Source organism: Vigna unguiculata, chromosome 10 (assembly GCF_004118075.2).
Source record: "Vigna unguiculata cultivar IT97K-499-35 chromosome 10, ASM411807v1, whole genome shotgun sequence".
In the NCBI taxonomy this organism is placed as follows: Eukaryota; Viridiplantae; Streptophyta; class Magnoliopsida; order Fabales; family Fabaceae; genus Vigna; species Vigna unguiculata.
In genome coordinates this window covers 26278690-26422868 of record NC_040288.1, presented here as the reverse complement: position 1 = coordinate 26422868, position 144179 = coordinate 26278690, and the positions used below count along the sequence as shown (strand labels likewise).

Below are 144179 nucleotides of genomic sequence, written 5' to 3'. Positions count from 1 at the left end.
CAAGTGTGGGAAAAATTTAAACCTTATATCGCTAAAGTTCAAATACACAAAATCATTCTTATTATAAGTCCATAATAGAGAAAAACATCATAAATAATTATTACAAAATGTTTGTAAATAAAACTTAAAGTAAATTCCCCATAATTTGCCCTACTCTATGTCTACGCATCAACGTCTTCACCTTTATTCACATCTACTCCTGCGTGACAAGTCACACGATCATCGCCAATCACAAATAGAAAGGGTGAGCTAAGAAAGAAAATAACATAATTATTAAATAATGAAAGTTATTCCCCACCAAATCTATCTTATGCAATTCTTAGTTCATCAACTCCTTTTTAACATTCCACCCCAATCTCATAACCGATATGAGAAAGATTCATTCATAAATTTGGTCCTTAGGGATTATCATGTTTCCACGAACATACCCGCTCATGGTCCAACTCTACAGACCCCCACGCCCGTAGTCCAACTCTACGAACATGCTTGCTCATAGTCCAACATGCGTGAATACCTACTATGAACCTCCCCTCTCATAGCAGCCTTAAGTGTGAGCACAAAACGTACGAACCTCCCCACTCGTATCCCCACACAAGAGTACAACCAATACAGACCTCCTCGCCCGCATCAATCACGCATTTCCAATATCCATTACGAACCTCCCCGCTCGTAACTAATCAAGCATATCCCTAACCAACACATCAAGCCCATCCATCCAAAGCTATCTACAACGGACCCCTACCCCTGCATTATCGCCTGACGCTTCCAGGCAAAATTGTGCTCTAGACCGCCTGGCGGTGTTCCCCTGCCGTCAGGCGCCACGCTCCCAGGGACCCCTCTGTTTGTGGCTTATCACCTGGCGAAAACATACTCGTCGCCAGGCGCCACACCAGTAAAGCGTATTTTTTACTGGCATAGGCACTGTATAAGAGATTCTAACACAACAAGCATCATATCTACACATCCAGAATGCCCCTTATACTTTATTACATCAATACATACCATAATATACATCATCATAGTTTCTAAACATCAATCAAAGTAAGCATTTGTGCATTTATACTTGGAGAATTTGGCATCACTTGAAAGTAGTCAAGCATACATATAAAGCATGTGATCTTGGGTCCAGTATACAATCAAGCATACAATCTCACCAACATCACAACACCAATACTACTTTTGCATCCAAATACACCACACCTTATTTCAAGATTCATATAGCTCCATGACAATAAACACCTACCTAGATGCCTTAACAATTAATTGATTCATTTAGTAGATCATATATATAAGTGGAATGCTCCCAAACAACCTGCTCCTAACATTTTAAACATGCAATTAGTCTATTATCACCAACAGTACTCATCTCTTCCTTCATTTCCACAACTTAAGCCATTACAATTTCATGTAAATTCAAGACTTTAACTCATGCATCAACTCACACCAATTGAACCCTTAATCATCATACAAACATACTAAGGAATCCACTGTCAATTTCTCCATTTAGAAAGCCAAACCAGTCGTTGGCCACCATTCATTGCCTAACGGCACGCTGATACCACTAGGCATTGCATCAGGATTATGAAATTTCCAAATTTCCTTGCACTTGCAAAAAACCCTAAATCCCCCAAAAATTATGATTCGGCCTCCTAATGCCAATGGATTGCATCCAATCACATATTCACCAGAAACTTATATTTAGTTAATGCAGATAATCCATATTACCATCTCATATCCATTTCACATACCCTTAATAACCCTGATGTTTATCAAACTCCTAAATCATAAAATTAGAGAAAAAGACAATTATTATCAATCGATTATGACAAGAAACATATTAGCAAAGTCCCCTAAACTGCAAAACACTCATCCCGAAAACACCAAAAACTTATGATAAACACGTGATTCTAGCTCGTGTCGTCTGGCCGTTCTTCATTGTCGCCAAGCGGTTCATCACTGAACCCAGAAAAATCATGAACAATGGTTGCGTCGCCTGGCAGGCCTTCATAGCCACTAGGTAGTTTCTGGGCAGAAACCCATAATTTACGAAAATTAGCACAAATTGAAAGAGGATTTAAACATTTAGACCAATTATCATCCAGTACAGATTTAAACGAAGATAAAACACGTAAGGACAACTCCCCTTATCTGGTTTCCTTGCTCTGAGTGCAATCCTAATGATTCTTTCTTGTCTCCAAGGCTTCAACCCTTGTCCTAACTCCACTTCCTTCCAACACTCAACAATGCTCCCAACTCACATTTTCTCAACCTCACTCACTCTCTCTTCTAATGATTCACTATGACTCTCTGCTTCCTCACTCACTAATTCAGTCCAAAATAAATAAAATAATAATAAAAGCGAAGTTAATTAAAAAAATTCAAGTTTAATGGCTATTACTTATGATTATTGCTCCCCTCTCTTCTCATGATTCACTATGACTCTCTGCTTCCTCACTCACTCTATTCTCTCTAACAAATTCAGTCCAAAATAAATAAAATAATAATAAAAATGAAGTTAATTAAAAAAATTAGGTTTAAAGGTTATTACTTGTGATTATTGCACCCCAAGTGCTACCTTTCTCGTTTCTCAAGGAATTTCTACACTACAGTTCCTAGATTTTTCCTCTACTTGGCAAAAATATTAACACACAAAAAAAAAATCTACTCACATTAGGCAACATTTAAACACACCACCACACAATTATAATTCAAGTGCACAACCAATTCAAGCAATTTCATGTTTAACACTAATTCACACACACATATAATGCTAATCTTACTCTTGCATTCACAATACATATGTAAAATAAAACACAATTAAAATATCACACATTCTTAGTTTTTCCGTGAATTCCTTAAATATGTTTCTTGAGACAAAATCCTTTGATGATTGATTCTACATGTTTCATCTAGGTGAAAAAGTTATTATTGGAAATTATGAAAGAGATTGTGTAGGAGAAAGTCTAAAAGATTAATATTTTTGATACGGAAGGCATGGAAAAAAAATTATTCTAATTAATTTCATACCATGTTAGGTAATACAAATATTATAAAAAACATAACAAGATGAATTGAAGACAGAGATGAGTGAATATTCAACTTTTAGATATTATTGATTATGATTTGAAAAAAAAAATTGAATGAGAAAGAACATATAAACATTTTTAAAAGTATAACTAAATAATCAAATATGTTAAAAATACTAACTATCCATTTTCAATTTTAACTATTTTGTAGTTATCTTTTTTGACATAGTGTATTTAGACATAATAAGAAATCATTATCGCGTTTTTTCTGTTAGTCTCATCCCCCTTTAACAAAGCCCTTTTAACATTGTTTTATGCCAAGTTGACATGCCACATAAGTAGGTAAATGTTCTTTTATCTCCCATTGTGTAATCTATTTTACCCTCTTCTTCCAAATATATATAAATTTGGTCCTAAAAAATTAAACATAAAAACATATTACCAAATTATCATACCAAATCATGGTATTTTGTTTGAGAAGAGAAGTAATATTTTTGCCTAATTTGTTTGTGTTTTCCTAATTGTATATTTGTTTTTTTTTTCTGTAATCGATAAGAATAAGTTTATAGATTTAGTCTCTTTAAATAAGGTTTTATATTTAAACCTCATGAAAGATGAAGAGATTAATTCAGTGGATACACTTCATTGAAAATAGTGAATCAGATCTCTTGAAAATATTAACTGTTAATTAAACTAATAGATAATCTTTATAAATAGTATGATTGAGAAAAAGAAGTCAAATCCTTTAAATAAACAAAAAAGAATTCAAATCTGTCGCTGTCACCAACGTTCACCGCCCTCACCATTCTTGCCCTTGTGATCCCCCGCGACCGTCGCTCTTGCAGTCAACTACGTTCATCACCCTCATTATCATCGATGCTCTCCATCCTCACTACCAGTCGCCCTATACGTCATACACTATGTTCTTCTACTTTTTTTTCTCCCCGATTTTATTACTTTTGCTATTTTGGAAGGAGTGTAATTGGAAAGGAAAATAAGAAGGGATTTTGTCACTCTGTCTAATTGTCCATGCCGATCAATGTAGAGGTTCCATTTGTTAAATTAGCAATGGTTCGATCATCAATAACAATTAGTGTTGTAATAAATGCGAGATAAAAGTCTTCAAAACCTTATCTTTGACCTTTATTTATAATTTTTTAAGTAGGCCTTTGATTAGGGTTGGCCTAATCAAGACCTAATTGCTTTTAAAATTTGATTACTGACATGTTTATCCTTAACTACTAACTAACTTGTTTATCTTAATAGTCGTTCGACGATGTTGGCTGTCCGACATTGTTTGACACATAGTCGACGTTGTTTGTATTACACATATATACATATCTCCAACATCACAACTTGAACAATCAGCATATTGTTCGTTCGGTGCCGCTAAGGCGACTGGTTGCTCCTTGATACATATTTTCATATGATCAACAATTGAGGCCTTGACAACTGGACGATCAACGTCGCTGAGGCGGGTGGCCGCTCGTTGACATATAATTTCATATGATCAACAATTGGGGCCCTGATGACTAGCATATCGTTCACTCGGCACCGCTAAGGCTGCTGACCGCTCGTTGACAGATATTTTCGTATGATCAACAATTAGGGCCTTAACGACTGCATCTCGTCCGCTCGACATCCCATTGCACTGATCCTCACTTGATTAGGATCTGTTCTGCTGGCTCGTACTTGTTCAAAGGCAATTAATTCCCAGGGAAGTTGTTGTGCACCGATCATTGACTCATGCTGACTCATTTGTTTGGATTTTGCTTATTTATGCAAATTACTTTGGGCACTGATCGATGTTTAGTTGGCCGATTGGCCCATACGGTACAGAAAGGAATTGGCATAGGTATATTCAACGATATAGGTGTTGAAGTGGAAGGAGGAGAAGAAGAGATTGTGGCAGTTAAGTGCAGGAGGAGGATGACTACAATGACGACGATGACGAGAATAAACCCTAGAGTGAAATTGTGTTAGAGAAAAATAGAGTGCTCAAGAGTAAGAGTTTGAACTAACATTTGGTCACATTTTTAACACTAATTTAACAAAAAAATACCAAGTTAAATCCTTTATATAAAGTGAAAACTAAATTAAGGAAAAAAAAGTTAAATCATCACATTAAATAAATCTCACAAATATTAAAATTAAATAATTCAACCTGATATTTAAGTTTTATAAAACTATTAGAAATTATTATCTACACATGATAAGATAACGTTAGCGAATTTCTCCTTCTTTCATATGTGTAATATATCACTTTCACCTTGCACCACTTAAACAAAAGGTATGGAAAAACTATATCTTCTTGGTTAATAACAATAACGACCCATATGTGTACGGTTTAGAAAATAACCTTAAAACACAATAAATAGTTCAGACAACGGAATTGAAGAGTTAAGACTCTATATCACTGCTAAAATCCACTTCTACTAATTTTAATATCAAACAATACACATGAAACTAAATTCGTAAACCAATGAATAAATTTATCATTTAATTCTTTTTTAGAATCAATTACACATTATACCACATAATTTTCATCGAATATTTGCTACACATATTACCATTAAACTTTCCAAATTTTACATATTTTAATGTTTTGTTAAATGTATAACCGAATATAGTGACGTGATTAAATAAAACGAAACATCATTTATAAAAGGTTACATGACGAAATTATATTTTTGTTAAAAATTAAAAAAATATGTAAATAACTCCAATATTAACATGAAACACATTCAACATGTTAAAAGAAGTCAACGTAATTGAATTAAAAAGGACTATATTTTTTTATTTTTAAAATTTAGAGATCAAAATTTATCAAAGTTTCGATTAGGAACGTATTTCAATTTTTGACCAAAGTTCAAAGACTAAAAAAATACTTAACCTATTTTTTATAATAAAATATATGAAATAATAAAAAATTAAGTAAAGAAATATATAATTAGGTAGTACTTTACTTTATCTTAATTAAAGAAAAGATAGAAAATACTACACCCAAATTCATAACTATTTTAATCTATTTTTAAGAGCATCCAATGCTGTGTGCTGCAAGACGCCACCAACTTCGAACCGAAGCGCGTGTCTTTATTGGTGATGCTGCTGCGCACCGTTTTTGACGGGCCCACTCGCAATGCACAACCTGGAGACAGAACTAAAAGACCTGTTGTGTGGACCACAGCAATAGAACAGGGGTATTTTTGGCATTGCACCGACGACAAAAAGTTTGTTAACGGCTATTTGAGGTACGATTTTGTTCCATTTTGCACCTACCATATTTCTCCTCTTTTACACGTGTCTCTCACCCGTGCCTCACCGCGCATTCCACCAAACTTACTATATTCCTCCTCTTTTACACGTGTCTGTCACCCGTGCCTCACCGCACATTTTCATTCTTGTGATGGAAGAGAAAAAGTAGATTAAAAACATTGACATGATAAATGATTTATGAATTTTGAAGTGCAAATTTATATCAAATATTAAAATTTAATGATTAAAAATATTTTGTGTATCCTTGTTTGAAGTGATGGAGAAAAATATGAATAGTATAATAGTTTTAAGTTTATATAATTTATATTGCGTAAGATATTATTAAATATTAAAAAATTTAAAAGAAAAAAATGTATTTTTAAGCAATTGAACATATTTTGCCTCTATTTAACAAAATATAAACACAAATGTGATAAAAATAAACCATTATAGACAATTATGACTTAACATTTTACGTTATGAAAAAGAGACAATAATAAATAAAATGTTTTAAAGATAATATGCAAAGAAAAATGATATTTTAATCCATTTTTCTTGATCCACTTTTAATCTATTATTTCAATCACCATTAGATTATTTATTTTGATTCTTTTTAGTGATATGATGTGATGATCTAATAGTGATTGAAGTGATGAGTTAAAAGTGGGTAAAAAAAGTAGGTTAAAGTATCATTGTCCATATGTAAAATCCGTTTAAATTTATATTACCGTAAAAATTTAAGATGATACAAGCAAGTGACTTATTTATTTTAGTAAATTTAAAATTTTAATTTAATTAAGTTATAAGTTTCATGTATATATTTTTAAGTTTTTTTATTAAGAATTAAAAATCTTAATAATTTTTAATTGAGTCTCTAATATTTAATTTTTTATTCGTAAAGTGATATAAATTATCCAATTATTTTGTATTATTGTCTCTTATATTAAAAGTTGTGAGATTTTGTAATATTGAAATAATAAAAATAATTACATGAATTGTAATACTTTTTATTAATTACAACATTTTCAAATTAATTTCATATTATTTAATCAATATTTGTAAATGTAATTAATATTATTTGCAAATTTTTGTTTTAAAATTTTATATTTTAAAATAAAAGGTTTTAAATAAAATTTTATCTTAAAAAATTTAATTACTTTATTTAAACAAAATATTTAAATATAAAAATTAATTAATTAGAAATAGTTTAAATATCATATGTTTTCTATCTCTTAACATTTTTGGAATTCATCGTTTAAACACAATGTAAACAAAATTTACCATAACATCAGATGTTATAGAAAAGAAAAATTGCATATTGATAGTACTTTTATTTAGTTAGCCAAACTAGGTTCTACCATATCATATAACATTTTCCTCTATAATATATTCTCTCCTAGACTATATAAAAAAAAGAAAGTGTCCGGTCGCATATAACAGGGATACACCCAAATCCATTATATCTCAAAGTTTGACTTCAACCTTTATTTTACTTTGGAGAATAAGCATAAATTACCTTCGTTTAAGTTACAATTTGTATATTACTTAGTTAACCTTATATTTTAATAGGCATTTTCTATTTTAAAAACATTCAAATAAGTTTGAAGTGGTGCATCTCAAATTATTTTTGAAATACGTTATTTAAATAAAATAGTTTAAATTTATTAATTTTCTTATTAGAAATAATATTTTTTATTAATATTTGTACTATCAGAATATCTAGGTTATATTTGTATGTGATGATTTGGTGTATGAACGGATTTGCTTGTTATAGATGGATTTGCTATCGTCAGAGTAGGAATGACCAGCGACTGAGTCATGTGCGGTGGTAACCACAATGACCCAAATGCAAGCACAAGTTCAATTAGCTCAACAATCTCGCATGTCAAAGCAATATCAACACTGGAGAAGGATGGTGGCTCAGGTGATAAAGATCTAATATGACGAATCAGAAATTGATTAGAGAAGTGTACAATATGGTCCAGCGGCAGACCATCGGTCAGGTGGACCCTTATTTATGAAGACAATTGACAGGACGCACGATCCATCAGTCGGGCGGTCACACCAAAACCTGAATCAATAATCAGGTTTAAAACGCAATTGGACCATGATTAAGAAATCTTAATCACAGGCTCAAACCAAAAACTATAAATAGAAGCAGGTAGGTTGGTAAGCACCTTCAACTCGCATTTTATTACAGCATTTACTGCTACCTATCGATCGGTCTTAAACTGACTTAAGCATCGGAGCCTTTTAGACAGGCACCCCGATCGCCCGACCAGCCGAACGGGAGGAGAGCCGAGCTACGGAGGGAAATGCAGGACCTGGATGTTAACTGTAGGTGGATCCGAGAAGAGCTAGATTGGACGACCGAGCGGCAAGAGAAATATCTGTATAAGCTCGTTAAGGAGGATGTCAGACAAGAAGAGAAAAAATGTAATTTAAGTGTTGATTGTAGGTGCTTGGTCCCTACAGGAAAATTAAAAGATGAGTAGAAAAGGATGAAAGTAGTGTTTTTCATATTTGAAGAAGAAGCTAGGAATGGGTTGGATGAAGATGTTTGGTTTTCACTAAAAATTTACTTTTTTATTCAAGAAAAATTGAATCAATACGTACTAGACATGTATCAACAGTTATGATGTTAAAGTATAACGTCGTTTGTCGAGTAGAATAAAATTTAACATTGATTACAACGGACTAAAACAACCATTTTTAAAAGTAACGGGACCAAACATAATTAAAATTTTATGTAAGGATCATTTATAATTTTTTATAATATTTCAGAAAACATATTTAATCTTAAAAAAAAATAGGAGAGAGAAAGTAATGTTTTATATCCTAAACTCAATTCTAGGTTTAAATAAATTTAAAAAAGAACACTGTTTAATATATAAAATTATTTAAATATTAAATCACTTTTTAAAATATTAAATATTAATAGTTTTCCTAGTTGATATTAGCAAGTGTTATTTTTCAGTTAAAATTTATTAAGGCTTTTTCAGCTGTCACAAATAAAGTTTTTTTGTCAAAATTATTTTCCGTTGATATCAACCACAATATTTAAATTGATATTGATTAATATTATTTTTATATATCATTAATCAAGATGTTTTGTCACATGTCCATTGAAAAATTCATCCAATTGACATTTATAAAAAAATAAAATTGATTAATGTTCCAAAATATTTTTAGTAAACATTTAAAAAATCTTAACAAACTATAAATAAAAACAAAATAACATTATGTTGTTGATAAAAAGAATAATGATAACATACATAAAAAAGATCCAATTTTCATCCACCAAAACATAGTTTCAAGCATTGATAGATAAATTTTAACTAAATAACAAATATAAATAAAAAATATCTAACAATATAAAAAAATAACTCCTACGAATATTATAGTCATAAATCCTATTATGATATTTTTAAACAGTCTTATCGCTAAAGATCATAGAAATGTGTATTAATCGATTTTATTGTAATCCATTTAATTACTCTTCGTTACATATATGAAATGAAATATAAGATTATTTACAATAACATAACCCAGAAACCCTAAATAATATCATTTATAATCAAACAAAGAGATATAAAGTTGACTTTGTATACACTGAGACTTAGGAAAGTAATGATATCAACATTTTCCATATTGATAATTAATTCATTTAGATACATGCATTAATAATATAAAGTTAGGTTAGATTGAGTTCACAAAATATAAGTTAAATAAATAATATAAATTTATATTGTACTTATATCATTCAAAATTAAATTACTACAATGTTTAACATCTGATACCCTTACCCTGAATTATTTTAAAGATATTTTTCATGATCATATATTATTATTATTGGTGAAAAAGGTTTTTGCATCCCTAGAAATGACACAAGATGCTTGAAATAATCTTGTGAAACCTTTACCAACTCTTGGATTGTGTAACAACAATTAAGAAAAAAAAACACATGCTTCTTTGGTGAAATTGCCTTAATTAAGTGTTTAGGCCATGAGAAGAAGGTTCGAAGTGCCTCTCTCACTACTTACACCTCCATTATAGGCAATGATATTAGAGTAGTGACACATCTCTAATTTATTCAACTAACATTCTCTATTGCAAAACAAGTTTTTTAAATTTGTTATTTTGGACATTTTAAGTATGTTTTAAAATAGACTTAGATTCAGCAAACTTAAATTTTAAGTCTGTTGATCAATACCAGACTTAAATTTTAAATCTGTTATTGATCAACAAACATAAATTATAAGTCTATTGTTGACTATCAGACTTAAATTCAAATACATTTCTACATAAAAGAACAAATTTGAATTTAAGTCTGTTGTAATCGTAACAAACATAAATTTGATGCATTTTTTTAATTAATTTTGTTTTAGCCCAAAACCAAAACATGTAAATAGAAAATTTTTCATAATATATATAATTTAAATGATTCATTTCCAATATATAATAAACAATTTCAAAATCAAAATAATAAACAACAAGATGTCTAACTTAAAATTGATAGTCTAAAACCTAAAATAAGATCTAAATTGGTAGTCCAACATTTCCATGAACTAAAGTGCCTATTGCACCATAATAAAAGAAGAAAAGTTGATACCATACAATTTTGTACACAAAATAATTAATTTAAGAATTAAATGATATTCACCTTAGAATATATAATTTGAACTTGTTTTTATATCTTTTTTGTTGACTCCATAACCCATGCTTCTGTTAGGGGAAGGATATCGAATGATTTTTGCTACATGTAACAAATTTTACTGAGTTGGGATAATGCTCTATTTTAACTTTTTTTTAACGTTACACTACTTGGATGGAATCGAATAAATATTTGACTTCCCTAAAATCACAGTTTAAACATGTGTACCATGAAAATAAAAAGATAAATAAAATAGTAAATGTGTAGAAAACAGGTTTTGACCCAAAATAATGCAATACAAAGTAGATATAGAAGAATTACTTAGACGAGTCACACCATTCAAAGAAGTGAATGAGCACATTCAATTTAATTGTTGTGTTTCAGGAGCTTAACTACAAATTAAAATGGCATATTCCTTGTCACCCAAAAGATTATATACACTACCTAAATGCTTTAAAGCATTTTGATTATTTTTTTTAATAACAATATTACATGTTGATTAATGATATCTTAACAAATAAAATTTAAGCTAGAATTGTCATTAAATTGAATCAAACTATTTGGCTTACCAAATTTAGGATGTATAAAGTCTTAAGTATCCAAAATAATCAATGCATTAATACAATTAAATAAATTTTCATAGACAAAAAGGTAATAAAATTTTCAAAGTTTCATTTTACCTGTTAACAACATGATTATCTAATAACATTTAATAGAAGTTTTATATATGATTTTAAAGTGATACCTTTTACATTACCTATGATAATAGAATTACATAGTGATCAATAAAATGCATTGCAGCTAGCTATAAAATAGAAAGGTTTGGATAAAAGAAACGAAATCGTCAAATGATTTCATAACTGAATTATAGGTGATCATCATTTATTCTTATAGATATAAAAGCAAAAAAACACATATCATAAATGGAACATGTTGTTGGGATTCGCTTACCTGACTCATTATCCGGTTGTGACTTTTGATACATGGATTGACAACACTTTCAATCCAAAACCTTAAGACAATAGATTTATGGATTTTCATCCTTATATAATGCTCAATTATCTTATTTTTATTTAATGTGAAACTTAACTCATAATTTGATTCTCAACACATGTATACATATAAAAGCAAAATATAAAAGCAAAAGGAAACTTATACATGAATGATGAGTGATACCGAAAAACTGAAGCAACATCCAATAAGATTTTGGAATAAACTCCCTCTGTTCATTTATATCATCAATAAACATTATTTGAATTTAAGTTATTGTACAAATTAATTTAATAATATAAGGGCAAAGAGGTGAAGACTGAATAGTCTGTTCTTTCTGCATTTATTATCAAAATAAAAGAAAAAAAAAACCATTATCCAAAGATGAATAAACTATGATGTTAAGATTATGAAATAAATTAGGCTATGTTGTGTGATTCACCTCTCGAAAGTAAAAGCAAGAATGAAAGAGATGGAGGGTTTACGACGGTAAGACTAACGGAACAAGAGTCTGGAAAGTCACATTGACTCATGAATTTGAACCAATTTTAACACTCTTAACAAGAAGAAACTATAATTGATATCAACTAAAAATTACCTAAGTTGATATAAATTTTGAAAAAGTGTGTTTGACATCCAATGAAAATCATTGACCAAGAAAATCTCAACAAAAATTGGTTGGTAAATAACTTTGACTTAAGATTAATTATAAAATAACACTAATGTTGGTAAAAAACTAAACACATTCTATTTTAGTAAAAAAAAAAAAACATCTTCACCAACATTTTTGAAAAAATGTTAATATTTTATGACATCAAAACAAGTTAATAATGTCTTAGTCACAAATCAAACTGATAATGTCACCACTAAAATCAAGCTAAAGTAAGATTCAAAAACAATAATATGGAGAATTTAAAGTTTACTATTTGTGGAAATTTTGAAATTCTTTAACTTTAAATAATTTAATTACTCTTATGAAATTGTAAAATTTAAATTTATTTTAAATTTTTATACAAAGAAATATTATATAGTAAAATGTTTTAAATTATCTATATAAATGAATTGATCATTTTATTCAAACCTCCTCTAAGAAGTATTAATTAACATTTATGGTGATTCACTTAAAAAAAATTATAATGGAATATTTATTAGATATATACTTGTTAGCTAAGTTTTATTTTTTAGGTTTTTTAATTGGCTCAATGAACCAGCAATTCTTTCGAAATAAAGAAGATATACATAAATGTGCTTATTTATTCGGTCTCCTATTTCTTTATTAAAAATATACAAAATTAATTGATAGAGTTATTTTCATTTTTTAACTTCTTTCTTTTCCTCGGAAGCTAACTCACGTGAGTATCTCACGTGGACATGCTGCTACTTATTTGACTTCTATATTTTCTGATAATTATTAATTAGTTTAGAGTGTTTTCTTAAATCTTCAGATTCATCGAAAATTTCTCATCATCTGAATAATATTATTATCTTTCTAGAAAGCTACAATGTATTTTTAATAATTTTAACCATTCTCAACAATTTGACTTCAATATTTTCTGATGAGCAACTAATATTCTTATGTCGAATCGTCAGATTCATCATGTGAAAATTATTCTCTTCAGAAAATTATCATATAGTTTATTAGTTGACATAGGCGTCTCCATATTGAAAATAAATATAAGGTACTAACTATTAATAGTATTGAATAAGAAATTAATTCACAAATATTATATGAAATTACAGCTTTAATCACATTAATTGTTGTATATTTTATAAACCATAATTTTTTCATTTTTAATTTAAAATAATGTGCTACTATGATTATATTGCTAACAAACGAAGTTTCGACCTTCTCTTTAATGCATTTAATTAAACGGCTTTTGAGAAATTTGCATGTGCTGAATGCTTAAATCGCCGTGACAGCCATGGAAGATGGAACACTGAACACGGTGGTGACAGTAAATGAAGATCCAAATGCAAAATATATAATATTAAAATAAACACCAAATTTTATTAGATCCAATTAAATTTAAAGTTTCACCTTGTTTGTTGTAAATAATATAAAGTAAAAATTAGAATAAGGGTCTTTTCAGCTTTAAAAAAAATGAAGAAATGTTACGCTTTGACCAAACATTAATATACTTACTTATAGGATAAGATGTAGTTGTCTGTAGTGACGCGGAATAAACACTTTCAATGCTTTCCATAGCAAACTCCCAACTCAGGGTTTCTGGAATTTACATCACACAATTTGTCATTACATCGTTTTAGAAAAAATTATAAAACCCATAACTAACCGCTCAATAATTATATATATTATATTCTATATTAATTTTTTAATGAAAGCTAAATAATAAATAAATCACAAAAGGGACCCACGGCAATGTTCACATTTCCTTTGTCTGCGCAGTTCCTTCCGCGTAGAAGCAACCGGCTGTTCCGGTCACCATTAACGTCCACGCGGCGTTCCTCTTATTTTTATCATCTTCAACAAAGCCACCGAGTAATCCTAATGAACTCCTTCTCTTTCTTCTTCATCACTGTTTCATAGAACTCAGACAAACCCACCGGAGACATGAATTCCCGTTTTGCCCCTCTCTCCTTGTCAATTCCTTCCCTCACAAATTCACCTTCTCTCATCGGCGCTAACCACACCTCCGCGCGCTTCTGCTCCCGATAAATTGAAGAAACATTCAAACATCTTTTCATTTAATTCATTTTTTTTTCTCGTAATTATTATTTTCTTGAATAGAAGTGCACAATCTGTTTCCATGGAGCCTGCTACAGGGAAGCCTGGCTGTCTCAGAAACGTTCTGACACGGTTACTCATCTTCGGCCTTCTTATTGTCATCGTACGGTTCGCTTACGTCATCACCCTCGCCGGCGAGTCCTGCACCCTCGGCGACTTCTGCTTCTTCTCCCCGCCGCTGAATCTCGCTATTGCCGGAACCAGATCCGGCGCTCTCGCCGTTCGCTCCGCCTCCGGCGGCGCGGCGGCACCCGAGCGCTACGCCAGCAAGGATTGGATCAGCGGCGTTCGGTTTTACTCGTCTGTGTTCCAGGACCTCATCGCTGGTGGCTTCCTATCGCCGGCGGCGAAGTCGCTCTGCCTTGAGACGCCGACCGGGCGCGACGTCCTCGCGCTGCGCGAGATCGGCGTGACGGACGCCATCGGTATTTCGAAGAAGGCGTCGCCGCCGCTGGTAAAGGCCGGCGATGCTCGCCGGATTCCGTTCGCGAACGGCACGTTCGACTTCGTGTTTGCAGGTGACGGCGCGCTAGAGAGATCGCCGCGGCCGGCGGAGTTCGCGGCGGAAATTGCTCGGACGCTCAAACCCGAAGGGTTTGCCGCGTTCCATGTAAAGGCCAATGATACTTACAGTTTTAATTCATTCGTTGATTTGTTCAATTTTTGTTGCAATGTGGTGAAAATAAACGAGGTAATAGGGTTTGATTCATCGATGTCTCGGGTGAGAGAACTCGTCGTGAAGAAAGAGCGTTATGGAGTTGGTTCTGATTCCAATTCCAATTCCAATTCCAACTCCAATGGAAAATGCTCTGTTCCGGAGTACAAGAAAAAGTTGGTTAGAAACGCTGAGGCGTTAATTGAAGAGGAGCCACTAAAGCCATGGATCACTCTGAAGAGAAACGTGAAGAACATAAGGTACCTTTCTTCAATGGTCGATATAAGCTTTAAGGATAGGTACGCGTACGTTGATGTTGGAGCTAGAAGCTATGGTTCTAGTATTGGGAGTTGGTTTAGGAAACAGTACCCGAAACAGAACAAGACCTTTCATGTGTATGCCATTGAGGCTGACAAAACGTTTCATCAGGAGTATGGTTTGAAAAAGGGGGTTACTCTGTTGCCTTATGCTGCATGGGTTAGGAATGAAAGTTTGGTATTTGAGATTAACCGTGGCCCTGGGGAGAAGGATCAGGGTAAGGGTAGGGGCATGGGGAGGATTCAACCATTGCAGTCTTCGAGTGGTTTTGATGGTGGTGAGGTTGAGAGAATTCCTGGGTTTGATTTTGCTGACTGGTTAAAGAACACGTTTTCGAAGAACGATTTTGTTGTGATGAAGATGGATGTGGAGGGTACGGAATTCGATTTGATTCCCAGGTTGTTTGAAACTGGGGCCATATGTTTAGTGGATGAGATTTTTCTTGAGTGTCATTACAATAGGTGGCAGAGGTGTTGCCCAGGACAGAGGAGTCCCAAGTATGAGAGAACTTATGATCAGTGCTTGCAGCTCTTCACTTCTCTCAGACAGAGTGGAGTTCTTGTTCATCAATGGTTTTAACTAGTAAAATAGCCCCAAACCCTATATATACGTTCTGTACCATTCTTGTTTTACTGTTAGCTTCTGCATGTTTCTTCTTCATAGTTTTCTTATTTCTTCCCCAGCCAATAGAGAGAGATGGACAAAGACACCGTACTTTAACTTTTAAATTTCATTACATGTAACAGTAGCAAATGAAAATGAAAACCATCCCATTACAACACTTGTATTTGTTACATCTGTCTCTTCTGTTATCTGTGTACATGTAGCACATAATACTTTAAAGTTTAACTATTATTTTATCCCAAAAGAATTTAATGATTATTATTGAACAATTGTTTCACGGGTAATAAAATCTTTGGGGATATTTGTCAAAAGGTTCTGTAAATGCTCTGGGGCTGGGTTTTCCGTGCTTCTAGCAGGAATACTGGACGTTAGAGTTTGAGACCAGTAATAAACATTGCCCCTGGTGATGACTTTTCTGAAGTTGCTCGGGAAACACAATTACGAAGAACTGAATCAATTGACAATAAAACCAATGAGACTGAGCTAAAATCTTGCTTTATACTATTATTAATCAACGGGCAAATTTAACGAACTTTAGTTTGTTATTTGCCAACAGACAGTGGTATATGGTCATTGTTTATTCTGGAGTGATAAGTTGCAGTTTATCAGCTTAGGTAATTCTTTGGCCAGAATAGCTGTTTGTACTTAGTATTAAGAGGATAATTGTTCTAGTGATGCTACATGGTTTCTTATGTATCAGATATAAGCTGTTTATGGACTGTGTTGTCTAAAACTATGCTTGTTAATGATTAGTAAAGCGAATGCAGGTTATCATTATTAGTGCAGCCATGTGATTATGTTGTACAAGCACGTCATTTAGGCAGAATTTCCAACGATGTGGTTGTTAAAATGTAGTTTTCTTTAAGTTAGTTCTCTGCATCTATAGAAAATGAGTAATGAGCTTGTACATGCAAGGCCACATGCAAAACAGTTTGATATTGATACTTGATTTATAAACGAGTAATGAGCTTGATATTGGTACTTTATTTTTGAACTGTCATTTGTCTGGACACAACTTTCTAAAAAGTGCATGCTTCTATCAATAGTAAGAGACTCCTTGCAAAACAGTACATATTCAGGATCCGAGCTCAAACAATTGACAAAAGCAACCGATAGTGTTATTGGAGGTTCCAATGATCCAACAGTTACCCATAATAAAATTACCAATCCTGTTAAAAGATTCAATGCCCCACTTAACAGTAGCAAATGCAGAATATCCAATGCCACTTTTTCTGGATTACTTTTCCTCGTTCAGACAGGTTCTCTCAAGTGTTTTTAACTGTATCATGTGGTGGGGTTCTTGGTTGTTGAGTAAAAAGACTAACTTCGTAGTCGAGAAAAGGATCGCATATTGGAGTGGGACATTTTGGCTAATTATTACTGACAACGAAATGGGGACAATAATTCTTTTGATTGTTTGCACCTTTGTTGATTGGCGTCAATATTCCACATGGATACGAACGGCTGCTTTTGTTTTACATAGAGGCAATTTTTTACAGCCATTAATTAGCACCATGAAAATACTATAAATAAAGGATAACATAGGCTTGGCTGAAGTTCTTTAATATGGGTTAGAAGTAGATATAAATTATAATGTGGATAAATTGTTCTATAATCCAGAAGATATTCTGTATATTTGGAAGGAAATTATTTGTTTTAAACAGTATTAAGAAAAATAAAAAACTATTATGGTGGACGAAGAAAATGCCTCTCTGATCTCTTTGGTCCTCAGATAAAGTTCCATTTTCCTTGTTTTTCTGCAAAATTTTGAGGCCCAATTTATATCTTGAAAAGACTTTTTCTTCCTGTACCCTCTATTTCTTGGCATATTATACAATTTTAATATGACCATTTTACCTTTTAAAATCTTCGAGAAATTTTCAAGAAAAAACTCTTTAGAATTTCGTGAACATGATTTCTAGAATGGGATTTTCGGAGTGAGATTTCTAGAATAGAATTTTCGGAATGAGATTCCCAGAATGTTTTTTTTAAATGCATTACGGAATAAGTTTTGTATTTAAATTTTCAGAACAAGTTTCTGGCATATATCAAATGTTTTTGGGAAAAAGTTCTCTACACATTAAATGTATTTTGAAAAAAACTTTTTGAAATAAACCTTTCGGAGTACATAAAATGTACTTCAGTAAGAACCAAAAGAATTATTTTTCAGCAACTTGTTCTATCTCTATTCTTCTTCTTTTGTACCGTTTTTACTCTCTTTTTCCTCTGTAGGACGATAGTACAGTGACGACAACAATTGTGATGACAGTCGCGGTGTGGTGCCAAGAGGATATTTAGTACTTTCTGTTAGTACAGGGGTGTAGTTAGTAATAATGGAATGTTGGAAACAGTAGCCCTTGAAAATTGATGTTGGTCATAGAAGACATGGAACGCTGTTGAAGTGTTATGTTTCATGTTTGCAGGTAAGGTGCACAACGCGACGTGGAATGTGAATGTAACTATCACGATTATACTGTAATCATCTTATAAGTCCTGTAATTAGAAGGTAAGCTTAGTCCTGTAATTTGCCATTCATGATTCCTTAACCAAACATTCAATTAAGTTATTTAATTAGAATTTGTGCTGGCCTATGTCAGATTTAGTTCTTTAGTCAACTGTGACCACATTTATTACATCATTAACCATTCTTGCAACACGCTCAATTACAATATGACTCGGTTTCTATAATTATTTCTCCTATATACTTATACGAAAGAAAATAAGAAAAACAGTAGGTAAAATAAATTTAATTTAACGTGTCTTGATTCTCGACACTTGAATTGTTAATTAATATATCTAGGACGAATTTTAAAAGGCATCGGACTATGAACCTTGTCTTTGAAAACGACAAACCAGTAGACTTTTCAACTAAGGATCTCGGATCTCAACCATTAAATTTTTAAATACATATCCAACGGTTTATTTTGATGGCAGGTAAGAGAAGAGAGTTAAGTGAAGTGATCTACTAGCATCAGCTCAACTCATAAGAACAGAACCAACCCAGTTTGTTGCAGCTAAGTTCATTCCTTTGTGTTTAGTTTGCTACTCCGATCATCACTTGTTTGCTGCTGAGATCATGGCATTAGCTGTGGTAGGTGGTGCGCTCCTTTCTGCTTTCGTTGACGTTCTTTTTGAAAGACTAGCTTCACCTGAAGTTGTCAACTTGATCCGTGGGAAGAAGCCTGACAAGTTGCTTCAAAAGGTGGAGAACCAGCTGATAGTTGTTAGAGTTGTGCTTGCTGATGCTGAGAACCGACAAATCACAGACCCCAATGTCAAAAAGTGGCTAGATGTTCTCAAAGATCTTGTCTACGAGGTTGATGACTTACTTGATGAAGTTTCTACTAAAGCTGCTGCTCAAAAGGAGGTACGCAATTCCTTTTCTCGCCTTTTCAACAAGAGGAAGATTGTTAGTATTAGTAAGTTAGAAGACATTGTTGAAAGATTAGATGATATTTTAAAACAAAAAGAGAGTCTTGATTTGAAGGAGATTCCGGTGGAGAGGAACCAACCATGGAAAGCTCAGCCAACATCTCTGGAAGATGGATATGGTATGTACGGTAGAGATAAAGATAAGGATGCCATAATGAAGATGGTGTTAGAGGATGGCACTGATGGTGAACAAGTTTCTGTGATCCCTATTGTAGGCATGGGTGGGGTTGGGAAAACCACTCTGGCAAGATCTGTGTTCAACGATGACAAATTGAAGCAGCAGATATTTGATTTAAAGGCATGGGTTTGTGTTTCTGATATATTTGATATGGTGAAGGTCACAAAAACTATGATAGAGGAAATTACCAAAAAGCCTTGTAAATTGAGTGATCTAAATGCCCTCCAACTTGAGTTGACCGACAGAATGAAGGGTAAAAGATTCTTGATTGTGTTAGATGATGTTTGGATTGAGGATTGTGATAACTGGTGTAGTCTTACGAAACCATTTCTAAGTGGGATTTCGGGAAGTAAAGTTCTTGTGACGACCCGCAATGAAAATGTAGCGGCTATAGTCCCTTTGCGTACTGTTAAAGTATATCATCTAGACAAATTGTCAAATGAAGATTGTTGGTTGGTGTTTGCAAACCATGCATTTCCTCTCCCAGAAGCCAGTGAGAAAAGAGGAACCCTAGAAAAGATTGGAAAAGAGATTGTTAAAAAGTGTAATGGGTTGCCTTTAGCTGCACAGTCACTTGGAGGAATGCTGAGAAGAAAGGAGGCTATTAGGGATTGGAATAATGTACTTGAAAGTGACATTTGGGAACTTCCTGAGAGTCAGTGTAAAATTATTCCAGCACTCAGAATTAGTTATCATTATCTCCCTCCACAATTAAAACGGTGTTTCGTTTATTGCTCACTCTACCCCAAAGATTGTCAATTTAAAAAAGATGAACTAATTCAGCTGTGGATGGCTGAAGATCTTGTAAAAGCGGCGAAGAAAGGAAAGACTTTAGAAGAAGTTGGTCAAGAGTATTTTGATGATTTGGTTTCGAGATGCTTTTTCCAATCTACAAGTCGGAGTTGCGGTGATTATTTTGTAATGCACGACCTCATTCATGATCTAGCAACATTCCTTGGTGGGGAATTCTATTTCAGAGCAAATGAACTTGGGAAAGAAACCAAAATCGATAGAAAGACTCGTCATTTGTCATTTACAAGATTCAGTGATCCAGTCTCGGATATTGAAGTTTTTGACACACTAAAATTTCCAAGAACTTTCTTGTTGATCAATTATAAAGACTCTCCATTCAACAATGAAAAGGCACCACGTATTGTAGTCTCGATGCTGAAATACTTGAGAGTTTTATCTTTCTGTGACTTTCGAAGTCTGTTTGCTCTGCCCGACACAATTGGTGAATTGATCCATTTGCGTTATCTAAATCTCTCTAATACCGGTATAATAACTCTGCCAGAGTCATTGTGTAATTTGTGCAATTTGCAAACTTTGAAGTTGTTCAGTTGCTTTAATCTGACTAAGTTGCCTAGTGCCATGCAAAATCTTGTAAACTTGCGTCATCTTGAAATTCTTGATATCTTCATAGAAGAGATGCCTAAAAGAATGGGGAAACTAAGTCAATTACAGAAGTTGGATTTCTATATTGCGGGCAAGCATATAGAGAATAGCATCAAAGAATTGGGAGGACTTCCAAATCTCCATGGTTCGTTTTCTATCGAGGAATTGGAGAATGTTACCAAAGGCGAAGAAGCATTAGAGGCCAGGATAATGGATAAGAAGCATATTACCCATCTATCCTTAGAATGGTCTACAGGTAATGACAATAGCATCTACTCCCAAATTGAATTAGATGTACTCAGTAACTTACAACCTCATCAAGACCTGGAATCGCTTTCAATAAAGGGGTATAAAGGAACCAAATTTCCGAAATGGGTGGGAAATTTGTCCTACCGCTACATGACAAGTATGAGTTTATATAATTGTAAGAACTGTTGCATGCTTCCTTCAATGGGGCAACTACCATCTCTCAAGCGCCTCTGTATTGCAGACATGAATTCGGTGAAGACTATTGATGCAGGATTTTATAAGACGGAAGATTGTTCATCCGTGATACCCTTCCCCTCCCTTGAGTGTCTAGAAATTTTTCGCATGCCTAGTTGGGAGGTGTGGAGTGCCTTTGGTTCAGATGCTTTTCCTGTGCTTCGGGATCTTTATATATTTGATTGCATCAAATTAAAGGGAGATTTACCAAATCATCTTCCTGCTCTGCAAAGACTTATCATTAGAAATTGCGAGCTTCTTGTTTCTTCTGTCCCAAGGGCTCCCACCCTTCGAACATTGAAGATTCGTAACAGCAACAAAGTAACGTTTCATGAGTTTCCTCTTTTGGTGGAGAGTATAGACGTAGAAGGAGGTCCAATGGTGGAGTCCATGATGGAGGCCATCACCAACGTCCAACCTACTTGCCTCCAATCTTTAACATTACAGAATTGTTCCTCAGCCATATCATTTCCAGGTGAACGTCTTCCTGCATCGTTGAAAGCTCTGCTTATGAGTGGTTTAAAGAAACTGAAATTCCCAATACAACACAAACACGAATTATTGGAATCACTATCAATAATGAATAGTTGTGATTCGCTCATGTCTCTTCCATTGGCTACCTTTCCAAATCTCAGTAGTCTTAAAATCAAAGACTGTGAAAATATGAAATCACTTTTGTTGTCAGGGTCAGATTCGTTGAAGAGTCTGAGCTATTTTCAGATTAGCAACTGCCCCAACTTTGTATCATTTCCCGAAGAAGGATTGTCTGCGCCCAATTTGACTCTTTTCCGTGTTTATGGTTGTGAGAAGTTGAAGTCCTTGCCTGAACAGATGAGAACTCTTCTCCCAAAGATGGAATATCTTAACATATCCAACTGCCAACAAATAGAGTCATTCCCTGTAGGGGGTATGCCACCTAACTTGAAAACAGTTGAGATCAGCAATTGTGAGAAACTAGTGAGCGGTAAAGCATGGGTATGCACGGACATGGTTACCTCTCTCATTGTGTGGGGTCCATGTGATGGCATCAACTCCTTCCCAAAGGAGGATCTGCTCCCTCCCTCCCTTGTGTCTCTGCATCTATGTGATTTGTCAAGTTTGGAGACGTTGGAGTGCAAGGGCCTTCTCCATCTAACGTCGCTACAAGAATTGCGTATTCAAAATTGTGAAAAGCTGCAGAATATCGCTGGAGAAAGATTGCCTGTCTCTCTAATAAAATTAATCATAGTGGGATGTCCACTACTGCAAACACGATGCCACAGTAAGGACCGTGAAATTTGGTCTAAGATCTGCCATGTCCGTGGGATAAAGATTGACGGTAGATGGATTTAACTAGCAAGGATGATGAACAGGTAATTCTCTTTCTTTCACTTACTTCATCAATATCTAACCATCAAAAACTATTTTGCGAAAGATACCTTTCATTTCTTCTCTTTCTCCTTTCAAATCTAACTTAATTATTGCATTCAGCTAGTCCTAAATCAGTTAATTGTTCAGTTTCATACTTCACTGGAATTGCAAGTGTAAAGGAAACCTAGCTTTTTTATATATTTTATTTACAGTGCGCATTCATGTCGTTTTAATCTAAAGTAGTCACTGTAGAAATGAATAATAGTCCTTTTTTTTTCTAAACAGTTAGTCTGTGTGGTCAATGCCAATATTCTGCTTAGCATTGTGGTGAAATTGAACATGGTTGAAAGGAGTGGCATTTGAAATGCTGAAAATAGACTGTACATGTTGAAAGGACTGAACCTACTGTACGCTAACTCAAATGCACTGAATGAGAAAGAAAGGAATCTTCCATTCAGGGCTTTTGATGCAAAAGATCAGAGTAGAAGTTATGGTTTCATCAGTCATACATGATTTTACTCGTATAAGGGAAGCTTCAGCACCTATGGATTGAGTTCTGGCATGTAAATTCTATCTTTATAGCCAATTCAAATGACATATTTATGGAAGGTCAAATAAATTTTGGGATGAAACTTCGCTACAATAGTTCATGCTCAGTTTAATCATGGCCATGAATTTCTTTTCTTTTCATACTTTGGAAATGTCATAAATTAATATTCTGATAATTCTTTTCTTTACTTTTAGCAGGATACAAAATGTAACCAGCTAAATAGTTCAACCTTGTACAATTTTTTGATGGCAGAATAGTAAGCATCAATACGAGTGCTGATTTATAATTTGCCAAAATCCATAATTTGCCCCTTTATTTTCAGGGTTAACAATTAGTATGTATTTGCACAATTTAGACTAAATCTCACACAAATACTCTTTCTCCTATTTCAATAATGTAAAAAAATACTAACGCGTTTTTATTATTAATTTAAAACTACATTTTATATAAATTTGGATTAAGAAATGTAATTCAGAATTATATAGTTTGAAGTATATTCTAAATTTCACAATTTAAAAAAAATTTAAATGATATGATTTAAAATTCAAAATTTGGATTCAGATTATTTTAGTAATTTGTTCCAAATTACCAAAATAGAACAAATTACCAAAATAGTTCAAATTACCAAAGTAGTAAGTATTATGAAAATAATACTTTCAATTTTTTAAAAACAATACATTTATAATGTATTTTTGGATAAATTATGATATAATCCAGAAGATATTCTATATATTTGGAAAGAAACGAATTTTTTTATTTAAGCAACATCTTAAAAAACACCGTGAGGGTGGAGGAAGAAAATGCCTCCATGATCTCTTTGGTCCTTATGGTCCTTAGAAGGAAGTTTCATATGCACCTCTTATTCTTTTTTATCCACAGTTATAAATTATAGGTTAAAATACTTTGTTGGTCCTCGTTTTTGTAGCAAAATCACAATTTGGTCATCGTATTTTTATTAGTCTCAATTAGGTTCTCATTTTTATAAATTAGTATTAATTAGGTCCTTTCCGTTAGTAGAGAATTAACACGGTTAAGTAGGTGTCACGTCCTTAGAAGGAAGTTCCATATGCACCTCTCATTCTTTTTTATGCACAGTCATAAATTATAAGTTAAAATACATCGTTGGTCCTCATTTTTGTAGCAAAATCGCAATTTGGTCCTCGTATTTTTATTAGTCTCAATTAGGTTCTCATTTTTGTAAATTAGTATCAATTAGGTCCTTTCTGTTAGTAGAGAATTAACACCGTTAAGTAGGTGCCACGTATCAGCTCTTCGTTTTTTTAGTTTTTTTAACTTTTTTTTAATTATTTATTTATTTTTTTTAAATTTTTAATTTTTTTAGAATTATTTATGCCACGTGTCAGGTTTGTAGTGTGTCACGTGTCAATCTAATAGGGTGACACATGTCTGTCAAATTATTGTATGAATCTCAATTTAGTCCTCATATTTGTTAATTTGATTTGATTTCAGTCCAAATTTATAAAAAAAAAATTTAATTTCATGTGCTCCAAATTTAGAACAAATTTAATTTTTTTATAAATGTAATGATGATACTTTTATTACAAGTGATATTTCTATTACATTAATTTATTTAAAATTTGGCACTTAAATAAAATTTGAGGACCAAATTGAGATTCATAAAATAATTTGACACGTGTTACCATATTAGATTGACACGTGGCACATTACAGACGTGACACGTGGCATAAATATTTAAAAAAAAAATTAAAAAATTAAAAAAAAAATTCAAAAATTCAAAAAAAATTCAAAAAATTCAAAAAAAAGGAGCTGACACGTGGCACCTACTTAACAGTGTTAATTCTCTACTAACGGAAATGACCTAATTGATACTAATTTACAAAAATGAGGACCTAATTGAGACTAATAAAAATACGAGGACCAAATTAAGATTTTGCGACAAAAACGAGGACCAACGGAGTATTTTAATCTAAATTATAATATTCCATTTTATCTTTTACTAAAAAATAATAGGGATTTAGTCTTTTGGTTCCCATTTTTTGTTTAAAAGTGTCAAATTGGTCTTCTAGTTCTTTTAAGTTTCAATTTTGTCTCGATCTTTAAAAAATTGATGCAATTTAATCTTTTTTGTTAAATTTCTTAAAGCGAATCAATAATTTTTTTTATCAAAATTGGCAATATGATCCTGTTAATTTCATCAATAAAGAAAATTATCATTATTAAAAACTTCAATTTTGATGAAAAGTCTTCGATCCATTTTAATAAATTTAATGAAAAAGACCACATTGCATCAATTTTTAAAAAATTGGGATCAAATTGAAATTTAAAAAAAAAAAAAACTAAAGGATCAATTTGACACTTTTAGATAAAAATAGGACAAAAAAAATAATTAAACTAAAATAATAAAATCCTAAAATCCTAATTTAACATTGCCCTTCCTTTCCTATGCTGTGAAATGTCCTGCACCTCCCTCCCTCCTACTTCATTTTATCTTTTACACAATTGTTTTAGGAGTAATTGTAAAATTGTAGTTTGCATAACAAAATGACTTTTTCTACTTCTGCTTCTTAACCAACCTTGTTCTCCAATTGCACACTGTCTTCTCATACTACAATTTCAAACTCTTCAATTTGAACCTCCCCATATCTTCCTGCCACTATATTTAAAAGGGATGACTCTCTTTACATTGCTTACAATAATTGTTGGAAGTCTCACATCGACTAGAGATAAGACAATTTCATAGTACATAAGTGAGGTGCAAACCTCACCTTAAAATCTAGTTCTGTTGGATTGAGTTAGGCTTAAAAGCTTCACTTCTAACATAGTATCAGAGTCAGGTTAGAGCCTATCCTAGCGATCTTTCTTGGACATTCTGTTCCATCCGATATCGGGCTGCTAACAAACAACCCTTTAATTTCTAGTTCCACACACAAGATATATATACTTCAGCGTGAGGGGGTGTGTTGAAAGTCCCACATCAGCTTAAAAACTCCATTTCTAACAATGATGTCAACATCGCTTGAGCGAGAATGGCGGTAAGTGTCTTGCTTAGACGAGATGACTTTGGCTTGAGCGAGACTCTTGATTTGAGTGACCTGTTGCACAAATTCTTCCATTTCTTCTTTGTTTCTTGATTTCTCTTTTGCTCTTCTTTAGTTCTTTCCTCCTCTATTTTAATTTATCTGAAAAATACACAAAATAGGGATCGAATGATTTCTTTAAGTAAAAACTTGGAAGCATGTGATTGAAGCTCATTTTTCCTAGATTTAGGAAGAATCAACATGATATAAATACAAATTACAAACAGAAGTGCTAACATTTCATATGAAAATTACTGATTTTTGGCACTTATCACCAGTACAAGTATACTGTAATCAACGTTTAAGGTAAGCTTTCACTTTAAGTCTTTTATGCATTCTGCGTAAGTTTCTGCATAAGCTTAGTCCTGTAATTGCCATTCATAATTCCTTAAACCAAAGATCCAGTTAATTTATTTAATTAGAATTTGTTCTATTCCTACCTCGGTTCTCACAAATTGTTGTTAGGATTCCTCTTCAATAGCCATCTATCAGCATTACCAAGTGATGGAAAAACTCTGTTTAGCATTTATACTCATCTTTAACTTTATGCTTCAACAATCACTTTATCTCGGACATTTTATGAAAGTGGGTGAACATGACTTGGATTAATAATATATATATATATATATATATATTATATTATATTATATTATATTATATTATATTATATTATATTATATTATATTATATTATATTATATTATATTATATTATATTATATTATATTATATTATATTATATTGATGGTCATTATCACAAAAAGTGCAAGTTTACACATATATGACGGTCTGCCATGAAAACTCAAACAAAAAAAAGTCTGAAAACACTTATGATACTAAGGTAAACAGTCACACACTCCCTTTACATAAAACTGCAGTCCCCGACTTAACTTGACTTTAATATGTGTAACTTGACTTAACTTGACTTAAGTTAAGTCCCTTACTTAACTTGACTTTAATATCAGTACCAAAGATAATATGATCAAATACTACTGGAAGAGTTCAAAATATAAAATCTTGAAAGAAACTAACACAAGCTCCTTCAAAATAGTTACATAACTTCCTGCTCTTTCGTTTCACTTGAAGAAAATGTAACACTCACATTAAGTAACAAAATGATGAATAAAAAAGTTCCAGAAATCAATTGCTAGAAACATAAACCATACATCTAATGCTTGATTTGGAAAAAGTTCCAGAAAGCATACAACTGATTGAAGTCATAATGTAGTTAAATAAATTTGTATTTATTAGAATTTATCTTTTGATATTGATTATGTCTACAAGGACCGTGCTGAGCCAAGATGATATCCAAAAGAAAATGGGTACACTATTGATATCACTCAAGGATATCGTGGATGCTTGATTTGAACATGAATTTTGCAAGTTCTGCTTCGATCATATCAGATTTGGCTGCTGCCTTTCACATCTTTAGTCAAACTATGACCACATTTATTACATCATTAACAGTTCTTGGAACAGGCTCAATTACAGTAGGACTCTGTTTCCATAATTATTTTCCTATATACTTATAGGAAAGCAAATAAGAAAAAAGCTTGGTAAAATCAATTTATATACTTTACCCGAAGAAAATTTAGATTAGAAATACTTCTACAAAATGAAAAACTATTTCATTTAACAAGTCTTGATTCTCAACAGTTGAATTTTTAATTAATATATCTATGCTGAATTTTCAAGAAGCATCCGACCATGAACCTTATCTTTGAAAACTACAAACAAGTAGACTTTTCAACTGAGCATCTTCAATTTCAACCATCAAAACTTTATATACATATCCAACGGTTTATTTTGATGGAAGGTGCGGACGGAGCGTAGAAAGTTGAAATAGAAAGTTGAAATGAAGAGAGTTAAGTGAAGTCTCCTTCCATCGGTTCAACTCATACGGAACTTGCACCCAATTCCTTTCCTTTGCATTTCTTTTTGCTACTCTGATCATCATTTGTTTTCTGTTGAGATCATGGCATTAGCTGTGGTAGGTGGTGCGCTCCTTTCTGCTTTCTTTGACGTTCTTTTTGACAGGCTGGCATCCCCTCAGGTTCTCAACTTCTTCCGAGGAAAGAAGCCTGACAAGTTGCTTCAAAAGATGAAGAACCAGCTGATAGTTGTTAGAGTTGTGCTTGCTGATGCTGAGAAGACACAAATCACAGACTCCACTGTCAAAGAGTGGCTCGATCTTCTCAGAGATCTTGTCTACGAGGTTGATGACTTACTTGATGAAGTTTCTACTAAAGCTGCTATTCAAAAGAAGAAGGTAAGCAATTCTTTTTCTCGCATTTTCAAAAGGAAGAAGATTGTTAGTATTAGTAAGTTGGAAGACATAGTTGAAAGATTAGATGACATTTTAAAACAAAAGGAGAGTCTTGATTTGAAAGATATTCCAGTGGAGAGCTACCAGTCATGGAAAGCTCAGCCAACATCTCTGGAAGATGGATACGGTATGTACGGTAGAGATAAAGATAAAGAGGCCATAATGAACATGGTGTTACAGGATGTCACTGATGATAGTGAACAAGTGTCTGTGATCCCTATTGTAGGCATGGGTGGGGTTGGAAAAACCACTTTGGCAAGATCTGTGTTCAACGATTGCAAATTGAACCAGCAGATATTTAATTCGAAGGCATGGGTTTGTGTTTCTGATATATTTGATATTGTGAAGGTCACAAGAACCATGGTAGAGGAAATTACCCGAAAGCCTTGTAAATTGAGTGATCTAAATGTTCTTCAACTTGAATTGATGGACAAACTGAAAGGTAAAAGATTTTTTATTGTCTTGGATGATGTTTGGATCGAGGATTGTGACAATTGGACAACTCTTACAAAACCATTTGTAAGCGGGATTAGGGGCAGTAAAGTTCTGATTACAACCCGCAATGAAAATGTAGCGGCTGCAGTGCCTTTTCATACTGTTGAAATATATCATCTAAACAAATTGTCAAATGAAGATTGTTGGTTGGTGTTTGCAAACCATGCATTTCCTCTCCAAGAAGCCAGCGAGAGAAGAGGAACCCTAGAAAAGATTGGAAAAGAGATTGTTAAAAAGTGTAATGGGTTGCCTTTAGCTGCACAGTCACTTGGAGGAATGTTGAGAAGAAAACACGCTGTCAGGGATTGGAATAATGTACTTGAAAGTGACATTTGGGAACTTCCTGGAGGTCAGTGTAAAATTATTCCAGCACTCACAATTAGTTATAATTATCTCCCTCCACATTTAAAACGGTGTTTTCTGTATTGCTCACTGTACCCGAAAGATTATGGATTTCAAGACAATGAACTGATCCAGTTGTGGATGGCTGAAGATCTTGTAAAAGCACCAAAGAAAGGAAAGACTTTAGAAGAAGTTGGTCACGAGTATTTTTATGATTTGGTTTCAAGATCTTTTTTTCAATGTGCAAGTCGATGGACTGGGGATGGGGATGATTGTTTCGTAATGCATGACCTCATGCATGATCTAGCAACATTCATTAGCGGGGAATTCTATCTCAGAGCAGATGAACTCGGAAAAGAAACCAAAATCGATAGAAAGACTCGTCATTTGTCATTTGCAACATTCAGTGATCCGGTCTCCGATATTGAAGTTTTTGACACGGTAACATTTCCTAGAATCCTTGACCTCTCGAGCTAGTTCCTTCTTGGTTTGCACATGCCATCTGCTAGTGTACACGGCTTGGACCCTTAAGGGGTTACCTGCGGAGAAGGCTCTGATGATCAAGTCAGCAAAAGGGCTCTCGAAAAGTCAAATCTTGTATTAGGGAATTAATGAAAGTGTACCTCTTAATTGATGGGATCCACCTGTATTTATAGAGTTTATTAATTATATCTGCCACCCTTATAGGTTGGGCTGATATTTGGGCCCTGGATGGGCCTGGGATTTGGCCCAAGCCCTGTATTGGCGTTTGTCAGTATTTGGTACCTCGTCTGCAATATTCTAAGTTTAGTGTTATCCACCTATTATGCATTATTCTTTGAAGTAGGCGGCTTGGGCCGTTATGTGTTTCTGCTTGACTGGTGGCTTGGGTCGCTATGTGGTTCTGCTTAACTAGTTATATACTTAGTAATTTTATTTGTGGAGCTATGTGTATGCGGTATTGGTCATGTGGTTGCCTTGGTTCGCCTACAGTGAGTTTGGAGTTTGTCTTGCATATGAGTGCTTTGACGCCGACTTCGTGTGCAAGGGATAGTCCAGCGAGTATGGCTTCGTATTCGGCTTGATTATCGGAGGTCTTGAAGGCGAAGTGGGGAGATTTTTCAATGAGGATTTGGTTAGGGCCTTCTAGGACAATGTCGGCGCCTATGCCCTTTGGATTAGAGGAACCGTCAACAAAAAGTGTCCATTGGTCCTCCTCATGGGTGTGTTGGAGGTCGTTAACAAATTCAAGTAGGCACTGGGCTTTGATGGGGCCGTGTGGTGCACAACGGATGTTGAATTCAGAGAGCTCCACGACCCAAGATGACATTCGACCGGCAAGGTTAGACTTTTGGTGGATTTTCTGGATGGGGTAGTCAGTTTTAACAATAATGTTATGGTTTTGGAAGTAAGGGCGTAGGTGTCTTGCTGCATGCACCAAGGAGAGTCCTAGTTTTTCTACCATCTGGTATCTGGTCTCTTAATCCTATAGAGTTCGGCTGACGAAGTACACTGGGTGTTGGATGCCAGCAAATTCTTGGACCAAGGCAGCATTGACTGTGTGATCTATTGCGATGATGTATACTAATAGTGGTTGGTGTATATCCGGTTTGTGGAGGATGGGTGGGGATGTGAGGGTGGATTTAAGATTTTGGAAAACTTTTTTGCAGTCATCGTACCAAGAGACTTTTGCGGATTTTTTAAGTAGGCGGATAATGGGATGGGTTTGTTCGGCTAATTCCGAATAGTAGGCGCTGGACTTCTTTGACATTGTTGGGGCTTCGTATTTCAATGATGGCAGTGCATTTTTCAGGGTTGGCTTCAATGTCGCATTGTGTGAGCATGAAACCTAAGAATTTGCCACAGTTGACGCTGAATATGCACTTTTCAGGATTAAGTATGAGGTTGTACTGTCGTAGTGTGGAAAATATTGTGGACAAGTCTTGTACATACTGCATGTGACTAGGTGATTTGACAACCATGTCATCAACGTATACTTCGACACATTTGCCCATCAAGTGGCTGAACACCTTGTCTATCAACCTTTGGTAGGTAGTGCCCGCGTTTTTGAGGCCAAAGGACATGATTTTGTAAACATAGTTGGCGTCGTCAGTGATGAAGGTGGTCTTGTTCATGTCGGTTGCGGCCATTGGGATTTGGTTGTATCCGGAATATGCGTCTAAAAAACTAAGTACTTTGTTACCGGCTGCACCGTCTACTAGCCGGTCAATGTTCGGTAAAGGGTGGGCGTCTTTAAGGCAAGCTTTGTTAAGGTCCGTGGGCGCCATTTCCCATTAGCTTTTTTCACTAAGACAACGTTAGAGAGCCAGGTAGTGTAATGTGCTTCCTCGATGAAGCCGACGTCAAGTAACTTGTCGGCCTCTACTTTTGCTACGAGCTGGCGTTCTTTCCCCAACTTTCGCTTTTTCTCCGAGATGCATCTGACTTCTTTGTAGATTGATAGTTTATGAACTACTACTTGTGGGTCGACACCGGGTAAGTCTGCGGCTGACCAGGCGAAGAGGTCGGCGTTGGCGATAAGAGTGGGTGCCAAGATATCACGTTGTTCTTGTTGGAGACCAATACCCAATTTGAGAGTGCGGCCATTGGAGAGTTCTAGACTTATGATTTCTTCAACTGGCTCGATTCGTGCGTCACGTCCTACTCTGGGATCCAGGTCGTTGCCAGATAAAGCTATACTAGAGCTGGATGGTCGTTCAATGTGGTTGGTTTGTAGGATTGGTAGCTGAGGGCGCAGGCTTGCCATATAGCATTCTCGTACAAGCCGTTGGTCGCCATGGATGGTAATGATGTCACCGAATGGGGAGGGGAATTTCATGGCTAGGTGTGGTGTTGAGACGACAACTCTTAAAGTGTTGGGGGATGGGCGACCTAGGAGGACGTTATATGATATGGGTGCGTCCATGACAAGGAAACAAATAGGGATGGTTTTGGTTTGAGATCCTTCCCGGAAAACAGTGCGAAGGTCGATGTATCCACGGTTTGAGACCTTTCCTCTGGAGAACTCGTAGATGGGTTCGTCATAGGGAACCATGGCAGTGGGTGGAAGTTGGAGTTTTTGGTAAGTAGTCCAATAAAAGATGTCTACAGAACTGCCTTGGTAAGCACCTTTTTAACCACGTAGTTCTCAAGTTCAATGGTGACGACCATGGGGTCATCCTGTTGGTGGTCGATGCCATGGAAATCGTCGTCAGTGAAGGTGATAGGGGGCATTCGGTGTCTGTGGTGAGTGTGGGTGATGTGGTTGATGAATTGGATGTGACGAAGGTGTTTCTTCCTAGCTGATGAGGTGGAGCCGCCATAGCGAAGCCCCTTGAGATGGTGTTGATTGTGTCGCGTAGGGCGGGATCAGTTGGGTTGACGTCAGTGCGGGCAGGTTGTGGGTCTGAGCGGTTGGGTGGATTTGGCCGATTTTTGTGACGAGTATTGCGAGGGGGTGACAGTTATCAAACTAGCGTGGATGGGGAGGTCTTTCTCTACGAACAAAGCGACAGAAAATGGCCGGCGCGAACCAACTATTCGATTTTATCTTGGAGCGCTTTGCATTCGTCGGTGGTGTGGCCATTATTTCTGTGGTAATGACAATACTTAGTCATGTCAGCATTGGGGGTTTGAGGTTTTGCATGGTGGTGGGATGAGATCAGCATGGAGCGCTTCGTCGAGAAGGCGCGACCTAGGGACGCTTAGCGGAGCGTATCAAGTGAATCGTGGTTATCTAGGTTCTCTGGGTCTAGCGTCAAGTCGTGGAAGTGGTTTGTCTAGGCTGGTGGTTGAGGAGGTGTAGTCAGTGCAGAACTTGGTGTGAAGGTTTTGCATCTCTTCCATGCGAATGTAATCTGCAGCACGAAGCTTGAGTTCATGCATGGAGGCCGGGAGGTGGAGATATACATTATTAGCGAAGGGACCTGGTTTGAGGGTTAGAGCCATACATTGCAAGATCATTTCTTGCGTGAGGTTGGGTGTTCGGAGGGTGACTTTACTGAAACGATCGATGAAGGCGTGCAGCGTCTCGTCTCGTTCTTGTTTGACGTTGAGAAGGGATAGTGGTGTGACCTGATGTGGGTGGGAGAGTGTGTCAAAACAATCAATGGAGTGTGGGGGGATGATGGTGAACCATTCAAGGGCAGAGCCTTTGAGGGTGGTGGGAAAAGCTTTACAGAAAATGATATTGTCGGATGTATAGAGAGCCACATGGGTGATGTATATGTTGAGGTGTTCGTCGGGGTCGGTTTCTCCCGTATAGCGATCTAGTGTGAAGGGTTGCCACTGGGTGAGGAGAGGTGTGTTGGTGATGTTGTCAATGAAAAGGTGGCGGCGTCTGGGTGGTTGTGGTTGTAACGGGTGTGGGGGGATGGGATGGTGGATGATGGTGGGAAAAGTAGTGGTGAAGTGATGAGGGGGGATATAGGTGGTGGGAAAGGTGGTCGCAGGGTTGGTTGCAGCAGGGTGCCTGGAATGGTGGTTGGATGATGGATGTTTGTGTGGTGGGTAGAGATGATGGGTGTTTGTTGAGTGGTGGTGAAGGTGTGCGGGGTGAGGTTATATTCACTTTCTTCCTCGCTGGGTTGGTAGGTCGAGGACTTAGGGGCTTTTGACGATTCCTTGCGCTTCCCTTTCTGGGTAGGGTTAGCCTCAATTTTCCTCCTCAGCCTAGAGTTCTCCTGCCTAAGCGCTTCCATCTCATCAGCATTGCGCTTCTTCAAGTCGGAGAGTTCTTGTTGCATCTTGGCTTGGCCTTCAAGGATGGCGACCAAGTCTGAGGTTGTGTTTGCAGGCATAGTAGGGCCTGCCTTAGGGTGCTTCACGATTCTAGCTCTACTACGGGTGGAAACTATTCTCGACAGTGTTCGGATTTTTGGGCAAAGTATTACTTCGTGCCCCACGGTGGGCGCCAATTGTTCTTGCTGAGACAAATAAGAGACATTAGGGACACAAATAACGCCTTACCTCAATCCTTGACCTCTCGAGCTGGTTTCTTCTCGGTTTGCACATGCCATCTGGTAGTGTACACGGCTTGGACCCTTAAGGGGTTACTTGCGGAGAAGGCTTCGACGATCAAGTCAACAAAAGGGCTCTCAAAAAGTCAAATCTTGTATTAGGGAATTAATGAAAGCGTACCTCTTAATTGTTGGGATCCACCTGTATTTATAGAGTTCATTAATTATATCTGCCACCCTTATGGGGTGGGCTGATATTTGAGCCCTGGATGGGCCTGGGATTTAGCCCAAGCCCTGTATTGGTGTTTGTCGGTATTTGGGACCTTGTCTAGAATATTGTAAGTTTAGTGTTATCAACCTATTACGCATTATTCTTTGAAGTACGTGGCCTTAGCCGCTATGTGTTTCTGCTTGACTGGTGGCCTAGGCCGCTGTACCGCACCTAGTCGGTCTAAGCCGAATAATAGTAAGTACTATATGCATGTTAAGGTACCCGGACTAAATCACTAAGAAGCGACATTGATAAAACAAGCCAAAAACAACAATAGCGGCCATAGCCGTTAAAGGGTAACCGGCCTAGGCCGACAACTCCACGAAAATAACCAAGGACTTGGCAAAAAACAGAACGTTTCAATAATATTCACCAGCCCACAATAATCGAACTAAGGGTCTTGGTTGGGGCCCAGGCCCACCTACGGCCCAAGCAAGGGCCCAGCCCATGACGTGGCCAGACATAATTAATAATCTATAAATACACATGGACCTCACGAATTAAAGGTACGCATTCATTACTTCCCTAATCACCAGATTTGACTTTCTGAGAGATTTCACTGACTTGAGCTTCAGAGTCTCTTCTACAGGTAATCCTTTCCGGGTCATATGCCAACCGGGAAGAGGCATACTAAGGAGATGACGGACTATGGGTAAAATAATATTTGTGCCTAACTCATCTTATTTGTTCTCTGCAGAAACAATTGGCGCCCACCGTGGGGCACGAGATAGTACTTTACCACCTGCTTTCCCCGAAAATGGTTTCTACCCGCAGCAGAGCAGAAGTTAACAAGCAAGTTGAAGCTGGCCCCTCAGGACCTGCTAACATCACTCCGGATCTGGCTGTCATCCTAGACGGTCAAGCTAAGATGCAACAGGAGCTGACTGACTTGAAGAAGCACAGTGCTGATATGATGGAAGCATTGCGACAGAAAAATTCTCGCCTAAGGCGAAAGATTGACGTGCAGGGTCCTCGGCTTTCCAGTCTACTGAAGAGGAAAGTGAGTACAATCCTACCCCGCACACCTTCACCACCACCCAACAAACTCACATCTTCTCATCCCATCCTACTCACTTTCACTCCACCCTCCCAGGACATACTGCGGCTCCCACTCCCGCCGCCACCCTCCCCACCACTCATGTCCCCTACAACATACCCACCACCCTACATACCACTCATATCCCACCCTACAACTCTCACAACCTCCCTACTACCCACATCCCTCCTCACAACTTCACCTCCACTTTTCCCACCCTCGTCCACCATCCCATACCTCCTCACCCGATTCCATCCCACCAACCCATGCGTCGTCACCCTTTCACCGACTTCATCGCCAACACCCCCCTCCCCACCTAATGGGAACCCTTCACACTGGAGCGTTACACTGGTGAAACCAACCCCCACGAACACCTCAAAGTCTACATCACCCACGTCGCCCTCTACACTTCCCATGACGCAGTCTTTTGCAAAGCCTTTCCTACCACCCTCAAAGGCCCCGCCCTCGAATGGTTCACCACCCTCCCACCATACTCTATCGACAACTTCGACACCCTCTCACACATGTTTACCACTCACTTCGCTGGCAGCCGTCCACATCAAACTATTACAATATCACTCCTCGGCGTCAGGCAAGAACAAGGCGAGACGCTCTGGGCATTTATCAATCGCTTCAGCAAGGCTACCCTTCGCACCCCACACCTCAATCAAGATATGATACTCTAGTGCATGGCCCTCACCTTCCAACCCGACCCCTTCGCCAACAACGTCTACCTTTACCCACCTGCCTTTATGCATGAGTTGAAGCTGCGGGCCGCCGGTTACGTCCGTATGGAGGAAATGAAATACAAAATTTTGCAATGATTACGCACCCTCTACTGCCAACCCCACCCCACAACCCCCCGTCCTGATTCGAGACCACGAGAACCCCGACAACCCCGCTTCACTAGATACGCTCCCCTAAATGTTCCCAAATCCCGCCTCTTTGATGAGGCTTTACAGGACGACCTCATCCCACCACCACGTAAGACGACCACTCCCCCAACGCAGACATGACTAAATACTACCGCTATCACCGAAACCATGGCCATACTACAGAGGACTATAAAGCACTCTAGGATAAAATTGAAGAACTGGTGCGTGCTGGCCACTTTCACCACTTTGTCCGCAGAGAAGACCACTCCTCTCGATCCCATCATCCTCCTCGTCCCGACCACTAATGCCCTCCCCATGACTCTCGCTGCGATAAACGCCCAAACCAACCCGCAAACCATGACCCCCAACCGGCTCGCACCGACGTCACCCCTGCCGACCTTCCCCTACGCGGCACTATCAACACCATCTCCGGTGGTTTAGCTAGTGGGGGCTCTACCTCATCCGCCAGAAAGCGACACCTCCGCCACATCCAATCAATCAACCACATCACCTATTCCCATCACAGACGCCACATGCTTCCCATAACCTTCACGGATGACGACTTTCACGGCCTTGATCACCAGCAAGATGACCCTATGGTCATCATCGTTGAAATAGAAAATTACGCAGTCAAAAAAGCCTCGTCGACCAAGGCAATTCTGTTGACATCCTTTATTAGGCAACATACCAGAAACTTCAACTCCTAGACACTGCCATAGTCCCAAATGATGAACCAATTTATGGCTTTTCTGGGGAAAAAGTTTCCACTCGTGGCTACATTGACCTCCATACCGTCTTTCGTGACGGAGCCAAAACCCAGACCATTCCTATCCGCTTCCTCATCGTCGACGCACCCACATCTTATAATGTCCTCCTCGGTCGCCCTTCACTCAACACCCTTGGCGCTGTTGTCTACACACCTCATATGGCCATGAAGTTTCCCTCCCCATCGGGCGACATTCTTACCATCCATGGCGATCAACGCCTTGCACACAAATGCTACAGGCCAACCTATGCCCACAGCTCCCCATCCTACAAACTAATCACATAGAGCGACCACCCCACTCTAAGATCGCTTTGTCTGGTGACGATCTAGACCCCAGAGTAGCCCGGGATGTCCGCCTTGAACCTGTTGAAGAAACCACCCCTCTAGAGCTCCCTAATGGCTGCACCATCAAACTCGGTACTAGGCTCGAATCTAAATAGCGTGACATCATAACACCCACCATTGTCGACAACCCGGACCTCTTCGCTTGGTCAGCTGCTGACTTACCTGGAGTTAACCCTCAAGTGGCATCCCACAAGTTATCCATTTACAAGGAGGCCTGGTATGTCTCCCAGAAAAAAAATGCAAAACTTGGCGAGGAGCGACGCCTAGCGGCCAAGGCCGAGGCCGATAAATTACTAAGCGCGGGGTTTATCGAAGAAGCCCACTATACCACTTGGCTCTCTAACGTGGTCTTGGTCAAGAAAGCCAATGGCAAGTGGCAAATGTGTGTTGATTATACCGATCTCAACAAAGCCTGTCCTAGAGATGCCTACCCATTACCCAATATTGACCGACTTGTCGACGACGCTGCCGGTAACAAGGTCCTTAATTTTTTTGACACATACTCCGATTACAACCAAATTCCCATGGCCGCATCCGACATGAACAAAACCGCTTTCATCACAGACGACGCCAATTACTTCTACATAGTCATGTCGTTTGGTCTTAAAAACGCAGGAGCAACCTACCAACGACTGATGGATAAAGTCTTCAGCCACTTAATGGGCAAATGTGTCAAAGTATACGTTGACGACATGGTTGTCAAATCCCCCAGCCATCACCAGCACGCTCAGGACTTATCAGCAGTTTTCTCTGCATTAAGGCAATATAACCTCCGCCTCAACCTCGATAAATGCGTTTTCGGTGTCGACCGTGGCAAGTTCCTTGGATTCATGCTGACCCAATGCGGCATAGAGGCTAACCTTGAAAAGTGCAACGCGATCATTGAGATGTGAAGCCCAACCAGCATCAAAGAAGTACAACGCCTCATAGGACGCCTCACGGTCATTTCTCGCTTCCTTCCCAAACTAGCCGAACAAACGTAACCCATCATACAGCTGCTCAAAAAATCCACCAAGTTCACGTGGAATGATGATTTTGAACAAATATTCCAAAAGCTAAAATTCATCCTCACCTCACCACCTATCCTTCACAAACCGGATACTCATCAACCCTTACTGGTCTATATCACCGCTACAGATCACACCGTCAGCGTTGTGCTGGTTCAAGATGTAGGCAGCACGTAGCATCCTGTTTACTTCGTTAGCAGAACCCTGCAAGACCCCGAAACCATATATCAGATGGTGGAAAAGTTGGCCCTATCCTTGGTACACGCAGCCCGTCGCCTACGCCCATATTTCCAAAATCATAACATCATCGTCAAAACCGACTACCTAATTCAGAAGATATTGTAAAAACCAGACCTAGCAGGACGAATGTCGTCCTACGAACCTCGCGACCCCATCAAAGCTCAATGCCTCTTAGACTTTGTCAACAATCTCCAACAAACACCCATAGAAGACCAATGGATAGTTTATGTTAATGGTTCTTCAAATCCAAAGGGGGCAGGTGCTGGCATCGTGTTAGAAGGCCTTCAAGACATCCAACAACCAAGCCGAATACGAAGCCATCCTCGCCGGCTAATCCTTGGCCCGCAAGGTTGGCGTCAAGTCGCTAACATGCAAAACCGATTCCAAGCTTACTGTAGGTCATCTAAATGACGAGTTCCAGATCAAACACCCCACCCTCTTACAATATTACCATCTAGTTTGAAAATTCGTCCAATCCTCCTTCGAACAAGTCCGCATCCAACACATTCCTAGATCCGAAAACGTCAAAGCCGACATATTATCCAAACTAGCCATCACCAAGTTAAAAAGCCGCCACCGATCACTATTGCAGCAAACACTGTCAGCTCCTTCCATCATAAATACTTGCCATAACCTAACCCAAGACCAAGCCGACAATTGGACAACCCCTTACATGTAGTACCTCCAAACCGATAACCCTCCACCTAACGCTAAAACTTGGATAACTAAAGCCACCAGGTATACAATGATAGGCGATGACCTGTACAAACGCAGATACGGCCAACCACTTCTCAAATGCGTCACCACAGAACAAGCCCAATACATCATTAAAGAATTACACGAACGCATATGCGACTATCATTCCGGCGCACGCACCATGACTACCAGAATCCTTCACGCCAGTTACTTCTTACCGACCATGGAAGTAGACTATCAAGAGTTCGTCAAAAAATGCAAAGTGGGGACAAGAACAACTTCATTCTATAGTATCCCCGTGACCCTTCGCAAAGTGGGGAATGGACATCCTTGGCCCCTTCTCCCTCGACAAAGGCCAGGTAAAATTCTTGATAGTAGCCATCGACTACTTTACCAAATGGATTGAGGCCAAACCACTAGCCACCATTACAGCCAGCAAGTCCAACAATTTGTTTGGAAGGATATTATATGCCAATATGGTGTCCCACATACAATCATCACCGACAATGGTCGATAGTTCGTAGACAAAGAACTCGCTCAATTCTACACCGGTCTAGGCATCAAACACGTAACCAACTCTATTGAACACCCACAGACCAACGGACAGGCCGTGGCGGTAAACAAGGTTATACTAGTGGAGCTACGCAAGCAGTTAGACAATGCCAAAGGCTGATGGCCAGAAGAACTAGTAGAAGTGCTATGGACTTACAGGTGTACCCCTCAATCAGCAACAAACGAGTCTCCCTTAAGCCTAATATACGGCACAGACGCCATGATACCTGTTGAAATTGGTGAACCATCCCTACGCCGAGAACTATATGACTCAGCCCAAAATCATCAAAACATGACCACCCACCTTGACCTCCTGCCCGAGTTAAGAGAAAAAGCTCAAATACGCAACTTAGTTGTCAAACAGAGAGCGACCAGAAAGTATAACGCAAACCTATGCCCGAGATCGTTCGCGAAAGGAGACTTAGTTTCTAGAATGGTGAGCAGTGCAAGAAAGAAGGATGACAAGTTCTCCGCGAATTGGGACCGCGCATACCGAATACGTGAAGATGCTAGGGGAAGAGCATATCGGCTGGAGCAGTTGTCTGGGAAAGAAATACCAAATACATGGAATGTGTCCCATCTCAAGTTTTACTTTAGTTAAAAACATGTATTGTATCGCACCAAACACTTGTAACCCTAGGTGTACTCTTTTTCCTCACCTGGTCTTTTTTCCCTAAGGAGGGTTTTGGCCGGGGAGGTTTTAACGAGGCACCCCAGATTTCATGAATAAACAAAGGGTTCTCAAACTTCACGATTGTTCCTCACTTCGCTTCTCGCACACTTTTAAGTTCCCCACCTTTACCACAAGTAAGTGGCCTGGGTCGAACACCCTTAATGTTAATTCATTTAAGTTCCCCACCCTTACCACAAGTAAGTGGCCTGGGTCGAACACCCTTAATGTTAATTCGTTTAAGTTTCCCACCCTTACCATAAGTAAGCGACCTGGGTCGAACACTCTTAACATGATTCGTTTAAGTTCCCCACCCTTATCACAAGTAAGCGGCCTGGGTCGAACATCCTTAATATTAATTCGTTTAAGTTCCCCACCCTTACCACAAGTAAGCGGCCTGAGTCGAATACCATCAATAAAAAATCACATTCGCCAAACATCATATAAATCAAACATCCACTCACAATTATCCCATACCACTAACGCATCACTATCACACAAGTTATCGGCATCAAATAAACAACATAGTATACATAAAGCATTCATCATATTAAAAGCAAGGTAAAATAGTGTACGGATTATTACAAACTTAGAATTCATTACCAGTTTAACATCATAAATAATAAAAGTCCTACGCCGCCTTGTTGTCATCACCCTCCATGACATCTTCCGCATCCTTGTCCTCCCCCGTTGCTCCCTTCTCTGCTTCCTCCTCGGGGCTTCTTTCGACCTCATTAACAAGTTGGACATCCATCACATCCTTGTTCACGTCAAATCTAGTATCGGCCGCATCAATATCCTGACAAAAGAAGGCCGCCTGCCTCACCCCTTTTTGGAACCCATTGGTGTGCTCTTGGATAATACAGCCTTTCAAGTCTTCGAGCACCACCTCCACGCCTTCATATTTTTCCTTTAGTTCATCATAATCCGCCTCCAGGTCCACTATCCTTCCGTTAAGTTTACTCTCCGAATCTAGACAGCGAACCTTCCAGGTTCCCAACCTTTTCTTCTCTTCCTCCCAACCTTCCCTCTCCTTTTTCCACGCAGCCCTTTCCTCCGCGAACTTGTCAACCTTTTCCTGCAACTCCTCCACCTTTTCCTGGTTCCCCTCCTTCACCTCCCGGCGATACAACGAACCAACCCGGCGGCTCAAAATTAGCGCCTTGCTCCCAAACTCAACCATCGTCCTCACTAGGTGATCCGGCTCCATATTGTCGGTAGAATTAATCACTATCTTTGGTAGGTTGATCGCAATGTCCTTCCTAACGGCCGTCTCCAACAACTCTATTAGACCGACTTCTGGTCCTTTAGCCCCACTCGATGACCCCTGCCCAAGCAAAGTCGCCCTCACCTTTTTCCTGTCCTTGCCCTTACCAGGCCTAGTCGGTAACTCGGCCTTCCTCTTGGTGCCGCCATGTACGTGCACCTTAACCAACAACTCTTGTAAGTTTGAGACCTCAGTGTTCCCAACTGTTTTTTCCTTCACGGCCCTCTCCTTCCTCAATGCTTGAAAAAACGTCAAATTCTTCTTCCCAACCTGAGCCATGTGTCCTGCACAAATACACTAAGTTCTGGTTAGTTTAACTTAGAAACATCAAGACAGTTTAAGTCATAAACAACTACCTTCAATATCAATAATCGGATGAACCGAATTATAAACCCTAACTAAGCCCTTAGTGGGCAGTTTATCAATAAACTTCATCAGGACCTCCACCACCTCCTTATTTGCCGTCGACAACTCGTCAGTACCCATATCCTTATACCGAGAAGGGCTACCCGTCCAACTAAACAGAAATTTTGTACTCCCATCTACATTAAGAAAATGTGACTTGCCCTCCTCCTTCACCACAACCTTGAAATAACCATCCTTGAAGTGCTCGAATGATTGTGAAAACGCGTCCAGTCTGCTAAAGCTCGACCGACTCACCAAGGATAACCAGGTAGTGGGTTGTCGGGGTCTCGTGTCATAAAAATATAGAAACGCATGAAAAGAAGGCCGTAGATACAGTGACTGGCACAAAACACGAAAGGCCTGCAAGTATGCCCAACTGTTCGGATGTAACTGAGTAGGCGCCACATTGAGCTAACGAAGTACCCCCATGGTGAAGTCATCTAGCGGCAACCTCACATGTAACTGAGAGAAATGAAACATATACATGTAAAAGAATTTCTCGGCAGCCTCTTCTTGGCCGTGACAGACGCGCTCATCCGCTCTAGCGACACGATACCACGGTCCACGCCTTTCGCGATAACGGAGGTACAGTTCAACCACAAATTCAGCATACGAGACCACCAGAACGTTTCAATAATATTCACCAGCCCACAATAATCGAACTAAGGGCCTGGGCTGGGGCCCAGGCCCACCTACGGTCCAAGCAAGGGCCCAGCCCATGACGTGGCCAGACATAATAATCTATAAATACACATGGACCCCATGAATTAAAGGTACGCATTCATTACTTCCCTAATCACCAGATTTGACTTTCTGAGAGATTTCGCTGACTTGAGCTTCGGAGTCCCTTCTACAGGTAACCCCTCCCGAGTCCAAGTAGACATAAGCTACATATGCCAACCGGGAAGAGGCCTACTGAGGAGATGACGGACTATGGGTAAAGTAATATTTGTGCCTAACTCATCTTATTTGTTCTCTGCATGAACAACCACTGTGTGATTTTGCATGACTGGTTATATACTTAATAATTTTATTTGTGGAGCTATGTGTAGGCGGTCTTAGTCGTGTGGTTGCCTTGGTTCACCTAGATATAATAAAGTTTGAAAAGCTTGAACTTGTGTTTGGATAATGAATTTTTGAAATTTTAAGAAATTGTTCATATAAGGAACCAAATTGTTCTAGAAGGTCTTGATAACTCTTGTTTATGTATCTGAGATGTCCTCTATTGGTGTATCAGAGATTTCCTCAGCACGTCCCTTGAGAGAGCAAAGGGGATACCTGCAAGTATTTCAATGTTCAAGTCAGTTAGAGCATAATATGTAGAGATAACAAGCATAATAATGAGTTTTGATAGATCTTATATGTAGCTTGAACTACCTTTAGATACTTGTCTGTTAGTAATACTTAGATTCTTCTATAAGTGCTAATGAATATCTCATTGCAGTTGTTGTAACTTCATGCGCTATCATGGTTACTATAGTTCTTATCTACATCAGTTTGACATACCTCTCTTAGGCCAAGATGTACTTGCTTTATGTGATAAATGTGGTTCTTGTTGTTGTACTATGAAGGTTGTCTTGACCAAGATGTGTTAGGACCATCTTGGACTAGATGTATGAGGACTATGTATTAGGACCGTCTTAGACTAAATGTATCAGGATCATCTTGGACTAGATGTATCAGAACCATCTTGGACTAGATGTATCAGAACTATGTATTAGGACCATCTTAGACTAAATGTATCAAGAACATCTTAGACTAAATATATGAGGACCATCTTAGACTAGATGTATCAAGAGCCTTACATAATACATTAGCCCCTTAGGCTCGCAGCAAACAAAGTGTAGCAAGAGTACATATCAGGTCTTACATAATATATCAAGGTTGTCCTAACTGAGATGTATTAAGACCTTCTTGACCTATGTGTATTAGGGACTTTACACAATACAAGATTAAAGTAATATTTTAATTAAGGCTTAAATAGTAGTTTGGTCCTAGTTTTCGTTCGGTTTTTTCAATGTGGTCCTACTCTTGTTTTTTTTTTTTCAATTTGGTCTTAATATTAGTAAATTATTTTCAATTTGGTCCTTTTCGCTAACACCGTTAAAACAGTTAACGGATGTGAACAGTAACCGCCACATGTCATTTTGTGGTTTTTTTTAATTTTTTTTAATTTTTTTTAATTTTTTTTTAATTTTTTTTAATTTTTTTTAAAATTTTTTTATTTAAAAAAATGTACACGTGTCAAGCTCATATTATGCCACATGTCATTTTTTATTTTTTAATTAAAAAAATCCACGTGTCAAGCTAATATCATGCCATGTGTCAGAATCAGATTTTTATATTCAATTTGGTCCTAATATTCGTTATTTATTTTCAATTTGGTCCTAATTTTTTTTTTAATTTTGTTTCTCTCCAAAGACAATATAATTTGTATATAAATGTTATATGGATATTCTTATTAAAATACATATTTTTATTAAATATTTTTAATTTAAAATTAGAGTTGGTTTAAAATTAAATATTTTTAACCTCTTAAAATTTTAAATTAATGGTGTTATTGCTTTTTTTCGTTTTAATTTTAAACTAACTCTAATTCTAAATTAAAAATATTTAACAAAATTATGCATTTTAATATATACATATTAAATTTTGTCTCAATTTGGAGAGGAATGTAAGACCATAGAAAATGGCGTTTTAAAAGTGATAGTGGTTTAAAAATAGTGAGACTCGATTATTTTAATATTAAAAGGTTTTATTATAAATAGAATTGTTATAAACGAGTTTCATTATTTTAAAACACACCATATCTCTAGAAACCACTTTTCTAGAGTTCTCTGACTTCTCTCTAGAGGTTTTGCCTCTCTTGTTGTCTGATTGAAGAACCGAGACCATAGGATTGATCCTCTCAGTGAGCTCTTCAAATTGGACCGATCAGTTTCTCCGTTCGTGTAAGTTGAGTTTCCGCTCTCTTTTTTAGTCTTTTTCTGTTTTTTGTTGCATGCGAGCCCTTTTCCGGTTGCATGCGACATTTTAATCATTAGTATGAGTCTCTGCTGATCAGTGATCATAACGGTATGTCCTGATCGTTCTTGTGATGTTTCTATGTGTAGATAGAGCATCTTGTGGAGTTAGAGGTGTTAACATTTTTAAAGCGTTGACGTTTATAAAGCTGTCTAAACAGGATAACAAGTAAGGGAAGCTAACTGTTTTACTTGAATTTCGTATAGAAATCATTCTGATGACTTGGAATTGCATGATTGAGTGTTGTATGAGTGCTTGAACTGTGTAATTGAGTGTATGATTGGATTGTGCTAGATTTCTGGAATGTTGCATGTGAGAATAAATTAGGAATCTGGTATTTTCGCCTAAGCGAGCAGCTCTCGCCTGAGCGAAAACACCAGAAACTCATCCCTTGTCTCTAAGCGAGATCTCGCCTAGGCGAGCCAGTCTCGCTTGAGCGAGAGTCACTCTCGTCTAAGCGAGACAGCTTAGCCTAAGCGAGAATTTGCCTAGAGTTTAGGTTGTTCTCTGTTTTGAGCCTCGCTTAGGCGAGAATGACTCGCCTAAGCGAGAGAGCCTTTTCTCCTAGGCGAGACCTTCTAGCTTGGCCGAGAACCTCTGCAGTTGAGTGTTATTTCTCTGTTTCTAATGGATGAAGCTATGTTTGAATGTTAAAATGTGAACATAGTTATGATATGCATGAATTGTTATGACTGGTAATATGTGTGGTCAAATTGCATGAAGTTGGAATATGAGAAGATGTGGTTGAACTAGGATTTCAAGGGAAATTCTAAGAGGATTGTTTTAGTGTATGTAAGGACATAAGGACTCAGTTTTGGTTGGTATCCTGATGCTCCAATAACCTTTAAGGCTCATGTAGAGTGTAATGGATTATGTCATGAGGAGTAGCAGGAGGTCCTAGTCTGTGGACCTGATTCAGTCACAGGCGCGAAGGGGACTTACCTTGGGAGTGGTTGGGTGATAACCCCTTGTGTCCAAACTCTGCAGAGTTTGAGAACCGTCACAGGTGCACGCCACCAAGAGATCCGATGTCGCTTACATAATTCGGATATTGAGTCTAGAGTAATATATATGTACTATGTTTGTGATGGCCTATGTGATTCTGGTAAAAATGATAAAGATTGCATGATTTGTTTATAATTGAATTGCATGATTTTTCTTATCAGATTAGGTTACCCTTGCTTTTTGTGTGTCTGTCTCATGTTTTATGTTTTCCTTTTGCGATGATCACCTATTCAGTGGGAGCAGATGTGGTTGCAGTGTCAAAGGCGCTTCTTGAGGATGAAGAGCCATCATTTTTTTCGTTGAGGAGGAGGTTTCTAGTGGGAGGTTTAATAGTGGTCAGTTTAAGTATAGAGTTTATTAGTTTAGTTTAAGTGTATAAGTGATATATTTTTATAGTCATATCTTTTGTAAGATTGTATTAATATATTGTGTACACTGGATTATTTGTTTTGGAACCATGATGAAACTTCCTATTTTTATTAGTTTTAAGCTGCTAAAATTGGGATGTTACAAAGAACAAAATTGTTAAATTTAAAAAAAAAAATAGGACCAAATTGAAAACAATTAACGAATATTGGGACCAAATTGAATATAAAAAACTGACTCTAACACGTGACATGATATTAGCTTGACACGTGGATTTTTTTTTAAATTAAAAAAAATTAAATTTTAAAAAAAAATTAAAAAAATTAAAAAATCACAAAAATGACATGTGGCATGATATGAGTTTGACACGTGTACATTTTTTTTAAAATAAAAAGAAATTTAAAAAAATTTAAAAAAATTTAAAAAATAAAAAAACAAAAAAAAACCACAAAATGACACGTGGCAGTTACTGTTCACATCCGTTAATGTGTTAGCGAAAAGGACAAAATTGAAACAAATTTACCAATATTAGGACCAAATTGAAAAAAAAAACCAAGAGTAGGACCACATTGAAAAAACCGAACGAAAACTAGGATCAAACTACTATTTAAGCCTTTAATTATTTACAATTGAATTATCTTCATTTATTAAATATGTTTTTTAGAAGTAATTTAAATATCTTAGATTTCAATTTTCTTTCTAATAATTGACATTATCAATTTTTTTTATCTTTTATTGTTATTTTACTATTATCCTTTTAAATATTTCAAGTTTTATTTAATAAATTTGGAAAAGATAAGTACTTGGTTTATATTTTGTAAATAAGTGAATATCTATAAGATTTAAAAAAATTATCAACAAAATGAGTTATTCACAATGAGTTATTCATAGTATGTTACTTCAATTACAAAGAAAAAAAATATATCAATGAAATCACTGATTCTCTTCCATGAAGTTATTATCATAAATTTAATTGCTTTATAGTATTTAGAATTATTTTATTAAAAATTAATACTTTTTATTATTTAAAGTTCTTAACCTTAATTAGTAAATAATCATAGTTTCCTTTGAAAAAATAATATATGAACTTACCCACTTTATTATTTGGATGATTCGGTATACTTGTCAATATAATAACATTTCACTTCCTTCCTTGTCATTAAATTTCTACACTTCCCTCCCTCTTGCTTCATTTTCTTCTTTTACACAAAGTTGAGTAGGAGCAATTGTACTTTGCATAATAAGATGACTTTTTATACTTCCACTTCTTTACTTAACTTGCTCTCGAAATGCACAGTTCTTCACATACTAAACTTCCATTATTGGAAACCTCAAACTCCTCGTTTTGGACCTTCTCATATTGTCCCGACACTACATCCAAACGGGATGCCTCTTTGCATTGCTTGAAACTTCCATTCGAGAATATATATTATTTTTTATTTATTCCGAAATCATAGTTTCAAAAGGTATTTATGGATCTAGAATATAATTTTTTTCGGAACGAGTGTTCTGAAAAGTATTTTCGGACCCGTAAAGTATCTTCCATTGGAATTTTTTTATATTGTAAAATGACTGCCCCAAAAGTTATTTTTGGATTCAGAAAAACTTCCAGAATATAAAAAATTTCTATAATAGGTGTTTAAGAAGGTATTTTCAGGATTCAGAAACAGTTTCCAGAAAACTCGTTCCATTTTTTTTGTTTAAATATTCCAGAATTACTAGTGTTTCAAAAGATATTTTCGGTTTCAAAATATAAAAGACTTTACCAAAATGACTGTTATGGAAGAGATCTCCTAATACAAAAATACTTTTCAGAACATTCGTTTCAAAATGTATTTTTTTATATCTTTTTGGATTCGAAAATACTTTCGGAATTCTTAATCCAGAAAATATTAAAAAAAGGTGTAGGAAGTTTATTATAATTTTAATAAGGCTTAGATGGGGTGCAGGAAAAAATGCTTTTTCTTCACTTATTTTTGAGTATATTTGTGAGGCCCAATTTATATCTTGAAAAGACTTTTTCTTCATGTACCCTCAATTTCTTGGTACATAACACAATTTTAAAATCATCATTTTACATTTTTAAAAGTTCGATAAATTTTCTAGGACAAACTCTTTAGAATTTTCTTGAACATGATTCTCAGAAAGGGATTTTCGGAATAAGATTTCTGGAATAGAATTTCTGAGATGAGACTGTTGGAATATAACATCATTTTACCTTTTTTTATTACATTTTCTGAATAAGCTTTGCAAATGTAGATTTTCAAAACAAGCTTTCTGGAATATTTGAAATATCTTTTAGGAAGAAGCTTTTGGAAACATGTGAAATGGTTCGTGTGCATGGTCTATAATGCGTTAGATGATATCTTAAGCGTGGAGCTTGCTTAAACATTCTTTGAGTGGTGGCTTAGAATGACATTTCTTGAATTATGACTTAGAATAGAAGGTAAACACGTGGCGATCTCGGGTTGTGGCCTGGTGATACTAGTAACCAGTGTGCGTGAGCGAGTTGTGACTCGTACAGATGGTCTCCACTTGATTAGGCAATCACAAGTTGTGGCAAATGATATTGCTAAGCTTGTGTCGAGAATACGAATTGTGATTCGTATTGGAAACTCCACCTGACGTTACAGATAGTGGTTCGTAACAGTATAGTCTCGCACGTGTATCAACAAGTTGTGGCTTGTATACTGTGGAACCACGAGTTGTGACTTATGGCAGCAAAGGATATCTTAAGGTCATCATCTAAGGTTGTAGAAAGTGGAGTAACATGGTGGTGTCCATGTTGTTAGGAATTGGAGAATGGTGGTTCTCCGACAAATGGGTGTGTGTATTCTTTAATTTGGTTATATGTTACACGAGAACAGACGATGTTTCAGGTAGAGCTAGTAATGTTTAAAGTCGAAAAGGAGAACTCCTTTATGAATTATTTTGGTTTACTCTTTTGTAGTCAATGTTTTATTATCAGTTTTGGAATTATGTAAACTTTGAGTTGAATTTGTAGTTTTGAATTTGGAGACATTTAGTAAAATTTGAATTTTCTCATGTTCGGAAAAAAGTTTATAATAAATGCAGTATTATATTTCAATATTATTTTTATTTTATTTTAATTAATAATATCCAGCAAAAATGTTAAAATAACTCCTCACCACACACACAAATGTTAGAGAGTTTCCCAACAATCAAAATACACAGGACTCAATGCCCTAACAATTTCTAAAAACAAAAAAAACGCAAAACACCAAAAACATATCCTTCAATCGGGAACAAACTTACTAGCATAGTAATAAACAAAAGATGATTGTCGACAACCGCAAATCGCAAGCCCTACAATGCTATTTGCTACAATCGCTTCTGTAGCATTCTGTAGCATTGTCAACTACTCCCATACGATCAGTCACTCGAACTTTTATTTGTGAAGAAGGAGCTTCTCTCTCTTCTATCTCTTTGCCAAAGTTTCATTCTTCACTCTGTTTGATGAAAAACTCTTCCTCCACCTTTAATAAACTCACACAAGTGCCACACTCCTTTCCATCTTAATAAAAATAATTTTTAAATAAAAATACAATGACACATAAGCCATGTTAAAATTGTATCATATTTGTATGTCGAAATATATTTTCGTAAAAATATAAAACAGATGTAGACATAAAAAAAAATCCATTTTTATATATACGTAAAATATATTACATTATTAAATTTTGTAAGCTTCAATTTGATTTGATTCTTTATTTTGTTTTCTATTAATATTATTTCTATTGATATTATTAACAATTAATAATATTAAATATTAATTTTTTATTATGTAATCATTTAATCATATTATTTATAGTTTTTTTAATATTTGAGTTTATATGAAAAAAATGAAGAGACAATTTTTTTTTTAATATTATATCTAACGGTTCATGTTGAGGGTAGTTTGCTCACGCAGCCTGCAATTTAAAGTGAAGAGAGTTGACTGAAATTTCTTATTCTTTTCTGATCACATCTGCCAAAAACCAACGCAGTTTCACCCAACCAATTGGTATCCGTTCCGTCAATTACTTGTTTGCTGTTGAAATCATGGCATTAGCCGTTATAGGTGGTGCACTCCTTTCTGCTTTTATTGACGTTCTTTTTGACAAACTAGCTTCCCCTGAGTTTGTCAACTTCATCCGTGGAAAGAAGTCTGACAAGTTGCTTCAAAAGATGAAGAGCCAGCTGCTTGTGGTTAAAGTTGTGCTTGCTGATGCTGAAAAGAGACAAATCACAGATTCCAATGTCAAAGAGTGGCTCGATCTTCTCAATGATATTGTCTATGAGGTTGATGATTTACTTGATGAAGCTTCTACTAAAGCTGCTACTCAAAAGGAGGTAAGCAATTCTTTTTCTCTCTTTTTCAAAAGGAAGAAGATTGTTAGTATTAGGAAATTGGAAGACATACTTGAACGATTAGATGAGATTTTAAAACAAAAGAAGAGTCTTGATTTGAGGGATATTCCGGTGGATAACAACCAGCCATGGAGATCTCAGCCAACATCTCTGGAAGATGGATATGCTTTGTACGGTAGAGATAAAGATAAGGAGGCCATAATGAAGACGGTGTTAGAGGATAGCAGTGATGGTGAACAAGTGTCTGTGATCCCTATTGTAGGCATGGGTGGGGTTGGAAAAACCACTTTGGCAAGATCTGTGTTCAACGATGGCAAATTGAAGCAGCAGATATTTGATTTAAAGGCATGGGTTTGTGTTTCTGATATATTCGATATAGTGAAGGCCACAAAAACTATGATAGAGGAAATTACCAAAAAACCTTGTAAATTGAGTGATCTAAATGCCCTCCAACTTGACCTGATGGACAAACTGAAAGGTAAAAGATTCTTGATTGTCTTGGATGATGTTTGGATTGAGGATTTTGATAATTGGAGTAGTCTTACGAAACCATTTCTAAGTGGGATTAGAGGAAGTAAAGTTCTCGTGACAACCCGCAATAAAAGTGTAGCGGTTGGAGTTCCTTTTAAAACTGTTAAAGTATATCATCTAAACCAATTATCAAATGAAGATTGTTGGTTGGTGTTTGCAAACCATGCATTTCCTCACCCAGAAGCCAGTGAGAAAAGAGGAACCCTAGAAAAGATTGGAAAAGAGATTGTTAAAAAGTGTAATGGGTTGCCTTTAGCTGCACAGTCGCTTGGAGGAATGTTGAGATTAAAGCAGTCTATTAGGGATTGGAATAATGTACTTGAAAGTGACATTTGGGAACTTCACGAAGGTCAGTGTAAAATTATTCCAGCACTTCGAATTAGTTACCATTATCTTCCTCCACAATTAAAACGGTGTTTTGTTTATTGCTCACTATATCCCAAGGATTATGAATTTAAAAAAGATGAGCTGATCCAGCTGTGGATGGCTGAAGATCTTGTAAAAGCACCAAAGAGAGGAAAAACTTTAGAAGAAGTTGGTGACGAGTATTTTGATGATTTGGTTTCCAGATCGTTTTTCCAATCTTTAAGACATTCGACTTGGGGTGACTGTTTTGTAATGCATGACCTCATGCATGATCTGGCAACATTTATTAGTGGCGAATTCTATTTCAGATCAGATGAACTTGGAAAAGAAACCAAAATAGATAGAAAAACTCGTCATTTGTCATTACAAGATTCATTGATCCAGTCTCTGATATTGAAGGTTTTGACATGGTAAAATTCCCAAGAACTTTCTTGGTGATCAGTTATAAAGATTCTCCATTCAACGATGAAAAGGCATCCCATATTGTAGTGTCGATGCTTAAGTACTTGAGAGTTCTATCGTTTTGTAGCTTCCAAAGTCTGTTTGTTCTGCCTGATTCAATTGGTGAATTGATCCATTTGCGTTATCTAAATCTCTCTTATACAAGTATAAAAACTCTGCCGGAGTCATTGTGTAATTTGTGCAATCTACAAACTTTGAAGTTGTCGAATTGCATTAAGCTGACTAAGTTGCCTAGTGGCATGCAAAATCTTGTAAACTTGCGTCATCTTGAAATTTTGCATACGCCCATAAAAGAGATGCCTAAAAGAATGGGGAAACTAAATCAATTACAGAGGTTGGACACGTATATTGTGGGCAAGCATATAGAGAATAGCATCAAAGAATTGGGAGGACTTCCAAATCTCCATGGTTCGTTTTCTATTGAGAAACTAGAGAATGTTACGAAAGGCGAAGAAGCATTAGAAGCCCGGGTAATGGAGAAGAAGCATATTAACCATCTATCCTTAGAATGGTCTATAGGTAACGACAATAGCATCAACTTCCAAATTGAATTAGATGTACTCAGCAAATTACAACCTCACCAAGACTTGGAATCTCTATTTATAAGGGGCTATAAAGGAACCAGATTTCCGGAATGGGTGGGGAATTTTTCCTACCAAAATCTAACGTATTTGTATTTCCATAATTGTAAAAACTGTTGCATGCTTCCTTCACTTGGGCAGCTCCCATCTCTCAAGTTTCTCCGTATTTCATACATGAAATCGGTGAAGACTATTGATGCAGGCTTTTATAAGAATGAAAATTGTTCATCTGTGACGCCCTTTCCCTCCCTTGAATGGCTACACATTTTTGATATGCCTTGTTGGGAGGTGTGGAATTCCTCTGTTTTAGAGGCTTTTCCTGTGCTTAAGGATCTTCATATTCAGAACTGCCCCAACCTAAGGGGAGATTTGCCAAAACACCTTCCTTCTCTGCAAACACTCTTAGTTACAAATTGCGAGCTTCTTGTCTCTTCTGTGCCAAGAGCTCCAACCCTTCGAACATTAGAGATACGTGACAGCAACACAGTAGTGTTTCATGAGTTTCCTCTTTTGGTGGAAAGTATAGAAGTAGAAGGAGGGCCAATGGTGGAGTCTATGATGGAGGCCATCACTAACATCCAACCTACTTGCCTCCAATCTTTAACATTACAGAATTGTTTGTCGGCAATATCGTTTCCAAGTGATCGTCTTCCTGCATCGCTGAAAACTCTAGATATTTGTGGTTTAAAGAAACTTAAATTCTCAATGCAACACAAACACGAATTATTAGAATCACTGTCAATAAAGAATAGTTGTGATTCAGTCATGTCTCTTCCATTGGCTACCTTCCCAAATCTCAGTACTCTTGAAATCAAAGACTGTGAAAATATGAAATCACTTTTGGTCTCAGGGTCAGAGTCATTGAAGAGTCTGAATTATTTTCATATTAGCTACTGTCCCAACTTTGTGTCATTCCCCAGAGAAGGATTGTCTGCTCCCAATTTGACTAGTTTCAGTGTTTCTCATTGTGACAAGTTGAAGTCGTTGCCCAATCAGATGGGAACTCTTCTCCCAAAGATGGAATATCTTAACATATCCAACTGTCATCAAATTGAGTCATTCCCTGGAGGTGGTATGCCACCTAACTTGGGAACGATTGAGATCAGTAATTGTGAGAAACTACTGAGCAGTAAAGCATGGGTATGTATGGACATGGTTACCCCTCTCAAAGTGCAGGGTCCTTGTGATGGCATCAACACCTTCCCGGAGGAGGGTTTGCTGCCTCCCTACCTTACGTCTCTGTGTCTCTATAACTTGTCTAGTTTGGAGACGTTTGACTGTAAGGGCATTCTCCATCTCATGTCGCTACGAGCATTGTACATTGAAAGCTGCAAAAAGCTAGAGAATATAGCAGGAGAAAGGATGCCTGTCTCTATAATAAAATTAAGCATAGAGGGATGTCCCTTACTGCAAAAACGATGCCACAAGAAGGACCGTGAAATTTGGCCTAAAATCTGCCATGTCCGTGGCATAAAGATTGCCGGTAGATGGATTTAATGAGCAAGGATAATGTGCAGGTAATTCTCCTTCTTTTACTTAAGCCATCAACCTCTATCCATGAAAAACTATTTTGCCACATATACTTGACCGGAATTGCAAGTTTAAACGAAAACTAACTTGTATATATTTTATTTAGAGTGAGCATTTGTGTCAGTTTAGTTTGAACTTAGTTACTGTATAAGTGACTACTGGTATTTTTCTTATTCTTAGCAGTTCGTCTGTGTAGTCTGTGCCAAGATTCTGCTTAGTATTGTGGTGAATATGGGAGACAGATAATTTCAACTGAAATTTCATTGGAGAGGGTAAATTAAATTAATGTAATACATTCATGTTTTTTAAACTGAAGCTTCTTGAGATCAAGATTAAATTCATGAAAAGCTGTTATTTGTTTTTCAGATAAGCCAGAGTAGCTAAGGGAAACCGCACCTGTCTATGGATTTAAATACAACTTTGAATAAGATCTCAACAGCTTTTGGAAGCCTTTTTATGGGGTACAATGTGGCGGATGAGCATCTTGGTTTATGACATTTTATTGATTTTTCAGTCAGGCTTGCCTCCAGGTTTCTAAACTGGCCCTTTAACTGCTAGCCATTTCAATTTCTCTGCTAGACATATCTGAAGTTTTGATTTTCCCATTACTCTGTGTTGAAGGAAATTGTAATATGCTTCCCTCTAGTAGATCATCACATTTGTGTTTGATGGACATATGGATTTGGGTTGAATGCATCTGAAAGCTATATCCCGGAGGTTGAATTTGTCATACTGCTTGTTATGCATTTGACATGCTGAAAATAGACTGTACATGTTGAAAGGACTGAATCCCATCTCATAACTACTGGTCTGCACTCACACCATTGCACTGAATGAGAAAGAACTTGGAAGAAAGGAAATGTTCCATTCAAGACTTTTGATGCAAACGATCAGAGTAGAGGTTGTGGTTTCATCCGTGGTAAATGGTTCCACTGTGTCCTCGGAGATCAAACACGCATAAGAGAAGCTTCAACACCTATGGATTGAGTTCTGGAAAGTAAATTCTATCTATACAATTTTAGTGGCAATTCAAATCACATATACTTATGGAAGTCAAATAAATTTCAGGGTACAATAGTTTAAGCTCAGTTTAATCATGGCCATTAATTATTTTTTTCTTTTCATACTTTTGAAGTGTCATACATTCATAATATTCTCATATTTCTTTTCTTGTTAGGATCCAAACTCGTAACTATCTAAACATTTCAACTTTGTACATATTTATGACAGAAAAACAGTAAGCATCAAGTAATGTGCTGATTTAATATTTGCCAAAAACCATAATTGGCCAAAAGGGTTAATAATTAGTATATATTTTGTTTGTATTTGCAGCATGTATTCCAAATCTCATATATATGGAATTTGTCCATCCTACTTCAATTGAGAAATAAGAGAATGCTTTGGTGCTTTAACCCATTCTTTTCATAGTTGAACAACAATCTAGCTACTGCAATAAAACAGGTCAACTCTGCATATTATTGTGTTGTAGCAAACTGTAATATACTTCCGTTTAGGTAGGTCATCGCTTTTATTTTTGATGGAAGGATGAATTTGTGACAGCTTTATACAGATTGTTGAGATCGAATTTCCCATACTTCCTTAATCTCTGCTACTGTATATTTGAAGTTTTACTTATTTGATGATTTTTGTGCTATAGCAAACTGCATGTTGTGACCATTCCTAATGTGCATGGCGAGTGAATACACTTTGTTATTTGGTCAAGCCTTGATATTAGTGTTCTAAAAATGATTAAATTGAAAGAAAGGCAAACACCAATATCTTACTAGAGGTGTCAAACTTTAACGAAGTTGACTGATAAACAAACATTAAACTTTCATACGACAAGCTTGGCTGTCGTACCTTTGCAGTTCTGGTTTCATTGGTGTAGAGCGAGTTATTCTGGAAAGTTATTTTGGATATAGACAAGAGTTAGGAAGGCTTCTAGGAATGCATTCTTGGGTGTTAAACTCGACGACAAAGACTCAGTCTTACAAAATTTTCCTTCAAGCGACTCTTTTAAGGAAGACACTAAACCAAGTATCTATGTATATATACTTGGTCATTTTCAGCAAGGACATTCCAGGCCGCAGCTTTTGTCATACGTTGATGGCAAGTATTACTGAAATGAGGAAATATTTACAAGTTTCTTTGTTGGATGAAGAAAACAACCTATGGTGAAAGTTAAGTCTGAGATCGTTATCTCTACTTTAAAATATTTGATGTTATATTTTACAGAAAAAAATGTGAATCTAAAGTAACTAGAATCAATACTTGCGCTGCCTAGATCTATTTATTTGTTTGCACCATCATTCCTATGGTATTTAATACTCGTGAAAAACTAATAAATTTGTTTTATCCTATATTTGAACTTAGGTCCTTTTGTTTGTGTTACTCAAATTTTGCCATTGTAAGGTTCAATTATTTCTGCCCCAATGTTTAAGGGCATGTCTTAAATCAGTTGGGCTTAGGACCGGCTCATGGGGTGTCCAAAACTCCTAGAGTAGCCTAACTCACTCATTCTTCTGTTTTCTAGAAACGAACCAGCTCCTCTTTCCTCTCCTTTCCCTCAACTGAGCTTTGCTAGGGTTTTGAATCCCATTTGTCTTGAAGTCAGCTCAAACCCACTTTTTCGCTCACGTAAGTTATTTTTCAGCTCTTACTCTTTTTCCTCGGCTGGATTCTTCTTGTGGTTCCATTTAGGGTTCATCGTTGTAACCCGTCCTTGTTCAGATGTTAGTGATTTCAACTTGAGAAGCTGTCCTTGGAGCTGTGGTGCCATTCTGCTAGCTTAAACCCCCTCACAATAGCTCTTGATAAGGTAAGAGAAGCTAGGGTTTACTATTTCTTGCGGTTTTTTGCTTGCTCTGGTTTTGTTTCGTGAGTTTGATTCTTGGTTGCTATTATAATTGTTTGGGAACTGTTAAAAATATTGTTTGGTTTCGAATGATTGCTTGTTGCACGCGTGAACAGTGGAGAAACCTAGTATTTTCGCCCAGGCGAGCCAGTCTCGCCTAAGCGAGAGTACTAGAAGTTCCTCCCTGGAACTTGCGCAAGTTGTTGCTCAGGTAACGAGCTCCTGTTTTAAGCGAGAGTCCATCTCGCTCAGGCGAGGAGGTCTCACCTAAGCAAGAGAACATGAAGGCCATTGTTCCCACTTTTTGACCTCTCGCCTAGGCGAGAGGAGCTCGCCTGAGTGAGAGAACCCTTTCGCCTGAGCGAGACCTTTCAGGAGAATTTGGCGAGAATGTGCCAAAGTCTTGTTTTCTTCCCTGTTCTTGGATGTTTGCCACATGTTTGGTTTGATTACTATGTTAAAACCCGAAATAACCGATTTTGCATGTATTGAATGGTTTATGGGTTGAAATTGATGAGTTTGGCATGATCTTTGCATGTAACATGAATGGGATGGTTGGTTATAAATGTTGATATGGAATTGGTATGTATAATGACTTTATGTTGGTTGGAGAAACATGATTTTGGTGTGATCAGGACATAATTCCATGAATCTCTAGGTGAGATCTCATGGTGGTGCCTCATTGGTCAGGACGTAATTCCATGAGGGTTTCGTGGTAGTGCCTCATTGGTCAGGACGTAATTCCATGACACCTGTTAGTGGGAGCTCATGGTGGTGCCTCATGCTTAGGACGTAATTCCACGAAGTTCGTGGTAGTGCCTTATTATATAATTTAGTAAGGATTCAAGTAAGGATTGCATCCTGACACTCTAAAGAGTCAATGAGTCTCACGTAGAGCGTACTAATTCAAGTGGTGCGAGTAGCAAGAGGCCCTAGTCTTTGGCAGGATAATGACCTTAGATGTTTGAAGGCTAACCTTGTGAGTGGTAGGGTGAAATCTATTGGCAATTGGCTTTGCTGAGTAGTAGAGGCCACCACAAGTGCAAGCATCCGGTGAATCCGACTAATTATATGTTTCCGGATAATCGTGTCTTGAGTCGTAGTGTCTTGTTTGCGAGTCTTCACATGCTTGGTTGATGTATGTATCTTTTTCTATAAAATTGTATGAAATAGTATGATAAATCGTTTTTCTACCCTAACTTACCCTTTCTACTTGTTTGTATGTGCTATGTGTGGTTTTTCTTCTTTTGCGATGATCATCAATTTACTGATGTGAGCAGATGCGAGAACTTCCCGTGGTAATCAGGGTGATTATTGGGCTGTATCTTTGAGTTTCCTTTTTGGGCTGTAGTCTTGTATTATTTCTATAACCGTTGCTTAGTTCGTCCTAGGTCAAATCCCGCCTATCTTTGAGTTTCCTTTTTGGGCTGTAGTCTTGTATTATTTTGCTTTTGGAGCACTTACTTTAATACTGTTAAACTTCTTTCTCTGTCTTGATATTGACATTGTGGTGTACCTTAATTTTCCTTCTAAGTACTTTTGGATAATTGTAAGGGGTAACGTTTATACCCTATGACTTTACCTTTTATTATGCATCGTAATGATATTATTTAAATAGAACGTTAGAACCATTATGAATATATAAAACCTTTGGTAATTTATGATAATTATGAAACCGTAGGGAACTTCCGATTTACTAGGATTACTCACAACAATTGATAATTTGTCAACAATGCTGGTTTTAATCGGGAAAATATAAATTTTGGGAAATTTACTTAGTGGGGTTAAAACCTCCATAATTAAATAAAACTCCTGATAAAATCATTTTTTGTTGTAACGGATCGATTTTATTGCATTTTATCTAATTTTTGTTGTAGCGGAGAACAAATGGTCGTGGAAGGTATATTAGCAATTGCAATTAAAATATATTAAGGTGTCATTAAATTTTTTTGTCTTATATCTCATTAAAATTAATCAAAATTGGTTAAACGTTTCTCAAATGTTACTTTGTAAACAAATTTTGGATGATTAAAGTCACAAATCAACAAGTATTCCAAAAAAAAGTTTTGCTATAAATTTGATGAAAGAGGAGAATAATAAAAATGAAAAAGATATAAAAGAAAAATTAAAAAATAATAATTTTTAAAAAAGTTTCATGTCCAAGAGGAGAAATATCAAAAGAAAAAGTTTTGCTTTAAATTTGATGAAAGAGGAGAATGTTAAAAGTGAAAAAGATATAAAAGAAGAATAAAAAAAATGAATAACTTTTAAAGAAGTTTCATGTCTAAGAGGAGAAAGTTGATGAAAAACTTTCTACATCAAAAATCCAAAATCACTACCATGAAAACAAAAAAAAAGATATTTATAGATAAAAATATATAATAAAAAATGTCAGTCTTCTAGTCTTCTAGGAATGCATTCTTGGGTGCTAAACTTGACGACAAAGACTCAGTCTTACAAAAATTTCCTTCAAGCGACTCTTTTAAGGAAGACATTAAACCAAGTATCTATTGTTGGAAAAAACTCACACACGCTAAAAGGATATGCAATGTAACTCACTGTGATATTTTTCATTGATAGAGAATGAGCTATTATATAGCCAATTACAAATCAAATATTAACAAATCAAACTAACACTACAAAAAAAATTGCATTTAACGGGAGTTATTTAGCGAAGGTTAATATAACCTTAGTAATAGATTAACTTAACTGAGGTTTTTAAAATCTCCGTTAAATTATAAAGGTTTAGTGTTAAACCTCTATAAAATAGTGTAGGTTTTCGAAACCCCTGTTAAATTACAAATGTTTAACTTTAAACCTCTAAAAAATAGTTTAGGTTTTTAAAACCTCCCTTAAATTACAAAGGTTTAGTGTTAAACCTCTATAAAATAGTGTAGGTTTTCAAAACCTCCGTTAAATTACAAAGGTTTAACTTTAAACCTCTAAAAAATAGTTTAGATTTTTAAAACCTCCCTTAAATTACAAAGGTTTAGTGTTAAACCTCTACAAAGTAGTATAGGTTTTTAAAATCTTTGCTAAATTACAAAGATTTAGTTTTAAAACTCTAGAAAATAGTCTAGGTTTCTTTCAAACTCCATGTTCAAACTCCATAAAATGTATACAATTATTACTTTTACTATTTTTTGCCAATTTATTTCTACGAAAATATATGTAATTCTTTAAAAGTTATTTATTAAAAAAATACATGTAGATTATTTTGTTAAAAGAAAAGTCTTCCACAATTAATTCAGGTGAATTTTGTTATATAAAATTATCCTAAAGTCACTACAATAAAAACATTTTTTATTTACGTTTATTTTGTAACAGTGAAAAAAAACCGCTAAAAACATTTTTGTTTTCTGTTAATTTTTTTAATCGTCAAATTTTTTTTTATATTATTTCAAATTTAATTGTTTTGGTTGTAACTTTTATAAAGGTTTTCTCTTTTGTACACTACTAAAAATTTATGATTTATTTGTAAGATTTGTTGTGAAAAAAATTCATAAAATTTTCTTGCAAAATTTTCCAAGAATTTACTTATTATATGATTTTTTCTTACCAATTTTGATTTCTAGCAAATTTCACAATTTTTTTTTATATTTATTACGAATTTTGTTACAAATTTATATAAGCAAATAACATATTAAATAATTTTAAAATTTCGCAGGAAAATATTATAAAAATTCCAAATTTCTTACAAATTTTACTAAATTTATTTTTGTCGAATTTTGATATAAAAGTTATTGAAAAATTTATTTATTTTATAAATTTTTTCATACAAAATTTAAATTCGCAGCAATTTTGTATCTTTTCGTAGAAACTTTTTTTATAAATTTATATTTACAGGAAGTTAGCATTTGAAAATTTGACAGGATAATTTAACCAAATTTTTTCCATCTCCTCCGGTGGCTACAAGTACAATGATCAACTTTGAGTCCTATGTCTGGGAGATCAACTTTGAGGATCCGAAGCTCGGTGACCTCCTCGCCACATGATTCGTGTACTCGGCCAGCGTAGTGGAGTCGATCCTCGACTCGTCGCGCGAGGACAGTTACGAAAAACATGCCTTCGTCGAGCTAGGGTTTGATTGGAACGAGACCTTTGACTTCAAAGTCGCGTTCACCGATCACGAGAAGTATGTCTACCATGAGCATGTGAAGGAATTTGGTGACTCTGCCATCGCTGAAGAATATGAAATCGACATTCATCTTACCGCCAACGCTTTCATCAAACGGCAATGACGACGTCGATTGTTCTTCCGCCGCCTTTACCTCCTTCATCGACAACGAAATCAGTCTTGGCAACGCGTGGAGCAAATTCTACTCGACGACAAGCATCCCAAACCCAACAACGGTGCTCCTACCTTCGGCTTCGATTCTTATGGTAATTAATTGTTCCTCTCTGCTCCTAACTTGAAATTTGTCATTTATACAAGTTGAAATTTGTTAGTAATAGAGTGATTGAATGTGGTGATATGCTGAAGTAGCACTTGGAGCAGCTCAAGGATGAACTTATCTTCATGAAGAATTATAAATTCATGTTAGAGTTTAAGAAATATGATTATAGATTATTCTTGCTATGATCATTCATTGCTCAAGGGTGAACTTATCTTCATGAAGAATTGCAAATTCATTTATAAATAGTTAAACGTACTTTTTACTTGTCAATTTTTTCTGTTAAAATCGTTTATAACTGTTATTTGTTAGACAACTACAACTATCTCTAGATTGATATTTTGCAGTATATATAGACATTGTATCAAAAGTTCCTCATTTGTGAAATTTTTTCCTTTGATACAAAGTAATAGTTAGCATTTAGTTAGCATTATCTGGTTGGACTTTGAATTTGGTAGATTTCTATTTCCTTACTATACATTTTTTTTTCTGGTGGTTATGGTTGTACTTATGTTTAGTTTTATAATTTATCAAATTATAGCACCTAGGAAATGCAGAAGACAAGATAGAATACTCTGTCTCTAAACCCATACTTGAAAAATATTAAAGTGTATTGTATCTAACAAATGTTTGATGAAGTTGTTCTATTACTACTCAACTGTTTCTGTTTTTGATGATATGTTAAACTTTGAGTCTTTCTACGAGAAGGTAGTTGAACAATTTTGACAAGCTTTGGAGATTTCACCACAGTGTGTGCCTGCACAATATGGACTTGCTTTGGGGCTGCTTGGTTTGGCAAAAAGACTGCATCAATCTAGGAGCATATAGATGGGGGGCTTCACTGTTACAGGTTTTTCTCTTCAATATTTTGTCTTTAATAATTATTATGTTGTTTTTTATTAAGTTTTCAATGCTTTTGTTGCTTTTATAAATTCTTTTAGAAGGCTTCTGATGCAAATATGTTACAAGCTTCTCAAGAGGTTCAAGATTTAGATGTAGACAACCTTTTGTTTATTTCTCAAATTCTGTGTGGAGACTAAGTGTAGTTATCAAACATTGTTATTGCTTATGCATTAATGGCACATTAAATAGTAATTAGAGGAAGAGTTTGTGTAACAAGAGGAACAAGCTTTATTGGTTCATGGATTATCAAGAACCTCCTTCAAGATGGTTACTTTGTTAACACCACTGAGAAATAACTCAGGTAGTAAAAGCAACCCCATTTGTGTTACATAAACATTTTCAGAATGAAAAAAAAAACTTTTGAATCCACTTTTTAATATTGGTTGAAATTCCATTGAAAAAAAAATTCTAATGGATGATTATATGTTACTTCTTACTTGTTATGATCCACCATAATGATACTTAAAATTCTATTGGAGCGCATTACACTGTGTGCTTAGTGCTGAGATTTTTTCTTGTCATAGTGCAGTAAATTACTTCACTTTTTAGTTAGTGAATAGTAGACCACCTCCGTCAATTGTGACCTTGGTAGCTTTGGTGAATTGAAATGATGCTCAGGGAAATCTGAGGTTTCATTGAATAGGAGCACAGTAAAATCTATGTGTGGAAATGGTCCTGTTTGCAGGGACTCAATCCTTTGATGTTCATGTTTGTTGTACTTGGGAATACCACTTATGTAGCCATGTATTAACACTGGTAATACTCCTGCTAAGCTATTTGTTGTGGATGAGTTACTTCTTGTGATAGTATACATGATGGATATTAAATTGGCAGAAAATTTGCTCTCTACAGTATATCAATGACCTTTTTGTTACTAGCAAGAAGATAACTAAGTATTTAAATTTGACAATGTGATTAGTCTAAACCTTCTCTGTTATGCTTCCTCTGTCTGCCACAAAAAGCAAGCAAATTAATATCAAAAAGATCATCACAAATGGACAACTCTTCCTTATAAAGCAACTTTTAATTTTAAGTGAGCAGGTAATTCTGTCAGTCTTCTTAGTGAAGTTTTATAGGCTTCATTAGATAGGAATGATGACCATAAAAGATGTCCTAAACATAGTATGCTGCTTCACTTTGTTTTAGTCATTCACAATCCTAAGAGAAAAAGTTCCTTTAAATCTAGTTTTTAATATTTTTCTTGTGCACAGAACAATTGGTTGAATCTGTTTTGAGCAAGGTTTTAGAGGAGTTTGACAAAGCAAAGTAACAAGGAGATTCTTGGACTCAAATCCAATGGTGTTTTAGTTGAGGGTCTTCATTTCAAACCTGCTTTTGCTTCTTCTTTTGTTTTTATTTTGAGATTCTGCGAATTGATATAGTAATTTTCTTATTAGTTCCAAGGGATTGTGACACGTACTGACATTTAATTAAGTGTTTTTTACTGTGTTATGTTAGTTTCTGTGAGTTATTAATGTTTATGTTATGTTAGGCCTATTTTTGACTTTTAAGTTTTATTATTTTGTGTGCATTTAATATTTTGTTTTGCCACCTGGGACAAATTTAAAATATCTTGCAGCATCACCCACCTAACAAGCATTGCAGAATGATAATGGGTTTACAGTGCAGAAATTTATGATGTGCCAGAGAGATAAAGCACTGATATGACCTTCCCAGGCGTGGAGTCAAAGAGCATTTTCTTTTTTTTTCTTTGTGGTGGCTGACGACTACGGACACTAGATCACTTGGTAAAGTTGATAACACCTAATGAAAAAATAATTGTTGAAATTTATGAAAATTAGTTCTTTAGAATATTTTTTCACATTTTTAATTACTGCCTTTGTCATTTGATCGCTTATCATTGATGAATATAACAGGGAAGAATAAGGAACTCTATAAATAATATATATATATATATATATATATATATATGTACAGCATATTATTCTTTGGTCCTGAAGCTGAAGTTGTCTTGATAGGTACAGAGCATAAACCTGTGCATTTTGCCACAGTTCTCTTATTATTAATAGTTCTGTTGGGGGATTCCTATTTTCTTTGTTGGTTGTTTTTAACTCCCAATATTTCAAGCATCATACACACACACACACACACACACACACACACACATATATATATATATATATATATATATATAGTTTCTTCCTGGTTTGTTGAAGTTGAGGATTTTCAATTCTTATCTGTATTTTATACCCTTGAAGAGAAGGTAAATACTACATATTATTTTTTGTAAAATGGGATAGAATAAAAAAATGTGGTAACCATGTTGCAATTTACAGTGTTAACCAGTTTTATGTCATCTTTGTCTCAATCACAACTATACATACCTACATCTTGTCATACAATACATTTTCTTCATACCTTATCATTTCTTTTGTGACTACACATCTATCTTGGAGTTCAATAAAATTGTCTTTAGACTGAGTGAGTACTTTGCTATTCTAAATAACCTTTGTAAACAAACTAAGAATATTCAATCAAACTGATCGATCAACATTGTATTACTACAAGAGCAAAGAAAGAAATGAAAGGGGAAACCAATTCCTGCCAAACTGACTTAATTGTAACAGTTGCAGTTATCTAGTAATCAAATAGAAAGTATCCATTATAGGATTTCTATTATTAGGATCCACATTTCTAGAGTTGGTGCAATAACCTGCAATGAAATATTGGTAACTGGAAAACCAATTTTGGTAGTTAAATGGACTCTTGACAAGGTTATCCATTTCATCATTCAGAGAGAAGCAAAAGCCAATGCACAATACACATAAATTCTACATGCGCGAGTTTATACGGATGTGAAGGTAATTTTAATAGAGCAGGAAAGACAAAAACTTGAGTTATAAGTGGTCCTACTATCTAAGAGTGTCCTAACTTGATAGATTTTTTAGAAGTAATTGTGTTTGCATCACCCCACTTGGCCATTAAAATGCAAGACTTGATAACCTTCTGATCTTACATTAAAGCATTTGATAATTAATTTTGTTTATAGGTTACTGATAGAGGGTTACTAGTGATTAAAGGGTTCACTCAAAACATGTTACTGCAGTTAGCCACACAATTGATGAATACACTCTTGTTTCAGCAATTCGACCAAAAGGGGCATTATTCACCTTGTTGGTTCCTGCCACAGGATCAATCTACTGGTCTGAAAGATATCCTGGTACATATTTTTTACTTCTCATTCCTCATAACACTTGGCATTAAAATTTAAGTTTCCATTCAAGCAAAAAATTAACTATTTTTATGTGCGGTTGAATCATTCGGGTCATGTTTCTACCTTAGTTTCTGAGAGTGATCTAAGTCATTTTGTTATGAATGAGGAGATTGTTCTTGCTTTCCTTGCTGCCTCAATTAAGAGGGCTCTCTCTTATATAATCATTTTTTTTCTTTGATAGTATTGAATAATGAAATTATATCCGACGTAAAACTCATCAATATGGTGAACATGGATCAATCATGAAAAATTTGTTAATGTTGTTGATGAGATTGAATAAGGGTACTAAATAACTTTTTCCACTTCATTAAGGTTGCTCTTATAAAATCAACAGATGAGAAATTGAACACTTTTTGCAAAATGTTGATCATAGCTAAAATTTCCATGGAGTATTTACGTCAGGGAATTTTATTTTTTATATGAAATAGCTTGTTTGAATGAACTACTAATGGATTGATCCTAATGTTCAGAGGAGAGATTGGCACCCCATTACAATGCCGAACTATAGGTACATATCTTCCTTATTTGTTCTTCACCTACCTTCAGATAAATAACTTTATTATTTAGATTGAACAAAATACAAAAAAATGTCTTTAAAAATTTGTAATTTTTATTTGTGATGATTTTTAACTGCTAAAATTTGTAATTTTAACCGTCACAAATGTCCATTTTTTTTGTAGTGTATGTTCAATCCTGCACCGATAATGTTTAAGACTGCATAACTTCTTTTATTTTTTAGAGTTTACATTTGTAATTATGATTCACATTTATATTGTAGGTTTCTGATCAAGGAAGTGTGCCAACTAATACATGGACATGAGGAAAATCATATGTGATAGTTGACGAATATAATATAATGTGAAAGTTAATTGAATCATTTTATGTTTTGAGAACCATTACAGTACTTCATGATAGTTTTGCTGACTAATATGGTACTTGAATTTGAATTTGAATTCGTATATTTGTTATACTTTGATATACATTTAGTTATCTATAAATAATTTGTCAATTTGATGAGTTTATATCTATTTATGTATAATTTCATTAAATATAGATTAAAAAAATAGAATAAATGTAAATAATTGTGATTGAAAAAATATATATGAATACATAAATGATAAATGAGTAAAAAAATATAATAATAATTTAAAAATCTGTGGTACTTTACGGAGGTTTTGAAACTATAGTATTTTACGGAGGTTTTGAAGCCCAGGGTATTTTAGGGAGTTTTGAAACCCATGGTATTTTATGGGAGTTCTGAAACCTATGTTATTTTATGGAGGTTCTAAAACCCATAGTATTTTATGGAGGTTTCAAAATTCACGATATTTTACGGAGGTTTCAAAATTCATGGTAATTAACTGGGGGTTTTAAACCCACAAAACTTAACTGAGGTTTTAAAACCTATGTTAAATATAAGAGGATCAAAAACCTCCGTTATTGATTGGTGCTTCCCGGGGTTCGTAAAAACCCTGGCTAACACATTCTCCAGGGATGGTTTAGCGGGGGAAATCGAAACCCCGGGTAAAGAACTTAGTAGAGGTTTTAACCCTGGGTAATGTAAAAATAAACCTCCGTTAAAAATATTTTTTCTTGTAGTGTAAATCTTAATCTAATCTTATCTTATCTAATATGCCATATTATCAAACTAAATCTTAAATACTCTAACTAACTAAAGTAACAACTAACTTAAATCTAATTCACCAAATATAAAATACCCTATCACTTTGCTAAATAAAAACAACTCCATAATCTAAAACATAATCTAAATATTATCTAACAAAATTAAAGATTATCCAACAAAACTCCCCCCTAATCTTAAATTTTTTTCTTCTCTCGTCCCGAACAATCTTTTATCTCCATGGCTGACTTGCTTTTCTCTTTAACCAACTTGATCTTCTCTTTGTCCGACTTGATCTTCTCTTTGACCGACTTGATCTTCTCTTTGACCGACTTCATCTTAACCTTGGCTAACTTACCCTTTACTGGGTTCTTTATTATCTTTGTGACTGCCTTGCCATTAACCAAGTTCCTCTGAATGGGCCGAGCTCTCTTTAAGAGATGGAAAAATTTCCACTCCTTCACACCAAACTTATCATCCATTCCAAGTCACCACTTCTCATCTTGCACCTCTAGTACAACTCTCAGATCCTTCTCAACACGCAACTGCTCTTGCAAACATAACACTTCTTGTTCAAGATCTGAGTTATCCACAATCCACGAGCTATCCGAGCTACCTATGTTCCCTGCTAAGCTTTCTGAGATGTTCACTTGCTCCCCCAAATGATATGGGCACTCCACTTGCTCCACCAACTTAATCAAGCTATCCAGACTTTCCACCGAGCTAACTAAGTTGGCCTCATGCTCCATAAAGCTCTCCACATGCTCCATCGAGCTGTCTGAGATCTCCACACTCTTTGTTAAGCTTTCCGATCTATTTGCACGTCTTGACGACCGCTCCATGCTACTGGACTAATTTATGACACTCAACCTTCTTGCTGACTTCTCCACTTGTTTGTGCTTATCCCTCGAGCTACATCCCATCATCAACAACATTGCTTCTTCTTCAACCTCTTCGACAAAATTGGTTGTCTCTTCTCTTTCATTTTCAAATCGCATTGCTTTAATTTGCTTACCGGACTCTTTCTCCATCACACCGTTCCGAACATATCCCGCACCGCTTTCATTGTCCACACGTTTCAAACACCTTTTCTGTAGGATGCTCAACTCCAATTTGTACATCCGATTTTTTTTCTTTTCTACCCGGGTTGCTAGCCGACCGTGCTTATCCTTCAAGTACAGTACCTGGTTCTTTATTGAAATTGAGTTTCTTTTCTCCACTATCTGACCTATGCTCAAAAGAAAGTGTTGATCAAATACCTTATTGCCCATTTCACTACTATGTTAACACTACACTGCATTGAGTCATTGGCACAAACTACCAAAACTTGAATCCATACCATAACATTAGAGTTTTGATAGTAGTGCACTCTTATTTCTACTTTCCTTCAGGTTATATTCGAGAAGGTAGATTCTCCTCAAAATCTCAATTCAAGAAAGCTTTATCAGAAGCTGCTGACCAAGCTGGAAACAAAGTTGCACTCCATCCATTCTTTGAATGATGATGCAAAGCGAAAGCAATTCACACATCCACATGTCAAAGATGTTATCCTTGATGCAGAGGTAATTGTCCATGTTTTTTCTCACTTATAATCCAGTGCTATTGTTGTGGTCACAACTATTTCAGGCTTTATCTATGGCACAATTGGATTAGTATTCACTATTTGTCAACTTTAATAAATTTTCATTAATTATTTCTTCTATTTTTGTGTGCATAAGCAAAAAAAAAACTATTATACTTATAGTTTGTGTTTTGTATAACTGTATTCAATCAACAATGGATTTGGTCATGATAATCTTTCATTCACTTATTAGGTGTAGTGTGATTTTCACTATACATATTATTATACAAATCGAAGTCTTAAACATGGAATAGACTTTTTACTTTGGTATATGAAAATATTTTCAAGTGATATATGATCATGTTTGTGTGGACAAACATAATCCAAGCATACCTTTCTACTTGACAACAAAATGATTCAATCAAAGTGTTCATTCAATGGTAAATAAAATTGGTTAAATTAGTGGTCCTACATCCCAACACATTCAATGAATGTAATGTCCTTCTTTAATTTCACCCTCTAATTTCAGGTTTGACCAGCATAAAAAATCTTTTGCCAAGGAGTGACAACATTAACAATGTGATTAATTTATAGGATGAAATGAAGATGCAATAGCATCCAACAAAATTCCTCTGCACTCTGGTGGGGTGAGTAAGAGGGTACAATCAGGTATGAGCACAACAAAAGAACCACAACCACAACCACATTGGTTTACGACACACACAAACCCCACATTGGTTTAAAACTTTCTAATGATTTGAAAGTAAGTATAGTTTCATGATGGTATCGGCATTTTATTATTCTCTTTTAATTTTTTATTGTTTTGTTGATAATTTTATAGCTACTTTTTTTGGTAGACATGGTTATTGACGTCGATTAATGGCTTTGTTTTTCTATTTGAATTCATTTTAGAATGGACCCAAACTTAATTTTTTACCATATAGGGACTTGCTGTTATAACTTCATATGATGATTGCAGGTATAAATTACTATTAATGACTGAGATGATACATAATCATCATTGTGGTTGTAATTGTTTTGTTGCTGCTCTTGATAATATTATAACCTTACTTTTCAAATAAAACCAAGTCTTACGGTTGGAAGTTGTTGCATATGATTTTGTTCAAATTTTTGTACTCTCAGACTTTCTTCTCTTGGTTTAGAAATCCTTTGTGCTATAATGGTCATGATATCTTTAATCTATATCAAGAATTGTGATTCTGATGCATTATGAAATTTATTTGTAGAACGGGGTTGGTGGAGAAGAATTAATACAAAATATGATAAATTTGGAAGTGATTTCTTTGTCAAGATTTCTTAATTAGCTTCTAACATTTTTGTAAGGTTTTATTTGACTTGACCGATATTGCAACACTTTTTGGAAATGGATTATCAACATGTATTATGAATATTGGTGCTCACATGACAACATTTATATTGATGGAGATAAATGAAACTTATTTTATATTGTATTCTATTAGTTATTCATCGAGATGAATAAGAATTATTTCATCGATTAATAGTTAGAGGCTTTTTATTCTGTATTCTATTAGATATTTCCTATAAACTTTTACCTCCCCTTTTTCCACAATTAGTGAATTTAGTATGTATAAAAAAAATTTAGTTTGGATAACAACTAGGTTGAACTAAAACTGTGTATGTGTGTTATACATTTTTTATGTGAAATTGTTCCTTTATTTAAGTATCTGGTATGTTAGAATAGGAAATTCCCTTAAGTGCCCCATGTTATTGAATGTCAAAGGCAACTTCTTTTTTCATCTCTTTTCCTGTTAGCATCTATTTGAGTATGTACTACAATACTATATGTATTCATCACTCAATTACTTTCTGTTAACTATTAACTTTCTTCTTTCATCTTTTTATGTACTCACAGGTGCACATGTATTAAGGGGATTATATTTAAATACCGAAGATTTCACAGTCTTATATGTTCTATCTATTCTAAGGTGATGATGATGATGGACGAGCAAATTTACATTTACTGGTAGAACATCTAATCATGCAATGAGCGTGAAGTACTATAAGAGATATTTGGCATTGGTGGGTGGCCACAAAAGCAAAGGCTTTGTATCTTCATTTTCTGTGGTCGTTTCATGTTTCATAATTATTCTACGACACAATATGTACACATATGCTTTGTGGATGCTGTGGAAATTATCCTTGCTCTGAAAGGTTCTCTTAGACTATAATTTTACACTGATACATCAGTTTGTGTTGATGATTCTAGCCAATTTTACTTGCTTGGATTTACCCACTCAAGAGACATTAGATTGTGGTGGTTTTTTTACATAAAAGAATTGAATACGTTTATAATAATTAACGCATATTTCACTCATGTTGGTTTGCATTTTTGTCTAGAAAAATTTGAAATAAAAATTAAAAATAAGTAGAACAAGTTATTCTCCTCATGTTTCATATTAAAAAATATGTAATGCTTTATATTTTTATTTCCAATGTCTATAACCAAAATATAAACACAATATGGAAAAAAAATTATCCAAGTATATCAGAATACAAAATGCATTAATATGACATTTGAATATGTAATTTGATTAGGTTTCATGGACTACCCCTCATCCTGAACTTTTCATATTTTCCTCTTAATTAAATTTTTTATACTGTGCTTAGTTATATAGAGGGTAATATTTTGATGTGATCGTTGCACTTGTATTACAATGTACTATTTTTATGAGACTTTAGTACTACTACAACTGTTGAAGACGGTGAGAATGGGGACACTAAAGAGCAAAACATATAAATTCCTAAAAATCACGCTTGAGTTTGTTAAAGAAATGTACCCCTTAGTAATTTGTATTTTCTAATATACCAGTTGTCTAACATATTTGCTATTATAATACTATTATAATTACTATTATTTTTGTTATGATTATTTGAATCAATAAAATATTTTATTTTAAATTATTCATTCATTTATGACTCAACAAATTTTGAATTAATATTTATTACATTTTATTACTTTCAGTTACAAGGCCAAATTCAATTTGCCTGTATACACACTTTATTTTAATTATAAAGTTTAATCATGGAGGCCACTCAGTCAGGTAGCCTTATACTCGACTTTTGCTTGTTGTTGGGTAACCAGGTGTTAGTGTTGTTTGATTCAGGAGCTTCGCACTCTTTCATATCTCACGACTGCGTGAAGAAGCTGGGATTGTCGACTTATGATCTGGGATGCGAATTAATAGTATCAAAACCAGCATCTGGACAAGTTTCAACTAATTCTACCTGTGTTGGATGCTCGATGGAGGTAGAGGGCAGGTGATTCAAGGTGAACCTAGTATGCTTGCCTTTGGAGGGACTGGATGTGATATTGGGAATGGACTGATTGTCAAGTAATCACACTGTCATTGATTGCGGACGACGCAGAGTGGTGGTCCCAGAATCGGAAGGGATTAAGTTGATCTCAACTCATAGAGCCTTAAAGGAGATCGAAGAAGGAGCTACTTGCTTCATGATAGTGGCTCATGGAGAAAAGAAAAACTTAGAAGAATATATTAGAAGTATACCGGTAGTCGACGACTATGCCGACGTTTTTCCCGATGAAATACCTGAATTGCCACCTAGCAGGGACATAGATTTCTCTATTGATCTAATCCCTAGAGCGGGTCCAGTGTCGGCGGCTCCTTATAGAATGTGACCAGCAGAGTTGGCAGAGTTGAAAAAGCAGATCGAGGAACTGCTAGAGAAAAAAGTTTATCAGACCGAGTGCCTCGCCATGGGGAGCTCCTGTGTTATTAGTGAAAAAGAAGGATGGGAGTTCTCGGTTATGTGTAGACTACCGGCAGTTGAATAAACCGACGATAAAGAACAAGTACCTACTACCGAGGACGATGATTTGCTTGATCAACTAAGAGGGGCATATGTGTTTTCCAAAATTGACTTGAGGTATAGATACCATCAAATCTTGGTCAAACCGGAAGACGTCCAGAAGATAGCATTCAGGTCGAGGTATGGATATTACGAGTATGTAGTAATGCCATTTGGAGTGACTAATGCTCTAGTTTCTTAGTAAGTCCAATTTTTGAGGTGGGGAGAATGTAAGACCCGATAAATTTAAATAATTAAATAAATAATTATTTAATAAATGCGGGTAGTAGAAGCTTTTATGGCATTTGATATTAATTGTTGTGACGTGGAAAAGTACTAGCTTAAGTGGTTGAGAGTACTTAAATGTGTGAAAGGACTTGGGTTCGAGTCCTATGTATGCTATTTGTGTGTTGTTTGAATTATTTTAATTTTAATGATATGCATGATTAAGTTGAGTGATAACATAATTATAGAATTATAGAAATTATCACAAACATGATTTGGTTGAATTGGTTGTTCACTTGTCTTGTGATACCATGGTTGTGTGTTCAAACATTGTTGAGAACGAAATTGATTTCTTTATTTTTGTTAATGTAATTGTGAGTTGAATGTGAAAGGGTGGAGAAACCTTAGAGACATTGGGCAGGAGTTGGGAAAAACAGCCATAATGGTCTATGAAAGGTAATAATAGACATTAAAAAGGCCATTTTTCGTTTTATATCTTTTTACCACAATTAGGAGCCATATACAAGGGAGATTTAGGCAATTAAGAGGGTTTTTGAAGTCTGAAACCTAGAGTGGGAAGGGAGCACGAATTCTGAGTGGAAAGGTGAATTTAGGATTTGAGAGCAAACCTGTATTTTGATTGGGAAAGCAAAAGAGGGTTCTTAGATATCACAAAGCTAGGGTTAGGCAACCATTTGAAGCAAGGATTTCCAGGTAAGGGGAGCTATTTTCATGTATTAGGTTATGTGCATGATTAGGAGTTCTATTCTCAAAATTTTATGCTTGTTTGCCATGAATTCTCATGCCTATGTGTTATGAATTGGAAAGATTGTTAATTTGATGTTATTGAACAATACTTTATACCCTGGATGAGTATGATAGAGGTATTATTTGGGTTTATGATTATGTTATCTCCAATCTCAAAATTGTGGTTAAATTGGTTCTAAATAAGGTCCATACGAAGTGTGCATGGTTTTTGGTTTGTTTGGAATTATTGGTTTTTGGTTTGTTTGGAATTATTGATTGTGGTTTGGGTATGGTTTTTTGGTGTTTTGGTGTGTAAATAGAGGAGGCGTCTGATATTTTCGCTCAGGCGAGTGAGGCTCGCCTAGGCAAAAATAGCAGAGACTAGAATTCTGGTTTTGTTCGAGCAACTCACTCAGGCGAGAGCAGCTCGCTCAGGCGAGAGTATCTCGCCTAAGCGAGAAATCGAGAGGTTTGGAGGTTGGGCTCGAGGGTCTCGCTCAGGCGAGTAGCCCATGCTTTGAGTGATAGAGTACCTTGCTCAGGCGAGAAGTACTCGTCTAAGTGAGAAATCGTGATTGATGACTGTGTGTTCTATTGTCTCGCCGCCTAGGCGAGAGGTGTTGGTGTTGAGCGATGGGATATCTCGCCCAAGCGAGATGAGCTCGCCTAAGCGAGACTTTACAAGTAAGCCATGGTAGCACGCTCGCTCAAGCGAGAAAGCTTAGCCTAAGCGAGACAGGCCTGGTCGCTTAAGCTAAAGCTTCTAGCCCAAGCGAGTTTAGTGTAGTTGGTGTGTATTGTTTGTACGCATTGATGAGAATGTGGATCAGGAGATGTTGTGCCATGAGCGGATAGGTTCTTGGATGGTGGTTGACATGTGATGATATGAGCGGGGAGGTTCATACTCAATTACTCTCCTGTGGGGATACGAGCGAGGTAGGTTTGTATGTTTCGTGCTCACAGTTGAGAGATCTTTCGTGCGGGGAGGTACGTAGCTAGTGGATCACATGTGTTGGACTATGGGCGTGCAAGTCCGTAGAGTAGGACTACGAGCGGGAAGGTTCATAGAGGCAGAACCACGAATGGGCAGGTTCGTGGGAGCATCATGAATCCTGAGTCCATGGCTAACTTTGTTGTTAAATTGGAGGTTTAAAAGCCTTAAGGGTATTAAGGATGTGACCATGGTTTAACTATGCGAATATAATTGGGTGTATTTATATTATTTAATTTTTATGTTTCTTATATTCTTTTGAGCTCACCCTTTTTGTTTGTGCTTGGCGATGATCGTGTAATTCTTTACACGGGAGCAGTTGATGATACAGGTGATGCTGCTAACACCCGAGGCGGAGAAAGGGCTAGCTTGGGGATTTTGAGCTAGGGATTTTCTTATGATTTTCATTGTCTTGTCGAATTTTGGAACTTGTAATAAAGTTACTATTTATCGTTATTTAAATTATGGCACGATTAATAATGTTTTAAATTTTCTCGCATTTTGGGAATAATAAAGTATAACATTTGAATTTATCTATTCTTATTTATTTTATTGATTCATTTTAATCAAGTAATTTCCAGTAGGGATGTTACAAATCGCCTTGACCTTCTCTGAAGTCTGTTGTAAGAACTCTGGACCCAAAACCAAGGATTCACCATCCTGGTTCTAACATAGAGGTGTCCTGCATCGTCGCCCATACAAAGCCTCATACGGTGCCATACCGATACTAGAGTGATAATTGTTATTGTAAGTGAATTCCACCAATGGAAGCATCTAACTCCAACTTCCCATGTGATCCAACACACAAGCTCGTAAAAGATCCTCCAATGACTGGATCGTCCGCTCTGACTGCCCATCAGTTTGGGGATAATATGCAAAACTCATCCTCAACTGGGTCCCCAATGCTGCCTGTAGCGACAGCCAAAAACGAGATGTGAATCTTGGGTCTCTGTCGGATACTATACTGGTTGGCACACCATGCAACTTGACCACTTCTCGTACATACAACTCGGCCAACTTGTCCAAGGACCACTTCTGATTAATGGCGAGGAAATGTGCACATTTAGTCAACCTGTCTACTATCACTCAAATTGAATCATGCCCTTTAATAGACCTCAGTAAGTGAGTCATGAAGTCCATGGTAATACTATCCCATTTCCACTACGAGATGTCTAACGGCTCTAGTGTACCCCCTGGTCGCTGGTGTTCAATCTTGGCCTTTTGACACACCAAGCATGATGCCACAAAGTCGACAACATCAGTTTTCATCCCATTCCACCAGAAGGACAGCTTCAGGTCCTGATACATCTTAGTCATACCAGGGTGTATGCTAAGACGACTTTTGTGCCCCTCCTATAGAATCTGCTTCCTCAATCTCCAATTTCCCGGCACGCAAATTCTATATCCTAATCGCAGGATGCCATCTGATCCCATCGTGTAATCCTTCCCTTTCTCAATTCCTAACCAGCTAACAAATTGTTGCAGCTCGGCATCATTCCTTTGCTAATCTTGGATAGTCTCCAAGATATCACTCGTTAGTGTCAGAACACTGCATCTGATGGAATCTTCCCCCAACTGTATCCCCAGGTTCATATCCCTGAGCTTCTCAATCAAATTCCAGCTCCTTCACCATCATTGCTGATATATGCATCCTTTTCTGACTCAAGGCATCCACAACTACATTTGCTTTACCAGGATGGTAAAGTAATTCAAAATCATAGTCCTTGAGATACTCCATCCATCACCGCTGCCTCATATTCAACTCCTTCTGATCAAATAGGTATTTCAGGCTTTTGTGATCGCTGAAAACCTTGAACTGGGAGCCATACAAGTAGTGTCTCCATGTCTTAAGAGCAAACACTACAGCAGCCAATTCTAAGTCATGGGTAGGGTAGTTCTTCTCATGTACCTTTAATTGTCTAGAAGCATAGGCTACTGGCCTCTTCTCCTGCATTAGTACACAACCCTAACCCTGATATGATGCATCGTAGTATACTTTAAAATGTTTACTAGTATCTGGAATAACATGTACCGGAGCGGTAGTCAACCTCCTCTTCATCTCCTCGAAACATTCTTCACGTTTTTCTGTCCAGGAGAAAGGTTAATCTTTTGTGGTAAGTTGAGTCAAAGGACTCATCATTTTAAAGAACCCCTCCATAAATCTCCTGTAATATCTGGCCAATCCCAAGAAGCTCTGTACCTCGATCATAGTCTGTGGTCTTTCCCATTTCAGCACCATATCAATCTTGCTTGGATCCACTACAATACCATGTGAGGAAATAACATGCCCCAGAAACTGTACCTCCTCTAACTAGAACTTGCACTTGGACAGCTTGCCATAGAGCTGATGTTCTCTGAGTACTGTCAATACAACTCTCAGATGCTCAGCGTGCTATTCCCTATTCCTGAAATAGATGAGAATGTCATCTATAAACACCACCACAAATTTATCCAAAAAGGGCCAGAAAATCCGATTCATGTAATCCATGAAGACTGCTGGAGCATTAGTCACTCTAAATGGCACTACTACATACTCGTAATGTCCATATCTCGATCTGAATGTTGTCTTCTGGACGTCTTTCGGTTTAACAAAGATATTATGGTATCCAGACCTCAAGTCAATCTTGGAGAATACATCTGCCCCTCTCAATTGGTCCAGTAGATCATCAATCCTCGGCAATGGATACTTGTTCTTTATCTTTAGCTTATTCAGCTGCCAATAGTCTACACATAACCGAGAACTCCCATCCTTCTTGTTCACCAGTAACACCGGAGCTCCCTATGACGAGGCACTCTGTCTGATAAACTTCTTCTCTAGCAAATCCTCGTTCTGCTTTTTCAACTCTGCCAACTTTGCTGGTCCCATTCTATAAGGAGCCGCCAACACTGCACCCGCTCTAGGGATTAGATCAATAGAGAAATCTATATTCCTACTAGGTGGCAATTCAGGTATTTCATCGAGAAAGACGTCGGCATACTCATCTACCACTGGTATACTTATGATCTTTTCTTTTGTGCTCTTCTTTTCTCCGTGAGCCACTATCATGAAACAAGTAGTTTCATCTTCAATTACCTTCAAGGTTCTATAAGTGGAGATCAACTCAATTCCCTCTGGCTCTGGGAACACCACCTTGCATTGTCCATAATCAATGACTATGTGATTGCTTGACAATCAGTCCATTCCCAATATCACGTCCAATCCCTCCCAAGGCAAGCATACGGGGTTCACCTTGAATCGCCTGCCCTCTACCTCCAACGAGCATTCCACACAGGCAAAATTAGTTGAAACTTGTCTAGATGCTGGTGTTGAGACTATTAACTCACATCCCAGAACGCGAGTTGACAATCCCAGCTTCTCCACGCAGTCGTGAGATATGAAGGAGTGCGAAGCTCCTGAATCAAACAACACTAACACCTGGTTACCCAACAATAAACAAAAGTCGAGTATGAGGCTACCTGACTGAGTGGCCTCCGTGCTGGTCAAGGCACTGCTACTCTAGGCCTATCTGACGAAGGTGGTTGTGGTCGTGCTCCTGTGGTAGTCTTCTTATTAGGACATTTGTTACAAAAGTACCTCGGCTGATCACAAGCATAGCACCTGCGTGTGCTAGCACTACTACCTCCGCTACCTGCCGGCTAAGTGCAATCTCTCCTCAGGTGCTCTCCTCCATAGTTATAGCACCGCAACTTCTGTGAAGATGATGGCGATCGGCAATAGGGCTTCTTCTGCTGTCTGCCCTCAACACTGGTCTTTTGGAACTGACTTACCCTGCTGGGTCCCATCTTTAACTGCTCCACATTCTTGGCCTGCTCAACCAAGATAGGAAACTCCCTGACTCCCAATGGTATGATAAACCGCCTCAGTTCATGCTTCAGGCCTCCCTCGAATTTCCTGCAATGCAATTCCTCAGTAACTGTTTGTGAGTAGAACCTCACCAAATACTCGAACTGTTCCACATAAGCCTGCACTGACATGTTCCCCTGTTGCAAGGTGAGGAACTCAGCTTCGCGCTCATGTTTAGCGCTGTCGGGGAAGTACTTCTCAAGGAATCTCTTCCTGAAATTGACCCAATTTACATCCTCCTCATGGGTCTGCATCTACTACTGCATCCCCATCCACTAGTACTTCGCCTCTGTTACTAATAGAAATGTGGCAAATGTGAGTTTTTGAGCCTCAATACACTCTATTACCCTGAAGATCTTCTCACATTCCTGCAGCCATGCATATGCTTTATCTAGGGTGGCCTTGCCAGTGAACTTTGCCAGCTTATGAAGCATGAAATCCTCCATTGTCATTGGTCTGACTGGTGGGATCATCGCCCTTGGTTGCGCTGCAACAGGCTGCATCGCGTCCACCATCTTATGGATTGCATTCGCAATCTCATCCGCCCCAACATTATTTCGCGTCTACGATTAGCCATTGCCTATGCACACCACATAATTCAGTTGTTCACATTAACCAGCTCAGATTATAACTAAAACAAACAATCATTAACACTCAACATCATAACATAGATTCACACACAAACGTAGTAAGCTCACTCCCAAAGTTCTCCAAAATCTTAAAACATTTGCTCTGATACCAAATGTAACATCCCTACTGGAATTTACTTGATTAAAATAAATAAATAAATTCAAACGTCGTACTTTATTACGCCCAAAATGCGGGAAAATTTTAAAGCATTATTAATCGTGCCATAATTTAAATAAAGCTGAATAGTAATTTTATTACAAGTTCCAAAATCTGACAAAACAATGGAAATCATAAGAAAATCCCTAGCTCAAAAAAATCCCCAAGATAGCCCTCTCTCTATCTCAAGTGTTAGCAGCATCACCTGTACCATCAACTGCTCCCTGTAAAGAATTACACGATCATCACCAAGCATAAACAAAAAGGGTGAGCTTAAAAGAATATAAGAAATATATCAATTAAATAATAACAAATAATATAAATACACCCAATGATATTATCATGGCTAGACCATGGTCAAATCCTTAATACCCTCAAGGCTTTTCAACCTCCAATTCAACCACAAAGTTAGCCATGGATTCAAGATTTATGATGCTCACACGAACCTGCCCGCTCGTGGTCTTGCCTCTACGAACCTCCCCGCTCGTAGTCCTACTCTACGGACCTGCCCGCTCGTAGTCTAACACATGTGATCCACAAGCTACGTACCTCCCCGCGCGCAGTATCTCTCAACTTGGAGCACGAAACATACGAACCTACGTCGCTCGTATTCCCACAGAAGAGTAATTGGGTATGAACCTCCCCGCTCATACCATCACATGTAACCACCATCTATGAACCTACCCGTTCATGGCACAACATCTCTTGATCCACGTTCACATCAATGTATACCACTCACAAATCACACTAAACTTGCTTGGGCTAGAAGACTTAGCTTGAGCGACCAGGCTTGTCTCGCTGAAGCTAATCCTTCTCACCTGAGCGAGTGTGCTTTAGTAGCGCACTTGCAAAATAAGTTGTTTATGTGTCCGGAGTTAGGAAATAATTTGAGGGTATGTGGCAAGGTATAGGGATGAATTGGATTAAAATTATGGTTTATTATAAGTGCTAAAAATAGTGGCTGGTGCACTACTGATATAGCGTTTGGCGGCACAAGAGCGGTCACCAAGCAATAAGAGTAGCAGCAATGTCCCTCCAACGTGTGGCGCCTGGCAGCAAGGTCTGATTTGTCAAGCGATAGACCCTGAAACAGTGGGTCTGGGAGAGGCCAGGCGCCTAGCGACAATGGTGCTCCATCAGGCGGCCTGCACAGGATTTTCGCCTAGCGGTGCTTAGGCAGCACCAAGCGATAGTGCTGTAAGCAGTGGTTGCAATTGTGTTTTGTACGCAGTGATGCGAGACTTGGATCAGGAGATGTTGTGCCGTGAGCAGGTAGGTTCATAGATGGTGGTGAACACGTGATGATATGAGCATGGAGCTTCATATCCTGATACTCTCGTGTGGGGATATGAGAGGGTAAGTTCGTATATTCCGTGCTCACACTTGAGAGATGCTGCGAGCGGGAAGGTTCGTAGTTGGTGGATCACGTGTGTTGGACTATGGGCGGGTAGGTTCGAAGAGTTGGACTACAAGCGAGAAAGTTCGTAGAGCAGGACTACGAGGGGGAGGTTCATAGAGAAAGGACCACGAGCGGGCATGTTCGTGTGAGCATCATATATCTTGAGTCCATGGTCAACTATTTGTGTGAATTGAAGAATGAAAAGGCTTGGGGTATTAAGGTCTTGGCCAAGAACTAACTAGGATAAATTAGTTGGGTATTTTTGATATTATTTGTGTTAATTTATTATGAGCTCACCCTGTATGTTTGTGTTTGACGATGATCGTGTGACTTGTCACATGGGAGCAGATGCTTTTCTAGGTGATGTTGTTGATGCATAGCGACGAGAGAGGGCTAGCTTGGGGGACTTTGAGTTAGGAATTTTATTTTGTTTTCTACTATTTTGTCAGATTTTGGAACTTTTAATAAAATTATTACTTTAGTTTTGTTTAAATTATGGCGCATTGAAAGATATTTTAAATTTTCCCGCGTTTGGGAATAATAAAATTATGACGTTAGATTTTCAATTTCTTATTTATTTATTTTAGTTAAGTATTTTCTAGTATAGACGTTACAATATTTGGTCTAAAGCAACCTGGAAATAACATAAATGTATATCTCAATCCACTAGTTGAAGACTTGAAGTTGTTGTGGGTTGATGGGGTTGAAGTATTTGATGTTGTTGCTTCTGAAACTTTCATGATGCATGCAATGTTATTTTTCACCATTAATGACTTTCCAGCTTACACTAATTTGTCGGGATATAGTGTCTAGGGTCATAAAGCATGTCTTATATGGGAAGAAAAGACTACATCTCATCAGTTGAAAAATGGAAGGAAGACTGTGTATCTGCGCCATCAAATGTTTTTACAAGCTAATCACCCTTATCGAAGGTTAAAGAAAGCATTCAATGGACATCAATAGAATGATGAAGCACCAATTCTATTAACTGACCTTCAAATTCATGAAAATGTTAATAAATTACATCATGTGTTTGGAAAAACATCCAAGAAGTGTCAAGGTACTTCAAGGAGACTTGTCAAATATTCATAATTTAGTGTCCATGCAAGACTTGAAGCTTGTTGGCCTAAAGTCTCACGATTGCCACATCTTAATGCAACAATTGTTACTTGTAGCTATTCGTGGAATTTTACCCAAAAATATTAAACAAACTATAACGCATTTGTGTGCGTTCTTCTCTTCAATTTGTAGCAAAGCCATTGATCCTTTAAGGTTAGATGAACTTCAAGCGGAAATTGTTATCATCTTATGTCAGCTAGAGATGTTTTCCCTCCATCATTTTTTGACATCATGGTACATTTACTTGCTCATTTGGTGAGAGAAATCAAGTTTTGTGGACCAGTATACTTAAGATGTATGTATCCCATTGAACGTTACATGAAGATTTTGAAAGGGTATGTGAAAAATCAATATCGTCAAGAAGCTTCAATGATCGAAAGGTATAACACTGAAGAAAGTGTCGAGTTTTGTTTAGATTACATGGCAAAAGAAAATTCGATAGGAGTTCCCCAAAGATCATGGTTGAACAGGTGCTCTATAAGTAACAACATCTGAGTTGTGAGTGTGGTTAGTAAAGATCGCGAAGAGTTATTGCAAACACACCGATACATATTGAACAACACAGATGAGGTAATGCCTTTTAGTCATTATATATAGTTATTTGGTTTAATTAATCGTATAGTACCTAGTTTGGAGCTAGTGTGTCAAATAGGTACCCGGTTTTTAAAAAGTGTCAATTGCATCCTAACTTTTGAAAATTGCTTCAATTAGGTCCTTTTCAGACAGAGTTGACTAACTCCGTTAGTCAACGTGCCACGTGTCAATATGTGGTTTTTTTAATTTTTTTTTAATTTTTAAATTTTTTTTTTAAAAAAAATAAAAAATGCCACGTGTCAAGTCCCTGTGTATGACAAGTGGCATTGTCAGTGCCACGTGGCATTGTAATGCCACGTGTCAGTGTCACTATTAGATGTCATTGTGTTGATTTTGATTTAGTCCCCATATATATCTTTTTGTTTCAATTTAGTACCTAAGTATGTGTATCTGATTCAATTTTGTCCCAATTTTTTTTTAATAATTAAAATATTTTTGTAATCCATTTTTTATAAGATTAAAAATAATTAAGTATAAATATTTTTACAAAATTAAGTACTAATATTTATAATGTTTCTCTCAATTTTAGACCAAATTTATTATTTGTATAAATGTTATACTAATATTTTTTTATTAAAAACGACTTTTTAACATATTACTTTATTAATTACTTTTTTATTAAGTACTCATGTTTTGTTAATTTTTATTTTATTTTTTAAATAGAACAATATTGTCTCTTACTAATTTTAAATCAAAATTTCTATTGGTATGAATGTTATACTAATTTTTTTTATTAAAAATGACTTAATAAAATGACTTTTACCACTAAATTTTAATATAAATATCAAATACTTAATTTTTGTAAAACTTTTATACTTAATTAATTTTAACTTTATAAAAAAATATTTTAATTATTAAAAAATATTAGGTCAAAATTGAATCAAATACACATAAGTAGGTACTAAATTGAAATGAAAAAACATAAATGGGGACTAAATCGAAATCAACATTATGACATCTGATAATGATACTGACACGTGGCATTGCAATGCCACGTGACATTGACAATGCCACGTGTCATACATAGGGACTTGACACGTGGCATTTTTTATTTTTTTAAATTTAAAAAAAAAAATTAAAAATTAAAAAAAAAATCAAAAAATTTAAAAAAAATCAAAAAAACCACATATTGACACGTGGCACGTTGACTAACGGCGTTAGTCAACTCTGTCTGAAAGGGACCCAATTGAAGCAATTTTCAAAAGTTGGGATGCAATTGTCACTTTTTTAAAATCGGGTACCTATTTGACACACTAGCCCCAAACTGAGTACTATACGATTAATTAAACCTAGTTATTTCATATATTTATCTATTTACTTATATCAAATCAATTTTATGTTTAGGTATCTGTCTGGTGTCACTGAAACTATGGGGCTGAATGATTTATATGGATTTGTAGACCCCCAACTCACTCATGAAGGTAACAAGTTTGATGACACCCAAGCATATGTGACCAAAATGCTTTCAACGCAAAAAAGAAATTTATTTTCTCGTATGCTGCTGGGTAAGTCATTTTTGTTAACTTCTGAATATAATCTGTCATTTTAATGCATAACAACGAATTTATTTTCTTCTCAGGCGTCATTGGCTTGTGGTTTTCTTAAGGGAGAACCTTGTAGTGTGGTTTTGCTCTTTGCATCGCTCTCCCCCCAACCATCTTAGACAAGTGGTACATTGGTAAGAACCTCAATGTTAATCTTATGAATATGACATGTTATATAAAAGTATCCTAACTTTTTCCCTTTATCATAGTTCAATTTTTGGACATAACATGTTGTTAGGGAGATCATGACTAAGGCAAAATGTCTTGAATGGTGTTCCCTCCTGGTTTGATATTTCTATCCATATATTTATAATTGTTTGATTTGATAATCTTCCTTAATTAAATGCAATGTTGTTGATATAATGTAGTGTAATAGACAAATCAGCTCATATGGGTGTGATTACTATATAATGCAATGAATGAAAACCATTGTGCGTGCTCAGATTACAACTAATTGGGAAACGGTAATGTTCCTGCAGAGAACAAATAAGATCGATTAGGCACAAGTGTCACCTTACCACATAGTCTGCTATCTCCTCGGTTGGCCTCTTCCCATTTGGCATATATCGGCTTGGACCCGGGAGGGGTTACCTGGAGAAGGGACTTTGAAGCTTAAGTTAGCGAAAGCTCTCAAAAAGTCAAATCAGGTGATTAATGAAGTAATGAATGCGTACCTTTAATTCGTGGGGTCCATGTATATTTATAGATTATTAATTATGTTTGTCCATTCCATGGGCTGGGCCCTGGTTTGGGCCATAGGTGGGCTTGGGCCTTGGCCCAGGCCCTTAGTTTCGACTGTTGTGGGCTTATTGGATTTCAGGGGTGCTTTGGTTTCGTTGAGTATCTTAGGGTGGTCGGCGTAGGCCGATTACCCCCTTTGGCGGCTTGTGCCGCTATTGCTCATATGTTGTCCTAGGCTGGTTATTCCTTTTAGCATCTTAGGTTACCAGTTCAGGCCGGTTAGGCTTAGGTCAGCCTAAGCCGGTTACCTGAATAACTTCGCGTGTAAATATAGTGATCGTTTATTATTATTACTTGACTGAATTGGCTAGGTGTGGTACATATAAAAATAATAAAAATTAGAAAAAAAATATATTTAAAATCTATTTGAAAGTTAAATTTTCTCAAAATTAAATACACCATTTAAATAAAATTACTTAATAAAAAAACAAATAATTAAGATTGTTATAAGAAAGAGTGTATTTTGTGGACATTAAACAAGTTAAACATAAGTTAAGAAAGATAATAAAAACTTGTGTGACAATAGTAAGAAAAGAAATTTTTTCAAATAAAATGAAACTAAGGACATGATAAAATAGAAAAATAAGTTTGTTAAATTATATAATAAATTATATAAGAATTTTAATAATTTAAAACAAAGACAAAAATGAGAACAAAGACATTTAAAAAAATGAAAATAGAGAACATGATATATACACTACTAGATATATGAGTTTTAATAACATTTAAAAAATATTGCTAAAGCATAATAGTTACTATTTGCAAAGGTAAAATTTATACGCATGTTGTGTATAGTACATGTTACAAAAAGGCTTTAGCAACATTTTTATGTATATTTAGCCTCATTTTAAAAATGTTACCAATTAGTGTCTTTACTAACATTAGAAAAATGTTGCAAATTTAGGTTTTTTGTAACACTTGGAAAATGTTATCAATACATTTTCTAGCAATTAAAAAAATGTTACCTATATATTTTCTAACATTTCAATAAATGTTACTAATAATCTTGTTTTGTAACAATTAAAAAATGTTACAAATTGTCTTTTTGTAACATTTTAAAATTATTACTAATTTATCTACTTGCTACACAAGGAAAATTCAACAATCTAATCTACTTTGCTATTTATTTTTGATAAAATTATGTTAAAACATAAAAATACTAGTAATGTATCGTATTTCTCAAAAGCAAAACAAGAGCAACCATGTAATCTAAAACCTCATGTCAAACCATGTGAAGTTGAGCTTCAAGTTCACAAGTGCCAAAACAGAACAATTTAAGAAAAACAGATGGCCAACTAACTTTATTAAGGTACATTTTAAATCCTAAACAAATTATCCTTTCAAGTTTGTTTACTTTCACTTTTCCAACCTTTTCAGACACCAACCACTTGCAATTTGCATCAAATGTCTCCTTTTTTGTAGTGATATACTATCGTATAGAGGGAGATATGGAGGAAAACGAGGCAGAGCTCCCAATGGCGTGTTGAAAGCCCTCTCCAATGCTCTATAAATATTCTCTGCATGCCTAAGCTTTCATCTTCAACCTATCCATCTGAAAAGTTTGAGAATTCAGCTCATGTTGATGTGTGTATTTATCCAATAATTTAATGTTTCACATGTTGATTGGAAAATTGTCACTCTATTATTGAAATTATATTATTATAATCAACCAGAGAAAATTGAAGTCTGCATCCCATTTATCCATGCATTTGATTTGAGGGTATATAACATATTCTACATTAAATTCAGATCTTGAAGTGGGAATTCATCTTTTGTTAAAGGAAATGCTCTAGTTTTGTCCACTATGTTCTCGAATATTCATGCTTAAATAACTTTCGTCAAAAGTACAAGAAAGAAACACCAAACATATATTTTCTATTATGTCTACTATGTCCATACATCAAAGGTGAGGACCAGTAACCCCATACAAACCATTTGGCTTGCCTGGTGATAAATTTCTACCCAGAAAAGGACTAGAAGCGTATATGTTGACAAAGAAAGCAATATAGGTAGATCCAATGGCACCAAAATCAACACCTATGGAATAAGCAACAAATCTGCATCAACATACCAGTATATTATTTAAAAACAGATTTAATACAGGCAGATCCCTTTTTCTTTCTCATTTTTTATTAATGATGTGGATAGTGAGTATATTAGTCAAATCAAACCCAGCCACCCATAATCTACCAACAGAGTATGAATTCAGAACTTGACAAGAGTAACTTAAGTGACCCCTAATAATGGACTCCGGTAATAGAACTGGATTAGAGTATGGAAATAAAACAGTGTACATTGACACAAAAATCTCTATTTCTTGATCTGTATCAATGAAATACAAGTTCTGAGCCAAAATTGAAGATACAACGATAGTGCCTAACATAAAGTTCAATCTTCCAAAACTAATAATTAAAAATTTAATTCTCCTAGAAGACCATTCACTACATCTAATCCAAACAAAAACATAGAAATAAGAGATGTTATTTCACAATCAATTTCATCAGTTCACATTTATCTGGTTACGCTACATCCATCCTAGCATTAATTTTAGTTACCTGTTCTCTTCGGAGTGAGGGTGAATGGATTTAAACTTCCAAGGCACAGTGAGCGCAGCCCAGAAACAAAGCAGCAGTCCAACAAACAGCTCAATCACCACCTGCATTACTCCAAACTAAAATAAAAATTAGATACATTACATGAAATTAAACCCTAGTTGTAGCGTTAATCAAATTACATTATATGGAGGCCCTGAAAACTCCTCCTCTGTAATCTTCAACAGACCCCTGTCTGGAACAAAAATCAGATCGAATTTCAGATCCACAAGCCCTAACGCTCAAACACATAATAAAAAGTAAAACAATCGTAAGAATCGGTTGTAGAATACAGTGGATAGTTGAATAAGCGGCGTGAACCAGAACACAGAACACCTTCACAGGATTTTCTATCATCGGCCACAAACGCTAATTTTATACTTAATCAATACCTATTGACTAAACTCCAAAATATTGGACACAAAACAAAAAGCAATAAGATCAATTTATACAAATAAACCTAGAGGTGTCAATTTGGCCCAGTCCACACGGTTTGAAAAAAAGCCCACATTGAAAAAAGGTCCCTAAGAAAGAATCTCACAGGACCAAAAATCCTACAAAAGCCCCATGGGCTAGGCCAACCCATGAGCTTTCATCTTCCACATGGAAAATATATTATTTTCTAAAACATATTACTATTTATAGGACAGGCCCAAAGAACCGGACAAGCACGACGACCCCAATAGGTCGAACGACCAGGACCTGTCTGACGACCTCGACAAGAACGATGACTTGAACGAGCCCGATGATCCAAACAAGCCTAACGACCCGAACGGGCCCGACGACCCAGACGACCCGGACGGGCCCGACAACCAGGACAAACTAGACAATACAGACAGGCCCGACGACATGGACGGGCTCAACAACCCGGACGGGCCCGACGACACAGACAAGCCTGACAACCTAGACGGGCCAAACGAGCCAGATGGGCCACACGGGTCGGATGTGCTAGACGACCCAGACGGGCCATATGACCTACATGGGCCCGACAACCCGGACGAGCCCAACCACCAGGACGGGCCCAACGATCCGACCGACAGGCCCGACGACCCAGACGGGCCCGACGACCCAGACGGGCCCGACGACCCGGACGGGCCCGATGTCCCGAACAGGCCCAATGACCTAGACAGGCTCAACGACCCAAATAGCCAGACGACCTGTATGGACCTGACGACCGGGACGGGCCCGTTGACCAGGACGAGCCCGACAACCTGAACAAACCCGACAATTTGGACGAAACCGATGACCCGGACGAACCCGACGACCAGGATGAGCCCGACGACCTGAATGGGCTCGACAACCTGGACTGGCCCAACGGCCCGGACGGGATCGACAGCCCGGACGGGCCCAACGACACGGATGGGCCCGACGATCCGGATGGGCCCGACAACCTGAACGGGCCCAACGACCCGAGCGAACCCGGATGAGCCTGACGACCTGAATGGGCTCGACAACCTGGACGGGCCCAACGACCCAGATGACCCAAATGGGCCCAACAACCCAGACGCGCCCGATGATCCAAACAGGCCCAACGACCAGAACGGGCCCAACGACCCGGATAAGACCGACGACACGAACGAGCTCGATGATATATACAGGCCCAACGACCTAATTAGGCCCGTCCAGGTCATCGCGCCTGTCTGGGTCGTCATGACCGTGTGGGTCTTCGGGCCCGTTCGGTCGTTGGGCCCGTTCGGGTCGTTGGGCCCATTCGGGTTGTTGGGTCCGTCCGGGTCGTGGGGCCCGTTCAAGTCGTTAGGCCTGTTTGGATCATTGGGCTCATTCGGGTCGTCGGGTCCGTTCGGATATTCGGGCCCGTTAGGATCGTTGGGCCTGTTTGGGTTGTCGGGCCCATCCGGATTGCGGGCCCGTTTGGGTCGTTGGGCCTATTTGGATTATTGGGCCCGTTCGAGTCGTTGGGTCCGTGCGGGTCTTCGGGCCCGGCCGGGTGGTTGGGGTCGTCTAGGTCGTAGGGCCCGTTTGGGTCGTTGGTCCCATATGGCTCGTCGGGCTCGTCCGGGTTGTCAGGCCCGTTTGGATCGTTGGGCCCATTCGGGTTGCGGGCCCGTTCGGGTCGTTGGGCCTATTTGAATGATCGGGCTCGTTCAAGTCGTCAGGCCCGTTAGGGTCGTCGGACCCATCCGGGTCATCGAGCCCATCCGGGTCATCGGGCCCATCCACGTCGTCGGGCCCATCCACGTCATCGGGCCCGTTCGAGTTGTTGGGCCTGTCTGGATCATTGGGCTCGTTCGGGTCTTCGGGCCCGTTAGGATAGTTGGGCCTGTCCGGGTGGTTGGGCCCGTCCGGATCGTCAGTCCCATCTAGCTCGTCGGGCCCGTCCGGGTTGTCGGGCCCATCTTGGTCGTCGGGCCCATCCTTGTCATTGGGCCCGTCCTGATCATTGGGCTTGTCCGAGTCGTCGAGCCCGTCCGGATCGTGGAGTCCGTCTGGGTCGCTTGACTTGATCTTTGACTCTTTCTTAATGTAGTATTATTTGGGGGTTGACCCACCTTAGCCCTAGCCCTAACCCACTAGAGAGGGGGCTAGGGCTTTTTTTTGGCCCCCTCATTTGGGAGCCCCCTAAAATGGGGCTTTATGAAGAGTGGGACAGGGCTGGCCCATGGGCTAGGGGCCAAATTGACACCTCTAGTTCCTACCTTACAGTACCAAACTCAACAACAACCTTTATTATGTTACCATCCCACCACCATATTGTGCTCCACAGTTGAAAGTTACTGAACCTTGAATTTCAATACATCTCTTATGCTGAGGTTTCTGTATATGCACTCAAAAGAGAAAAAATTTCTAAACAATAAGAAAAGCCTAGGTTTTCTACTTGTCAATTTCTTAAGAAATAGGAATCCATTCATATTATGAATCCATTCATAATATCATGCAAATAGAGAGCACACCATATTAACACAAACAGAGAGAAACCAAAATATAACTTAGCAGTTAACCAAGTGCTCAAACTACATATAAACATATTTAATCTTAAGCTAGTTAAGTTCCCCTTTCTGTTCAGATATGTTAGCATAAATGAGGTCACTAAAATTTAACTATCCTATACATATTTAGGATGAATCCCAAACCACAACTTAAAATAAAGTTTTTTCCTTTTGTACAGTGTGTGAAATTTAAAAGCCAGGGACTCCAGGACTACTAACTCAACTTATTTTAGTATACAACAAAGAATTGTACTCACCATTGTGTTGAAAAACTGTCATGGCCCAGAAAATGACAGCAGAAGATTATGACAGTGCAGCAACCAAAGTGAGCAGCCCAATAGCAGGGAGCAGGCCCAAACGTAACAACACCAAACCTAAACACCTAAATGACTATGACTACAGTGTTAAAGGCAGAAGGAAGTAAATATTTTGAATCTAAGGGCAAACTAGTATTTTCTCAGGTTGTTAGAATCTTTCATAGATATATTTCTCTGTTATGGAAGAATATGGAGAGCACTATATGTATGATAGGTTCTTCATAAATAAATGGGGGGAATTATCCAGCATTGCTTTTTCCTTATTCTGTTTTCTGCAGGAGGAAGCCTAACCTGCAAAATAGGCATTGCATTTGGTGCTTTCATTGAGAGTCGGCCAACCGGTGGTTGTAGACCCGCCGGGGATAGACCCGCCGGGGATAGACCCGCCGGGGCTAGATGCCCGTCGTGGTGGTGAGAGCCGTCGGGACGTCCCCTTTCGAAGGGGGTGGTAATGTAATGAGTCCCACATCGGGGAGGTCACCTCAAAGAGGAGGCCTTATAAGGACTTGGGCTCTCCCACTCTAATAGCTAGCTTTTGGGGTGTGGTTCTCCCAAATGACTTATGCTCATTACAAATGGTGCTTTCATTGAGAGCTCATGGCACCATCAAAGAGCGAGGAAAAAATGGATGCCATTCTTCAACTGCTTGAGAGCCAGAAAGCATTTCAGGAAGCAATGAGTATTCGTATGGCCAATTTGGAAGCACAAGTTGCGATTCGAAACGCATCTGGAGATTCCGCAACAAATGACTCTACCCTTCAACCCTTTACTCGAACCTCTCTGAAATTAGATATGCCCCGATTTGATGGCTCTGAACCATTAGCTTGGATCTTCAAAATCAAACAGTTTTTTGACTATCATAGGACTCCAGAAGATCAAAGACTTCAAATGGTTGCTTTTTCCATGGAAGGAGAAGTCCTTTCTTGGTTCCAGTGGATGCATGATAACAAACTCATCTCAACTTGGCAGAATTTTCTTCATGCTTTGGAGGTTCGATTTGCACCGTCACATTACGAAGACCCAAGGGGAGCCTTGTTCAAGCTTTGCCAAACTTCTACTGTCCGTGAATATCAAAATCAGTTTGAATCTCTAGCAAACCGGATCGTGGGGTTGCCCCCTCCGTTTTTCTCAGTTGTTTTGTGTCGGGACTTAAACCTGAAATCCGACGAGAGGTGCAAGCCTTCCAACCGATTTCACTGTCTCAGGCCATAAGTCTGGCAAAATTGCAAGAAGAAAAGTTCATCGAAGCTTCACCCACAAACCGTTATTCTCGACCTTCCGCCTCCACCACGAAACCCACAACCAACACTAACCCATTCTCTTACACCACCCAGAGCGTAAACTCTTTACCCATCAAACCCAAATCGAACCCTAATTTAGTTGCCGTCAAACGACTCTCTCCTGCGGAGCTCCAAAGTCGTCGTGAGAAGAACCTATGTTATTATTGCGATGAGCGGTATCGACCTGGTCACAAATGCAAGCGGGAATTCATGTTGTTGATTGCTGAACCGGACGACCCGGCAATGGATGAGCTTGACTTAAGTCTCCTCCATATAGATGACCCGACCCCTAATAACCCACCCGAACCTCCGGATACAACAGCGGCCCAAATCAGTTTACATGCATTGATGGGCCACTCAATTCCCCAAACTCTCAAAGTGTTGGGCCACGTTAATGCGTCCCCAGTTGCAGTACTGGTGGATAGTGGAAGCACGCATAACTTCATCCAAGCTCGCATAGCAAAATTTTTGGGCCTCCAAGTGACTCCAGCTCAAGGATTTCACGTCTTGGTAGGAAATGGAGAGGAGCTATCATGTTCAACCGTTTGTAAACAGGTATCATTACAATTGGGCCCTCACCAATTTTTGGTTGATTTGTTTGTGTTACCCTTAAGTGGAGCTGAGATCGTATTAGGGGTACAATGGCTCACGACATTGGGGCCAGTCTTGACTGATTATGAACACCTAACTATGAAGTTCATCAAAGAAGGGAAAGTGGTGGAACTAAAAGGCCAACACCGGACAGCGCCACAAGAAGCAACTATACATCAAATCAAGAGGATGATCTCTACTGATGGCATAGCAGAATATTTTCAATTAAAATTGCTCTCCCAATCAGAGGGGCTTCCTAAACCTTCTACTGTACCAGAAATTGAGAAAATGTTGAACAGATATTCCCAATTGTTTGAGGAACCACGAGGCCTTCCTCCTGTTCGAGCAACCGATCACCACATTCCCCTATTGAAGGGTCAAATCCGGTGAATGTCAGACCCTACAAATATCCATACTTTCAAAAACAGGAGATTGAACGTCAGATCAAAGAGATGATGGCTGAAGGAATTATACAGCGCAGTAATAGTGCGTTCTCCTCCCCGGTCTTGCTAGTGCGAAAGAAAGATGGATCATAGAGGTTCTGTGTTGATTATAGAGCTCTCAACGGAATTACAGTAAAAGATCGATTCCCTATTCCCTCCATTGAGGAACTGCTAGATGAGCTCTATGGGTCACAGTGGTTTTCAAAGCTAGACTTACGCTCTGGGTACCACCAGATCCGATTGAACGTAGGTGACATTTCAAAAACTGCCTTTCGCACGCACGAGGGACACTATGAATTTTTAGTAATGCCCTTCGGGCTGTGTAATGCACCTGCTTCGTTCCAGTCGACTATGAACATACTGTTTCAGTCTTATTTGCGTAAGTTTGTGATAGTCTTCTTTGATGACATACTAGTATATAGTAAGTCATTAGAAGATCATATTTCTCACCTGGATATTGTTTTTCAATGTCTCTTGACTAACCAATTTTTTCTCAAGCGAAACAAATGCTTCTTTGCCCAGGAATCAATAGAATATTTGGGCCATATAATATCCAGGGAGGGCGTTGGTCCAGATCCAGAAAAAATTCGTGCAATGCTTGCTTGGCCAACACCTACCACTATTAAACAGTTGCGTGGGTTTTTGGGACTGACTGGTTTTTATAGAAAGTTTGTTCAGCACTATGCTTCAATAGCTGCTCCTCTCACCAACTTGCTCAAGAAAGATTCTTTTATTTGGTCTGAAGAAGCACAACAAGCTTTTGATAAATTAAAGAAAGCTATGAGTCGTACTCCAGTGTTAACATTGCCTGACTTTCAGAAGGATTTCGTAATAGAAACGGATGCGTCGGGTCAAGGAATGGGAGCTGTCTTGATGCAGAATAACCATCCAATTTGTTATTTTAGTAAAAAATTTTGCTCAAAGCTTATCTCATCTTCGACTTATGTGAGAGAATTACATGCAATCACTGCTGCGGTAAAAAGGTGGCGCACTTACCTCTTGGGCAGAAAATTCATAATTCATACAGATCAGAGGAGCCTTCGAGAATTGATGACCCAAGTGGTGCAAATGCCTGAACAACAATATTACTTGTCAAAGTTACTCGGCTACACTTATGAAATTGTGTATAAACCCGGGGCAGCTAATAGGGTAGCCGACGCCTTGAGTAGGGTCAATGAAAGTTCACCACAGATGATGGGATTGACAGTACCACAATGTGAATTGGTTGCAAAATTACAAGAGGCTTACAATTCAGATTCAACTCTTAAACAATTGTACCAAAGTGTGCTTTGCTGGCCAGAGGAGCATCCAGGATTTAAAATTGTTAAAGGAATCCTACTCTATCACGACAAGATTTATATTTCTGACCAATCCCCTCTTAAACAAGTTCTTTTGGAGGAATTCCATGCCACACCAATTGCTGGTCATGCTGGAATACATAGAACTTATGGGCGCCTAAGTGATAATTTTTTTTGGAAAGGAATGAAGAAAGACGTGACTGAATTCGTTAAGGGGTGTGTCGTGTGCCAGCAAATCAAGTCACCCACACAACTGCCGTATGGATTACTACAACCTATTTCTCCTCCTACTGCCGTTTGGGAGGATATATCCCTTGATTTTGTCATAGGGCTCCCTTCTTTCCAAACGTATACAATGATTTTGGTGGTTGTTGACAGGTTCTCAAAAGCAGCACATTTTGGCATGCTTCCAACAAATTTTTCTGCTGTTAAGGTTGCTGAATTATTTGCTTCTATGGTGTGCAAGCTACATGGCATGCCTAAAAGCATAATTTCTGACAGGGATCCCATCTTTATGAGTAATTTTTGGAAAGAACTCTTCCAAATGAGTGGAACAAAACTGAGAATGTCTTCCGCTTATCATCCACAAAGTGACGGACAAACGGAGGCAGTTAACAAGATGTTGGAGCAATACTTAAGAGCTTTTGTCCATGCTGAAACAAAGTTGTGGGGGAAATATTTACACTGGGCAGAATGGCACTATAATTCAGCCAAACATTCTTCTACTAGGGTGACTCCTTATGAGGTTGTGTACAGCCAGCCACCACCTTCGCTACCTCAATATGTCACAGGAGTTAGTCGCAATGAAGCTGTGAATGCAGATTTGACAAAACGCCAAGAAATATTGGATAAGCTGCGCTCTAAGTTGCTCAAAGCACAATCTGTTATGAAGTATTATGCTGATAAAAGAAGAATGCCTCATCCCTTCAAAATAGGCGATCAAGTTCTAGTCAAGCTGCGACCGTATAGGCAAGTGACTGCACGCAACACTAGAATATCAAAGTTGTCCCAAAGATTTTATGGGCCTTTCCGCATCGTCAGACAAATTGGAGAAGTGGCTTTTGAACTAGATTTACCTCTAGGAGCTCAAATTCATCCAGTTTTCCATGCTTCGAAGTTGAAACCATTCAACAACCAAGCTGAGACACCTAAATTGGAACTGCCACCAACAGCTTTCAATAATCAGCCAAAGTTGCAACCTTTAGCAGTACTTGATTGGCGTACTTCTGCAGATTCTGGTGCAGCAGAAGCACTTGTTCAATGGCAAGGACTATACCCCGAAGATGCAACTTGGGAGAACCTGGACACACTGTTAAAAGACTATCCAACACTGCACCTTGAGGACAAGGTGTTTGTTGATGGAGAAGGGGATGTCATGGCCCAGAAAATGACAGCAGAAGATTATGACAGTGCAGCAACCAAAGTGAGCAGCCCAATAGCAGGGAGCAGGCCCAAACGTAACAACACCAAACCTAAACACCTAAATGACTATGACTGCAGTGTTAAAGGCAGAAGGAAGTAAATATTTTGAATCTAAGGGCAAACTAGTATTTTCTCAGGTTGTTAGAATCTTTCATAGATATCTTTCTCTGTTATGGAAGAATATGGAGAGCACTATATGTATGATAGGTTCTTCATAAATAAATGGGGGGAATTATCCAGCATTGCTTTTTCCTTATTCTGTTTTTTGCAGGAGGAAGCCTAACCTGCAAAATAGGCATTGCAAAAACACAAATAGTTGCTCTTGATCCTCGTGCACCATTAACAATTGAGTTGTGGTTCAATGAATCACTAATCATCACTACAACATATATACTACAGTGAGTTAAATTTTACAGAAAACTAAATCATATGCAAGTTTATAGATAACACAAAATATAAGAAGACAAATAAGAACTTGTTTTATATGGGAAACTAACCCCTCTTTTGGACCAAGCAAGACCACCAAAGACAATCTCACCCCTCATTTTTGCTGTTGATCTTGACTTAGTCAAAGAATGAAAACTTTGTCCAAATGTGCCCTTGTTCTGTCATATTATACCTACATTCACACAACTAATAATTGCATCGAAAGCATAAAAAAGTCATAAAAAAGTGAAGTTTGACTATCCTTCTACCCTGTTACCTTACCATAAAAATAGTGTTAGATATATATTATTGTTATTTTTTTAACTTAGTTTTCTCCTTAACTGAAATTTATAACACTTGTGTTTTGTCAGTTTCCAACTAATAGAGTGGAATAAAAAAGAGCAAAATTATCCTCGAAGACAGAGAGGATGGTCTTCGCTCTCACTTCAACGCGACGCTGGAGGGAAGAAATTTTTTGTAAAATTGAAATTAGGATTTAGGAATAACGTAGTTGTGGAAGAACAACACCCGATCGATCGCGTATTTTAGAATCTAACTTCGGTTGAGGAGATCAAACCCTTTTGGAATGAGGGTGGGAGAAAGAGCTATTAAGGTCTTTTGGACAAAGGGAAGGAAAAGAAAATTTCGTAATGAAATGAGACTACAAAGGAAAAATAAATTAAACAAGTAACAAAAAAAAATGAAAAAAAAAAGTTAATTTTAACATTTAGTAACATTTATATGAAAAATGTTACAATAGTAGGAAGAAATTTATCTATTATATGAAAAATGTTACTAAAAACAATAAATGGTGTAGTGATATATATATATATATATATATATATATATATATATATATATATATATATATATATATATTCGTCTTTATTTATATTTTCATACCCAATAGCAAATATCATTTGCTCTTATTCTCACATAGTTAACGAACTTTCCGTCAAAATCATAATAAATTTGAACAGCATGAACAAATTTATTTACCATCACCATATTGAAACCCTAATAGCTATTAAAATATTTTATGAAATCTAAGAAGTTGCTTCATTTTATGAAAATACCTATAATTCTTTACTTTCACTCTTTTTTATTTTCATATAATAGTAAGTATAATATGAAATATAATTAAAAATGAAATGAAGAGTAACTATAATTGAAAAAAAATCGATATTTTATTAAACTTGAAAATCGGACTATTAAAAAGGGAAGAAAGTATTAAATAATTTTCCATTAATAATCATTTAGTGCTTTACATTATCAATCAATTATTATCTTAACACTGGCGTTTAAATTTTACAAGAATTACATAACATATTAATTAATTAATTTTAGTTTCATTGAAAATATGTCATATGAAAATACATTTTAAAAATAATTTAAAATACATAATTAAATTTAGCACCATTTACATAATTTATGTAAAGTAATATTGACATGTATAAACTAATATAAATATAAAAGATTATAGAACATTATGAAGAAAAGATGTATGAAAAGTAAAAGAAGCACAAACATTTATTTAATTATTGAGGTACAATACCATATATATCAAGAAAATTAAAGTATAGAATTAAAGTTGATAAGAAAAAAATTGAAGATAAATCAAGGACACTTAGGTTTTCCTTCCTTATTTTTCCAGTCGTTATAACATGGACATTCTTCCTTATTACCAAATGTTCCTGATGGAACACATAAACACTTGTCACAACACAAGTTACAGTAGAACAAACATGCTTGCCTAGCATTAGCCTTTGAACAACGATAGTCACATGCTCTAGGACACTCTGAAATAAAACATGTAACCAATTAGGACAATATACATGAATTTAAATTAAAAAAAAAAACAATACAAAATACAAATGTTTAACAAACACCATTAAAATTATTCAAATTTTATAGAAAAACTTAAAATTTAATTTAGCCAAATATTTTTCAAAGACTGAACTAAAATTAATACCTTGAACTGTAAGAGATCCTTCACCACCACCCTAAACATGCAAAAGAAAAAAAGAATTAGAATTGAAGAATGCAATTGAAACTACGAATAGTAAAGATGTAAGGAAAATGTGTAGGAGAGAAGAGACTCACATAAACAAGTTGAGTTACAAAAGCCATGACAAAGATGAGAAGAAATGCACACACAAACTTAGACATGACTATTACTTTCTCTATAATGTTTCTTGTTTTTGGAATGCAACAAAGATTAAATGTGTAAAAGCTCTGGAAGTGAAGGATTTATATATAGATAAAAAAAATCGCTGAGTAATTCAATTTGATTTAAGAGTTATGATTTCTTTCCATTTGAGAGTTATCGGAGTATGTATATATGTAAGTACGTGTTTATGACTGTTATTTGCAATAATTTGTATCTTTGATATATTAATAAAGAATCATAATTTATTCTTGTCATTTATAGTTTAGAATCATCTCATTTAAGGATGAGTTTAATTTTACTACATCAACCCCAACTCCACTTAAAACAAATTCAACTAAATATTTTGATCAAACTTTGAAAGACTAATAAAATAATTTGGATTGGCACCCGAATAAAAAAAAAACCTATATGTAAAACTAAGTATTTTTTTTTAATTTAGAAACAATTACATATAATTGTCCATTTATGTAACATCCCATTTTAATAGTTTAATACTACTAAATAAAACATTTGATTAAGTATATTAAGAAGATAGATAAACCAATGTATATCATAAATTAGTACAATCTTACAAGATAAGACTATAGTAATATTATACATTCTCAAGCTATTATACTAGTATCCTATCACAACACTATACATAACATGATCTAAAGTCACTCATCGTCCAGAAAACTAAGTCTTTAACATCAAGAGGTGCCTCTACACCTGTATCTCCATCTTCTCACACCAATAAGGTGATCATTGCAAAAGAAAAACACAACACATACAAACAAGAAACAAAAGAGGGTAAACTAGTTTATAAATTAAATAATCATATAACAGTTAAACTTATAACATCATAAAATAGCATATTTCAAACATTCAAAAATATACCAAACGTACATTTACAGACTCTCTAGACTCAATTATGTAGATCTATACATTATTAAGACTCAATTGCATGTTTTCATTATTTAAGTGTATTTTCACTTTTAATTCTAAGATTTATAAATAAAAAATTTAATAATAGATTTAAATAGGTCGATTTTTAATTATATAATTTATCGATGTTTTAAAAGTAATATATTCAAATAAGTTGCTCGTCCTTAAAACGTTTTTTAGGCTAAACATGCCCATCTTTAGTGGGATTTTGATGGTCTAATATATTTGTACTTACAATGGGTAATAAATATTCGTGTATTAATAAAAAATAATAATAAAGAAACACGTCAATATTAAAAAGATATATCGAGGACAAAATTATAAATGGTTCCTGGAATTTTTTAAATTAAATGGAAGATATATAAAAAATGTTAAAATTAATGAAATTTAATTCATAATTTTTACTTTTTTTTATGAAATATAACCTTTAATATTAATAAATAATAAAATATTAAATCAAGTATAATAAAAATAAAATAATTATTAAAACATTTTTATTTTCTCTCCCATTATCTTGCTTTAATTTTTCATTTATTTTCTTTTATTCTTGAAGAAAAAAGATAACTTTTTTTTCTGACTTGATAGTGAAATATTAGTTTAATAAATAACATTATTTTTTATCTCATAAGTCTTTTGCATATTATCTTTTATGAATATAAAAGAAAAAGTAATGTATTATGTGCTTTTTCAAAACCAAGTTTTAATTGTGACTGATTAGGATAAAATATTTTTTTAGTCTTAAATAGTATTTTTAAAACCAAAGGTATAATGTGAAATTAAATGTAAAATGAACTTTTTTACGACAATATGGTTAGTGTTAATTAAAAATAAATAACTGAAAATTTTAGTTCATAAAATAATATATTTCAAACATTCATAAAAATATTAAACGTATAATTATAGCCTCTTTAGACTCAATTATCCATATCTATGCATTGACTCAGATATAAGAAGTTGTGCACTTATATAAAAAGTGGATTACGGTAAAGGCCCTTGCTCCACTTGGTTATACTAATATGAATCAATTTTTTATGGACAGGGTAAGTTACTTATGACATCGTCTGATTAGGGATTTGACACTCTATATGAGTTTGTAAACCTAGTGGAGTATACGATAGATTCTGACCAGTAGATATCCCTAGCCAATGCATAACAATCTACTAGTGAGGACTGCACTTCTTCCTTATAAGCCAAGACTCAAAAGAAGCATGTAATTCAACCTTAACCATTTCATTCCACTGATTCACTTTTATACCTATAACCTCGTCACTTCTCCATAAAACATGATTCAACACCAAGTTCCTTATACCAAATAATCATACATAGCTCTTTCATCATATTCTTGCATAATCTTCATTCATTACATTCAATTACAATCTCAAACATATACAAACACAAAGTATATCAAAATGGTGAAAATTATTTATCTAACCATAGACTTCAAAAAAATGATCCCACCAGTTAAACTGAAGAATCATGTGTGTAGGATCAATTGTCAAAATTTCAACTCGATCTAACGATTAACAAAGCGAGAATGTTAATTTTATCAAGAGGACGCATACCAAAAAAACAAGGTGGCCTCCGACGTTGGAAAAGTGGCACCCAACGCTCAGCCCCTAGAACCCACTTACTTCTAGCGCCTAGCTGTCCAAAAGTGATGTTCGACGATGCCATGTCAATGTGGTAGAGGACTATCCCAAGGTTCCATAGAAGAAGAACTTGAAGATGAACCTTTACAATTTAAAGGACGAAAATCTTTTGAGGTGTGGGGAATGTAAGACCGGAGAAATTTAAATAATTAAATAAATAATTATTTAATAAATGCGGGTAGTAGAAGCCTTTATGAAATTTAATGTTAATTGTTGTGACGTGGAAAAGTACTAGCTCAAATGGTTGAGAGTACTTAAATGTGTGAGAGGACTTGGGTTTAAGTCCTATGTATGCTATTTGTGTGTTGTTTGAATTATTTTAATTTTAATGATTTGCATGATTATGTTAAGTGATAACATAATTATAGAATTATAGAAATTGTCATAAACATGATTTGGTTGAATTGGTTGTGCACTTGTCTTGTGATACCATGGTTGTGTTATCAAACCTTGCTGAGAATGAAATTGTTTTCTTTATTTTTGCTAATGTAATTGTGAGTTGAATGTGAAAGGGTGGAGAAACCTTAGAGACATTGGGCAGCCAAGGGACTTGGGAAAAACAACCATAATGGTCTATGAAAGGTAATAATAGACATTAAAAATGCTATTTTTCGTTTTATTTCTTTTTACCACAATTAGGAGCCACATACAAGGGGAGATTTAGGCAATTAAGAGGGTTTTTGAAGTCTGAAACCTAGAGTGGGAAGGGAGCACGAATTGTGAGTGGAAAGGTGAATTTAGGATTTGAGAGCAAAGCTATATTTTGATTGGGAAAGCAAAGGAGGGTTCTTAGATATCACAAAGCCAAGGTTAGGCAACCATTTGAAGCAAAGATTTCCAGGTAAGGGGAGCTATTTTCGTGTATTAGGTTATGTGCATGATTAGAGTTCTATTCTCAAAATTTTATGCTTGCTTGCCATGAATTCCCGTGCCTATGTGTTATGAATTGGAAAGATTGTTAATTTGATGTTATTGAACAATACTTTATACCCTGGATGAGTATGATAGAGGTATTATTTGGGTTTATGATTATGTGATGTCCAAACTTAAAATTGTGGTTAAATTGGGTCTAAATAAGGTCCATACGAATTGTGCATGGTTTTTAGGTTGTTTGGAATGATTAATTGTGGTTTGGGTATGGTTTTCTAGTGTTTTGGTGTGTAAACAGAGGAGACGTCTGATATTTTCGCTCAGGCGAGTGAGGCTCGCCTAGGCAAAAATAGCAGAGACTAAAATTCTGGTTTTGTTCGATAGCTCGCTCAGGCGAGAGTATCTCGCCTAAGCGAGAAATCGAGAGGTTTGGAGGTTGAGCTCGAGGGTCTCGCTCAGGCGAGTAGCCCATGGTTTGAGCGATAGAGTACCTTGCTCAAGCGAGAAGTACTTGTCTAAGTGAGAAATCGCGATTGATGAGTGTGTGTTCTGTTGTCTCGCCACCTAGGTGAAAAGTGTTGGTGTTAAGCATAGGGAGATCTCGCCCAAGCGAGATGAGCTCGCCTAAGCGAGACTTCGCAAGTAAGCCATGGTAGCACGCTCGCTCAGGTGAGAAAGCTTAGCCTAAGCGAGACAGGCCTGGTCGCTTAAGCTAAAGCTTCTAGCCCAAGCGAGTTTAGTGCAGTTGGTATGTATTATTTGTACGCATTGATGAGAACGTGGATCAAGAGATGTTGTGCCATGAGCGAGTAGGTTCATGGATGGTGGTTGACATGTGATGGTATGAGCGGGGAGGTTTATATTCAATTACTCTCCTGTGGGGATACGAGCGAGGTAGGTTCGTATGTTTCATGCTCACAATTGAGAGATGGTGCGTGCGGGGAGGTACGTAGCTAGTGGATCACATGTGTTGGACTACGAGCGGGTAGGTCCGTAGAGTAGGACTACGAGCGGAGAGGTTCGTAGAGGCAGGTCCACGAGCGGGCAGGTTTGTGGGAGCATCATGAATTCTGAGTCCATGGATAACTTTGTTGTTAAATTTTAGGTTTAAAAGCCTTGGGGGTATTAAGGATGTGACCATGGTTTAACTATGAGAATATAATTGGGTGTATTTATATTATTTAATTGATATGTTTCTTATATTCTTTTGAGCTCACTCTTTCTGTTTGTGCTTAACGATGATCGTGTAATTCTTTACATGGGAGCAGTTGATGATATAGGTGATGCTGCTAACACCTGAGATGGAGAGAGGGCTAGCTTAGGGATTTTGAGCTAGGGATTTTCTTATGATTTTCATTGTCTTGTCGAATTTTGGAACTTGTAATAAAGTTACTATTTATCGTTATTTAAATTATGGCACGATTAATAATGTTTTAAATTTTCCCGTATTTTGGGAATAATAAAGTACAATATTTGAATTTATCTATTCTTATTTATTTTATTGATTCATTTTAATCAAGTAATTTCCAGTAACGATGTTACATTTGGTATCAGAGCAAATGTTTTAAGATTTTGGGGAACTTGGGGAGTGAGCTTACTGCGTTTGTGTGTGAATCTATGTTATGATATTGAGTGATAATGATTGTCTATTTTGGTTATAATCTGAGCTGGTTAATGTGAATAACTGAATTATGTGGCATGCACTGGCAATGGCGAACGCAATCCATAGGATGGTGGACGCGATGCAGCCTGTTGCAGCGCAGCCGAGGGCGATGATTCCACCAGTCAGACCAGTGACAATGGAGGATCTTCCGGGTGATCGAGTGCACTGAGGCCCAAAAGCTTACCTTTGCCACCTTTTTGCTTGTGACAGATGCAGAGTATTGGTGGATGGGAATGCAACAACAAATGTAGACCCGTAGGGAGGAGGAGAATTGGGAAAACTTCAAGAAAAGGTTTATGGAAAAGTACTTCCCTGACAGCGCTAAACATGAGCGCGAAGCTAAGTTCCTTACCCTGCAGTAGGGGACTATGTCAATGCAGGCATGTGTGGAGTGATTTGAGTATTTGGCGAGGTTTTACTCGCAGGCTGTGACGAAGGAGTGGCGTTGCAGGAAATTTGAAGGCTACCCAACAAATCTCCCCCTCACAACTATGTGGAGATAACCACCAAACCAGTGATCTCACAACAAACTTCAAACTTCCCTTTTGGCAATGCTTTAGTCATCATATCAGCACCATTATCATATGTATGAACCGTTTCCAACTCCAACAACTTAGCATCCAAAGCATCACGTATCCAATGATACCTCACATCAATATGTTTGGATCTAGAATGAAAAAGTTGGATTCTTACCAATATGGATAACACTTTGGCTATCAACGAACAATGAATAGTTATCTTGCCTAAAACCAAGCTCCTGCAAGAATTTCTTCAACCATAGCAACTCTTTGCATGCTTCAGTAATAGCAATGAACTCTGCCTCTGTAGTAGACAACGCTACACACCTCTGTAGTCTTGATTTGCCAAGCCATAACTCCCCCTACAAACTTTATCAAATAGCCCGAAGTGGACTTTCTGGAATTAATGTCCCCAGCCATATCTGAGTCTGTGTAACCCATCAAAGTGGGTTTATCACCTCCAAAACAAAGCTTAATATCAACTGTACCATGAAGATACCTCAAAATCCATTTCACAGCATTCCAATGCTCTCTACCTGGGTTTGACAAAAATCGACTAACTATACCAACATGTGTAATATCTGGTCTAGTACACACCATCGCATACATCAAACTGCCCACCGCGGATGCATAAGGAACTCTACTCATATTGGTCTTCTCAACATCATTTGAAGGACTTTGTTTAACACTCAGTTTAAAATGAGTAGCATGAGGAGTACTCACATGTTTAGCATTTTCCATCCGAAATCTCTATAACACCTTCCTAATGTATTGCTCTTGTGATAGATAAATCTTCTTTTCTCTCCTATCACGTGAGATATGTATGCCAAGAATCCTTTTAGCAGCTCCGAAGTCTTTCATGGCAAAAGACTCACCAAATGTCTTCTTTAACCTATCAATTCTGGAAATATCTTTTCCAACAATAAGCATGTCAACGAACATATAATAACAGGATAATAAAGTCATCATTAGAAAAACTTTTAATAAAGACACAATGATCAGAAGTAGTCTTCTTGTAACCTTGCTCACACATAAAAGACTCAAACTTCTTATACTACTGCCTTGGAGCCTACTTCAAATCGTATAGACTCTTCCTTAGCCTACACACATAATTTTCCTTGCCTTTAATAAGAAAACCATCAGGTTGCTTCATGTATATCTCTTCCTCCAAATTACCATGAAGGAAAGTTGTCTTCACATCCATCTGCTCAACCTCCAAATCAAGAGTAGCAGCTAAACTTAGCACAGTTCTGATGGATGACATTTTCACCACAGGTGAGAAAATCTCATTGAAATCAACACCCTTTTTCTGTCTGAAACCTTTCACCACTAATCTGGCCTTGCACCTTGGAAACGTAGAATTTGAATCTTGTTTCACCCTGAAAATCCACCTAGTTTCCAATGCCCTTTTGCCCTTATGCAATTTCACCAAGTCGTAAGTGTGATTATCATGCAAAGATTTCATCTCATCTTGCATTGTATCCATCCACTATTTCTTCTCTTCACTATCCAAAGGCTATTCAAAACACTCAGGTTCTCCACCGGTAGTGAAGGTTATGTACTCATCACAAGAATACCTAGTAGAAGGTTGTTTCTGTCTATTAGACCTTATAAGTTAGACTTGAGATGGTTCAGGTACATCACCAAGATCATCATTATCATGTTCCTCTTGAACCTCTACTCCACTTCCAACCTGTTGATCATCATCATCATCATGTTCCTCTTGAGCATCATCAATTGGAACCTCTACTCCACTTCCAACTTATTGATCATCAACATCACCATGTTGCTCATTGTCTTGAGCTCCGGTGCCACAAAGATGCCTCCATATACATAGCATTCACATTGTCTTTAACTAAAGCTTTAGTCCAGTACAATTTAGATTGTTTCTCCCCTCTAGCTATAACCAAGTTACCTTTAGTGAGCTTCCATTTACTAGAACCAAAGTGATTGTCATAACCACAATCATCAAGCAACTGCACAGAGATTAAATTAAAACGGACATCCGGAGCATGTTTGACTCCTTTAAGCAACAACTGCACTCCCATGTTGGTTTGTAGGCAAACATCACCAACACCAATCACTTTAGACTCACCATCATTACCCATCTTCAACACTCCAAAATCACAAGAAGTGTAAGATGTGAAGAACTCCTTCCTAGGTGTAACATGTAGTGTAGCACCACTATCAATAATCCACATGCTCTCATCAGATACAAGATTCACGGACTCAAAGTCACGAAGAAGAACAAGATCACCATCTGTAGCAGTAGTGACATGATCATCATCATGGTCATTCTCTCTCTGCTTTCCCTTCTTGTCTTTGTTCTCCTTTTTCCACTTAAAACAACATTTCTGAATGTGCCCAGTTTTATGACAAAAATGGCACTCTAAATTCTTGTATCTTGACTTGGACTTGCTCCTACTCTTCTCTCTACCAGTTTTATGTTCCTTTTTCTGACTTCTCCCCGTAGCTTCTGTAACAAGCATCTCAGACTGAGATGAAGAACCATGTGCCTTCCTTCTCATCTCTTCATTAAGAGCACCGCTCTTTGCCATCTGAAAAGAAACAACACCTTTCGAGGCAGAGTTCATAATTGAAACCCGAAATACCTCCCAAGACTCTGGTAGAGTATTAAGCAACCATAATTCCATAACTTCGTCATCAAACTTTATGCCTATTCCTGACAATTGATCTAGGAGCCCTTGAAACTCATTTAAGTGATCAGAAATAGAAGAATTCTTCCTGTACCTCAAATTCATCAAGCAATTTAACAAATATAATTTATTATTGTCCGACTTAGAAGCATACAAAGACTCAATCTTCTCCCACAAAGCTCTGACATGTGCCTCATTAGCAATATGATTATAAACATTATCTTCAACATATTGCCGAATAAAACCACATACATGTTGGTGCTCAAAGTCCCATTCTTCTTCAAACATAGAATCTGGCTTCTGTGTAGTAAAGACCGGAAGATGAAATTTCTTGACAAATAATAAATCTTTCATCTTGCCCTTCCACAAATGATAATTTGTACCATTCAAAGCAACCATCTTTGCATTTTCCTTCATCATTCAAGCAAATAAATATAGCCCAACCAAGAGCTCTGATGCCATTCTGATGGGGAAAACAACAACACAAACAATATACCAGAAAATGCAGCGGATATAATTTCCCCTAACTTGCAAGAATCTATGAGGAGCAATAATCAAAGAGCAGCAATAATAAATCACCAAAGGCACAAATAAAGGCACCAAGATTTTTAACGTGGAAAATCCCTCAAATCAAGGGTAAAAACCACGAGTCGTCCAGTCTAAATAAATAGCTCCACTATGATCAACAAGAGTACATAAGAGTCTCAATCAATAGCACAAATTAGTGCCAACACCCAACCAAATAACAAAGCAACAAAGATTTCAAAATAGAAAATGAGGAAAACCTATAATATCACTACTGCAGCGCGAAATTAATATTTCCGAACTCAGACCTCGTATCAACGATCCGACCGGTCAGAATGAAAAGAAATGAGTTCTGAACCTGCTGTAAAAATTTCGGCCTGATCCAACGGTGAACGAAACCGCAGTGCTGAATTTATGGTGACAACTCTGTGAAAAACGTGAACATAATTTTTCCTCTACCTCTCACTCTATGTGTTAGGGCTTTCAGTGTGTTTTGACTCTATTGTTCTGCCTCTCTATTTATTTTATAGCCCACTTTCCACTTGGTTAAGTGAGACATGGGTTTCTCAAGTTTTGAGCCTTTTCTCCACATAGGAAGGGAGCCCAATACCCAATAATACATAATCCAAAGAAAAAATCTAACGTATTCAAAAATAATTAATTATCATAGTGTCGATGTCTACATTGATAACATATTTGCATCTATTTATGTTTAAAAATTTTAAACTCAACTCATGTTACTCTAACTTTCTTAATACGAATTACATTTCATAATATGTTGTATTTTATTTTTATATATACAGGTTACTTTTATTTACAATATTTTATGTTTAACTTCTTTTTTTCTTTGATTTCATATGACAATTGATATTTCTTTGTGTTTTAAACTATTTGTTTATATATACGTACGTTTCTATTTAAAAACTTTAACATCAACACATCATATTTATTTTGAAAGAGATCCTTTAGCAAAATATGCCTTCCTTCTTTTTAACAACTAACTATACATACAAATTCCATTTTAATATAATATATAATTCAAAAATTAAATTGTAAATTTTAATCATATAACAATATTGTTTTCTACACATCACTAACCGATTGTTATGTCAATTTTATAATTTAAAACAAAAAAAAATCGTATCCAAATATTATTTTTTAATCTTATTTGTATTATTATTATTATTATTATTATTATTATTATTATTATTATTATTGGTATTATTAGTTGTAATAGTTAAAACAAATATGTCTAATATAACTCAACCAAGAAGGGATGAATTGGTTATTTTGGTTTTTCATTGTTTTTGAAAGAATCTTGAATACTATCTTTAATCTTTAAAGCCCCAATCACCAGTTTTCCAAATTTGTAGTTAATGGACTTATTTAATCAATTAGGAAGGCATAGAAGATGAAAGAAACAAAAGAACACAACAATTTTTATACTGGTTCGATTCAAGATGAATCTACATCCAGTCGTCCACTAAATCAATAGAGTTAAAAGATCATCTATATAATTCAAGACCCTAAAGATTATAGAGCATGATCAACAAAACAAGAACTCCTCTTAGATGCAATGCCTCCACACAATTGCACCTAAACCTTCACTCACACAACGAATCAACAGTAAACAAATACAAATTAAAAAAGAGCAAGGAACGAATACATCTAATGGATGTGCATATGTGACACTCAATCCTAAAGCCAAGATTGACCATCCAAGATTGAATCCACCATCAATCTTCTTGAATGTCCAATTGAATGATCTGTCAAGAAATCGCAAGAACTCGGCAAATCTCAATCTCAGAAAAATCTCTTCATGATTCAATGATGCACAACTTTCAAAATGATATCAAATATGTTTTTAAATCAGAGTTCTGCTAAGATTAATGGATTAGGGAATTTACCTAATTGATTATCGTGGGTGAATTTTCACTACATCAGTGCAATGTCTTCTGATAATCTATTAATTAAATATTTAATCCATTAACGAGTTCTACATTTGACATATTCAAAAGTTTGACAGCTGATCTATTTTAGTTGGCTCACATGTAATCCTAGATATACAACACCTATACAAATGATAAGTTCAGGACTATGCCTAAAATAGTGATACAAGGTGTGACATAGCATAGGGGTGTGACATAACCAAACATGCACAGGCATGGAACATCACAAAATAACAACATAGATTATGACATTATTAAAAGCACAACAAGTGTAATCAACAACATAATATGAAACCAGGTTAGATTAGAGTGCATACAACCAGTTAAGGATTGCAATACTAGCATATGACTAATCTAATGAATTATGTAGTGTACAGAAGCAAATGAGCCATAACAAGAAAATGATAATCAATTAGAGAGTTACCTAATGGATTAGCTAGCAAGTAAAATACATAATACAAATCAGCAGAAGGTGGTTTAATAACAAAAAAAGTACACAATTTCAATCACATTATCAAAACACAATATAACAGCAACACATGCATCTTAATAGAAGGTGATTTAGTAGCAATCAAGGCACACAATTTTAATCAAGCCCTTAAAACACACAATCACAACAACAATCCATTTTAATCAATTTAAAGCTATTCTAATGGATTAATTTATGCAAAAATATGAAAAATGCACATTTTACTTCCTTTTTAGTGAACAAACATGCAAGAAATTCAAAATATGGGAGTACTTCAACCCACAATTATTCTTGATCACAATAGAAAAGGAACTTTTCACCTTGGCAATGCCTAAAATTTGACCTTTGTTATTATCACCTCTTGTAACATGACCATTAATTGGCTTTGTAAGATATCTTGCAAAATTTCTTCACATCTCCTTTCATGTGTCTTAAGCATCCATTATATAGAAGCTACATTGTTTTCCTTGCATCAAGACACAACTAAAACATAGATTAAAGAGAAGATGCAGGTACCTAATTGAACTTGGATCCTTTCATGTTAGTGGTTTGAGGTATTCCTTTAGGTACCCATTTGTACTCTCCTTTAGGAACCCCAAAATTTTTAAAATAACAGGAATTTGATGCATGACCAAGTTCAGAATAGTAGGTGCAAATGATAGATGATGGTTTGCTTATCTGCCTCATTTTTCTCTTCCAATTTCCACTTTAGCTTGAGGATAGGGCATTCAGGTTTGGTGTGTCCCATTTTGCCACACTTATAGTAGGTTGAAACAACATGTTTTTCTTGCTTCCTAGAGGATCTTTTAATTCCTGCAAAATTATTGTCAATTTTGTTCTTGTATTTCAGAAATTTTGAGAGCCTCTATACCAGTAGTCTCAATGCTTCACTGTCTGAATTGTAATCATTTGAGTCATTTGCAGATTTTGTCTTCTTGGGTTTTGCTGCAGTTTTCACAACACTCTTCAAGGCGATAATGTGCCTTTTTTCTCCATCTTCTTCTTCCTTGAGTCTCCCAAGCTCTAGTTCATGTTCCCTCAATTTTCCAAAGAGAGTGGTTATGTTCATGCTAGTGAGATCTTTGGATTCAGATATTGCTATTACTTTGGGCTGCCATGTTCTATTTAAACTCGCCAATATTTTGATGTTGAGTTCTTCCTTGTCAAAGGTTTTGCCAAGAGCTAGGAGGTGATTTACTATATGTGTAAATATTTTTTGAACATCACATATGCTTTCTCCAGCCTTCATTATGAACATTTCATACTCTTGAATGAGAGTGTTCTTCCTTTACCTCTTGACTTCATCCATGCCCTCATGGGTTACTTTCAAGACATCCCACATTTCCTTAGCCGGTTCACCCACAGATACCTTGTGAAATTCATCCAAAGTTAGTGCAGAAGATATAATGTTCTTGGCTCTAACATCATAGTATGCTCTCTAATTTTCATCAGAAGTCCATTGTGAGAACTCTTAGGGGACAATTTTGTCTTTCACAGTTTTAACTGGTTGAAAAGGTCCATTTACCACAGCATCCCATACCCCTTTGTCCACTAATTCAAGAAAGATTTTCATTCTAATTTTCCAAAAAGGATAGTTTTCACCAGCAAACAAAGGTGATCTATTGATGGATGTCCCTTCAACAAAGGTTTGAGATATATTAGACATATTCAGGATATTTCTAATCAATTAAAGTGTGATTAACCAACACCGGTACCAATTGTTAAAATAGATATGTTTTAACAGTACTTTTAATAATGTATTATTTTAACATAATAAAATCAATATTAAAATAATTTTATTTAATTTTAATTAATTTATTATATAAAAATACTCATAATTTATTATTTATCTTTTGCTATTATTATTATTATTATTATTATTATTATTATTATTATTATTACTATTATTATTACTATTATTATAATAAGCCAAAACACATGCACACACGACAATATATGTGTGTTCGCATTTTATAATTTTTATAAAGATTTGTTAAAATTAATAAAGAATATATAATTAATTTTTAAAATAGTTGTTAAATGTAAAATTAAAAAATAAAATATGTACGCAAAAGAAATTTTTAAAATAACTATTAAAGAAGAGGTTTCTAAAATAAACTATTTATAAAATAAATAATTTTTAAAATAATAATTAAGAGTAAAACTAAAAAAAAAATAAAATATGAAAATAAAAAAAGAATATCTCTTTATATATTTTTATAGATTATTATTATTATTATTATTATTAATATCGGTGCTGATATTAATAGTATTAGTATTTTTTTTTTACGATGAACTAAGCATGAGTATCTGAAAATTAGACCAATAAACACATAAAACTTGAACAAATAAGTAAGTAGAATAATAATTTCAAAATCATTTCTACATTAGTAACAAAATATATAATTTACTGTTTATATATATATATATATATATATATATATATATATATATATATATATATATATATATATATATATAACATCTAAAATCTAATATTATCGACGCTAAAAAAGTTTATTATAATTATTAATAACATATTTATTCTAAATATGAGTATATGTATTTTATTTTAATATAATACACTAAAAAAAATTCTAAAATAATAATTAATTTTAGTTACAAAAATGTTATTAGTTACTGTATGGACGAAATTAAATACTAATTTGTAAAATAAAAAATTATTAATTATTAAAATAATTATTATTATGAATAAAAAATAATTATAATTGATTCTTTTTGTATTATACTTTTTTAAGTATTATACTTATATTTATACATAATTACAATACTTGAATATAATTAATAATTAAATTAATATTTTAAATAAAATAATAATTATATTAATTTATTAATATAAATTAAAAAAAAATATACACACGAGTCTAAAGCTAGTTAGTACTTAAAAAAGTACGTTTCTGTTTAAGGTCTAATACGAGTGTTTATATTGTTTATCCGTGAGTCGATCCTGAATATGGATATTTAATTTGTCTAGACATTACGAATTTTTTTTGGCCTGAAAAGACTACGATGTCACCGGTTTTCAATGTATCTTAAACACAAAACATACCGAGCAAGAATTGTTTGTGATTTTGGATTACGTTGAATTCTCAAATTTCTCTCGATCCAAATATATTTGCAAATTTCGATCAAATTGTGCATTGGAAGAAATAACCTAGGGCAAATGAATTAATAGTACTTAACTCAAACATTGGCATAATATTTGATTTATTATGTGAGCGAATATGCTCTGTGCACACTCAAGACAAACGTTGCAAACCCTCATAAGCCAATCATTTCTTGCATATGAACATTACGGATGAAAGCCAGAGTTCTGAATTTACTATATATTGTGTCAATTCTTAGATTTCGCTCAATTACAACGAATTTGACTCCTGTTTCGTAATTTTTACTTTTCATGCACACTGAAAAAGAAAAAAAAGTAAATATATTGAATTCTTTAATTAACTAAAATCAACTAATACACTTAAAGTCTTTGAAATAAAATTAAAACTGGTAATTTATTTCAGGGTCTCAATCTCAACCATTGAAGTTTTAATTAATATATCAATCTGAACAATTGCAAAACTGACACATTTCCACAGATTCCGCGTTCAAAATGCATTGAAACATGAACTTTGTCTTTTAAAAAACTAAACCCACCACCACTGAGTTTTTCGGGCACGCATCTTCAATAACCATCGTCGGATCTTTTACTTGTTGGGTTCCCAACGTTACTAATATATCATATATCTAACGGTTCATTTTGAAGGTATGTTCCTGACAGAGCTGTGCAAGTTAAAGTGAAGAGAGTTCACTGAAATTCCTTTTTCTTTTCAGATCAAATCTGCCAATAACCAACGCAGTTTCTCCCGAAACAGTTTCGTTCCGTTCTCACGATCACTTGTTTGTTGTTGAGATCATGGCATTAGCTGTGGTAGGTGGTGCACTCCTTTCTGCTTTCATTGACGTTCTTTTTGACAGACTAGCTTCCCCCGAGTTCGTCAATTTCATCCGTGGAAAGAAGCCTGACAAATTGCTTCAAAAGATGAAGAGCCAGCTGCTTGTGGTTAAAGTTGTGCTTGCTGATGCTGAGAAGAGACAGATCTCAAACTCCGATGTCAAAGACTGGCTCGATCTTCTCAGAGATCTTGTCTACGAGGTTGATGACTTACTTGATGAAGTTTCTACCAAAGCTGCCACTCAAAAGGAGGTAAGCAATTCCTTTTCTCGTCTTTTCATAAAGAAGAAGATTGTTAGTATTAGTAAGTTGGAAGAGATGGTTGAAAAGTTAGATGATCTTCTAAAACAAAAGGAGTGTCTTGATTTGAAAGATATTCCAGTGGAGTGCTATCAGCCATGGAAAGCTCATCAAACATCTTTAGAAGATGGTTATGGTATGTACGGTAGAGATAAAGATAAGGAAGCCATATTGAAAATGGTGTTAGAGGATAGCACTGATGGTGAACCGGTGTCTGTGATCCCTATTGTAGGCATGGGTGGGGTTGGAAAAACCACTTTGGCAAGATCTGTGTTCAACGATGACAAATTGAAGCAGCAGATATTTGATTTAAAGGCATGGGTTTGTGTTTCTGATTTATTTGATATTGTGAAGGTCACAAGAACTATGATAGAGGAAATTACCCGAAAGGCTTGTAAATTGAGTGATCTAAATGCCCTTCAACTTGAGTTGACAGAGAAACTGAAAGGTAAAAGATTCTTGATTGTCTTGGATGATGTTTGGATCGAGGATTGTGACAATTGGAGTTTTCTTACAAAACCATTTCTAAGCGGGTCCAAGGGCAGTAAAGTTGTGGTCACAACCCGCAATGAAAATGTAGCGGCTGCAGTGCCTTTTCATAGAGTTGAAGTATATCGTCTAAATAAATTGACAAATGAAGATTGTTGGTTGGTGTTTGCAAACCATGCATTTCCTCCCTCAGAAGCCTGCGAGGATAGAGAAACTCTAGAAAAGATCGGAAAGGAGATTGTTAAAAAGTGTAATGGGTTGCCTTTAGCTGCACAGTCACTTGGAGGAATGTTGAGAAGAAAAAACGCTGTTAGGGATTGGAATAACGTACTTGAAAGTGACATTTGGGAACTTCCTGAAAGTCAGTGTAAAATTATTCCAGCACTCAGGATTAGTTATCATTATCTCCCTCCACATTTAAAACGGTGTTTTGTTTATTGCTCACTGTACCCCAAAGATTATGCATTCGATAAAGATGAACTGATCCAGCTATGGATGGCTGAAGATCTTGTAAAAGCACCAAAGAAAGGAAAGACTTTAGAAGAAGTTGGTCATGAGTATTTTTATGATTTGGTTTCAAGATCTTTTTTTCAATGTGGAAGTGGATCGAATGGGGATGATTGTTTCGTAATGCATGACCTCATGCATGATCTAGCAACATTCATTGGCGGGGAATTCTATTTCAGAGCAGATGAAATTGGGAAGGAAACCAAAATCAATAGAAAGACTCGTCACTTGTCATTTACAAGATTTAGTGAACCAGTATCGGATATTGAAGGTTTTGACACAGTAAAATTTACCAGAACTTTCTTGGTGATCAATTATAAAGATTCTCCACTCAACAACGAAAAGGCACCATATTCTGTAGTGTCGATGCTTAAGTACTTGAGAGTTTTATCGTTTTGTGTCTTCAAAAGTCTGTTTGTTCTGCCTGATTCAATTGGTGAATTGATTCATTTGCGTTATCTAAATTTATCTCATACAAGTATAGAAACTTTGCCGGATTCATTATGTAGTTTGTGCAATCTACAAACTTTGAAGTTGGTTTATTGCCCAAAGCTGATTCAGTTGCCTATTGCCATGCAAAATCTTGTAAACTTGCGTCATCTGGAAATTCATCAATCTCCCATAAAAGAGATGCCTAAAAGAATGGGGAAATTAAATCAATTACAGAAGTTGGATTTGTATATTGTGGGTAAGCGTAAAGAGAATAGCATCAAAGAACTGGGAGGACTTCCAAATCTCTGTGGTTCGTTTTGTATTAAGGCACTGGAAAATGTTACGAAAGGCGAAGAAGCAATAGAAGCCAGTATAATGGACAAGAAGCATATTAACCATCTATCCTTAAAATGGTCTATAGGTAACGACAATAGCATCGACTTCCAAATTGAATTAGATGTACTCGGAAAATTACAACCTCACCGAGACCTGCAAACGCTGTTAATAATTGGTTATAAAGGAACCATATTTCCAGAGTGGGTGGGGAATTTTTCCTACCGCTACATGACAAGTGTAAGTTTATATAATTGTAACAACTGTTGCATGCTTCCTTCAATGGGGCAACTACCATCTCTCAAGCGCCTCTGTATTTCAGACATGAATTCGGTGAAGACTATTGATGCAGGATTTTACAAGACCGAAGATTGTTCATCTGCTATACCCTTTCCCTCCCTTGAATCTCTACACATTTTTCGCATGCCTAGTTGGGAGGTGTGGACTGCATTTGCTTCAGAAGCTTTTCCTGTGCTGAAGGATATTTTTATATTTGATTGCCCAAAACTAAGGGGAGCTTTTCCAAATCACCTTCCCGCTCTGCAAAGACTTATCATTAGAAATTGCGAGCTTCTTGTTTCTTCTGTCCCAAGGGCTCCCAGCCTTCGAACAATAGAGATATGTAACACCAACAAAGTAACGTTTCATGAGTTTCCTCTTTTGGTGAAATTTATAGACGTAGAAGGAGGACCAACGGTGGAGTCCATGATGGAGGCCATGACTAATAGCCAACCTACTTGCCTCAAATATTTAACATTACGAAAGTGTTCGTCAGCCATATCTTTTCCAGGTGATCGTCTTCCTGCATCGCTGAAAGCTCTTGATGTCCGTGATTTAAACAAATTGAAATTCCCGATGCAACACAAGCACGAATTACTGGAATCACTAAAAGTAAAGAATAGTTGTGATTCGCTCATGTCTCTTCCATTGGCTATATTTCCAAGTCTGACTCATCTTGATATCAGAAGCTGTGAAAATATGGAATCAGTTTTGGTCTCAGGGTCAGAGTCGTTGAAGAGTTTGAAGTCTTTGATGATTCAACACTGTCCCAGCTTTGTATCATTCCTGGGAGAGGGATTGTCTGCGCCCAATTTGAGGGGTTTCAGTGTTTTTGATTGTGAGAAGTTGAAGTCGTTGCCCAATCAGATGGGAAGTCTTCTCCCAAATCTGGAATATCTTAACATATCCAACTGCCAACTAATAGAGTCATTCCCTGAAGGGGGTATGCCACCTAACATAACAGTTTGGATCGAAAATTGTGAGAAACTACTAAGCAGTAAAGCATGGGTATGCATGGACATGGTTACCTCTCTCGGTGTGTGTGGTCCATGTGATGGCATCAACTCCTTCCCGGAGGAGGCTTTGCTGCCTCCCTCTCTTACGTCTCTAAGTCTCCATAACTTCACAAGTCTGGAGACGTTGGAGTGCAAGGGCTTTCTTCATCTCACGTCGCTACGAGAATTGGACATTCAAAATTGTGAAAAGTTAAAGAATATTGGTGGAGAAAGTCTTCCTGTCTCTCTAATGAAATTAAGCATCAACGGATGTCCCTTACTGCACGAACGATGCCATAAGAAGGACTGTGAAATTTGGCCTAAAATCTGCCATGTCCGTGTGCTAGAGATTGATGGTAGATAGATCTAACCATGAAAAACTATTTTTTTTCAATATTGTTTTTCATTTCATGTCTTCTTCCTTTCAAATTTAAGTCAATTACTGCATTCAACTAATTTTAAATTAGTTAATTTTTGATTCGATAGTTGACTGGAATTGCAAGCCTAAATGAAATCTAACTTTTTTTTTTTATATATTTTATTTACAGTGAGCATTCTTCTCATTTTAATTTAAAGGTACTTATTGCAGAAGTGATCACTGTTCTTTTTCTTATTCTTACCTCTTTGTTTGTGTAATCGGTACCAAGATTCTGCTTAGAATTGTGATTTATATGGGAAACAGATAATTTCTACTTAAATTTCATTTCAGAGAGTTAATTGAATTAACGTAATCCGTACATGAAAAATGTTACCCGTAACATTTCTTTTTTCAAATATCAGATATACTTATATTCTTAATGACTTTTAATGACAATTTTACCTATTAATAGTGTATTCATAAAAACCTTATTAAAAACCTTTAGTCGTATATTTTTTCAATACAAATGCAACATTTTTAAAAAGTTGTAAAAAAATTTTAGTAATATTTTTTTAATAAATATGTATAGTATAGAAGTGTTACGAAAGTCTTTTGTAACTATTTTTTCAATAGAAAATAACATTTTAAAAGTACTACTATTAAATATTTGCAGTAACTAATTTAAATATTTTGTGACATTCAAATGTCATTGATCTTTTATTTTAAAGTGAAATCAAATATTTTTTAATAAACTAAAATTATGTCAATACTGATTCCTATTGTAACTTAAACTAAAAACATAAAAAACTAAAGTTTTCAAAGTGTACTCAAAATTAAGAATTATTATATGTTTACATCATCGTTCTCTTGATCGATCATCAATATCATTCTAAAGTGATAAATATTTTTATTTTATTATTCTTATTTTATTTTTTAAAAGGCAACAAATTAAATATTTATTTGTTTTTACAAAGTCGAGATGTACTCGTACATGTGTCTACATGTTGACTTCCCCTAACATTATTTTTCTTTATGGCTGATACTTCCTCAGTTAACCTCTTTCGGTATGTCTTCTTCATGCGTTCTTGCTAGTCCTCTACCGAGGAGTATATATTCATAATAATATATACTAATTGTTAACTCTGAAAAATAAAGGGGCAAATTATGGATTATGGAAAATCATAAATCAGAACACTACTTGATGCTTTCTATTCTGCTATAAAAAATTGTACAAGGTTGAACTGTTTAGGTGGTTACAAGATTGCATCCTGATAAAGTAAAGAAAAGAAATATGAGAGTATTGTGAATTTATGACATTTCGAATGTATGAAAAGAAAAGAAATTCATGGCTATCATTAGACTGAGCTATTGTAGCGAAGTTTCATCCTAAAATTTATTTGACTTCCAAAAATATGTCATTTGAATTGGCGTTAAAGATAGAATTTACATGGCAGAAACAATCCATAGGTACTGAAGCTTCTCTTATACGAGTTTGATCTGAGAGGAAATACTGGAACCATGTGTGACTGATGAAACCACAACTTCTACTCTGATCTTTTGCATCAAAAGCTCTGAATGGAAGATTTCCTTTCTTTCTCATTCAGTGCATTAGTGTTGGTGATAAGTGGATTCAGTCCTTTCAACATGTACAGTCTATTTTCAGCGTTTCAAATGCATAAGAAGCAGTATGAGAAATTGAACTTCCTCATACTGGGATACAACTTTCAGATGCATCCAACCCAAATCCATCAGTTAATCAAACACAAAAGTGATGACCTGCTAAAAGGCAGCAGTTGTTGAGAATATTACTTAATATTTTTTTATTTAAATTAGTTTTTAGAAAATATTTCAGTTTTAGAGATATGTTTCAGTTTTAGAAATTAGTTATTATTTTAGATTAGGAGTGAGATATTCTAAATATTGATATTTCGTTATATTTTGCTCTATATATATATATATAGAGTATATCAATAAAATACAAAAACATGTTCTTCCATAACATATCACATATATCTCTCATATATCTCATATTTTCAAGAGCCCTAAAAATCCCAACAGCAGTATATTACAATTTCCTATTATACAATAATAATGGGAAAAACAAAACTTCCGACACGGAGGCATATGCCTGACTGCAAAAGCAATAACAAAGATGCTTCTAGTTAGTTTGTATAGCTTTCAATCCACCACATTGTACCTCATGAAAAGGCTTCCATCTAAAATTCAATCTGTTGAGATCTTATTCAAAGTTGAATTCAAATCCATATACAGGCGCAGTTTCTCCAAGCCAATCTAGCATGTCTGAAAAACAAATACACCTTTCTGGTCATGAATTTAATTTTGACCTCAACCAGCTGTTTCCTTTACGTTATATAAAACTTTTATAAACTTGTGTTCAAAAAACATGACCGGATGACATTAATTCAATTTACCCCTCCAAATTAATTTCACTGGAAATGATCTGTCTCACATATTCACCACAATATACTAAGCAGAATCTTGGCATTGACCACGCAGACAAACTGTAAAGAAAAAAAAAGAAGATCACTATTCACTACTACAATGACTACGTCTAAATTAAGATGGCGTGAATGCGCACTGTGAATAAAATATATAGAAAATGTAAGGTTTCCTTTACGCTAATGCAATAATTAAGTTAGATTTCTTGAAAGGAGAAAGACATGAAATTAAGTTAGAGGTTGATGAGGTAAGTGAAAGAAGGAGAATTACCTGCTCATCATCCTTGTTCATTGAATCCATCTATCGTCCATCTTTATCCCACGGACATGGCAGATTTTAGGCCAAATTTTACGGTCCTTCTTGTGGCATCGTTTTTGCAGTAATGGACAGTCCCGTATGCTTAATTTTATTAGAGCGGAAGGCAGCCTTTCTCCTGTGATATTCTCCAGCTTTTTACAATTTACAATGTCCAATTCTCGTAGCGAAGTGAGATGGAGAAAGCCCTTGCTGTCCAACGTCTCCAGACTTGAAAAATCACGTAGAACCAGAGACGTAAGGGAGGGAGGCAGCAAAGCCTCCTCCGGGAAGGAGTTGAGGCCATCACATGGACCACACAGATAGAGAGAGGTAACCATGTCCATGCATACCCATGTTTTACTTCTTAGTAGTTTCTCACAATTTTCGATCCAAACTGTTCTCATGTTAGGTGGCATACCCTCTTCAGGGAATGACTCTATTTGTTGGCAGTTAGATATGTTAAGATATTCCATTTTTGGAAGAAGAGTTCTCATTTGATCGGGCAACGACTTCAACTTCTCACAATCACAAATTAGGAAACGAGTCAAATTGGGTGCACAAAATCCCTCTCCCGGGAATGATACAAAGTTGGGACATTGTTCAATCTCTAAAGAATTCAAACTCTTCAACGATTCTGACCCTGAGACCAAAAGGGATTCCATATTTTCACAGCTTGGGAAGATAGCCAATTGAAGAGATGTTAGCGATTCACAACTATTATTTATTGACAGTGATGTTAGTGATTCGTGTTTGTGTTGAGTAGGGAATTTCAGTTTCTTTAAACCACTGATCTCAAGAGTTTTCAGAAATGCAGGAAGACAATCACCTGGAAATGATATGGCTGACGAACAATTCTGTAATGTTAAAGATTGGAGGCAAGTAGGTTGGATGTTAGTGATGGCCTCCATCATGGACTCTACCATTGGGCCTCCTTCTACGTCTATACTTTCCACCAAAAGAGGAAACTCATGAAACACTACGTTGTTGCTTTTGTGTATCTCTAATCTTCGAAGGGTGGGAGCCCTTGTGACAGAAGAGACAAGAAGCTCGCAAATTTTAATGTTGAGAGATTTCAGAGCAGGTAGGTTTTCTGGCAAATCTCCCCTTAGGTTGGGGCAGTAATTAATATAAAGAGACTCAAGCACAGGAAAAGCTTCTGAATCAAAGAAATTCAACACCTCCAAACAAGGCATATAAGAAATCTGTAGCCATTCAAGAGAGGGAAATAGAGTCACAGATGAACCATCTTCGTTCTTATGAAAGCCTTCTTCAATAGTCTTCACGGAATTCATGCGTGAAATCCAGAGAGACTTGAGAGATGGTAGTTGCCCCATTGAAGGAAGCATGCAACAGTTGTCACAATTATATAAACTTACACTTGTCATGTTGCCGTAGGAAAAATTCCCTACCCAATCTGGAAATTTGGCTCCATTATAACCCGCTATTAACAATGATTTCAGGTCTTGATGAGGTTTTAACTTGCTGAGTACATCTAATTCAGTTTCGAAGTTGATGCTATTATCATTACCTATAGACCATTCCAAGGATAGATCGTAAATATGCTTTTTATCCATTATATTGGCTTCTATTGCTTCTTCGCCTTTGGTAACATTTTCCAGTGCCTTAATAGCAAACGACCCACTTAGATTTGGAAGTCCTCCCAATTCTTTGATGCTATTCTCTATATGCTTGCCCACAATATAGAAATCCAACCTCTGTAATTTATTCAGTTTTCCCATTCTTTTAGGCATCTCTTTAATGGGAGTGTTCAGAATTTCAAGATAACACAAGTTTACAAGATTTTGCATGTCACTAGGCAACTTAGTCAACTCTGGGCAATAAGACAACTTCAAAGTTTGTAGATTGCACAAATTACACAATGATTCCGGCAGAGTTTTTATACTTGTACGATTTAGATTTAAATAACGCAAATGAATCAATTCACCAATTGAATCTGGCAGACCAAACAGACCTTGGAAGCGAGAGAACGACAAAACTCTCAAGTACTTGAGCATCGACACTACAATAAGCGGTCCCTTTTCATTGTTGAATAGAGAATCTTTAAAATTAAACAGCAAAAAAGTTCTTGGAAATTTTACTATGTCAAAAACTTCAATATCCGAGACTGGATCACTGAATCTGGTAAATGACAAATGACGAGCTTTTCTATCGATTATTGTTTTTTTTCCAAGTTCATCTGCTCTGAAATAGAACTCCCCGCCAAGGAATGCTGCTAGATCATGCATAAGGTCATGCATTACAAAATAACTACCCCTAGTCATGGATGGGAGCCCTTGGGACAGAAGAGACAAGAAGCTCGCAATTTTTAATCTGGAGATATAGCAGAGCAAGGTAGGTTTTTTGGCAAATCTCCTCTTAGGTTGGGGCAGTCATTAATATAAAGAGACTCAAGCACAGGAAAAGCTTCTGAATCAAAGAAATTCCACAACTCCAAACAAGGCATATAACTAATTTGTAGGCATTCAAGGGAGGGAAAGAGCGTCACAGATGAACCATCTTCGTTCTTATGAAAGCCTTCCTCAATAGTCTTCACGGAATTCATGCGTGAAATATGGAGAGACTTGAGAGATGGTAGTTGCCCCATTGAAGGAAGCATGCAACAGTTCTTACAACTATGTAAACTTACACTTGAATGTAGCGGTAGGAAAAATTCGCTACTCAATCTGGAAATCTGGCTCCTTTATAACCCGCTATTAACAGCGATTTCAGTTTCGAAGTTGATGTTATTATCATTACCTACAGACCATTCCAAGGATAGAGCGTAAATATGCTTTTTATCCATTACGCTGGCTTCTATTGCTTAACATTTTCCAGTGCCTTAATAGAAAACCGACCACTTAGATTTGGAAGTCCTCCCAATTCTTTGATGCTATTCTCTATATGCTTGCCCACAACATAGAAATCCAACTTCTGTAATTTATTTAGTTTTCCCATTCTTTTAGGCCTCTGTTTTATGGGAGTTTCGAGAATTTCAAGATAACACAAGTTTACAAGATTTTGCAAGTCACTAGGCAACTTAGTCAACTCTCGGCAAAAAGACAACTTCAAAGTCTGTAGATTCCACAAATTACACAATGACTCCGGCAGAGTTTTTATACTTGTAAACGATAGATTTAGATAACGCAAATGGATCAATTCACCAATTGAATCAGGCAGAGCAAACAGACCTTGGAAGTAAGAGAAGGACAAAACTCTCAAGTACTTAAGCATCGACACTACAATACGTGGTGCCTTTTCATTGTTGAATAGAGAATCTTTAAATTTGAACAGCAAAAAAGTTCTTGGAAATTTTACTATGTCAAAAACTTCAATGTCCGAGACTGGATCACTGAATCTAGTAAATGACAAATGACGAGTTTTTCTATCGATTTTTGTTTTTTTTCCAAGTTCATCTGCTCTGAAATAGAATTTCCCTCCAAGGAATGCTGCTAGATCATGCATAAGGTCATGCATTACAAAATAACTACCCCGAGCCCAACTGTATGAAAGTTGAAAAAAAGATCTCAAAACCAAATCATCAAAATACTCGTCACCAACTTCTTCTAATGTCTTTCCTTTGTTTGGTGCTATTACAAGATCTTCTGCCATGCACAACTGGATCAGTTCATCCTTTTTAAAATTAAAATCTTTGGGATACAGTGAGCAATAAACAAAACACCGTTTCAAATGTGGAGGGAGATAATTATAACTAATACTAAGTGCTGGAATAATTTTACATTGACCTTCAGGAAGTTTCCAAATGTCACTTTCGAGTACATTATTCCAATCCCTAACGGTGTGTTTTCTTCTCAACATTCCTCCAAGTGACTGTGCAGCTAAAGGCAACCCATTGCACTTTTTAACAATCTCCTTTCCAATCTTTTCTAGAGTTCCTCTACTTCGACTGTCTACTGAGAGAGGAAATGCATGGTTTGCAAACACCAACCAACAATCTTCAGTTGACAATTTGTTTAGACGATATACTTCAACAGTATGAAAAGACACTGCAACCGCTACATTTTCATTGCGAGTTGTGACCAGAACTTTACTGCCCCTAATCCCGCTTAGAAATGGTTTTGTAAGACAACTCCAATTGTCACAATCCTCGATCCAAACATCATCCAAGACAATCAAGAATCTCTTACCTTTCAGTTTGTCCGTCAACTCAAGTTGAAGGGCATTTAGATCACTCAATTTACAAGCCTTTCGGGTAATTTCTTCTATCATAGTTCTAGTGACCTTCACAATATCAAATAAATCAGAAACACAAACCCATGCCTTTAAATCAAATATCTGCTGCTTCAATTTGTCATCGTTGAACACAGATCTTGCCAAAGTGGTTTTTCCAACCCCACCCATGCCTACAATAGGGATCACAGACACCGGTTCACCATCAGTGCTATCCTCTAACACCATTTTCAATATGGCTTCCTTATCTTTATCTCTACCGTACATACCATAACCATCTTCCAAAGATGTTTGATGAGCTTTCCATGGCTGATAGCACTCCACTGGAATATCTTTCAAACCGAGACTCTCCTTTTGTTTTAAAATGTCATCCAATCTTTCAACTATGTCTTCGATCTTACTAATACTAACAATCTTGTTCCTTTTGAAAAGGCGAGAAAAGGAATTGCGTAACTCCTTTTGAGCAGCAGCTTTAGTAGAAACTTCATCAAGTAAGTCATCAACCTCGTAGACAAGATCTTTGAGAACATCTAGCCACTTTTTGACATTGGGGTCTGTGATTTGTCGATTCTCAGCATCAGCAAGCACAACTCTAATAACTATCAGCTGCTTCTCCACCTTTTGAAGCAACTTGTCAGGCTTCTTCCCACGGATCAAATTGACAAGCTCAGGAGAAGCTAGCCTGTCAAAAAGAACGTCAATGAAAGCAGAAAGGAGCGCACCACCTACCACAGCTAATGCCATGATCTCAACAGCAACGAGTGATGATCAGAGTAGCAAATAAAACACAAAGAGATGAAATTCGCTGCAAGACTTCACTTTACTTAACGCTCTTCACTCCAATTTTCTACGCTCTGTCCGTACCTGCCATCAAAATAAACCGTTGGATATTTGTTTAAAATTTTGATGGTTGAGATTCAAGATGCTTAGTTGAAATGTCTACTGCTTTTTCCGTTTTCAAGGACAAGGTTCATAGTCCGATGCCTTTTAAAATTCATGATGGGTATATTAATTAAAAATTCAATTGTCGAGAATCAAGACTTGTTAAATGAAATACTAGTTTTTCATTTTACTTGTAATCTAAATTTTCTTTAAGGTAAGGTATATAAATTGATTTTACCTAGTGATTTTCTTATTTCCTTTCCTATAAGCATATAAGAAAAATAATTATAAAAACAGAGCAAAATTCTAATCTGTTGCAAATATGGTTAATGATGTAATGTAGAACACGCGGTCGTTGTTGACTAAATATGTGAAAGGCTGCAATAAAAATCTGGTATGGGTAAAACAGAACTGGCATAATTCAAGTTCAAATCAATAGTGTGCTCATTTGCTTTTTGATATCATCTTGGGTCCGCAAGGTCCTGGTATGATGTTTAATTAATATATATAAAGATAAATAATATACCACTTGCAACAGGATGGCTAAAGATATTGTAAGAGCATCCAAAAAATGAAAGACTTTAGAAGAAGTGGGTGACGAGTATTTTGATGATTTGGTTTCGAGATCCTTTTCTCAATGTGAAGGTCGTTAGGACTTTGGGTGATTATTTTCTTATGCATGACGGTTGGGAATAGTTCAAGTATGAGTCAAAGTCCCACATCGAATATAATAGACAAAGTTAAACACTATAAAAGAATAAAGACCCATAACAACATTGCCTTAAGGTTTTGGTGTAAAAGTGGTGTCTAAGGTCTTATATGTGTAAGACTAATGTCATATAACCATATAGAACCATAACCATAACAAAAAGGGGTCACCGAATGGAAATAGTCCAAGTGTGAGTCAAAGTCCCACATTGGATATAATAGACAAAGTTAAACAGTGGGCAATTCTATTTAAAGCTGATGAACTTGGGAAAGAAACCAAAAATGAATTATAAAGATTCTCCATTCAACTATGAAAACTGCCTGATTTAATTGGTGAATTGATCCATTTATGTTATATAAATCTCTCTAGTACAACTATTGAAACTTTGTCGGAGTCATTGTGTAATTTATGCAATCTACAAACTTTGAAATTGTATGATATTGCTTTAAGCTGACTAAGTTGCCTAATGCCATACATAAAAGAGATGGCTAAAAGAATGGGGAAAGTAAATCAATTACAGAAGTTGGATTTCAATATTATGGGCAAGCATATAGAGAATCTCCATGGTTCTTTTTCTATTGTGGAACTGGAAAATGTTACCAAATGCGAAAAAGCATTAGAGGTCAGGATAATGGATAAGAAACATATTAACCATCTATCCTTAAAAGGGTCTAGAGGTAAACACAATAGCATCAACTTCCAAATTGAATTGGTGGGGAAATATGGTGTGCCTTTGGTTCAAAAGTTTTTCCTTCATGCTTGTGTGCATGATTAACCCCTCTCTTGATGAGATAGTTTACAATTGGCATGTTGTATTAATATGGACAAACCCTTTTCTTGAAGTTGTCCTAAGCTTAATAAATTATTTTTAAGATCAGTGACAAGGTAAGCATCATATATTACTCGTGTAATACCAATAATTTGTACACAGATATTGCCTTTACCTACCAATGTCATGGTAGTATTATTTTCAAGCTTTACCGTTCTGGATAATCACCCTTTCCATCTTTCCATTTCGGTAAACCACTCCCTGTTGTCTGTCATGTGATTGTTGTAGCTGGAGTTTAGAAACCATACTTCTTCATGGATGGTTTGATGCAACTCTTCATATATTCTTCATATGCCACAAGTAAGAACTCTTCATATACTCATATTGAAAGTGACCTAGTTTGTGGCACTTAAAGCACTCGATATTTGCTTTATTAAATGATGGTCGAAGATTGCTCATCTGTGATACCCTTTCCCTCTCTCGAGCAACTAGAAATTTTTCGCATGCCTAGTTGGGAAATGTGAAGTGCCTTTGGTTCAAAAGATTTTCCTATGCTTAAGTATCTTTACATATGTGATTGCCCCAAACTAAGGGGAGATTTGCCAAATCACCTTCCTACTCTACAAGGGTTCCCACCCTTCAAACATTAATGATACATAACAAAAACAAAGTAACCTTTCATGAGTTTCCCCTTTTGGTGGAAAGTATAGATGTAGAAGGAGACTGTTGGAAGTTCCACATCGACAAGAGATAAGGCAATTTCATAATATATAAGTGAGGTAAAAATCTCACCTTACAAGCTAGTTTTGTGGGGTTGGGTTAGGCCTAAAGCCCACTTCTACCAGAAGCCAAATGATGGAGTCCATGATGGAGGCCATCACTAACATCCAACCTACTTGCCTCAAATCTTTAACATTACAGAATTGTTCATCAGCCATATCATTTCCAGGTGATTGTATTCCTGCATAATGAATAGTTGTGATTCGCTCATGTCTCTTCCATTGGCTACCTTTCCAAATCTAAAATGTCTTGTTATCAAAGACTGTATAAATATGGAATCACTTTTGGTCTGAAGGTCAAAGTCGTTGAAGAGTTTTGATAGTAGCAACTGCCCCAACTTTGAGTCATTCCCGGAGAAGGATTGTTTGCACCCAATTTGACTCGTTTAAGTGTTTATGATTGTGAGAAGTCGAAGTCGTTGCCCGATCGGATGGGAACTCTTCTCCCAAAGATGGAATATCTTAGCGTATCCAACTGCCAACAAATTGAGTCATTCCCTAGAGGGGCTATGTCACCTGACTTGAGAACAGTTTTGATCACGAATTGTGAGAAACTACTAACCAGTAAAACATGAGTATGCATGAACTCCTTTCCGGAGGAGAGTTTGCTCTCTCCCTACCTTAAGTATCTGTGGCTCTATTACTTGTCAACTCTGGAGACATTGGAGCGTAAGGGCTTTCTCCTACTCACGTTGCTACAGGAATTGTACATTGAAAGTTGTAAGAAGCTGGAGAATATTGCGAGAGAAAGACTGCCTGTATCTCTAATAAAATTAAGCATAAGGGATGTCCCTGCAAAAACTATGCCACAAGAAAGACCGAGAAATTTGGCCTAAAATTTGCCATGTACGTGGAATAAAGATTGACGGTAGATGGATTTAACGAGCAAGGATTATGAGCCGGCAATTCTCCTTCTTTAACTTACGTCATCAACCTCTAACCATGAAAAACTATTGTTGTCAATGTTGTCTTTCATTTCATGTCTTTGTTCTTTCAAATTTAAGTTAATTTTTTCGTTCAACTAGTCTTAAATTAGTTAATTGTTCAGTTTGATACTTGACTGGAATTGCAAGTCTAAACGAAACCTAACTTTTTCTATATATTTTATTTGGTGTGAACATTCGTGTCAATTTAATTTAAATGCCTTACTTCAGGTCTTTTTCTCATTCTTAGTAGTTTGTCTATCGCTGCCAAGATTCTGCTTAGTATTGTGGTGAATATAGAAGACAGATGATTTCCACTGAAATTTCTTTTGAGAGGGTAAATTGAATTGATGTAATCCATTCATGTTTTTTTTTTTAAACTGAAACTTATAGTAGTTTTATGTTAAATACATCAAACAGCTGGTTGAGGACAAAATTAAATTCATGACTCTAGAAAACTGCTATTTGTTTTTCAGATAAGCCGGATTGGCTAAGAGAAACTACACCTGTTAGATTTAAATTCAACTTTGAATTAGATCTCAACAGGACGAATTTTAGTTGGAAGCCTTTTCATGGGGTTTAATGTGGCGTATGAAAAGCTATACAAACCACAAACCAACTAGGAGAGCATCTTGGTTTACCTCTTTTTATTGATTTTCCTGTCAAGTTTGCGTCCTGGTATATAACTGGCCCTTAAACTGATAGCGATTTCAAATTCTCTGCTACACATATCTGAAGTTTTGTTTTTCCCATTATTCTTGTGTTAATGGAAATTGTAATATACTTCCCTTTAGCAGGTCATCACTTTTGTGTTTGATGGACCGGATTTTGGTTGAATGCATCTGAAAGTTATATCTCAGCATGCGGAGGTTGAACTTCTCATACTGCTTGTTATCAATTTGAAATGCTGAAAATAGACTGTACATGTTGAAAGGACTGAATCCCATCTCATAACTACTGATCTGAACTAACACCAATGCACTGAATGAGAAAGAAAGAAAATCTTCGATTCGGAGGTTTTGATGCAAAAGATCAGAGTAGAACTTGTGGTTTCATCAGTGGTCATGGTTCCACTATTTCCTCGGAGATCAAACTCGCACAAAAGAAGCTTCAACACTTATGGATTGAGTTCTGGAATGTAAATTCTATCTTTGACGCCAATTCAAATGACATATTTATGGAAGTCAAATAAATTTTAGTGAGCTGATTTATGATTTTCCGTATTCCATAGCTTGCCCCTTTTTTTTTTTGTGTTTCTATTCTACGTGGGTTCATTTAAAACTGATAAGCTTTTATATTCTATCCTGATTTAGGCAATTTTCTTTATTCTTCCTTTTTGCTATTTCGTATCCTCCTTCATTATACTCAGCTTCATATTGTTTCTTATTACGTTCACATTAGACTCAAAGCTTCATTGTTTCTTATTCTCCTTTACATTAGACTCAACTTCTGATATTTAGTATCAAAGTGGACGGGTGGTTTTATCAGAGCTCATGAAATTCATTGAGAAACAAACATCAAACTCACTGAGAATTCATATTTATATACCATGTTGATTGTATTAAAGGAAGCCATTGTAATTTGAAAGACTTGGTACGTAGGTAGACTAAAACTTCCCATTCATATTATCTTATTGAAACGGAATTCGATGTTATATATGAAAATGCAAAGTTATTTTTGATTTCATGTTTGAAATTTGTTCTTGAATTCTAACAAGAATAAAGACATTCATGATTTGTAGTCTTCACATTGTGAAGACATAAAATATCATTAGAATTTTTCTTCTGTTGTGACAGAGTGATTCAAGGAATTTGATTAGGTCGGCCAATTCCTTATGAACTTTGACTAGTTCAAAGTTTAGTATGTAGACTTGTATATATGGTATCTCATATATTAAGGGTTGGAATCATGTTTTATTTCAAATTTTACTCTAAGTAGAAATAAAAAAAAAATAACAACATATAAGAATAAAGATGCACATATACTTATTGTTTAAAATTTTAAATTGAAAATAATGTCAATATTGCTTTCCAAATATCTTCATCATTTATATATTCTGAATCTCCTAAACACATTTTTTCTTTCCTTCATGCATTAAGGAATCTCTCAAAATATTCATTAATTAAGATAGAGAAGATATTTCAATGTGTAATTTAATATATATATATATATATATATATATATATTAATTTGCTTTGGCAGCAACATGCATACGTTCTAGGTTTTAGGAATTTGAAAGTTTAAAGGACAAATTTGTTTGTCAATGTTATAGAACATTTTCTATAGGCAATTACAAAATTCTTATCACTTTTTAATTATGGTTTTTCTATCCTTGGCTTCATCTGTTTGAATGTTCAGGGTAAGGGTGGAAAAAAATAAAATTTGTGAAATCGAATTCATAATAATTTAAAGAGAATTTATTTCTTCACCCCATATTTCTTTACTCATTTTCCATATTTTTTAAAATTCCAATTATATGCTTATTGTAATTATCATTTTCGATTTTACAATCCGTGTGCATTTCGGATTGTATAATCCACAATGTAAATTTGCATTATGAATTGTACAATTCATAATGTAAAATTAAATTCCAACTTATACAATTATAATGTAATTTTGCATTATAAATTATACAATACAGAATGCACTTGGACTATTGAATCCGAAACTTATATTCACGTCTTTCATCATTGATTCCCATCTTCTTCTTTACATTTTATATTATTGTGATCTTTCCATTTGTTTTAATGGATACTTGTGAATGTTATTGAGGGTGGAGGTGGAAGAAGATGGGGTAGAGTTGGAGGTGGAAAAAGAAGATAGGGTGGGGGTGGAAGTGGAAGATAAATATGGAGTGGAGGTAAAGGAAAGTATGGAACGTGGGAGAGGAGGAGAAAAGAAGAGAATGGAAAATTTAACATTTCACCTTGCTGTCTACATATAGTCATTTGTTTGTACCACACTTATGTATTTACTCGTGAAAATAATCTGTTTTTGCGCATATTATTAATTTTACATATGACACTTCTCAGTATCACCTTTAAAGTAGTAACTTTTTCACAGACAATGTGGCAGTTGTGAGATCCGCGAAATTTAATTAATTAAATAAATAATTAATTAATAAATACGGGTAGGTAGTGTATTTATGACATTAAATTCTAATGAGCATGATGTGGAAAAGTGCTAGCTCAAGCGGTTGAGAGTACTTTGGTTGTGTGAAAGGACTTGGGTTTGAATCCTATGTATGCCATTTGTGTGTTATTTAATTTCTATTGTTTTAGCATTATGTTGGAGCTGTGTTGATTTCGCTTTAGCATGGGGTGGGTTTGAACCTGGATGGACTCAATTTTAAACTCACTTTTTGTTAATAAATGGGGTTGCACGAATTTGAGGATGTTGACAACTGAGGGAGGTTTTGGGACTCAATTGTGTTGACATGAGAAGCCAAGTAGTTTGCTTCTTGAAGATTTAATGAAGATTGAATGAAGCTCTTTTGAACTATCTTGAAGCCATAAAGTAGTTTGTAATTCATGTTGTTGACCTTAAAGCATTAATTAGCTGTAGTTTGGTCTTTTGTGTGTTTTTAATCTTTTCAACTATCTTGAAGCCATAAACATTGGAATGAAGTCTACATTGATGAAGGAAAGGAGATTTGATGATATCCATGGTGATCAAGGCTGGAATGTGTGCTCTCCATGTACTTACATCATTAAGAAAGTGTGCTTGTAGTTTGTAATTCATGTTGTAGACCTTAAAGCATTAATTAGATGTAGTTTGGTCTTTTGTGTGTTTTTAATCTGTTGAATGGTTTTTCAACAGGTTAAAATATCTCTTTTAATCTGTTGAATGACTTTTTAACAAGTTAAAAGGTTGGCTGCAGTAGTCTTAAACAGCAACAAATTCAATCAGTTGATTTAGTCTTTAATCGACTGATTTCACTTAAGTCAAGTGAAATCAACCGATTGATTTGAAAATCAACCTGTTAAATTTCGTAACAGTTTGACTATAAAAGCTGTGATTTTCGAAAGAGAAGTCTGTTGATCATTTTAGAGCATAATTTGGTTCTGGAAACTTGTGGAAACTCTCTCCTTCGTGATCATAGGTGTTGTAGCTGTTGAAGATTGATCTTGGATCAATTCTTGAAGCTTTTGGCTTGGTTTGAAGCTTGGAGAAAGTGGTTTGTGGGGGGCAAGGTTGTGCTACCACTGAGGTTTGATCTTTCTCAAGCTTTGTGTGTGTGCCTGGTGGTTTTCCAGGTCTGCAAGAGGGTTCTTGCTGTGCTGGTATGATTCTTGTGTGATTCAAGAGTCTTTTGTGGTGTTTTTCCATATTTTGGAAGTGTAAGGGTGGATACTTTGTAAAACTTTTGAAATAGTGCAAAGTCAAGCTAAGGTTGCCTTGACAAACTAGATGTAGCTCAGGTTTGAGTGAACCAGTATAAAAATTTGTGGTGTCCTCTCTTCTCTAACCTTTCTCTCTTGCATTTTCATTTTAAAGTTTCAAGAACTTGTGCTTTAATAATCTTTTTGATGTTCTTGCATGTTTTCATAGAATCTTAAGCATTGAGCATGTTTGTATAATCATTTGGAATTGGTCTTGATCATTCTTGAGCATTATTTCTGATCTAAAATTCAAATTCGCATTTCTGCATTTTTCCCAGTATTTTAGTCGACTATTTTTCAGTTTCAATCGATTGATTATACTAGAACAGAATCTGTTTAGTAAAATCAATCTGTTAACTCTGTTTTTGATCGATTGAAAGTGTATATAGTTCAGTACTGTTTGCATCCTAACTTGGTGATCTATTTGATTCAATTAAAGGTGGTTGTTAGATTGCAAAGATAGCCTAAAGTTTTAACTAGCCAATTAACCCCCCTTCTTGGCTTTTCAACCATTTCAAAACTAACAATTGGTATCTAGAGCAAGGTACTTGAAATTTGATCAAGTAAGGTCCTAAATCTATTTTGAACTACTTGAAATGGCTGAAAACAAGTTACCCTTTGGTGAAGGTGCCTCAATTCATAGACCCCCTATGTTTAGTGGCATTAATTACCAATTTTGGAAAATTAGGATGAAAATTATAAGACCCGTGAAATTTAATTAATTATATAAATAATTAGTTAATAAATGCGGGTCGTGGACGCCTTTATGGCATTTAATAATGGTTGATGTGATGTGGAAAAGTACTAGCTCAAATGGTTGAGAGTACTTTGGTTGTGTGAGAGGACTTGGGTTCGAGTCCTAGGTATGTCAATTATGTGTTATTTAATTATTATTGTTTTAATAATATGAATGTGTGTGTTAGGTAAGAATATAGTATTTGAGTTATGTTAGTTGGCAAGAAACATGAATTGGCTTGATGGTTTAGCATTGACTTAATATTTGCAAGGTTGGTGGTTCAAACCTTGGTGAGACCTAAATTAAGTTTTCTTTTTGCTAAACTTGATTTTTGGCAAAGAAGAGAGGAGGTAGAATACCAGCAGCCACGTTAAGGCATTCAAAGGGGCTGAGTTTTGGAGTTTGCACAATTGGGGTATTGAGGGTTGTACGAATTCAGAGAGAGATGGGGAGTAGAGAGTACTTCCTGATACTGTATTTGAAGCAGTTGTTCGAATTCCTTATGATATGCAAGTGAAACAAGTTCTAGCTAATGGTAAAAAGGGAACTTTGAATGTGGGGGCTGTTCTTATTTTACCGGAAGGTTTTGAATTGGCACCCCCCGATCGTATTTCGCCTGAGATTAAAGAGAAGATAAGCAATCTGTCTTTTCAAAACTATCGCCCTACAAAAAAAAATATTCTTGTAGTAGGCCCTGTTCCTGGTCAGAAATATAATGAAATCACGTTTCCTATTCTTTCCCCGGATCCCGCTAGTAAAAGAGATATTCATTTCTTAAAATATTCAGCCACGTTAAGGCATTCAAAGGGGCTGAGTTTTGGAGTTTGCACAATTGGGGTATTGAGGGTTGTACGAATTCAGAGAGAGATGGGGAGTAGAGAGGGGGATTGAACGTTAAGGCATTCAAAGGGGCTGAGTTTTGGAGTCTGCACAATTGGGGTATTGAGGGTTGTACGAATTCAGAGAGAGATGGGGAGTAGAGAGGGGGATTGAAGGGCTGGACAGCGGGAGAGCTTGAGGAGTTGTTGGAATTCAAGGAAAGAACGCAAGCGTATCATTTTAAGCGAAGGAATTTCAGGTTAGGGGAGTTCCTATTGCGTGATTTAATTTTGATATCGTATAAAGTTGTGTCCTGGATCATGGTTGGATTGTGAAAGCTTTGAATCCTGGTTCTGTTGCGTTTTCTGGGATGTTTCCAGAAACCGCCTGGCGGCGCATGAACTGCCGCCAGGCGGCACATGTGGTTGCACCCAGTTTCTGGGTTTTCGTATAATCCGCCTGGCGACCGGGAGGGAACCGCCAGGCTCTATTGTCACTGTTGTTATTTTTCTCTCGTTTTGATGTGTTGTCAGTGATGTTGTGGTAGTGGGTGGTGTTCTTATTGCATATATATGAATTGCATGACGAATTATGGTTTACAGTTCCTAAATTGATGGAAGTTGCATGAACTCGTGAATGGAATTGAGGGGATAGGGTTTATGCGGAATTGGGGATTTCATAGTCGCACTAAATTAAAGGGAAAAGGTTAATGGAATTTTACTTATTGAAAGCTTTAGGAATGGATCATGAACCTAAACATGTGAGTTCAACCTTTTGAGTCGGTAAATTGAATGAAATCAGAGTTGTTGTGAACGAGGCAAGGTTCGCAGGTGTAGGAACCGCCTAGCGGCACCATATTGGCCGCCAGGCGCCACACCAGAGGTGCGTGGTGTGTTAATTCATGAAAAATGTTGTTTTTCGTACATTTCGCGCAATAGTAACCACCGGGCGGTAGTTTAGTCTCGTCGGGCGCCAGTCGTTTGATTATGGGCGCTAGGCGCCACCAATTTTTCTGGTTCGTGCAGTTTTCGTAAAACTGCATTTCTCGGTTCGTTAACCGTCCGATTTAGGTGAAATTTTGACAAGTGGTCCATAACATGTGGTTCTTCACTTTGAACGGTGGAGATTGGATTTTGAAGTCAGTAGCTAGAGATATATGTCACTCAATATTGCTGATTTTGGAGTCGTTAAAATGTATGAATAAGCCCTTGATTAGTTCAAGTAAATTCTAATGAAGCATAATTGGGCTATCAATTTGAATGTTCCTTTGGGTTAGTCACATGTGGAGAATTGGTTTGGTGAAGGCATGGGTGTCAATATTAAATTGCATCGGTGCATAAGATCATGTGCTTAAAATTGTTAGAGTGTTGCTGCTTATATTTTGTTCGAGCATGCTTGGGATGGTCTATATGACTAGGGGATGAATTCACATGTGAGATGCTATAAGGCCTAGAACATTATATATGGCAATGCTTTTCATTAGGGGTACTCTAGAATGAGAGCAACCTGTGTGAAGTATGCTTGAACTTGAGCTAAAGCCAATAATGTGCAAGTACTGGTGTAGCAACTGGCAGTACGTGTCCCCCGCCAGGCAATCTGGAAGTGGTAGCGACTGGTGGTACGTGTCCCCCTCCAAGCAATCTGGAAGCGGCAGCGCCTAGCGGTACGTGTCCCCCACCAGGCGATTTTGTTGTAGCAGATTGGTGTTATGCTTGCTATGATGTGTGTGATCTACAAGGCTTCTAGGATATCTTAAAGGTCGGCTTGCTGGTGTCCCTTGAGTTGAGCTCGGAACATATCCCTTGAGTTGAGCTCGGGATAGGGGTTAAGCACGTGGCATTCCTCGAGTTGAGCTCGAAATGGCATCCCTCGAGTTGAGCTCAAGATGGCGGATGAACACGAGGAACCCTTGAGTTGAGCTCGGGTTGGCGAGTGTTGCCGGTGTGAGTGAGCTGGTTGTGGCCAGTACGGATGGGTCCAGATAGATTGCCCTCCTCAGTAGTTGATTGACGAGTTTGGTAGTCTTGGGACGTTACGAATTATGTTCGTATATGGGAACTTCACTTGGCGTTACGGTGTATGATCCGTAGCATGGTTACCCGCACGTGCTCTATCGGTTGTGACTGATAGGTATGGCAGCAAGTCACCTTGAGGTACTCACTAGAAGATGTAGAACACGAATAACATGGTGGTGGCCATGTGATGTGATATCAAAGGATAGAATTCCTTTAGTGTGATTGTGTGATTGGTATATTTGTGCCATATATATATATATGTTTATTTTGTTAGCTCACCCTATATGTTTGTGTTTGGCGATGATCGTGTACGCGGTACACGGGAGCAGATGATGTTGCAGGTGGATCTGGTGAGGCTTAGCAGCAGAGCGGGGAAAACTCATGGGAACAATTTTATAGAGTTTTATCATTTATGGTTTTGGAATAAAGATGTAATCTATTATGAGACTGTTTTGGTATTTTATTGAAATTTTGAGAAGATTTGAACTTAGAGTTATATTTATTGTGAAATAAATTCTTTGAAATTCTAGCACTTTTATGGAAATGGATTTATAATAAATGTGATTTTATTTTCTTATTTTATATTATATTTTAAACTCATAATATTCGGTCGGGATGTTACAAAAAACTTTATTGAGTCAATAGATCAAGGGATATGGGATGCAATCATAAATGGACCATGTACTCCTAAGCATATTGTTGATGATCTGCAGGTTAATAAGCCATGGACTCAATGGAATGAGGAAAAAAGGAGGAAAGCCCAATATGATTGCAATGCAAAGAATATCCTCACTTCATCTCTAACATGGATGAGTTTTTTCGTGTTTCGTAATACAAGAGTGCCAAGGAAATGTGGGAGGTTCTTGAAGTGACTCATGAAGGAACCACTGATGTTAAGAGAGCTAGAAAGCATGCCTTGATTCAAGAATATGAGTTATTCAAGATGAAACAAGGAGAATCCATAGCGGATGTGCAAAAGAGATTCACTCACATAGTCAATCATCTCATAGGTTTGGGTAAGGAATTTGACAAGGAAGAGTTAAACATCAAGGTGCTAAAGTGTTTTGATAGATCTTGGCAACCAAAGGTCACGCCTATCTCAGAAACAAGAGATCTATCCACTTTGACTATAGCTGCATTGTTTGGTAAGCTCAAGGAGCATGAGATTGAGATGCAAAGGCTTAATGAGCTTGAGTCAAGTGAGAAAAAGGTCAAGAACATAGCTTTGAAGACTAGCACCAAGAAAAATGAGGAACTTGAGGATGAGGTGGCTGAATCAAGTGAAAGTGAGAACTTGAATCTCCTTGTCAAGAGGTTTGGTAAGTATCTCAAAAGGAAAGGTATCAAAGGTAATCCCAAGAGGTATACTTCCAAACACAATGAATCAAACTCTTCTAATTTTACATGTTATAATTGTGGAAAACAAGGACATATCAAAATTGAATGTCCAAATGCTAATAAAGAAAAGGAGAAGAATGTTAATAGGAAAAAGAAGAAGAAGTCAAAGGAGAAACGTGCATACATTGCATGGGAGGACAATGATGATTCAACAACAAGTAGCTCCTCACAAGATGAGAGTGAAGAAGCCAACTTGTGTCTCATGGCTGGCTATGAGTCATCTTCCTCAAGCCAAGTAAGTTCTCTAGACTTAAATGACTATAATCAATTGTTGCATGATTTTGAAGAGTTGCATAATGAAGCAAACAAGATTTCTGCATTAAACAATCGGTTGAAAGGCTTAAACAATTGGCTCGAAAGCAAAGTTAGTCAACTGGAAAAAGAAACAGCGGATTTAAAAACTGATTTTGAACATTTGAAAATGATTTACAGTAATTCAACCGACTGTTTTAGAAATCAGTTAGCTAAAAAATCCCGTGAAAACTGCACAGTTTTGAAAAATCAAGTGAAATACCTTATAAAGACCTATGCAAGGTTCACAAGAAGAGAAGCAAACTTAGAGGCTATTCTTGGTTCACAAAATTGTGTATTTGGCAAAGCTGGACTTGGTTTCAATCCTTCTTTTCAAAAGAAAACCAAGAAGTTCTCTAGTTTCTTTTCTAAAAGCATGCCAAGTGACATGCCATTCATTTCATGCAACTATTGTATGCAAAAAGGTCATGTTATTAAGAATTGTCACGCTAGAAAATATGATGTTCCTAAGGGATTATGAAATGGATCCCAAAAGGATCAAGAAAGGCATAACCATGATGGACCTAACCTATCAAAGGGTACCAAATAATCCAAATCTGTTTTGCAGGTCATGAAAGGTGATAAGAAAGATTTGTGGTACCTTGATAGTGGCTGTTCTAGACATATGACAGGAGATAAAACCAAATTTGCAAAGTTGGAGTTGAAGGAGGAAGGGTTTGTAACCTATAGAGACAACAACAAAGGAAGAATCCTTGGAAATGGAGTCATAGGCAATGAATCCTCTTTCAACATCAAGAATGTGCTGCTGGTTGAAGGACTCAAACACAATTTGATAAGTATAAGTCAACTATGTGATAAAGGCTTTAAAGTCATGTTTGAACCAAATAGTTGTTTGATATATGATGCACATGGTAGTATTGTTTTGATAGGCAAGAGAGTCAATAATATATATCTACTTGACTTGCATCATGCATCATTTAGCATCCATTGTTTGCTTACAAAAGAGGATGATACTTGGTTATGGCATAGAAGACTTTGTCACATACACATGTAGCATTTCAATCGGCTGAATAGAAAACAGCTGGTTGAAGGACTACCAAAACTCAAGTTTGAGAAGGATAGAGTGTGTGAAGCATGTCAAAAAGGAAAACAAATTAAGGTTTCTTTTAAATCTAAAAATATTGTTTCAACTGAAAGACCTTTAGAGATGCTTCACATGGATCTATTTGGTCCATCTCGAACCATGAGCCTTGGTGGCAATCTTTATGCATTAGTCATTGTTGATGATTTCTCTAGGTACACATGGACTTTGTTCTTAGCTGCCAAAAATGAAATTTTTCATGCTTTCAAAAGACTTGCCAAGATGCTTGAAAATGAAAAGAGTTCCAAGATAGTGTCTATTCGAAGTGATCATGGTGGGGAATTTCAAAATGAAAAATTTGAACACTTTTGTGAAAAGCATGGTATCAACCATAATTTTTCTACACCAAGAACACCCCAAAAAAATGGTGTTGTTGAGAGGAAAAATAGATCACTTGAGGAGCTAGCTAGAACTATGTTGAATGAAAACTCACTACCTAAGTACTTTTGAACTGATGCAGTCAACACTGCTTGCTATGTCTTAAATAAAGTGTTGATTAGGCCAATTTTGAAGAAAACCCCTTATCAGCTTTTCAAAGGGAGAAGGCATGTTTTAAGTCACCTAAAAGTATTTGGATGTAAGTGCTTCATCTTAAATAATGGCAAAGAAAGTCTTGGCAAATTTGATGTAAAAGCGGATGAAGGTGTTTTTCTAGGCTATGCTACACAAAGTCATGCATATAGAGTCTATAATAAGAGATTGATGACTGTTGAAGAGTCTATGCATGTATTTGATGAAACTAACCCAAAATTGCAAGATCAAGCGTCAAAGAATGCAGATGAGGAAGATCTACTGCAGGAGCAGATTTTTGCTGCAGAAAAGTCCATTACTGCAAGAAATTAGTTGGTTGAAAAGGAAAAACAATCGACTAAAAAAGTTGCAGACAACAAATTGCCTAAGGACTGGATCCAGCCTAGAGGTTTATCAAAGGACAACATCATAGGTGATATCAAACAGGGAGTATCTACTAGACGTAGGATTGTATTTTGTGAACATGTTGCATTTGTATCTCAAATTGAACCTAAGAATGTGAATGATGCTTTGAATGATAGTAATTGGATTGTGGCTATGCAAGATAAACTCAATCAATTCACAAGAAATGATGTGTGGTTTCTAGTGCCTAAAACTGATGATATGAATATAATTGGAACTTAATGGGTTTTAGAAACAAAATGGATGAAGATGGTAATATATTAAGAAACAAAGCTAGACTAGTTGCTAAAGGTTATAATAAAGAAGAAGGCATTGATTTTGATGAAACTTATGCACCTGTAGCTAGGCTAGAAGCTGTGAGATTACTCTTAGCATATGCTTGCATGTGTAACTTTAAATTGTATCAAATGGATGTGAAAAGTGCATTCTTGAATGGTTTCCTAAATGAAGAAGTGTATGTATCACAACCTCCTGGATTTGAGGATCATCTTTATCCTAACCATGTTTTCAAATTGAAAAAGGCCTTATATGGTTTGAAACAAGCACCAAGGCAATGGTATGAAAGGCTAAGCAATTTTCTCTTATCAAAAGGTTATGCTAGAGGTGCAGTGGATAAAACACTCTTCATTAGAAAACATGATAATGATGTTATACTTGTTCAAGTGTATGTTGATGATATCATCTTTGGTTCAAATAATAACACATTGTGTGAAGAGTTTGTTGCAGCTATGCAGGGAGAATTTGAGATGTCCATGATGGGTGAGCTTGCCTACTTTCTAGGGCTACAAGTCAAGCAACTCAAGCATGGAACATTTTTAAATCAATCAAAATATTGTTTTGACTTGTTGAAAAAGTTCAAAATGGAGGATTGCAAGGAAGCTGCCACTCCAATTGCAACAAATTGTCTTATGGATGCATATGAGGCTGGCCAACCAGTGGATTCAACCAAATATAGAGGGTTGATTGGGTCTTTGCTCTATCTTACAGCAAGTAGGCCAGATATTCAATTTGGAGTATGCTTATGTGCTAGATTTCAAGCAAATCCTAAGGAATCACACTTTAAGGCTGCAAAAAGGATTCTAAAGTACTTTAAAGGAACAACCAATGTTGGTTTATGGTATCCATGTGATTCTAACATATCTCTTAGTGGCTTTTCATATTCAGACTATGCAGGGTGCAAATTGGATAGGAAAAGCACAAGTGGTACTTGTCATTTGCTTGGATCAAGTCTAATCTCATGGAATAGCAAAAAGCAAGCTTGTGTGGCATTTTCCACAGCGAAGCTTAATATATTGTTGTTGGACATGGCTGTGCACAAATCATATGGTTGAAACATAAACTTTTGGACTATGGTGTAAGGCTAAGCAAGGTACCTTTGTATTGTGATAACACTAGTGCAATCAACTTAACCAAGAATCCAATACAACATTCTAAAACCAAGCATATAGAGATTAGGCATCATTTCATTCGTGATCATGTTCAAAAGGGAGATTGTGAAATCAAGTTTGTTAAAATTGAAAATCAATTGGCGGATTTGTTTACAAAGCCATTGGCTAGAGATAGGTTTAACAAGCTAAGAACTGAACTAGGCATTTTAGACATCAAGAATGTGGTCTGATGTGTTTGTGGCATGTTAATCTTATGTACTCATGCATTGGTTTCATAAAAATCTGCTGCAGTATGCAAAAGTTAAAAACTCTCATAGTCAACTTGTTGATTTTGCATTTCAACGTGTTGATTTCACTTAAATCTGCCTCTGTTTGCACAATTCATGATCTGTCAACTTGATGTTTCTGTATTTCAACATGTTTATTTCACTTAAACTGCCATTGGATGATGAAAAATTGATCTTTTATGATTTTTAATCTGCTGTTTTCATAATTCAGTATGTTGATTTCATTAAAACTGAATCTGGAAAAATGAAGTTCAATTTCACGATTTTTAATCGATTGATTTTCAAAATCAGTCAACTGATTTCACTTAACCAGATTTTATTTTTAATCTCTGATGCTCTGATGCTCTGATGTTGTTTTAGTCAATTGATTCTAGTTTCAACGTGTTGATTTTACTTAAATTGTGCTTTTACTCACGAATTGAATTGTTAAGCTGACTCAATCAAAGAAAGCATCTTTTTGTTAGGTACTATCTGCTCTTAACTGCCCATTTCATCAGCCATGTGTTACTTTTACTGAATTGTTTAACCAAAAAGCATTCTTATGTACAATTTCAATGTGCATGCAACTCACATGATCTGAACTGATTGATTCTCTCATAAAAACATCATGAGTGCACGAGATACTATTTTGGACTGCATTAAATTGATTTGGGTAACATAAAATGAATTAATTAGAAAAATCTGCACCATTTAATCAACTGTTTCTGAAAATCAATTTGTTGAATTATAAATACTGCACTTGTATTACTGCATTTGCATCATACATCTCTTAGAAACAGCCACACCAACACTCATCATGCCTTGTCGTTCCCAAAGAGCTACTCAATCTGATGATGAGCACTCTACTCCTCCTTCTCCAAGGTCTCCAAATCATGAAATCCATGAAAGAATTGAAGCATGGTTTGAGGATCATGAGGACAACATTCAAGTGTTCCTCATTGAGATGAATAAGAAGCAGATCAGCATTCCTAAGGTGTTGAGGTTCTCTTAGCTAAGGGCTGAAGGCTTTGAGAGCCTATTCCAACAACTAAAGCACCAAAAGTTGAAGTCCTTCCTTGAACTTTCAAGGAAAATATATCCAGACTTGGTGTAGGTGTTTTTCACCAACTTCAAGTTCAAAAATGATGTCCTATTGTCCAGCATCAAGGGTGTTCAAATGGAGATCAACAAGAGAGCTTGGAAAGATGTGGTTGGACTCAAACCAAGAGGTGTGCAAGTGAGAAAAGGTGAAACTGGGGTTGTTCCAGAATTCAACAAGATGCAATACTATGGCCAATGCTTGAGAAGTCCTATTGCTGAAATCAAACACTTCCATGTTGGTGGTCTCAAGGTGGATCAAAGGCTACTTGGTATGATTGTCACAAAAATCCTTGTTCCACGTGGTAGCAACCATTCAACATGGAATGAGGGAGATTTGATACTCATGTACTGCATTCAACACAACATTCAAGTGGATTGGATCTATGTGTTTCGTGACATGCTCAAGGCCAAGAGGCTCACGGATTTTAGGCTTCCATATGTGGTTTTGGTGTCTAAATTCATTGAATACTTTGGTATTGATGTAGAGGATGAGCTAGAGGAGTCAACTGGACTATTGAACCATACCTCCAACCAAAATCTGCACAAGATGGGCTTTATCAAAGTGGGAAATGGATGGACAACTGGTGGAGCTGTTGTTGGTGGTGCACATAACCATGAAGCGGATCCAAGTGGTGCAAATCAAGAGGAAGAACCGACTGTTGGACCCATGGACTTAATTCCTTATAATCCTCCAGAGGATAGAGGCCCTGTGTACTCACATTTTGAGAGGATGGTGCTGAACCAGCTGCATGAGCTCAATGTGTCTCAACATGAACATCACAACTATTGCA

The 144179-nt window shown here is 36.3% G+C and overlaps 8 protein-coding genes, 1 long non-coding RNA gene and 1 pseudogene across 21 annotated transcripts; 7 read left to right on the top strand and 3 right to left on the bottom strand.

Annotated features, from left to right (window-relative positions):
* Positions 1–14405: 14405 nt before the first annotated feature.
* On the top strand, positions 14406–16438 carry LOC114166918. The gene has a single exon (XM_028051804.1). The coding sequence runs from the start codon at positions 14694–14696 to the stop codon at positions 16221–16223; it is 1530 nt and encodes a 509-aa protein (XP_027907605.1). The 5' UTR covers positions 14406–14693; the 3' UTR covers positions 16224–16438.
* Positions 16439–19232: 2794 nt separating this feature from the next.
* LOC114167403 (putative disease resistance protein At3g14460) lies at positions 19233–23749 on the top strand. The gene is made up of 2 exons (XM_028052492.1): positions 19233–23108; positions 23392–23749. Exon 1 carries the CDS (start codon positions 19345–19347, stop codon positions 23086–23088), a length of 3744 nt encoding a protein of 1247 aa, XP_027908293.1. The 5' UTR covers positions 19233–19344; the 3' UTR covers positions 23089–23108; positions 23392–23749.
* A 4793-nt stretch (positions 23750–28542) lies between these two features.
* Positions 28543–30353, top strand: LOC114165464 (putative disease resistance RPP13-like protein 1). Its single transcript, XM_028050082.1, has one exon. The coding sequence runs from the start codon at positions 28689–28691 to the stop codon at positions 30351–30353; it is 1665 nt and encodes a 554-aa protein (XP_027905883.1). The 5' UTR covers positions 28543–28688.
* Positions 30354–51271: 20918 nt separating this feature from the next.
* Positions 51272–56457, top strand: LOC114167101 (annotated as a pseudogene).
* Positions 56458–61910: 5453 nt separating this feature from the next.
* Positions 61911–67531, top strand: LOC114165800. 10 transcript variants are annotated; one of them, XR_003599798.1, is made up of 6 exons: positions 61911–62416; positions 63136–65078; positions 65208–65309; positions 66341–66511; positions 67036–67073; positions 67344–67531. It is a non-coding gene; the product is annotated as an uncharacterized LOC114165800 (long non-coding RNA). The 10 variants fall into 10 exon arrangements; XR_003599796.1 differs by having other exon boundaries at positions 63136–63277; positions 64016–65309; positions 67344–67530; XR_003599804.1 differs by having other exon boundaries at positions 63136–63277; positions 64955–65309; positions 67344–67528.
* A 5280-nt stretch (positions 67532–72811) lies between these two features.
* On the top strand, positions 72812–73426 carry LOC114165462. Its single transcript, XM_028050081.1, has 2 exons — positions 72812–73047; positions 73156–73426. The coding sequence occupies exons 1-2, from the start codon at positions 72812–72814 to the stop codon at positions 73424–73426; spliced, it is 507 nt and encodes a 168-aa protein (XP_027905882.1).
* A 13303-nt stretch (positions 73427–86729) lies between these two features.
* LOC114166488 (membrane magnesium transporter-like) lies at positions 86730–88765 on the bottom strand. Of its 3 annotated transcripts, none has more exons than XM_028051228.1 (5): positions 88471–88765; positions 88321–88373; positions 88142–88257; positions 87519–87643; positions 86730–87138 (listed from the first exon to the last, which is right to left on the bottom strand). In XM_028051228.1, the coding sequence occupies exons 1-5, from the start codon at positions 88532–88534 to the stop codon at positions 87131–87133; spliced, it is 366 nt and encodes a 121-aa protein (XP_027907029.1). In that variant the 5' UTR covers positions 88535–88765; the 3' UTR covers positions 86730–87130. The 3 variants fall into 3 exon arrangements, 2 of the variants coding, with proteins under 2 accessions (XP_027907029.1, XP_027907030.1); XM_028051229.1 differs by having other exon boundaries at positions 88142–88242; positions 88471–88750; XR_003599940.1 differs by lacking the exon at positions 86730–87138 and having other exon boundaries at positions 87595–87623; positions 88142–88242; positions 88321–88740.
* A 9754-nt stretch (positions 88766–98519) lies between these two features.
* On the bottom strand, positions 98520–99071 carry LOC114165752 (gibberellin-regulated protein 12-like). Its single transcript, XM_028050322.1, has 3 exons — positions 99006–99071; positions 98875–98905; positions 98520–98701 (listed from the first exon to the last, which is right to left on the bottom strand). Exons 1-3 carry the CDS (start codon positions 99069–99071, stop codon positions 98520–98522), a joined length of 279 nt encoding a protein of 92 aa, XP_027906123.1.
* Positions 99072–113898: 14827 nt separating this feature from the next.
* Positions 113899–118073, top strand: LOC114167029 (putative disease resistance protein At3g14460). 2 transcript variants are annotated; one of them, XM_028051938.1, is made up of 2 exons: positions 113899–114068; positions 114137–118073. In XM_028051938.1, exon 2 carries the CDS (start codon positions 114219–114221, stop codon positions 117954–117956), a length of 3738 nt encoding a protein of 1245 aa, XP_027907739.1. In that variant the 5' UTR covers positions 113899–114068; positions 114137–114218; the 3' UTR covers positions 117957–118073. The 2 variants fall into 2 exon arrangements, with proteins under 2 accessions (XP_027907739.1, XP_027907740.1); XM_028051939.1 differs by lacking the exon at positions 113899–114068 and having other exon boundaries at positions 114075–114426; positions 114460–118073.
* Positions 118074–120073: 2000 nt separating this feature from the next.
* LOC114167030 (putative disease resistance protein At3g14460) lies at positions 120074–125698 on the bottom strand. Its single transcript, XM_028051940.1, has 3 exons — positions 123737–125698; positions 120681–122538; positions 120074–120250 (listed from the first exon to the last, which is right to left on the bottom strand). The coding sequence occupies exons 1-2, from the start codon at positions 125637–125639 to the stop codon at positions 120698–120700; spliced, it is 3744 nt and encodes a 1247-aa protein (XP_027907741.1). The 5' UTR covers positions 125640–125698; the 3' UTR covers positions 120074–120250; positions 120681–120697.
* Between the last annotated feature and the right edge of the window lie 18481 nt (positions 125699–144179).

Excerpts from the sequence above, each read along its gene's own strand:
- LOC114165462 (XM_028050081.1), top strand. The coding sequence starts at position 72,812 with ATGGAGGCCACTCAGTCAGGTAGCCTTATACTCGACTTTTGCTTGTTG. Across the intron at positions 73,048-73,155 it reads TCGATGGAGGTAGAGGGCAG|AGTGGTGGTCCCAGAATCGG; the intron begins GTGATTCAAGGT and ends CGGACGACGCAG.
- LOC114166918 (XM_028051804.1), top strand. The coding sequence starts at position 14,694 with ATGGAGCCTGCTACAGGGAAGCCTGGCTGTCTCAGAAACGTTCTGACA.
- LOC114165752 (XM_028050322.1), bottom strand. The coding sequence starts at position 99,071 with ATGTCTAAGTTTGTGTGTGCATTTCTTCTCATCTTTGTCATGGCTTTT. Across the intron at positions 98,906-99,005 it reads TTGTAACTCAACTTGTTTAT|GGTGGTGGTGAAGGATCTCT; the intron begins GTGAGTCTCTTC and ends TTGCATGTTTAG. Across the intron at positions 98,702-98,874 it reads AGGATCTCTTACAGTTCAAG|AGTGTCCTAGAGCATGTGAC; the intron begins GTATTAATTTTA and ends GTTTTATTTCAG.
- LOC114167029 (XM_028051938.1), top strand. The coding sequence starts at position 114,219 with ATGGCATTAGCTGTGGTAGGTGGTGCACTCCTTTCTGCTTTCATTGAC.
- LOC114167030 (XM_028051940.1), bottom strand. The coding sequence starts at position 125,639 with ATGGCATTAGCTGTGGTAGGTGGTGCGCTCCTTTCTGCTTTCATTGAC. Across the intron at positions 122,539-123,736 it reads AGAGTTGACTAAGTTGCCTA|AGTTGACTAAGTTGCCTAGT; the intron begins GTGACTTGCAAA and ends CTTATTGCCCAG.
- LOC114165464 (XM_028050082.1), top strand. The coding sequence starts at position 28,689 with ATGGCATTAGCTGTGGTAGGTGGTGCGCTCCTTTCTGCTTTCTTTGAC.
- LOC114166488 (XM_028051228.1), bottom strand. The coding sequence starts at position 88,534 with ATGATAGAAAATCCTGTGAAGGTGTTCTGTGTTCTGGTTCACGCCGCT. Across the intron at positions 88,374-88,470 it reads CGCTTATTCAACTATCCACT|ACAGGGGTCTGTTGAAGATT; the intron begins GTATTCTACAAC and ends TTTTTGTTCCAG. Across the intron at positions 88,258-88,320 it reads TTTCAGGGCCTCCATATAAT|TTTGGAGTAATGCAGGTGGT; the intron begins GTAATTTGATTA and ends TTTTTATTTTAG.
- LOC114167403 (XM_028052492.1), top strand. The coding sequence starts at position 19,345 with ATGGCATTAGCTGTGGTAGGTGGTGCGCTCCTTTCTGCTTTCGTTGAC.